At 43.4% G+C, this 144,179-nt stretch overlaps 4 protein-coding genes and 1 pseudogene across 7 annotated transcripts; 3 read left to right on the top strand and 2 right to left on the bottom strand.

Moving 5' to 3' along the window:
* Positions 1 to 15,636: 15,636 nt before the first annotated feature.
* LOC139413354 (sideroflexin-1-like) lies at positions 15,637 to 27,884 on the top strand. The gene is made up of 11 exons (XM_071160617.1): positions 15,637 to 15,837; positions 19,499 to 19,685; positions 20,498 to 20,668; positions 21,964 to 22,062; positions 23,202 to 23,277; positions 23,382 to 23,467; positions 23,667 to 23,794; positions 24,102 to 24,151; positions 24,526 to 24,575; positions 24,804 to 24,851; positions 25,000 to 27,884. The coding sequence occupies exons 2-11, from the start codon at positions 19,522 to 19,524 to the stop codon at positions 25,094 to 25,096; spliced, it is 969 nt and encodes a 322-aa protein (XP_071016718.1). The 5' UTR covers positions 15,637 to 15,837; positions 19,499 to 19,521; the 3' UTR covers positions 25,097 to 27,884.
* Positions 27,885 to 29,051: 1,167 nt separating this feature from the next.
* On the bottom strand, positions 29,052 to 43,377 carry LOC139413339 (peroxiredoxin-like 2A). Of its 4 annotated transcripts, none has more exons than XM_071160576.1 (7): positions 43,316 to 43,377; positions 35,225 to 35,449; positions 34,725 to 34,904; positions 34,151 to 34,242; positions 33,807 to 33,947; positions 30,780 to 30,944; positions 29,052 to 29,952 (listed from the first exon to the last, which is right to left on the bottom strand). In XM_071160576.1, the coding sequence occupies exons 2-7, from the start codon at positions 35,442 to 35,444 to the stop codon at positions 29,857 to 29,859; spliced, it is 894 nt and encodes a 297-aa protein (XP_071016677.1). In that variant the 5' UTR covers positions 35,445 to 35,449; positions 43,316 to 43,377; the 3' UTR covers positions 29,052 to 29,856. The 4 variants fall into 4 exon arrangements, with proteins under 4 accessions (XP_071016677.1, XP_071016688.1, XP_071016706.1 ...); XM_071160587.1 differs by lacking the exon at positions 43,316 to 43,377 and adding an exon at positions 42,812 to 42,942; XM_071160595.1 differs by lacking the exon at positions 29,052 to 29,952 and adding an exon at positions 30,154 to 30,271 and having other exon boundaries at positions 43,316 to 43,361.
* A 19,028-nt stretch (positions 43,378 to 62,405) lies between these two features.
* LOC139413331 (S-adenosylmethionine synthase) lies at positions 62,406 to 78,272 on the top strand. Its single transcript, XM_071160563.1, has 9 exons — positions 62,406 to 62,832; positions 69,083 to 69,160; positions 69,773 to 69,895; positions 70,096 to 70,352; positions 76,411 to 76,536; positions 76,688 to 76,780; positions 76,947 to 77,129; positions 77,357 to 77,490; positions 77,832 to 78,272. The coding sequence occupies exons 1-9, from the start codon at positions 62,763 to 62,765 to the stop codon at positions 77,932 to 77,934; spliced, it is 1,167 nt and encodes a 388-aa protein (XP_071016664.1). The 5' UTR covers positions 62,406 to 62,762; the 3' UTR covers positions 77,935 to 78,272.
* A 4,933-nt stretch (positions 78,273 to 83,205) lies between these two features.
* On the bottom strand, positions 83,206 to 136,012 carry LOC139413325 (transmembrane protein 150A-like). Its single transcript, XM_071160549.1, has 8 exons — positions 135,717 to 136,012; positions 135,180 to 135,450; positions 122,471 to 122,518; positions 121,438 to 121,524; positions 105,841 to 105,908; positions 92,372 to 92,499; positions 87,530 to 87,707; positions 83,206 to 86,965 (listed from the first exon to the last, which is right to left on the bottom strand). The coding sequence occupies exons 2-8, from the start codon at positions 135,242 to 135,244 to the stop codon at positions 86,721 to 86,723; spliced, it is 819 nt and encodes a 272-aa protein (XP_071016650.1). The 5' UTR covers positions 135,245 to 135,450; positions 135,717 to 136,012; the 3' UTR covers positions 83,206 to 86,720.
* Positions 136,013 to 143,288: 7,276 nt separating this feature from the next.
* LOC139409293 (toll-like receptor 4) overlaps positions 143,289 to 144,179 on the top strand; it is a 4,477-nt pseudogene continuing 3,586 nt past the window's right edge.

Genomic DNA, 144,179 nt, shown 5'->3' with positions numbered 1-144,179 from the left:
AGATCTGTTCAGCGTTATTTCTTAAAACCGCCTGCTAGCTAACAGCAGCATGCGCCGGAGTGGAATTTTTAAGTAGCAACCTCGTCAGGTGGTTGTGGCTAGTTGGGGTACAGCTACAGACGAACGTGACGTTATTCTCCCGTCGTGCAATTCGGTTTTGACTATTTCACAGATGATCCGTTATATTGACCAGATACTATAGTGACTAGGGCCCGAAAGGTTGCAAGATAGAATCCCCAAGCTGACAAGGTAAAAATCTGTCGTTCTTCTCCCGAACAAGGCCGTTCATAGGCTGTCATTGTAAATAAACATTTGTTCTTAACTGACTTGCCTAGTTAAATATATATATATATATTTTAATAATTAAGGCTGCAGTACGGTGATCACCACTGACCCAGATATGCCAAGACCCTCAAAATGCCTTATACCTGTGGTGGCATCGGTGTAGATGATCAGGTCCTGTACATATCCTGTCAGAGAGCCACGTAAACAGAGAACTTGACTCCAAATCTGTGACGCTTTGATGGGATGTAATTGGCAGAATGTAAGCCTCCCTTTCCAAGCCATGTGAGGCTCTTTTTATGCCAGAGACAGTATTTTCTTTCAGTTCATGAGAATACTTGCAAACAAATTATGCACATTCAGTAGGCTAAAGACATTATGAATGTTGATACATTTGAAAAGAGCCTTGGGGTTTTCTGTAATATGATTATGGGCATACCTGTTGGTTTCCTGCACCACACTCTCCACCAATTCCTCAAGGAACAGTTTAAAACACTCTGCCTCTGAGGAGGTAGGCAGGGTGCTTTGTATGCCAGACAGGGTGTCATTGAAGTCTATCTCTGATTGTTTGAAGTGACAGGATCTCCAGCAGCAGGGCGCGACCTCCTCAACTTCAACCTCTTCTCCCTTACAGCCTACAAGATTGGCAGTAGCACCAGCATCTTGGGAAGGTGAGGGATGATCATTGCCTGCAATGTTTGGCAGGGCACCATTGTCACTCTCATACACAGGTTCTTCAGAATGACAAAATATCTATTGTACCTACTCATCAGTAAGGCGTTTCCTTTTGAAACCGGACATTGTCTCTATACTCAAAGGCTATCAGTGTCTGTCAAGAGTTACGTTTTTTGTCATGACTGACTTAGATTGTAGGTATGGTTACTCTGGGTTGCCAGTTTAGACCCCTCCTTCCCAGGAGTTTTATTTTTATTCAGATTATAAACATCTGTGTTTATTGATGAATCACCCATCATAGTAATATTTCCTCCATCATATCCCCTCATGATACCTTCCCCCATTTCCGTTTTCCTGTGTGTGGGTGGCAGAAATATTTACACTTCATCATATTGTTGCACTGTGCGCATCATCTGCATAGCTACCATTTGGCAGAGGGCGTAAAAGAGCTTGGCTAGTTTTCTTTTGTGGCTGGCAGTTGGCATGAACCAATTTATCGCGTAAATTGCGACCTCTCCTATACACAATACGTGGTGGATATTTAAATTCAGCCGGCAAAACTGGGTCCGATGATAAAATATGCCAGTGTTTCTTGACCACACCTCACACTTTTCGCGAATTCAAAGTATATGTACTTTTGAACATTACGGAGTGTTCTTTGGCTTTAGCGGGTCTTTTTTGTAGCAGTTCATCTCGTGTTTTTTCCAATGCCAAATTAAGAGCCTCATCCACACATTGTGACGAGTAGCCTCTTCTTAGAAACCTCATGCGCATCTCCGCTGCTTTTTCTAGATAATCCTCTGTGGAGTGGCATATACGGCGCAGTCTAAAAAAATGTATTCTTGGAAGTCCTCTTTTTAATGGCTAAGGGTAGAAGCTGTCACCCTGTAATAGAGTATTTCTGTCCGTTTCTTTTCTATACAGAGTTGTAAACAGGCTTCCATTTGATTTCTCAATCCACATATCGAGATAATGAACACGTTGAGTGTCAAATTCAATAGTGAATTTGAGATTAGGGTCAATGTCATTGAGTAGTGCCATAAAATCTGACAGTTCTTCTTCAGTTCTATATGGTGGTGACAGAAATATTCACACTTCAACATATTGTTGCACTGTGCGCAACCTCTGCATTTATAGCAACCATTCGGTAGAGGGCGTAAAAGAGCCTGGCGGATTTTCTTTGTGGCTGGTAGTTGGCATGGACCAATTTATCTCGTAAATTGCGACCTCTCCAATATACAATAAGTGGTGGATTCTTAAATTCAGCTGGAAAAGCTGGGTCCGATGATAAAACATTTCTTGACAGCATCAACCATTTTTTACGAGTTCAAAGTGTATGTGTTGGTGAACATTCCAGAATGTTATTTAGCTCTAGTGGGTCTTTTTGTAGCAGTTCATCTCGTGTTTTCCCCAATGCCAAATGAAGAGCTTCATCCACACATTGTGGAGAGTAGCCTCTTCTTGGAAACCTATCACGCATCTCTGCTGCTTTTTCTAGATAATCCTCTGTGGAGTGGTGTTTACTGCACAGTCTGAAAAACTGGCTTCTTGGAAGTCCTCTTTTTAATGGCTCAGGTTGGAAACTGTCCCCCTGTACTATATCATTTCTGTCCGTTTCTGTTCTATACAGAGTGGTAAACAGGGTTCCATTTCATTTCTCAATCCACATATCGAGGTAATGAACACGTTTAGTGTCACATTCAATAGTGAATTTGAGATTGGGGTCAATATCATTGAGTAATGCCATAAAGTCGGACAGCTCTTTTTCCGTTCCTCCTCATATGCAAAAACATGCTGTCAATATATCGATACCACTTCAGGACTTTATTCAAAAATTGATTTTTGTTTTCATTATTAACAAAACGTTCTTCAAAAAGACCCACATAAAGGTTAGCATGTCTCAGAGCGAATGTGAAGCCCATCGACGTTCCATTCGTTTGTAGGTGGTATTCATCATCAAACCTGAAATAGCTGTACGTCAAAACATATTCAGCTCTAGAATAAAGTTTGTTGGTGGCTATTCGTTAGTATCTCTGTCTCTCAAATAGTGTGCTAGTGCTGCCAGCCCCCCTCCCCCCACATGGGGAATGCTGATATATTGACTGTCGACATCTAATGTGACCAAAATACAGTCTTCTTTTAAACCCGTTATTGGTGATATCTTGTTTATGAAGTCTATAGAGTATTTTACATATGATGGCAATGATTGCACATGAGATTTAATAAAATAATCTACAAAGTTCGACAATGGCTCTAGCATTGAGCCTATTCCTGCAACCACTGGTCTGCCTGGATAGTTGCCTTGTTGTGTTTTAGGTTTGTGTAATTTCGGTAAAATGTATAAGCATGGACGTATGGCACATTTGCAGCAAAGATATTCATATTCAGGTTTTGAGATAAGGTTGTTTAATAGGGCTCCAGATTAGAGCATATTTCCCTTTGGAACACCTGTGTGGGATCAACTGAGTTGTCTCTGAATTTCTTCTTTATATTTTTCATAGTCTAAACAACCACAGCACCGCCCTTGTCTGCAGGTTTTATAACCAAAGATGAATCTTTCATTAATTCATTGAGTGCCAGTTCTTCTGTTCTAGGGAGATTCTTCTGAATGTGGTTTGTTTGTCTCGTATATACTGATATGGCTTCTTGTTCGACTAACTGGTTAATTACCACGTCCCGCTGTAGCTCCGTGTCCACGGCCTGTGTTCCTGGTCTCCTCTTCGACCGCTTGCCTCTCCTGCATCGTTTATTTTCTTTCCTGGAGCCCTCTGTTGCTTCCGGGCTAAAAAAGCGGACTGTGTGCGATGGTAGCTGGAGTCATTGTCTGTAGGGAATTGGCTCTCGGTGGATGCCTCTGTGTCCAAGTTTCCATGTCCTCCCGCTGCTGCGTATCTGTATCCTCTGTTCAGCGGTGCGTCCCCTTCTTCAGCCTCTCCGTGCTCCTCTCCTTGGGCCTTCCCATGCGTACACCTGGTTGAGCTGGTAGTCCTCTGTGTCTCGCTGGTATTTCTTGATCTTTGTTGCTTGTAGAGAGTCTCTGTGTTTCCCAATGGACTGCTTGATCGTGTCGTCTATGGCTGTAAAATTAGGGCCTAGAACCTCCTTCATTATAGCCTCATGTTCGCTAATCTTAACTTCAACTTCTTTCACTTCCTTCGACACATGTTCAACAATTAATAGCATTAAATCTAATGAGCATTTGTTGAGTATTTCACCCCATTGCTGAACAACAGTTTTGTCGTTTTTCCCTATTCTAGGCTCCTTCTGTATTCTCAGTCCTCTTGGAATGCGCTTGTTGCGCCAAAACTCGCTAAGAGTGGTGCCATGCAGGAACAAATGTGTTTCTTTCTCTCGGAGTCTCTGGAGTTGGATTTTGAGTTCGACAGTCGAGCGTGGAACTGGGTTGTCTATGTTGGAGGTAGGAAAAATAATCTTATTGGCGTCTTCTTGTGTGAATGAAAGGGTACTCGCACAATGTGTGGTAAGTGAGTTTAACTCTCTTAGTGGATCCATTGTATACTTGGTACGTCTTTTACTTTTGTGTATACTTACAAGATTCCAGAGTGCGGATTGAAAAATAGTTATACAAAATTCAAAAGGCACTCGCACATCTGAGCAATCTTATTTGCAGGGGCATGGCAACAATTGAACAAGATGAAGGAAAAAGGGTCTCTGTATTTTGCCTCCAACCCCCTTCGATGTGTAGAACGGATGTGGGTGGGGCCAGGTCTACATAAGGGTGCAAATTTTTAAAAATCACAAAAGCTCTGACGAAGGCCATGTGGCCGATACGTAAGCTTATTAAATATCAGTGATACTATCAAGAGCAGTGTGCGGTTTCCTTTTTCCTCAGCTAAAGACTTACAGAAATCTCTGTAAGATGCTAACATCTCTGTTGACGAGTCTACAATTTGTAAAATACTAAACAAGAATGGTGTTCATGGGAGGACAGCACGGAAGAAGCCACTGCTGTCCAACAAAAACATTGCTGCACATCTGAAGTTCGCAAAAGATCACCTGGATGTTCCACAGCGCAACTGGCAAAATATTCTATATTGGTTGAGGTTATTGCTGCCAAAGGAGGGTCAACCTGTTATTAAATCCAAGGGTTCACATACTTTTCCCAACCTGCACTGTGAACGTTTACACAGTGTGTTCAATAAAGACATGAAAAATTATAATTGTTTGTGTGTTATTAGTTTAAGCAGACTCTTTGTCTAGTGTTGTGACTTAGATGAAGATCAGATACAATTTTCTGACCAATTTATGCAGAAATCCTGGTAATTCTAAAAGGTTCACATACTTTGTCTTCCCACTGTAAGTAAACATACTTTAAAGTTCTACTTAAGTTGTTTTGGGGGGTATCTGTACTTTACTATTTATATTTTTGACAACTTTTACTTTTATTTCACTACATTCCTAAAGAAAATATCGTACTTTTTACTCCATACATTTTCCCTGACAACCTAAAGTACTCGTTACATTTTGAATCATTAGCAGGACAGGAAAATTGTTAAATTCACACACTTATCAACAGAACACATGGTTATCCCTACTGCCTATGGTCTGGTGGACTCACTAAACACAAATGCATTGTTTGTAAATAATGTCTGAGTGTTGGAGTGTGCCCCTGGCTATCCGTAATTTTTTGAAACAAGAAAATGGTGTCGTTTGCTTTGCTTATTATAAGGAATTTGAAATTATTTATACTTTTACGTTTGATACTTACATATATTTTAGCTATTCCATTTACTTTTGATACTTAAGTATATTTTAAACCAAATACTTTTAGACTTTCACTGAAGTAGTATTTTACTGGGTGACTTACTTCTTCTTCAGTCATTTTCTATTAAGGTATCTTTACTTTTACTTAAGTATGACGATTCGGTAGTTTTCCCACCACTGCTCCATAGTAACTAATGTCAGCTGGAGCCATTGATGTGAGTGGCGAGCACCACAGTACACCGCCAAGAGTCACAGCAGCCGCTGATTCAGTGAGACCGGAAGTTCCAGAAGTGACAGTCCATGTCAAGTCCGAGAGAGAACCCAAAGCGTTCAGAGGTGACAGCTCTGACAGATCCACAGTTCAAGAGTGGGTCGACATCACAAAAGCTTATCTGGAAAAACAAAGATGTTATGTGACTGATTAGGCGGAAGAGATCATGAACAGGTTGATGGGAAAAGCAAGGGATGTCGTGAAGATTGGCTTGCGGAGTGACAAGTCAGTGGATGTCATACTATCACATTCTCCTGCAGTACTTCAGTGACATGTCATCCTGTCTTCCGCTTGAAGACTTCTACAGTCCCAGACCCAAGCTAAAGAAGAACCTAATCAACTACTGGATCAGGCTCAACAAAGCAGCAGATCAAGCCGATAAGGGTTTACGTAGACAGGGTGGGAGGATGGAAAATATAATTCAACAAGTGGTTCGCATGTTTGTGAAAAATTTCCCTGATTCTGAGCTCTCCTGCAGGTTCAACTGCAAAGCACTTGTCATGACGTTGGCCTGGGGGTAGGTTTATGACAGTCATAAATACCTCTCTCTCTTTTTCCTCTCTCTACCCTACTGATGTGACATTTGAAAATCCTTTCATTAACATAGAGATTCTGGGAACATCAGAAGGTGGGGGGAAATGAACCATATTCTGGGAATCCGACCAGTTGAACATATGCGGTGGTACTTAATGAATATGATGTCAGTTCGGTTGTCATCTGAGACATGTCAGAATGGTTCAGATAATAACTACAGAACGAAGCCAACCTCAGCGTGAGCTTTGGTTGCAAATGGTATGAACTTTGAACTCTTATTCACTACAGAAGTGAACGCGGGCTAGGAAAGAACAGACAGAGTATCCCGTCTGCCACACAAAGAAGTTACTACAATGCATCCAATTTACCAGCAGAGACATTCTTCAAAGGACGAAGGACTCTGTTGGGCAACACGGCCTTCCATCTACCACCAACCTACCGAAGCGCAGCTCAGAGTAAATATTTATTGCATTTTCCTTTTCCAAATGGGCGGTAATTTAGAATGGATAAGATTCTGTATTTACAATAGAGTAGCTGCCTACGGCCCAATAGAGACATTGCTTCTCCCTTTGTTCTTCAGTCTTCCAGCTCTTTCACCCAAACCCAACCCCCCTTTTCTTTGTGTAACCAGCTGTCATATCTATTCCGTCCGCTAAGGACGTTTTCCTTTATGACATCATTTGTAATCAAGGTATGATTCATTCTGTGTATATGTAATTCTGTGTGATTAGTTAGGTATTTAGTAAATAAATAATTAAACCCAATTTTGTATTGCTGATTCAACTTGTTAGCCAGAGTTCATGAAGATAACCAAGAATTTACAACTTTCAGATGAGACTGAAATAAGGTGACGATTAATATTGACTGCTGTTGATGTAAAATATTACTAGTTCATTCGGAAGATAACTGCTCTATAAATATTATTTTGTGGTGCCCTGACTTTCTAGTTAATTACATTTACATGATTAGCTCAATCAGTTAATATTAATTACAGAGAAAGGATTTTATAGAATAGCATGTCATATCACTTAATCCGGGATAGCCAAAGACACTAAACACTTCATGAATGGAACTCCAAAGATGTGCAGGTGAGGGTCAACAGCTTTCAGAGGGAGTAGAGAGCCTTAATGAGACAAGGCAGCTTTTCACAGCCGAAGAGTCATTCCACTGCTCTGCATGACAGCAATCTCTACTGCAGGCCACACTGCCTTCTCCCACCTGGACAAGAGGACCACCTATGTCAGAATGCTGTTCATTGAAAAGCTCAGAGTTCAACACCATAGTGCCCTCCAAGCTCCCTGGGACCCTGGGACTGAACACCTCCCTCTGCAACTGGATCCTGGACCAGTGGGTAAGGGTAGGCAACAACACATCCGCCACACTGACCATCAACACAGGGGCCCATCGGGTGCAGGCTTAGTCCCATCTTGTACTCCCTGTTCACCCATGACTGTGTGGTAGTGCACAACTCCAATATCATCATTACGTTTGCTGATGACACAACGGTGGTATGCCTGATCACCGATGCCAATGAGACGGCCAACAGGGAGGAGGTCAGAGACCTGGCAGTGCGGTGCCAGGGCAATAACCTCTTCCTCAATGTCAACAAGATAAAGGAGCTGGTTGTGGACTACAAGAAATGGAGGGCCGAGCTCGCCACCTTCCACATCAACAGGGCTCTTGTAGAGCAGGTCGAGAGATTCAAGTTCCTCGGTGTCCACATCACTAAGGAACTGTCATGGTCCACACACATCTACAGTTGTGAAAAGGGCACAACACCTCTTCCCCCTCAGGAGGCTGAAAAGATTTGGCATGGGTCCTCAGAGCCTCAAAAAGTTATACAGCTGCACAATTGAGAACATCTTTACTGGCTGTATAACTGCTTGGTATTGAAGGGCTTTGCATTAAACCGCAAGGCGCTAAGGGGATAGAGCTCCCTGCCATCTATGACCTCTATACCAGGCAGTGTCAGAGGAAGGCCCTAAAAATTGTCTCCAGCCACCCAAGTCATAGACTGTTCTCTCTGCTACCGCACGGCAAGCAGTACCATGTCTGGAACCAACAAGAACCTGAACCTGAATACTGCTAAATAGTTAACCAAATAGCTACCCAGACTATCTGCGTTGATCCTTTTTGCACAAACTTTGATTAATCACATAAGCTGCTGCTACTGTTTTTCTATCCTTACGTGATGACTAACAAGTCATTTGAATTTGATTTGTAACTTTCGGGTCTTTGTTAGAAATGCCTTGCTTGTGTATGTAGCTTTGCCAGATTGAGGTTTACAGAGAAAAATGACAAAAATAATTGTATGTGTGTGTTATTTCAAAGCATATGTGGTAAACTGTGGGGTGTTGGGTTGAGCATGCAGAGATCAACACAGAGACAAGGAGGTTTTAGTCCACAAAAACAACTTTACTAGGACAGAAAATAAACATAACAAAGACCATCACGTAGGTTTCACTCGGTCCTTCTTCTCTGCTTTTGCTCTGTGTCGGTTTCTCCCCGTTCTCCTTTTATTTGGCCTCCATGGCTGGTTGGCACTTTCCCCTAATTACCTCCACCTTGAGCTATCCGGGTCAGGGTGCCCAGCTCACGTATTCCCAGCAGAGGGAGCCAACGTCTCATCAGGTCCCTCCCCTCTATTACCATCCCCCGGGGTAGGCCTACTGGGATACCACACATAGTTAATTTGGCTCCATGCTCATGCTGGCCAATAAAAGTGGATGAAACTCATTCTTCACTACACGGTTAAAGACTGGTCATCCCTCATCCAGTCACATTCTCTGTTCTCTCCAGTAATCATTACTAGACAACACTCTAATATTGATGTGTTGTAGACAGATGGTTACATTCTCTGGTGTATTGAGAGATCTGCCTCAGTCCTCAGACTAACATAAATAAAGTGTGATTCATGGGGTGCATCTCAATAGTCTGAAGTGTCTTTCTTGGTCTCCTTTCCCTTATCTGTGAAAACTGCAATTGAGTGAAATCAAATACCTGTAACTTCAGGTATCCCCACCATATTGTTTTCACCTATTCTTTATTTTCAGTTCAGTGCAGATGATGGAGAGGAAGCGGGTGAAAACAGTAAAGTGTTGTTGTTTTTGTTGATTTCTTAGAGGGAGGACCAGTGGGGTCGTGTGCAGATCAACAGACTACAGCTCAGGGGATCTCCCTAAAGCTCCGAGGGCATATCTCGTTATCCAGAGGCACCCACAGCCAGAGGCACTAAACTGAACTCTGAGTAAACTCTAGTGTGGTGAAGGGAATAGCCGCTCTGGGTTAGGATTAGATATAGAAATTAATTAATGTATCAAAAAACAGGAGGGAGGGATGCATTTCCCATTTCTGATACTTTGAAATTTGTAGCTTTGTGGCCTCTGTTTTCTTATGCCTATGGATTCCTTACAGATCAGAGGCTGTGGACTTTAATTTCCAGCTGGTTTCTGTTGCAACCAGCCTTCCGTGAGGTTTTGTTATGTTGGGTGACAAAACTGCACATTTTAGAGTGGCCTTTTATTGTCCCCAGCACAAGGTGCACCTTTGTTATGATCATGCTGATTAATCAGCTTCTTGATATGCCACACCTGTCAGGATTATCTTGGCAAAGGAGAAATGCTCACTAACAGGGACGTAAACACATTTGTAAACAAAACTTGAGATAAATAAGCATTTTGTGTGTATGGAAAACTTATGGGATCTTTTATTTCAGCTCATGAAACATGGGACCAACATTTTACATGTTGCGTTTATATTTTCATTCAGTATACATAACACTAATCACATTTCTCACATTAGTCTTGGTAGTTGGTACAGACAGACATCTGGCTGAACTCAGTCTCAGCTTATCCCACTGGCTTTAACTACAGTACAGAGGGACAGAGGATCAATTCAACTACATGAATCATCAGGAACAATCATATAAATCCCATAAATGGCTCAGTATTCTCAGATCCCAGTAACCTAAATACACCCACAGTATATCCCAAATGGCACCCTATTCCCTATATAGTGCACTACTTTTGACCAGAGCCCTATGAACCCTGGTCAAAAGTGCACTGAGTAGGGAATATGATGCCATTTGGGACTCAGACCCATCCAGTCACCCATCTGCCGTAACAAGCCGTGACCCAGACTGCTGCTCTGTATCTGGGCACACAGCACTACTCTGGGGCTATTTCCAGACCCACTCATATTAAGCAAAAAGCAGAGGATAAGATATGGGGACTGTAATGAACACAGCAGAGGATTTAGTTGAAGTGATGTGGCCGGCGCGTTACTTTAAACGTGTGTTATGTTTGGGGCAAATCCAATACAACACATTACTGAGTACCACTCTCCATATTTTTTCAGTTTGTCCGTGATGTGTACGTCGAGGAACTTAAAACTTTCCACCTTCTCCACTACTGTCCCGTCGATGTGGATAGGGGGCTGCTCCCTCTGCTGTTGCCTGAAGTCCACGATCATCTCCTTTGTTTTGTTGACATTGAGTGTGAGGTTATTTTCCTGACACCACACTCCGAGGGCCCTCACCTCCTCCCTGTAGGCTGTCTCGTCGTTGTTGGTAATCAAGCCTACCACTGTAGTGTCGTCTGCAAACTTGATGATTGAATTGGAGGCATGCATGGCCACGCAGTCGTGGGTGAACAGGGCTGAGAACGCACCCTTGTGGGGCCCCAATGTTGAGGATCAGCGGGGTGGAGATGTTTCCTACCCTCACCACCTGGGGGCAGCCCGTCAGAAAGTCCAGGACCAGGGCGGGGTCTCGAGCTTAATGACGAGTTTGAAGGGTACTATGGTATTAAATGCTGAGCTTTAATCGATGAACAGAATGCTTGCATAGATATTCCTCTTGTCCAGATGGGTTAGGGCAGTGTGATAGCGATTGCATGGTCTGTAGACCTATTGGGGAGGTATGCAAATTGGAGTGGGTCTAGGGTGTCAGGTAAGGTGGAGTTGATATGATCTTTGACTAGTCTCTCAAAGCACTTCATGATGACGGAAGTGAGTGCTGATAGTCATTTAGTTCAGTTACCTTAGCTTTCTTGGGAAAGGGAACAATGGTGGCCCTCTTGAAGCATGTGGGAACAGCAGACTGGGATAGGGATTGATTGAATATCTCGGTAAACACACCAGCCAGCTGGTCTGCGCATGATCTGAGGACGCCGTCTGGGCAGGCAGCCTTGCGAGGGTTAACAAGTTTAAATGTTTTACTCACGTTGGCCGCGGTGAGAGCCTGCAGGTTTTGGTAGTGGGCCGTGTCAGTGGCACTGTATTGTTCTCAAAGCAAAGCAAATAAGTTATTTGATTTGTCTGGGAGCAAGACATCGGTGTCCGCGACGGGGCTGGTTTTCCTTTTGTAATCCGTGATTGTCTGTAGACTCTGCCACATACGTCTCGTGTCTGAGCCGTTGAATTGAGACTTTACTTTGTATCTATATTGATGCTTAGCTTGTTTGATTCCCTCACGGAGGGAATAGCTACACTATAGTCGGTCATGTTTTCGGTCGCCTTGCCATGATTAAAAGCAGTGGTTTGCACTTTCAGTTTTGCAGGAATGCTGCCATCAATCCACAGTTTCTGGTTGGGGAAGGTTTTAGTCACCGTGGGTACAACATCACTGATACACTTGCTAATAAACTTGCACACTGAATCAGCATATACATCAATGTTGTTGTCTGAGGCTATCCGGAACATATCCCAGTCCACGTGATCGAAGCAATCTTGAAGTGTGGAATCCGATTTGTCAGACCAGCGTTGAATAGACCTGAGCACGGGCATTTACGGTTTTAGTTTCTGACCAAGAAGTCAGTGGCCGAGTTACAGTTTTGACTTAAATCTGTTTGAAAATCTATAGCAAGACCCGAAAATGGTTGTCTAGCAATGATAAACAGCCAATTTGACAGAGCTTGAAGAATTTTGAAAAGAATAGGAAAATGTTGCACAATCCAGGTGTGGAAAGCTCTTAAAGACTTACCCAGAAAGACTCACAGCTGTAATCGCTGCCAAAGGTGAATCTAACATGTATTGACTCATGGGGTTTATCTAATGAAGATATATTAGTGTTTAATTTATAAAATAGAGGAGTTTGTGTAGATCGTTGACAAAAAAAATGACAATTCAATACATTTTTATCCCACTTTGTAGCACAACAAAATCTGGAAAAAGTAAATGTGTCAGTCGTGTGTATCGGTGGCAGGGAAGTCAGGCGCAGGAGTGTAAAACGAGTGTAATGGAGTCCTTTTAAGATATGTCCACTAAACATGCTCCAAACACTAAATGTACATACATAATAAACATGGGTACGAGGACCCGTCGCGCACCTGTACAAACATAAACAACACTGACATAAAACAATCTCTGACAAAGACATGAGAGGAAACCGTTCAAATGTTTGAGGTCACTTAGAAATTTCCTTTTTTTTTTTTTTTTTAAGCATGTTTTTTGTCCATTAAAATAACATCAAATCGATCAGAAATACACAGTGTAGACATTGTTAATGTTGTAAATGACTATTGTAACTGGAAACGTCTGATTTTTTTATGTAATATCTACATAGCCGTACAGAGGCCCATTATCAGCAACCATCATTCCTGTGTTCCAATGGCACGTTCTGTTAGCTAATCCAAGTTTATACATTTAAAAAGATAATTGATCATTAGAAAACCCTTTTGCAATTATGATAACACAGCTGAAAACTGTAGTTCTGATTAAAGAAGCAATAAAACTGGCCTTCTTTAGACTAGTTGAGTATTTGGAACGTCAGCATTTGTAGGTTCGATTACAAGCTCAAAATGGCCAGAATCAAATAACTTTCTTCTGAAACTCGTCAATCTATTCTTGTTCTGAGAAATGAAGGCTATTCCATGCGAGAAATTGCCAAGAAACTGATGATCTCGTACAACGCTGTGTACTACTCCTTTCACAGAACAGCGCAAACTGGCTCTAACCAGAAAAGAAAGATGAGTGGGAGGCCCCGGTGCACAACTGAGCAAGGGAAACGTACATTAGTGTGTCTAGTTTGAGAAACAGATGCCTCACAAGTCCTCAACTGGCAGCTTCATTAGTAGTACCCACAAAACACCAGTCTCAACATCAGCGTGAAGAGGTGACTCCGGGATGCTGGCATTCTAGGCAAGGACATTTCTAAGTGACCTCAAACTTTGGAACGGTAGTGCATATTTTATGGAAAAGAAATCTTGTATGTTTCTGGACAATGCACCATGCTGCCTTGTTGACAACATCACCAAACGGTGCAGATTACTGTTCCATTTGGGAAGAGTGCTCCTCCCTCACCGCTTTGCCCGTTCATGTTACAGGCCATAGACCGGTGCCCCACTGCTCAGCATAATCAACTCCGCCCACAGAGATACACAGCACGCCCATCTGCCCTACCATTGGACACCTGTGGATGGCTTAGGACACATTAGCACCATCTCATTTGCTCTGGACAGTGACAATTGTCTTGAGAGGTATAAGAATACTACTTAACTACTCCCATACTATAGCGAGTGTCTTAACTACTCCCATACTATAGCTAGTGTCTTAACTACTCCCATACTATAGCGAGTGTCTTAACTACTCCCATACTATAGCTAGTGTCTTAACTACTCCCATACTATAGCTAGTGTCTTAACTACTCCCATACTATAGCTAGTGTCTTAACTACTCCCATACTATAGCTGGTGTCTTAACTACTCCCATACTATAGCGAGTGTCTTAACTACTCCCATACTATAGCTAGTGTCTTAACTACTCCCATACTATAGCTGGTGTCTTAACTACTCCCATACTATAGCGAGTGTCTTAACTACTCCCATACTATAGCTAGTGTCTTAACTACTCCCATACTATAGCTAGTGTCTTAACTACTCCCATACTATAGCTGGTGTCTTAACTACTCCCATACTATAGCTAGTGTCTTAACTACTCCCATACTATAGCGAGTGTCTTAACTACTCCCATACTATAGCGAGTGTCTTAACTACTCCCATACTATAGCTAGTGTCTTAACTACTCCCATACTATAGCTAGTGTCTTAACTACTCCCATACTATAGCTAGTGTCTTAACTACTCCCATACTATAGCTTGTGTCTATCCCTCTGTAATTACATTACAAGGTTCACAAAGTAGGCAAAGGGCAGAGCGCCAAAGTTGGGAAATTTAGGAGCACAATTACAAATATTTGAGGTATTAAAGCTAGTACTTATTGTAATTGACAAGAATACATGGCTAGTGTTCCTGGGTGACAGTGAGAGATGTTATGCTACAATCTTCTGTCTGAGTAATGCCATATCATGGTAGTAGTATAAAATCCCTGATAATGAAGGAAATGTAGGCCAGTAGTCTACTGTAGTTTATAAACTCAGTTATGACTGAAAATATCTTCAGTTTATTATTAAATATAGATTGTCAGTGAATCAATCATTAATCATATGATGAATCATATGGTGCTGCATACACACACACACATTATGATGTGTTCAGTTCAAGCTGTTTCTCAAATGGTGGGTGGGAAAGAACCTCTGGTGAGTCACGGGATCACTGTGGTGAGTCACACAGTTAGTTTCCACTGGGATGTGCATGCATAGTTGGGCTCTGGTGGGATTGGAAAACACTGTTTTGTTCACCTTCAGTTGAGGGACACAGGAACATTTGAGGGCTTGAGGAAGGTGTTGCACCAAAATGTAGCAACGTTGATAGACTGAGAAATAGAAAAACATGATTTAAAATATATATTTATGTCCGGGGGAAAAAACGATGTATCTCTTATATAATCTTGATTTATCCAGGTCAATCTTATTGAAATACATATATTTTACTATTTTAGAAGTTTGTTTTTTAAAGTATTTAGCTGGGCAGATACAATAAACCAATCATTTTCCGTTTGCCACCAACGCCCAGTGATTCTAGCCAACTTCCCATCGCTATGGAACAAATTACAAACATGCTGTAGTTCTACACCGCCCTTTTCCGGTCGTCACTAGCTAGTAATCACAGCCACAAAGTCAATATGGGCTATACCATAAACATTCATGAAAAAAAACATTTGCTTTTTGGTCTTAATTTAATGCTAGGGCTATGCATACGGTTAGCTAAGTTGTCAAGTTTAAGGTTAAGGTTTAAGATTTTAAGAAGATCAATTGTAGAAATAGGCGGGGTTTAGTCATAGTTATGACTTTGTGGTTGTGGTAACAAAGGACGAACCCGTCTTTTCGCCTCAGCTTTCAAGGTAGAGAGACTGGCACGGTGTACATCAAGCCATTCGGTGATATCACTGAGAGGTCACAGTTTTACAGCTCTCTGCAATTATATAGTGAACACAGCTGGTGGACATTGAACCAAGGTATGTATGTTTTGGTGCTTTTGTTGGCAGGGTTTGTGCATTTAGTAAATGTATAGCTAGCGCGAGCTAACACGAAGATGCTCACGTTCGGTCGTTTCCTCCTTTTTTACAACGTGGTGACGTACTAGCTATAGGTTAGCCATATAACTAGCTAACTAAAAAGTTACCATGTTCGTTCACAATATATATATATACCAAGACCGTATCTGTCAGACTCCCATTCTACTGCTTCAATATTTGTCAAGCAAACTGAGAAAAGTAGCTGGTTAACTAAAAGTGAGCATGCTAACTTTAGCTAGCTACGTAACGTTAGCTAGCTAGCTAATGTCAACTGCACTCACTAAATGTCACATCGCTGAATCAATGACTTGTCAATAGCGTGATGCAAAGTGCAGGTTGATTTCTAGTCACCTAACGTTATATTCAAGTAATATTAACAATTTGTACCTAGGCACAATTTCTGTTTTGGTCTTGTTTTCTCCTTTACTTTTCATGAGTGTCACGCATTGAGCGATAATGCCTATAGTAATGCCAGAAATGTCGTGTGACGGCCCATCTGTCATCTTCTGCACCGGTCACGTACCTTGTTGCAATAAAGCTTGGGTTCATTAAGGTTCACTTTGTTGATTACAATAGCTAACATTACTTATTTTCCCACGTTGTCTTACTGCAATATGTTGACAAAGAGAAGGAAGATGTTACAATGTATTTGATGGTCAGCTTTGTTGTCCAGGTGGTTTAAGTACAGAATTTGTAAATTCATACCATGTCGCAATGACGTCTACACAAGTGGTTATTGTATAGACAAAGCAATTGGTTTACTATTATGTGAAAACAACTGCAAATGATTTTGGATGTGTTTAGGCTTACACCTTGATTTGCATAACAAAATATAGGTCAATGCATATCCACTATCCTCTCCAGTGGCGATTTTAGCATGTAAATCTTGGTGGGGCAAAAAATAAATAATTGGGGATGGGATGCATGCCACAACACTAAACAATACAGTAATTGCACTATACCACTGCTACACCTGGCTATCAGTGGTGCCTTGTCTGGCAGCGAAGCACTTCATTCAGCCTCATTTACATGGCTGGCTGGCTGACTTAAACAAATGTGGATTCTTCTGACAATTGAGATGTACAAGCTAAGGCATAAGGGGACGACAAGCGGATAAGAGGCAATCTGTAATTTTGATTAAGACATTAATGAGTGAGCTAGGACGGATGTAGTCAATATAACTATTTGTTCAGCACTTTTGAAATGTACAGCAACCGAATTCAGACCATCAAATTGTATTTGTCACATGCGCCAAATACAACAGTGAAACGCTTACTTACGAGCCACTAACCAACAGTGCAGTTAAAAAAAGGATTAGAAATAAGAGAAGATAAAAGTAACAAGTAATTAAAGAGCAGCAGTAAAAATAACATATATATATATATATATATATATAATATAATATATATATATATATATATATATATTATATATATAATCATGGGCCGTTCTTAGTGTTCTCCATGTACACTAAGTCAGAACCGTAGGATAAAGGGGGCATATATGCAGACAATTAAAGCTCTTACAATATTCAATTACATTTCTCAAAAACAGGTTATAGGCTACATGTGCACCACCAAGTTAGAACAGTAGGCTAAGATATGAGGGGGGAACGGACCAAATTATTAGGGTGAAGCACATGGCCTACTAACAGCTTACTACACAACATACTCTTAGTATTACTTTCTTAGCTACAGTATACATATCTCCCTAGCATATTACATAATTTATGCAGCAGCATACAGTACATTTTTGGACTTACCTTGTTGTGCTGTGCTCACTTGAACAGGAAGGTAGCACGGCTGTCCTTCGTGGGCAAATTTTGTCATCAAGGTCTGTCATTCTCTTGATTTATGGTTATTTTCAAGACAACTGGGAACAAAACAAAAAGGTTGAATCATGAGGTTGTAGCTCTAGAAAGATTCCCGATTTTACAATTCCGAGTTGGATAAAAGTTTCAAAATGTATTTTCCCAGTCGTAGCTCGTTTTTCCCGAGATCCCAGTTGTCTTGAACTCACTAAAGTCAGATTTTGCAGTTCCTGAATTAAGTTGTTTTGAGCGGGGCACAAATCATGCTTTATTGACAGCATGGCTAATATTGAATGTTTATCATTTTAAACTAGGTAAAGAGACCCTTAATCTTAGACTTGGGACCATACAGCCAGGCTAATGATTGCTTTGCAATGCTTGCTGTTAGCCACTGATTCCTTCCAAACCCCTCATTGTTGAATTTACAATTTCCGGCTTGTTGTGTAATGTTTATGGCCGATTAGCACCGATACATTTTATCTATAATTTATCTTCATATGACAAGGATTAAAAAGGATTTGCCAGTACATTGTTGACTTGATTCATGATGATGACTACTAGCTAAGGTTTTGAAAACTACTGTAGATCTAGCGTGGTTTGATGTCATTTTATCTGTGGCCAATGACCTTGAGCATTCTTAGATGGGCACTTATGGCAGCACCCAAGGGGCTTGAATTTTCTAGCTCTGCCTTTAGACTTGGCGGTGATGTAGTGTCCCCATGAGTGACCAAACACTTAGCCAATAACGGCGCTACGTATTTTCTGCTGGCTTGCCCTACGACCACAGAAAGCACTGAGCTAGGCTGCATTTTAGAGAAAGCACTGAGCTAACCTGCATTTTGGAGTTGCCTTACTCAAGAAAACAAAAAAAGAGACCGTGTTTGTGTGTGGCTTTCTTAACTCAATTATATATATTTTTTACATTGATTGCAAACTGATATGTGACATGTAGTTTTTTGCTAAAATGATGTGTCACCACTGATCCTCACATAGCATAAACATGTTCCTTGATATGTTTCAGGCAGCTAGAAACCACATTAATTTGAAGTAGCGGTAATCACTTTTTGAGCCACAATGCAATGAACTTACTTTGGTAACCTTCAGCTTGAAAGAACTATTTATCACCTCATTACCTAGGAAACCAAACATCATGATAACTCCAGTGGTTGGAAGCTAGACTTTTCATGCCTCAGTTTGTTTATTGTTGTACTGCCAGGCTCTGATATAGCTTTGGTCAGATGATTCATAGCCTAGATATGCATGTAAAAGACCGCCACTAGGCCTATTCTCAAACTGAGTGCTGGACTGCTCGTCATTCAGGTTGAATTTGGGCGTAAAATGCTGGAAGAAGATTCAGGATGGCAATGTAATTCACTTCAATAATGCTGATGCAGTTTGGCGCAAGCTCCATAGTCAGAGAATTTGGTTAAGACCAGACTTTCTGTATTTAACAACACCGTTACCTTCCTACAATGACCAGTTGGCTCAAATAGAAACAGCCCTGATGATAGCCTCCTTGTCCTTTTTATTATGATTTGGGGAGGATACTAGAGGTGGCGAGGGCCCCTCCAATCAGGAGGTGTGTTTTGGCTGTCCTAGCTAGGAAGGAGGAGTAATCTTTTATAATTTGCCTTTTGAGTTCTGCTCGAGTCACTAAACTCCATGAGCTGGTTGAATTCATCCACAAGGCCAATTTTTGTCTTTCTAACGTTACAGGGCAACAAAAAAAAAAGTATTTGTCAAATGTGCAGAGAATAATCACATTTCTAACTAACTTGTTTCTGTTGTCAGGTGGTCTCATAGTAAACTCAAGGATGTCTGGAGATCTGTCCCTGGACATTAACATCAAGGAGCCGCGATGGGACCAGAGCACATTCATGGGCCGCGCCCAGCACTTCTTTTTCGTCACCGACCCCAGGAACATCCTCAAGTCCTCTAAGACACTGGAGGACGCACGGGTCACTGTGGAGAACTACAGGTACGGAGGGGAGGGGGGAGGACACCTAGGGAAGGAGGAGGAGGGTGGTTGATCCCAGGAACATCCTAAAGTCCTCTGAGATGCTGGAGAACACACCGGCCTCTGTAGAGATCTACAGGTATTGAAAGGGGGTAGAGTGAGAGATTAATGGGATAAGAGGAATGTAGGGGTGGTAGTGGAGTTGACATTGGGTTATGTTAGAGGGGTGGTTTACTGTGGCCTAAAATGTGAATGGTTATTTGGAAGTTACCCTGGCCCCTGGGTAGGAATCAATTTCCATTAATGCATTTATGAATGAGCATGGACTCTCAACATTGTCTCTAGTCTAAACTGAGGAGTTCAAGGAGCTAGCTAGCAGTTACCTTAACCTGATATCTCTCTTGCCCCCACTGTGTAATAAGAGAAACTAACAAACATCTTTAGACACAGGCCACTAATTAGGCTTGTAGGTTGGAACATCTGTCATACCGGTTTGTCTCTTACATCAGAGGTGAACTGAAAACACCTAAATAAATGTCTAAGATTGTCTTTGTTATAAAGAACTGCAGAAATATTTGCAGGATTTGTGTGTATTGTTAGGTATTACTGCACTGTTGGCGCTAGAAACATAAGCATTTTGCTGCACCTGTGCTAACATCTGCAAAATATGTCTGATATACAATTTGATTTGTTAAAACATTGTAAGTAGGTGAAGCTTTAGCCTATATTTATTTTAGCCCGTGTTTCTGTAAATCAAACATTGCAATAAGTTGCCCCGATGCTAAGAATTGATGTGCCTCTACTCATTGTTTAGAGGATGTGCTTGTGTCCAGGTTAGGAGTGGTGAGGCCAGGTCTGACAGAAGATGAGCTGTGGAGAGCCAAGTACATCTATGACTCTGCCTTCCACCCTGACACCGGAGAGAAGATGGTGGTGGTGGGACGCATGTCTGCCCAGGTCCCCATGAACATGACCATCACCGGCTGTATGCTCACATTCTACAGGTACTACTGGGGTGGATGACTTTTCAATTCAATACATGTTAAATGCAATTTGTGTGTGGCATAAAACACCTACATTAAAAACACACAGAGCTTCGTACTGGAAGAGGAAGATCTGATGAGGTGAATGTTGCAGATTGAAATGTAGAGGCACATGTCAGATGCGGCAACTAACTGCAAAGCAGGGATATTTCAACATTCTTCATGAGGACTAAATCTCCACCCACGCTGTGAATGCTGTGGCTGGTGCGCGCTGTTGCTGGCTGGCTTAACACATACACCATATGGGCCGCTCATGCTCTTCTCTCTTGCTTATTAGTAAGTTATGCCAGGACAAAAAGTGTGTAGAATAAATGCAGCATGTTAGAACTTGTCACCTAATGGCATAAACAACCTATGCAGTTGACTTTCCCAATCGGTGTAGTCTCTTCTCTTTCAACTGAAGACTGGGTTCGATGGCAGTGTTCTGTGTATTCGGGAAGCAGGTAGCATAGTGGCTAAGAGCGTTGGGCCAGTAATCGAAAAGTTGCTGTTTTAGAATCTCAAAGCCAACTATGTGAATAATCTGCTGGGCCCTTGAGCAAGGCACTTAACCCTAATTGCTCTGGATAAGAGCGTCTGCTACAATGTAAAACAAATGTTTTATTTTGTGGGCATCGAAAAGGAAGATTCCTAAGCTGTTTAATGAGGGTCAGGACACCGCTATTGGCCTTGCAGCGTGTGGATGCCTTGGATGGTTTTCATGTTCTCTCTGCATACCTTCCACTGTGCCTTTTACATTGCTGCTCAGAGGGCAAGACCAGAGTAGCACACTGCAGCTATTGTTGTGTGTCTGAAGAGTAAAGGGCATACAATCAGTCACACTGGGCTCCAGAGTGGCGCAGCGGTCTGAGGCACTGCATCTCAGTGCTAGAGGCTTCACTACAGACCCTGGTTCGAATTCAGGCTTTATCACAACCGCCCATGACTGGGAGTCCCATAGGGCAATTGGCCCAGCGTTGTCCAGGTTAGGGTTTGGCCTGGGGTAGGCCGTCATTCTAAATAAGAATTTGTTCTTAACTGACTTGCCTAGTTAAATTAAATAAAAACACAAAGTCATGTAAACTGTGCACAAATGTGGAAAGTGACATTTGTACCTTTTTACAAGTCATGATTTGCCTTTGTTTGAATGATTAATTCAAGCATTCTGTCTCTGAATTAAATATCTGAAATTATTAATGCTTGTTCACACACTTTCTTTGTCTCCCTTTCTATCCTTTCCCCACCCTTCTCTCCCTCGTTTTCATCATCTCCTCCAGGACGACTCCAGCGGTGGTGTTCTGGCAGTGGGTGAACCAGTCCTTCAACGCTGTGGTCAACTACACCAACCGCAGTGGAGACGCTGCCCTCACCACCAAGTAGGGACTGGGAACACTAATGCCACATACTAAACCAGCCCTGCTGTACCTGTACTAGGGAGCATCTCATAGCCTTAGCTAGCTTCCTCTCCTCACTTGCTTTCCTTCATCAGTACTGATCTGAAAGGACATGGCTAGGTGGGAGCAAATCCCCATAACACTTCCCCCTATGTTGCTTTCACCTGTCTTCTATTTTCTTATCGGTGCAGACAAAGGAAAAGAGGCAAGGAGAGAAGACCATAGTAGACTATTGCGATGCACCCGTAGCTCTGTATGGAGGCCTGCAGAGGCTAGCCAGTGGAACCCCAGTCCACTACACTCCTCCCCTTACAGCGGTATTACACCCCACTGTTTAGTCCAGCATGCTCCTCCATTCCAACTGAACGGTTGTAGCTTTACCCCTTCCTCCATGTCTGCAGCTGGTAGAGGAAGCAAGGCATTTGTGTATATCTTTCTGGTCTGGGACCATATGCTTCAGAGTAAAAGTGCTGATCTAGGATCATGTCACCCCCCCCCCCCAATGCATGTAATCCCATGCATCGTGATCTAAAAGGGAGAACTGATCGTAGATTAGCACTCCTACTCTTGAGGCTTTTGATACATACAGCTCCTGGTGGAGAGGCTGTACAAACCAGGGATGTATCTCAACAGTTTAAAGGGGCGTCCTCTTACGTCTGTACCAAATTGAAAACACATGACCGGTGAAAGGTTTACACTGTTGCTATCAGATGTCACCTGTCCAGTTCCTTCAAATCAGTGCAGATGAAGGGAAGGATACAAGGAAAGGATTCCACTTTAGACTATTGCGATGCACCCACTCTAACCAGGACACACGAGGAATAGGAGCCAGCAATGCTGGTGCTCCTCAGTTCATATGCAGGTTGAAACTATCATGGAACGAGCATGTAGACTGGGGGGCCATTTCAATCATTATTGGTGCATCTTGTCTTTGCCTGGCTTGTCATGTTTCGGTGTTCAATGAATGAGGCTTAACTACATTCCGTATGTGTTGTGACCTGAGACCTCTGTATTTAGGATCATTCTGTCTGTGTATCAGATAGACTCTGGTAAATGGAACAGGAACCGTATCGAGGCTCAGTAAATTGAGGTGTAAATGTCTTTGTGTGATGTTCTCTCAGTCAGCTGGCTGCAGCGTACGTCAGTGCGACCACCGGAGCCGTAGTCACAGCCCTGGGACTCAAGTCTCTAGCCAAGGTACTGTCTCTGGATCATCTTAGTTCTAGTGGATTTGCGCATTTGCTTTGCTTTTTTTTTTTTGCGCTGTGAAAACTCTACATTGAAACAAACTCCCTCCCCAGCGCCTTCCAGCCGTCATGAGCCGGTTCGTCCCCTTCTTTGCTGTAGCTGCTGCCAACTGTATCAACATCCCCTTCATGAGGCAGAGGTGAGCTAGAGTTTAGACCACACCTCCTAACTAGGGACAAAGGTTTTCCTTAGCGCTGTCTTTTTGGTCAGCTCTGTGAGGGGTTAGGACTGAGTTGCTGTCAAACACTTTGTTTCAAATGTATTTGTAAAAATTAAAAGTTATACAAATTGATTAACATGACTATGACAGGTTTGGTTGAATTCCATCCTCTCCTTAGGGAGCTGAAGTACGGCATCCCAGTGACCGATGAAAATGGAAACCGGTTAGGGGAGTCAGTCACCGCTGCCAAGTCGGGCATCATTCAGGTGGTGGTGTCCAGGATTGGCATGGCCGTGCCAGCTATGGGTAAGCACTGTGTTTCACACATGATGGATTGAACATTGTTTAGTTTTTTTTTATCTGGTGCGACACAATATTTCACAACGCAAAACAGTTTGGGAACCACTGGGTAAGGAGTTAACATGTAGTTTCAATCCAGATCAATTGGTCATGTGTAATTTGGTCTGAAACTCACTGTCCTCACACCAGTACTTCTGGGAAAGATGATTTAGCAAAGCCCCCTTAAAACTGTAGATGACGATCAGAATCAGCAACGTGTTGTGAAATAACAGAAATGTTGCTATTGAAAATACTCATTGTTTTCTGTCTACAGCTATCCCCCCTGTGATCATGAACGCCCTGGAGAAGAAAGCCTTTATGAAGGTAATGTTACAACAGCCATGGGCATGCTGGTTCTACAGTCAGTAGGGAGAGTGTGGCATGTAGCCACTGTTGCACTAGGTCTACCCTCTATTTGGAGTTCAAACCAATCTGGATGGTTCAGCCGTGTTAAACATGCAATGCAATTTTTGTTGGAAATCTGTGCTGTCTGATATCCAGTAAAACTCTAGCCTGGTCCCATATCTGTTTGTGCTGTTTTGCCAATGACTGTATGAATAAGCAAGATGGCACAAACAGATCTGGACCACGCCTGTAAATCTCCACAATACTGTCAGTGTACCGTTTGTTTTGATTTTATGAAAAACTGCTTCTGGTTGGAGTCTCACTTTCTCTCTCTCACTGTGTTCTCTCCTCAGCGGTTCCCAGTCCTAAATGCTCCAGTACAGGTGGGACTGGTGGGTCTGTGGTAAGTATCTATCTATAGTTAATGTTACTGTAAACTGTTTGTTTGGTACACGTTTCATCCATGTTATCAGTTATAAATCCTCTCGCAATGGCATGCACTGTACGCAAACTAACTATAACATTTTAAATGGACTGGAGCTCTGAATACTGAACGTCGCCATTGCAAACCATGTGTATTGCACGGTTTACTTAAACTCGGGTTTGACAAAACCTCCCATCTCTCTTTCAGTCTGGTGTTTGCTACTCCTCTGTGCTGCGCCCTGTTCCCACAGAAGAGGTACGTTATGGCCATCTGGTACATACCTTAGATATAGACCGTGGACCTGCTTTTCCTACACAACTGTCTAATCAATCATTTTCTCTCTTTCTCCCTCCCTTTCACTCTCTCATCCCCTCTTTCTCTCTAACTCGCCCTCCCTATATAGTTCTATGACTGTGAGCAGCCTGGAGCCAGATCTGCAGGAGAGGATACGACAGAACAGTCCCCACACTACTACCGTCTTTTTCAACAAAGGCCTGTAGGACCACACACACACCACTGACCAGCCCCCTCTGCTGGCTGAACCCTGCTAGTACAGCTCAGCGGGCAAAGAGAATATTATATTTATGCTTATTTTTGTATTTACCTGTTTGTTTACTATAATGTTTGTTATAGGCTTTAGGATTTGATTATGATGAGGGGTGTGTCTGAAAGGATTGAATAAGGGGGAGCCTACCTGTCAGGCTTTTGTCATCATTGTAGATAAAGGAAAGGAGACGAGGAAGCCACTTCAGAGTAATGAGATGCACCTGAGGTGAGAGTAGCGTGACAGCCAAACAGACTATGGTTTAATTTGGGTTTAGTCTGGTGTATTTGTCCTTCCTGGGGTTGTGGATGTTTAGTTACTGGCTGCTGTGAATGTCACAGAATGACAAAATTTACTTCCATCACCACTAACTACATACATGTCACCTCTTGTATTTGACCCCAGAGTTTTTTTTGTTATTTTTTCCTCCCCAAAGTGTGTTTTGTTATTTATTGCCCTTGTGTTTGAGATCGTACCCTTTTGAGCTGTGTGCACTGAAACCCATTCATGACTTAAAATGAGAAAATAGTCAAATGTAATCTGCTAGAAATCCACTCCCTCAAATTGCCTTAACTGTAGTCTAGTACAGGTAGTGAAGGATAACAGTTGGTTCATGAGCACATTAGACTGACCTGTTTTTGAATTGCTTTTTGGGTCTACCAGGGTTTTGTTTTCTGTTGCAAAATGTTTTGCTCCAGTGAGTGTGCCCCAATGAACAGGACGAGCACAGTTTCTATCTCCCTTGGAAGTGTACTTGCACACACCCTGTCCCACCTCAACCGCTCTCAACCTAGTGCACTGGGAACCCTGTGTGTTTGTGTTATCAAGAAAACCTTTAGAGGTGCAATAACACTGCATGAGCATTCCTAAATTAGATTTCAGTAAGCACATCCCCAATAGCACTGATGACAATGATAAGGCAGAATAAAGGTTTCTATAGGACAGGATCAAAGGCTTAATGTTTAAGCCTCATATCAAGGCCTCTCTTGATTTGGAAACACTATGGATGAATTTGGATTGTGTCTGTGCAGTTTCAACGGAACTCATGAATGATTGTTGGTGAAATTTGTGCCGTGTATCACTATTGCCATTGAAGGGGAATGTACTGTATTGTCTAAATGTTAAAGGAATTGTATCTATGTTTTGTCCTAACCACCCTGCCACAGGCCTCCTGTCAGTTTGTGACACTTATTGTCTCTTTAGTCATTCGTCTGTTACAAAGAAGAGTTAACTTGCAGTGGTGACCTAGATGTGTGGTGGGGCCAACTTCTGCAATAAGAGGCAAGGGCATAAATATGAATCCCAGTCTGTTAGCTTTAGATTAATTGTGTTGTGGTGATGTGTACCAAATATCGTTTTATTGTCATAAAACAAAGCTGTGAGAACCAGGGGTCTTAAACTACAGGCCCGCTGACCAAATGTGTCTCCCAAGCTGATTTAATGTGGCCCGTGGTTGTCTTTAGTAAATGCAGCCCATGGTCATGAAGGGATACAGTGAGATTCTGGCATTTTCCACTTACCCAGATTCTGATTAACTCGTGGATACCAGTTGTATGTCTCTACATGCAGTGTGAAGGAAGTTAGATATTTCTGCGGGCCAAGGCTAACTAGTGTTAGCACAATGATTGGTAGTCTACATGTACGCTAGCATACGCTAGCATTGCTAGAATCTGTCAGTATCCCTTTAACCTTGTGTAAAAGGAAATCATTGATTAGATTGTAGGACAGTTGGAAGAAATGCTTGGATATTTAATTCCTGTGTGGAAAATCTGGGCTTAGTTAGAGCATTCCTGATCAAACCTGGGCTATAATACAGTATATTAATGTTGTTGAATATCCAGCTAGATGTCAAGTGTAGTAATATGGTTGTTTAGTAGTCTAGACAATTTCATAGTACCGTATCAACTGAGTAACTTTGGTGGAAATATAGTATGTACAACGGGTATATTTTTGCGGGATTAAGATGACGTAACAGGATATATTTAACAAATAAATGGTGGCGAGGTATTAGATTTAAAACTTCAGGGTGCACTGTTCCATTTCTCCACCAGGTGGCAACATTTATTCAGCTAGAAGTTAGAACAACTATTACACATTTTCAGTGTGTTTGTGTCAGAGTTTGAATATAGTTGTCAAAACCACCATTCAATATTGTCCCGGCTGACTTTAATATGGCTTCGCCATGTTGGTCCCAGATCTGTTTGTGCGGTCTTGCCAGGCTATAGGTCACCTTTTCCTCAGTCAGTATTGCATGTCTACCAAACCACTCTAGTTGGTAGTTCCCTCTGAATGAAATCAGTGGATATTTATGCAATGAAGACATGAATCTCCTCCTCAGACTGATATGAAACTTTTGTGTTTTTTTGTAATGTATCCGCATAGCCTGGTCCCAGTTCTGTGGTCTTGTTTAGGGTGACTGGCCATAGGATTTGGATATCACAGATATGGAACAAGGCTAGGCTCCTCATACATTTTATTGCAAATGTATGTCTATAGACGATCAGATGCACTGCAGCACAGTGTTATGGCCATACAGTAAACACTACTACATTATACCATGGCTTTCAACTGTAAATACCAGGGTTGGAGTCAGTTCCTTCTCAATCGACTGAATTGAAATGGACTTAACCCCAATTCCAGCAGATACTGGTTCATCTGTACTGTACCTACGCACACATAGTAAATGGTTATTCCACTAGTCACATTTGTGTGTCCATAATTGAATAAAATACCATATTTCATGAGCAAGTTGGCACCATTGCGCATCTTGGAGTCTGGCCTGGAATTGGGTGCTGTGTAATAACCAATGTAAAGGGTGGGGGTACCACCTTTCTTTAAAAAAAAAAACATGTATTGGAAATGTTTGTACTGTTTCTATAATGTGCATGATATAAACCAAGTCACAATTTACTATGATCTTAGAGTAAGTTATCCAGCAGTAGCTAGCTTTATTTTATCATCGTCACTTAGAGTAAGTTATCCAGCAGTAGCTAGCTTTATTTTATCATCGTCACTTAGAGTAAGTTATCCAGCAGTAGCTAGCTTTATTTTATCATCGTCACTTAGAGTAAGTTATCCAGCAGTAGCTAGCTTTATTTTATCACCGTCACTTAGAGTAAGTTATCCAGCAGTAGCTAGCTTTATTTTATCATCGTCATTTAGTTGTTTTCTGATCCTTTTGGTGGGGAGCGCAAGGAAATGTGACTAGAACAAATGAACCTATAGCCCAGCCTTTTTATATGCTGACAGAAACATGCAAGGCTTGGAATTGAAGAAGTAGAAAAAGCAGTGGTCTTTAGCGTTTGTCATCGGCTTCAGCTTTATATGACGATCCTCTATCAAGATATTTTCATGCAATAACTTTCATATGAAATATCTCTAGGTTAGCTTAGGCATGTCATTGTGTTTATATGAAATATCTCTAGGTTAGCTTAGGCATGTCATGGAATTTGGTCTTGGCAGCACATTAAAGGCACAACACTGAAGACAATCTATGATGTCGCTACACTCCATGAATGTTTTCATGTTAATGTGTGTCCATGTCCAGTACCCATGTAGTTGTCAGTATTGGTGCTCACTACTTGTTTTTCCCCTCCATTTTGAGTTGGAATATGTTCGACATTTACTAAGCTATAGAATAAAGTGATTGAAATGTGAGTTTTCTTTCTCAGGCCACAGACCTACTGTACTGTTCAGGAACGAAATCAAGACAAAGTGAACGTTCCACACCATTGTGCCGTGCTGAACGTACCCATTTGAGGGTGTGTCACTCATGCCACATTGCTCAATGTTTACAAATACAATAAGTAGCAGATTGCTGAAGTTGTGACTATGTAATGGAAACAAACATCTTATGAAAGGGTTCAAATGTTCAGAATGTATTCTAGAATGTCAGTCCAGAGAAAAGAGAGGATGGTGTGATGGGTTTATTGTGCTTTGCACCCTGTCTCTCACACACCTGCTTCCTGCCAACCTGGCCATGGTGAGTATGAGGCAGTGTGTGTTTGGATATCAAACCTGCTCCCCTCGTCACCGAGTTTACAGTCAGGTCTTCATTAATAAACACACACCGACCACACACACTCATTCACAGGTATAACATGAAACAACATAGCAACGTTACAAGACTGACTTTACGTACAAAATCCAGATGCAGAGAACCATGCATTCCTCGAGTTGAGTTTGACTTCAATAAAAGTATAAACACACTAGTTGTAGATATACCGCTCTCCCAAGAGATGAGTAATGTTCAAGTAGTAAGGTCCCTGGTTGACAATACCTTCATTTAACCAGGTAAGTCATGAGAACACATATTTTACAATAACAACCTGACCAAGACCTTAAGCCTACAGAACACTGTCTAGTTGGTACAACTTGGGAGTTTCCACATCTAGAGAAAAAATATGGGAATAAAGGTCCACCTCGTCTTCCAATGGGCTTATGAGTACAGGGAGTTAAGAGGTCAGGATATTATAAGCAGTGGAGCTCATCATTTACCTGAGCATTCACATTGTTCTGATGGGCGGAGCTAGCAAAAATAGAAATCATATAAGGTTGGTGCAGGAGAACTACAGATATGAAAAATGCCCCTTTCAAGTTTAAATCTCATACACAACTCAAAAACACTTGTTGGGATAAAGTTATGTTGTGAATGAAACAGAGGCCTCTATCAGCGTTGGTCTAATGCTACTAAGTTCGTGAACACAAAACTAACCATTATTGCACTGGAACAATTCTCTTGACAGCCTGCAAAACATCTTCATTCTCCACTTTGTTGCCAAACTCCTCCTCCCTGTGCTCCAGAAGAATTCCCTGAGGAAAAAATACAATTTTAAAAAGGGACCTACGTAATACCAAACAACCTCACAACACAATGTCTTGGTCTATACATTTCAGTTAAACCGTGTTTGTATCAATATTGTCCTAGAGGACTTCCTTCCCTCGTCTCTGCTCATGGCCACTGATTACTGAGTTGATAACAGATAGTGTGTGTGTCTCATCTGCAGCACTGGATCCATCATGGTTGAGTCTCTCCCCTCATATGTGTCGGCAGTTGGGAGTCTAAAGGTGTCAGCATGCTTCAGTTCGGCTGACACCTAGCAGAGTGCTCGCATACTCCTTTAATAGACCTCTGCTTGAAAAACGAGAAAAAGCAGCAATAGTACTATTTATCAATTTTGAGACGCCGTAGCCAGTATACATTACAGTTTCTCAAAATAGTCCGAATTAATCTAAGATAACTCAGATTTCTTGTCATTCATTTTTTTTTTTTAATTGCAGAGGAGATCTTAGTTAAATGTAAAATTGCGCACCTAACATCTTAGGTGCAGTATTTCAACAAAAAAATGAATGAAAACGAGTCGTCTCTCGTTGAATGACAAAGACTTTATTGAAGAATCCCTACTGTTGACCAATCACAGACGAAGGGGAGTAGGCTTTGGCTTGCCTCAAAAAATTGTGTGCCCGAACAGCCGAAAAAACCCTTGCTGAAGTCAAACATTAACAAAAACGTCACAGTATATGCACAAACAGTTACTGTTTCGGCTGAGAAGCATGCGGACACCTTAACAGCTCCAGTTAATGATTCCCAGCTGTGGCTGAGCGTAATCCATTGATGCACAGCCCTGTGTGTGGGGTACCTGGTTCCCCGCGCCGATGACAAACACGCCTCCCAGGACGAAGCCCTCCCCCAACATGTTGCCATGGTAACCGGCCTTCCAGGCCCGCATAAAGTTCTGCCACACCCCCAGACGGATGAAGCCCAGCCCCCCCATCTTCCTCTGTAGTGGGCCATAGAAGTGGTGCTGCAAAGAATACAAACCAATCAATCAAGAGAAAAGAAAACTCAGGCACAGACAACAGGCATACTATATCTACACATGGTTCAGCTCCTCTCCTTCATAGCAGGCCTGTGTAGAAATCGATTCAAACATGTTCACAGTTCATTTAAGCCAGTGCAGATGAAGGAACGAAGACTAGGAGAGGAAGCCTTTGTTAAACTATTGAGATGTACCCATAGTCAAGTCCGTCTCACCTTCTATAGACTATTGAGATGCACCCATAGAGAGTCGGGGTGTTTCTCAAAATGCATACTACCATGCTCTGAGAACGCATATAGGAGTATGGAAGGTCGGAGTCAAAATCAAAGTATGCGAAACGGAACATGGCGGACACTTCTCTAATGCGTACTCCATTTGTACAGTTGAAGTCGGATGTTTACATACACATTAGCCAAATACATTTAAATTTCTCAGTTTTTCACAATTCCTGACATTTAATCCTAGTAAAGATTCCCTGTTTTAGGTCAATTAGGATCACCACTTTATTTTAAGAATGTGAAATGTCAAAATAATAGTACAGAGAATGTTTTATTTCAGCTTTTATTTCTTTCATCACATTCCCAGTGGGTCAGAAGTTTACATACACTCAAATAGTATTTGGTAGCATTGCCTTTAAATTGTTTAACTTGGGTCAAATATTTTGGGTAGCCTTCCACAAGCTTCCCACAATAAGTTGGGTGAATTTTGGCCCATTCCTCCTGACAGAGCTGGTGTAACTGAGTCAGGTTTGTGGGCCTCCTTACTCACACACACTTTTTCAGTTCTTCCCATGAAATTTCAACAGGATTGATGTCAGGGCTTTGTGATGGCCACTCCAATACCTTGACTCTGTTGTCCTTAAGCCATTTTGCCACAACTTTGGAAGTATGCTTGGGGTTATTGTCCCTTTGGAAGACCCATTTGTGACCAAGCTTTAACTTCCTGACTGATGTCTTGACATGTTGCTTCAATATAGCCACATAATGTCCCTTCCTCATGATGCCATTTATTTTGTTTAGTGCACCAATCCCTCCTGCAGCAAAACACCCCCACAACATGATGCTGCCACCCCTGTGCTTCACGGTTGGGGTGGTGTTCTTTGGCTTGCAAGCCCCACCTTTTTCCTCCAAACATAACGATGGTCATTATGGCCAAACAGTTCTATGTTTGTTTCATCAATCCAGAGGGCATTTCTCCATGTGCAGTTGCAAACTGTAGTCTGGCTTTTTTATGGCGTTTTTGGAGCAGTGGCTTCTTCCTTGCTGAGCGGCCTTTCAGGTTATGTCAAAATAGGACTCGTTTTACTGTGGATATAGATACTTTTGTACCCGTTTCCTCCAGCATCTTCACAAGGTCCTTTGCTGTTGTTCTGGGATCGATTTGCACTTTTCACACCAAAGTACGTTCATCTCTAGGAGACAGAACACGTCTCCTTCCTGAGCGGTATGACGGCTGCGTGGTCCCATGGTGTTTATACTTGCGTACTATTGTTTGTACAGATGAACGTGGTACCTTCAGGCATTTGGAAATGGCTCCCAAGGATGACCCAGACTTGTGGAGGTCCACAATTTTGGCTGATTTCTTTTGATTTTCCAATGATGTCAAGCAAAGAGGCACTGAATTTGAAGGTAGGCCTTGAACTTCATCCACAGGTACACCTCCAATTGACTCAAATGATGTCAATTAGCCTATCAGAAGCTTCTAAAGCCATGACATCATTTTCTGGAATTTTCCAAGCTGTTTAAAGGCACAACTGGAACTGTGATACATTAAATTATAAGTGAAATAATCTGTCTGGAAACAATTGTTGGAAAAATTAATTGTGTCATGCACAAAGTAGATGTCCTAACCGACTTGCCAAAACTACAGTTTGTTAACAAGAAATTTGTGGAGTGGTTGAAAAATTTGATTTAATGACTCCAACCTAAGTGTATGTAAACTTCCGACTTCAACTGTACATATTTTAAAGCGTGCATCGATGCTTCAACGGAAAGTATGCAAAGAAATATGACGCAACAACAACAAAATTACACAACATTTGTTGAAATCAATGGTGGCCATTATTTGAGCTGAAGCGAGAGAAAATACACTTCGACTTTGGAATGAAATGTTGCCTATTCACATCTCATAAAGTATTGTAGTCAGGCAACATACTTTATCTTAATACGTTAATAAATACATGCGGTGTTAAATTTTGGCATGTTTACCTGCCTACGTACCGGAGATCACAAGCCCATAATAAGTCATAGGGCTAACTGGCAAGCTAATCACGAAGAATTAACATAATATTTGTTTTAGGTCATTATCTGGTTAGCTACATTATTACGAAGCACATATAGATAGCTGATATTTATGAGGTAAACGGTTGCTTTGTGTATATCTTGTTTGGTCCCTTTTGCCATTGTTGTCCTGGCTGGAAGATGGTACATTGAATGGGTAAGTCCATAGGGCTAACTGGCTAGCTAGCCACAAAGAATTGGTAGCTACCCACAAAAAAATATACATATATAACATTAGTTAAAGGTCATTTTTGTCTGTTTAACTAACTGGATAGCTAGATTATTCAGATTCACTTAGCTGATAGTTGTGAAGAAAAATATTTTATTTGTGTGGATCTTGTTTTGCCTATTGTTGCCATTGTCCTGACCTGGAAGAAGGTTCAGTGAATGAGGAGATTCAGCGTGAGATTATACAGTAGGGATGTACCAGTGCTTCTCAAATGTATCGTTTTATGCATTCTCCACATTCTCGTCCTCACAAGAACATACTCAAGAGAACATGGTGCACTTGTAGCATGAGAGTGTGGAGCACGGTAGTATGCATACTGAGAAACACCCAGGGCCTCACCTTCTCGTCTACATAGATGTCCCCAGCGAAGTGTGGTCGGAAGTCCTGGATCTCCGTGCCGATGTTCTCCTTCACCACGGCAACTAGAGGGACCCCGAGATCCTCAAGCTGGGTCTTCAGAGAGGACAGCTCGGAAGCTTCCTACACACACACACACACAATTAGTACAATTTCATTAATAGGATGGGTGGGGTCTTGTTTATTCTCCTGATGCATACAGCGGAATCTACACGACAACAATATATGGTGTGGAATATAGACTTGAATTAAGACCATTTCGGATGAACTTTCCCTGTAAGTAAAAAAGCTGACTATACTGTATAGTATCAGTGACATCACTTCACCTCTCTGCACAAAAATCATCCGGGCCGTCGTACAGCCATGACTACTGCTCCCGTCTTCTCCCACAGAGCTTTGGCCTTTATGGTGTTCTCATCTGCAGGACACACACATATACACAGGTCATGCATTGGTACCTGGGCTCTGCAGTGTGACAATTTTGGTCGCATATGCGCCTAAATATTTTGCTGTTCGACCTGGATAAAAACTATTCTTGGAGCACCAGTGTGCTTAGACCATTTTTTTTATCACCCAGATAATAATTGTAATAATTAGGCTTCGCTCTACCGTTGTTTCAGAGTGTCGCAGAAAAAAAGCAAGCAGATATTCGTTAGCATATTATGGATCACAAAATGCCTTGCTCAGAGCTATGCAAAAGATAGAGTTCTGTAAACTCTGTTTGAGATTTCAAATCTTAATAGCTGCCATGTTGGCACCAAAGGCTCTAACCTTGCTACATTCTAGTATGAATGTAAAACAGAATGTCATTGTCATACTGTAGAACGTTTGGTGCCAATATGAGCGACAGTTTTCTGCACTTTCCGGCCATGCCCAGTAGGTGAACCAGGGCCCTCGTACCGTCTCCAGTGGAGCGGAGGTCAGCTTCCTCCAGGTACTCCAGCGAGGCCTGGGCAGCCTTGGTCAGACACAAGTCAGTGTTGGCCAGGAAGATTCCAACGATGGCAACTCCTAAGGTCCCCAGACCCAGAGACCACATCCCCATCTCAAACAGCTCCACCTCGAGGCTGGAGGACAACACTGCAGCCAAAAAAATAGACAAACATGATTATCAGAGTGATTTATTGTTCTTAGGGAAGGAGAAACTTTAAGAGGAACCAGAGCCTAGAGAAGAGGGCCGATCTTCTTACTCGGTCATGCCACACGTACATGTCTAATGATTTCTGGTACTGTTAGATAACGAAACCTTACTGTTAGCGAGAGGCAACATTCTTAGGCATGGGTTAGGGGGTGGGAAGGTCAGGGTCACTGATATAGGCCATAAGATAAGTAAAGGGAACTAGCCTATAACAAACTCCATGCAATGTGTCACTAGAGCGAGATAATGTAATGCTCCTTGCCTGATTTGGGCTTGTTAGGGTCAGGGCTGGATGACGCTGTGCTGAGGTGAAAGGCTTTTAGACAAGGAAGTCTGGCTGTAGGGTTGGTAGAGGGCTGGCTGTTGTGAATGGCACCCCCCAGAGGCAGGTAAGAGATGTGCAGAGTCTGAGATAGCCTCCATCTGGCCCTTAGGGCTTTAGCGGAGTGTCTGGAGAGGGACTGGACCAGTGCCAGGGCCATGGTGACTGTATAAACACAACCCATCAGAACTTATAAAACAGACTTTCTCTGAAGAGACAAGAAAAACAAAAGCCTTTATCGTGAGCGTGAAATCTCTGGCGTTTGAAAGATGGCATGGGCACATGCAACTACTGTTAGGAAGTAGTGACCGATGTTCAAACAGTAGACTAAAAACAATGTTTTTGTTTATCTTTTCAGAGACAGCCTAGGTAGGGCTGGCACAATTACCATATAACCGGGAGTTATGGATGAAGACCATCGTGAAAATAAATTAACCTTCCTAACCCCCCAAAAAATCTATAAAAATACAAACAGCTGACTGAAAAGTGTGACATGTTGAATGGTAAACTGATGGGTACACTTAATGGCTGTGTGGTATTGTGATGCAATAATTGACATGTTAATATAGAATGTTAAAGGTTGACTCTGCAAAATGATATTACCATCAGCAGCACTGCAGATATTGAGATGAGTGAGATGCAAGACTTCGCTCTCTCACAGTCACACACAGTTTCTGCGCATGTGCACATGTTCGCGTCACACTGTCACAGCGTGGACGCCAGGGCACCAAAACGGGGGAGAAGTTGAGCCTCGCGCTTCAACCCTCTTAGTTGTAGCGGAAATTGACCCACTATGCTGTTTACTTTCTGGATCTACATCATATTGCTGAGTTCACCTTTAACTGATGTGGCTCGTGCAATGGAATTTATTTATGGTAATGCCAGTTAAGTTGAATCAACAAATCACAGCACAAATTCCAACTTCTACTTCCTGCTTTGCGCCTCGCAATGGCCACCAGTCCACCCATTATGCCATCATTTGGCTTGTTCGACATTGCAGCCGAAGGTACAGATAACTGCTGCCTTACGGATCTACAAAGAACCTTGCATCATAATGAACTACTCATTATTATTTGTAGATCAGTCAGTCAGTCACAATTTAACCATGATACATTCTGATTTTGATCCTCTCCAACACAGCCAACGACTTGAATGGGGTTGCCCATTATATTTCTATGGCTGCACGTGCAGACAGGAGCAGAGAAAAACATGCATCCTTTTTTATTTTGCTAATTGAACGGTTATGCTGTAAAGAGGTCAATGGACCGCAGGCCTCGGGGATAGAAGGATGCTGGATTGGCGCACATTCAACAATTCTGATCTAGCAAAGTGGATATTCGGTTTTTTTAAACTGTAATGCAGGTAATTGGTGACGGTGACATGAACGTGTATTGGGGTTGACATTAGAGATTGACCGATTATTGGAGGACCAAAAAAAAGTCGATACTGATTAAATCGGACAATTTAAAAATAATTCTAAAAATGTATTTGTAATAATGACAATTACAACAATACTGAATGAACACTTATTTTAATTTAATACATCAATAAAATCAATAATGAAACATGTTCAATTTGGTTTAAATAATGCAAAAACAAAGTGTTGGAGAAAAAAGTAAAAGTGCAATATGTGCCATGTAAAAAAGCTAACGTTTAAGTTCCTTGCTCAGAACATGAGAACATATGAAAGTTGGTGGTTCCTTTTAACATGAGACTAATATTTCAAGGTAAGAGGTTTTAGGTTGTAGTTAATATAGTATTTATAGGACTATTTCTCTCTATACCATTTGTATTTCATTAACCTTTGACTATTGGATGTTCTTATAGGCACTTTAGTATTGCCAGTGTAACAGTATAGCTTCCGTCCCCCTCCTCGCCCCTACCTGGGCTCGAACCAGGAACACATCGACAACAGCCACCCTCAAAGCATCGTTACCCATCCCTCCACAAAAGCCGCAGCCCTTGCAGAGCAAGGGGAACAACTACTCCAGGTCTCAGAGCGAGTGACGTTTGAAACACTATTATCGCACACCCCGCTAACTAGCTAGCCATTTCACATTCGTTACACCAGCCTAATCTCGGGAGTTGATAGGCTTGAAGTCATAAACAGCGCAATGCTTGAAGCACATATAATTAATTATAACATAATAACACACAGAGCCTTTGGTCATTAATATGGTCGAACCCGGAAACTATAATTTTGAAAACAAATGTTTATTCTTTCAGTGAAATAAGGAACCGTTCTGTATTTTATCTAACGGGTGGCATCCATCAGTCTAAATATTGCTGTTACATTGTACAACCTTCAATGTTATGTCATAATTACGTAAAATTGTGGCAAATTAGTTTGCAACGAGCCAGGCTGCCCAAACTGTTGCATATACCCTGACTCTGCGTGCAATGAACACAAGAGACGTGACACAATTTCACCTGCTTAATATTGCCTGCTAACCTGGATTTCTTTTAGCTAAATATGCAGGTTTAAAAATATATACTTCTGTGTATTGATTTTAAGAAAAGGCATTGATGTTTATGGTTAGGTACACGTTGGAGCAACGACAGTCCTTTTTCGCAAATGCGCACTGCATCGATTATATGCAACTAAGGACACGCTAGATAAACCAGTAATATCATCAACCATGTGTAATTAACTAGTGATTATGATTGATTGATTGTTTTTTTTTATAAGATACGTTTATTGCTAGCTAGCAACTTACCTTGGCTTCTTAATGCATTCGTGTAACAGGCAGGCTCCTCGTGGAGTGCAATGAGAGGCAGGTGGTTAGAGCGTTGGACTAGTTCACTGTAAGGTTGCAAGATTGAATCCCTGAGCTGACAAGGTAAACATCTGTCATTCTGCCCCTGAACAAGGCAGTTAACCCACCGTTCCTAGGCAGTCATTGAAAATAAGAATGTGTTCTTAATTAACTGACTTGCCTAGGTAAATAAAGGTGTAAAAAAGTATAAATAACAAAAAAACATTATTATTATTTTTTTTTTAAATCGGCCAAAATCAGTGTCCAAAAATACAGATTTCCGATTGTTATGAAAACTTGAAATCAGCCCTAATTAATCGGCCATTCCTATTAATCGGTCGACCTCTAGTTGACATCCATACAAGCATTATACTCTGATTTTTACCTCAACATAGTGTGAAATACACATATAAACAATAGCTTAAATGAGGAGAGTCGGGATCTTTCCCACACGCGTTTCAATGGCATTTCCGATGTTCTGGTCGAATTCCATTAACCTCTTTACCTCATCTTTTACCGTCATCCAAAATTCAATGACTGTCACAGTCCTAAGCCTGGGGCATGTAGTTTAAATGTGTACAGTGGGCTGTTGACTAAGAAAAGAAAGAACTACACTTTCACTGTGTGTAAAACTTTCACTCTGGTCAGTATTGTCTGGGTGGGTCAGTTCAGTAAAGTAAAGTATATTATAGTTCAGTACATTATATGTTACTCAACTCTAGTGTGCTGTACTGTGTATTGTACTAAACTCAACTCTATTCTTATGCACAGTTCAGGACTGTACTCAACTTTTTTACTGTACTGTGCCATCCACACTTGTGAAACATAGGCGTCTACGATTGCTTCAAATTTGGTCCGGTCTGGACCAAAAACAACTTATGTGGACGTTGAAGGCCAGGGCAGACTGACCATATTTCAACGTCCATGGATGTCCGGTGTCGGTCGGTACGGATGCTGGTTACAGTAAATGGAAAGAGAGGGGGCTCTTGGGTAGATGTCAGTAAGAGATGAGAGAGGTGACATTAACTAGAGGCAGAGAGAGAGGGCTGGGTTGTCCAGGCTGTTTTCAATCTTACTTTGACCACCACACAACAGAAAGATTGAGAAAAAAAAAACACAGTTTTGAGTTGAATATACAGTGGGGCAAAAAAGTATTTAGTCAGCCACCAATTGTGCAAGTTCTCCCATTTAAAAAGATGAGAGGCCTGTAATTTTCATCATTGGTACACTTCAACTATGACAGACAAAATGAGAAGAAGAAAAATCCAGAAAATCTCATTGTAGGATTTTTAATGAATGTATTTGCAAATTATGGTGGAAAATAAGTATTTGGTCAATAACAAAAGTTTCTCAATACTTTGTTATATACCCTTTGTTGGCAATGACAGAGGTCAAACATTTTCACACACTGTTACTGGTATTTTGGCCCATTCCTCCATGCAGATCTCCTCTAGAGCAGTGATGTTTTGGGGCTGTTGCTGGGCAACACGTACTTTCAACTCCCTCCAAAGATTTTCTATGGGGTTGAGATCTGGAAACTGGCTAGGCCACTCCAGGACCTTGAAATGCTTCTTACGAAGCCACTCCTTCGTTGCCCGGGCGGTGTGTTTGGGATCATTGTCATGCTGAAAGACCCAGCCACCCCCATGCTTCACAGTAGGTATGGTGTTCTTTGGATGCAACTCAGCATTCTTTGTCCTCCAAACACAACGAGTTGAGTTTTTACCAAAAAGTTATATTTTGGTTTCATCTGATATTCTCCCAATCTTCTTCTGGATCATCCAAATACTCTCTAGCAAACTTCAGACGGGCCTGGACATGTACTGGCTTAAGCAGGGGGACACGTCTGGCACTGCAGGATTTGAGTCCCTGGCGGCGTAGTGTGTTACTGATGGTAGGCTTTGTTACTTTGGTCCCAGCTCTCAGGTCATTCACTAAGTCCCCCCGTGTGGTTCTGGGATTTTGCTCACCGTTATTGTGATCATTTTGACCCCACGGGGTGAGATCTTGTGTGGAGCCCCAGATCGAGGGAGATTATCAGTGGTCTTGTATGTCTTCCATTTCCTAATAATTGCTCCCACAGTTGATTTCTTCAAACCAAGCTGCTTACCTATTGCAGATTCAGTCTTCCCAGCCTGGTGCAGGTCTACAATTTTGTTTCTGGTGTCCTTTGACAGCTCTTTGGTCTTGGCCATAGTGGAGTTTGGAGTGTGACTGTTTGAGGTTGTGGACAGGTGTCTTTTATCCTGATAACAAGTTCAAACAGGTGCCATTAATACAGGTAACGAGTGGAGGACAGAGGAGCCTCTTAAAGAAGAAGTTACAGGTCTGTGAGAGCCAGAAATCTTGCTTGCTTGTAGGTGACCAAATACTTATTTTCCACCATAATTTGCAAATAAATTCATAAAAAATCCTACAATGTGATTTTCTAGATTTTTTTTCTCATTTTGTCTGTCATAGTTGAAGTGTACCTATGATGAAAATTACAGGCCTCTTTCATATTTTTAAGTGGGAGAACTTGCACAATTGGTGACTGACTAAATACTTTTTTTGCCCCACTGTAACAGTATGCCAGTGGAAGGAAGGGCTGTAAGCAGGTGACCCAACTATGGTTTGTGACAACTATGATTTCTCATTGTAGCAATTCAATTGCAGTAATTCCATTAGTTTTATTTTTTAAATTCCGTTAAAAATTTGGTTAAACCAAATAGATATCAGTAAAAACACTAATTGATAGGTCTACCTTCGCTTGTTATTTCTGTTAACCTTCATTATTGACCCTCATGAGGGAGAGAAATTAGAAAATATCAAATATGAGTGGGTTTTTGGTAACGGAATTTCAAGGCACAGGGCAATGTTTCTTAAACTTACACAATGCAAATAATTTATCCAAACGAAATATAAGTGTTGATATTAGTTGGCAGGGGTCTTTACTTCAACATATTGATGTACAGAGATGGGTAAGCTGACAACATCACGCTTCAATGGGGCAGAAGTCTGTGCGTTGTTGTGTGCGTTGTGGTTCTGGACGGTCAGACAGCTAGCAACAATGACAAAATGCCATGCCTGTCATTTAAGCTGTTGTTTACTTACATTACTATTCCCCCATGTGGGGAATAGTAACTCCTTTCAGCTTGTTTAATCTTGTTCTTGATACCATGTCTTGTTTTTAGGTGTTTTGAACGATTTTATGTCAATGCTAATATGGCAACAACAAAAGAATCTAGCTACCAACAACTAACAATGTATTTGAGCGACAACAAGTGGATCATTGTGCAAATGTATTTGTTTTCAAAAAACATTGTAGACTAAATATAATTTACATGTTGCAAAAAATCTAACCAACCCAGAATGTTTTGCCCCATAGTTGCGCACGTGTTGGGTTTTGTTGCTAAACAACCAACCTGTCTATTTCCAAAACATTTTAAGACTTTTTCTGGTAGATGTTTTCTAACTTATTTTCTATCCGTTTGGCCAGAAATCAAAGCCGTTGCTTATTCTTTATATTTAGGATAGAAAATGGTTGAATTTTTTTATTTATCAAATATATAATCTCTTAGCTTTCATTTGTCAACAGATTTAACATTCTCCTATGAACTTCACATGTTGGAAATGTTGGAAATGACCTTAGGCATTGTTTAATGAATTACAGCAAACCTGTTTGTCTACATTACATTTCCTCAGGAAACTGATGGGTGTGACTAAGTAACAAACATATGAACTGCTCCGTTTGTTGTAACTTATCTTTCGACCATCAAACTGTACTGTGGTTATAAAGTTATGGGTGTGACACACACTTGAGCACACACACACACAAGCTTGAGCGCACACACCCTAATGTCTCAGACGATAGCTTACATGGCTAATCCTTCTTCCCCTTGTATAAGCAAGAGGGGCCTTAACATACAATGTTAGACAGTACACAGTGAATCATCAGTATAGTCAATTGAGGATAATTATTATTAGTCTATATGAACATGAACAAAATACTGTTACTGTATTGTCAGGGCTTTCTTGTATGTGGATTTTTCAAGATGTGGATTTTTCAAGATATGAATCATTCGGGTATTTTCCATTTTCTCTGAACAAGACAGTCTGAATGGTCCACCAAATGCTTAGGCCTACATGCATGAAATATATGTGAAACCAAACTGAACACAAACCTACACGTATGGTCATTCTAAAAAATACTAAAATTCCATTTTCAAACATCGATTCATTTATCAAACAATCACCCACTGAAGCTGTGCACTCATTTCCCTCAAGTTCAGCTCATTCAGTCCCAAATACTCTGTTCTGCACTTCACTGTGACTTGACAAGTCTTGACTAACTACTGCAGTGTGACTTTCCCTTCTTAGAGTGAGGACAAAGGCCTGAACCCTAATGAGAACAACAACCAATAGACTACCTGGCAGCCGCACATGAACTGATTGACTGGATTCCATATAGATAGATAGTGGAAAGGAATGTTTACATTGTAAGCTTAGCTACACTGATTTACACATTGACAATGAGTTGAGAAACGGACTGTTATTATTGACAACAAAAATGTGAGAACATAGGATCGATTATCGTGACAAAGATTAATTGGAAAGTATGCTAGTTACAGATCTGAATATTAACTGAATTCTGCAACTTCTTATTCCTTATCTTAGAGCGCTTATTTCAAATTGAGTGACACAAATTATTAAATGTGGCTTCCCATGAAAACCCTATCCAAGACAATTTTTCAGCGTTCAACTGCCATGCAATTTGACATAGATAGCTTACCTATATAACAGTATTGCTTCCGTCCCTCTCCTCGCCCCTACCTGGGCTCGAATCAGGAAACCTCAGCACACATCGACAACTGACACCCACGAAGCATCGTTACCCATCGCGCCAGAGCAAGGGGAACAACTACTACTCAGAGCGAGTGACGCGCACCCCGCTAACTAGCTAGCTACACCAATTTGATAAGTAACCTTAACCTTAAGACCCACTAAAAGACAGCCAATCATGTTGACTGGTAAGTGGCATTATAAAGTAAACTTTACTAGCTAGCTAAATCTGTTGGCATTCTTTGATTAATGCATTAAATAGGCCAAGTATAAATTAGTAGTAACAATGACACAACGTTAGCTTGTTCACTTTGTAGACTTCACATTTGGGCTAGCTGGCTATCTAGGTTAACGGTAGCTAACTGCATGATGACGTTAGCTTGCTGATTGAAATAATGCTCGCAACAAAATGTTTAACAATATTTCAAATAATGTATAAAGGAATGATACTCACAAATATTGTGTTGAAGGAGAAGAGTGCAGTTGACGTCTCCGTTCAAAATATCTAAATTTGGCGTAGGTGTATTAGTTGATCAAGATAAATGGATTAGTCATTGCAGGGAAACTAATCGCACAAAACACGGACCTTGGACACAAATGAAGTTAATTTTTGTACAATAAAAACAGATTGACAGATTAATTGTTGATAAAAAAAAATTACACTGAGGAGTAATGTACCGAGAATGTGTGTCGACACACACATACCAGAGGTGGTAAATTCTGGTAACAGAGTAATTAGAATTACATGTTCATGGACAAAAAGCAGGGTTACTATTTACCAATTAGTAACAGTTTGGCTGTATATTGTGAGGATTCTGTGTTATGCACTATAGCCCATTACCACATATGTGATTGAATATTATCTGCTGTTGGCTTGTGTGGATGTTTGTGTTATGCAACATAGCTGACTTGAGACATTGTTAATAGTTTCAGGGCCATGGGCCTTTCTCATGATGGAAAAATACAGAATAACATGAAGACAGGAACTGTGCAATGAGTAGGGGGGCACATTCAGAACGTAGTGTTGCGAGAACAAATGGTATTTTGTTAGATAATAGGAGCCAGGTGCCTGATAACTGTATATTCTACACAACTACAATGACTGACCACTGGAGCGCCCGGGGGCTGAGACCAGCTCTGCGCCAAAAATCGACAATAGGCTGGGTGAGTCTAAACCACGCCCAGTCTCTACTCTGACAGGCCGGCTCGGAAGCAGGAACTAATTCTGTCAAGAGTATATTATAATATCTTTGTCAGGAACAAGTCAGTTCTCTGTTTTGCCCTGCGAGGTGGGACAGAGAGCCTGTATATACGAAAATTGCATTTACCACTTATTGCTTAGCTAATAAAAAATACATAGTATACAATCGGTGACTCAATGTCATATTTATCCTGATACCAGATTCGAATTGACGCAACCCTAACAATATATCACAGTTATGGTTTCAGTAGACTAACCGATTAGGCCTAGAGTGACAGATAAACACCCAACCCTGTGCCCCCTGCATACACACCACATGGCCCATACACACACATAGCCTAACAGACACACACTTCTCAATAAGTCTGATAACAAATCTTACTACCAAGGTAGGCCTACACCTGAGCTTGGTTACATTGTAATGTTATTTTTGGTGTTGATGAGTTACTCTAGTGATGGGAGTAGATAATTAGGCTCAGAAGAGAGATTGACTGGCCCCAGTGATGTACTGGGATTAATTGGAACTCAGACTGCGAGCCAGGTCTAATCGCCCAATATCGGTGCCAACCTCACTAATGCTCTTGTGGCTGAATGGAAGCAAGTCCCCGCAGCAATGTTCCAACATCTAGTGGAAAGCTTTCCCAGAAGAGTGGAGGTTGTTATAGCAGCAAAGGAGGGACCAACTCCATATTAATGCCCATGGTTTTGGAATGAGATGTTCGATGCGCAGGTGTCCACATACTTTTGGTCATTATAGGTGGGCCTAAAGGTTTTTAGGCAAGATAACCCAATCAAAATGGAAAGCTCCTAGAAAGTGGGAATATGCCAGGCCTATTGAGCCAAAATCAATTATGGCCTATTGTATAAATAGAACAAAAATGAACAAAACTTTTTTAAGAGATCAGATTTTTTGTTTAGAAATACTTTGCTACAATGACACACTTAGTTATCTACCCACCTCGTTCCTTTCTTTTAGCAATTCCATCTAGTAAGTACACCATCATGCTTTCGGGATGTGTCTTTTCAGATTCCACAATGATTATTTAGTTGTGGACACTACATCAACACACTTGCCAACACTCCAGCCTTTGGGAGTCTTGCTCAGAGCTCCAGTCAAATTGGGCGCGCTCCGCTCCAGCTCCGCTCCAGCTCCGCTCAGGTCACATACTCTAGTATTGGAGTGTCCGTGTGCGTAGGGCCCTGTGAGTTTTATTTATTTTTATTTCACCTTTATTTAACCAGGTAGGCCAGTTGAGAGAACAAGTTCTCATTTACAACTGCGACCTGGCCAAGATAAAGCAAAGCAGTGCGACAAAAACAACAACACAGAGTCACACATTAACAAACGTACAGTCAATAACACAAAAGAAAAGAAAAAAATAAAGATCTATGTACAGTGTGTGCAAATGTAGAAGAGTAGGGAGGTAGGCAATAAATAGGCCCTAGAGGTGAAAATAATTACAATTTAGCATTAATACTGGAGTGATAGATGTGCAGATGATGATGTGCAAGTAGAGATACTGGGGAGCAAAAGAGCAAGAGGGTAAGTAATAATATGGGGATGAAGTAGGGCCCTGTGAGTGTGCATAGAGACAGTGCAAAAATAACAATTCAAGGGTCAACTCAGATAGTCCCTGTGGACATTTTGTTAGCTATTTAGCAGTCTTGTGACTTGGGGATAGAAGCTGTTCAGGAGCCTGTTGATATCAGACTTGATGCACATGTACAGCTTGTCGTGCGGAAGCAGAGCGAACAGTCTATGGTTTGGGTGGCTGGACTCTTTAACAATTTTCCGGGGCTTCCTTTCACACCCTTAACTACAGCTCAGCGCTCAACACCATAGTGCCCTCAAAGCTCATCACTAAGCTAAGGACCCTGGGACTAAACACCTCCCTCTGCAACTTGATCCTGGACTTCCTGATGGGCTGCCCCCAGGTGGTAAGGCTAGCGAACAACACGTCTGACACGCTGATCCTCTACACGGGGGCCCCTCAGGTGTGCGTACCTAGTTCCTGTTTACCCACGACTGCATGGTCAAGCACGACTCCAACACCATTATTAAGTTTGCAGACAACACAACGGTGGTAGGCCTGATCACGGACAACAATGAGAGCCTATATGGAGGAGGTCAGAGACCTGGCAGTCTGGTGCCAGGACAACAACCTCTCTCTCAATGTGATCAAGACAAAGGAGCTGATTGTTTACTACAGGAAAAGGAGGGCAGAGCACGCCCCCATTTACATCAACAGGGCTGTCCACATCACCAACAAACTATCATGGTCCAAACACACCGACAGTCGTGAAGAGGGCACGACAACATCTATTCCCCCTCAGGAGACTGAAAAGATTTGGCATGGGTCCTCAGATCCTCAAAAAGTTCTACAGCTTCACCATCGAGAGCATCACCGCCTGGTATGACAACTGCTCGGCATCCGACCGCAAGGCACTACAGATGGTAGTGCGTACGGCCCAGTACATCACTGGGATCAAGCTTCCTGCCATCCAGGACCTCTATACCAGGCGGTGTCAGAGGAAGGCCCTAAAAATTGTCAAAGACTCCAGCCACCCTAGTCATAGACTGTACTCTCTGCTACCGCATGGCAAGCTGTACCGGAGCGCCACGTCTAGGTCCAAGAGGCTTCTAAACAGCTTCTACCCCCAAGCCATAAGACTACTGAACAGTTAATCAAATGGCTACCTGGACTATTTGCATTGACCCCCCCCCCCCTCCCTTTTTAAGCTACTGATACTCACTGTTTATTATATATGCATAGTCACTTTACCCCTACCTACATGTACATATTACCTCAATTACCTAGACTAACGTGTACCCGCTATCAGGACTCAGGATAAGACCCAGATGCAGACATTTTGAATCTCAGATGTCTATGTACAAAATAGGGGAAAAGAAAACGACAAGTCAAGGGCAGGCAGAGGTCAGCAATCCAGGGCAGTGTCAGTAAGGTAAAGAACGGCAGGCAGAGGTCAGTAATCCAGGGCAGTGTCAGTAAGGTAAAGAACGGCAGGCAGGCTCAGGATCATGGCAGGCAGAGGTCAGTAATCCAGGGCAGTGTCAGTAAGGTAAAGAACGACAGGCAGGCTCAGGATCATGGCAGGCAGAGGTCAGTAATCCAGGGCAGTGTCAGTAAGGTAAAGAATGGCAGGCAGGCTCAGGATCATGGCAGGCAGAGGTCAGTAATCCAGGGCAGTGTCAGTAAGGTAAAGAACGGCAGGCAGGCTCAGGGTCATGGCAGGCAGAGGTCAGTAATCCAGGGCAGTGTCAGAAAGGTAAAGAACAGCAGTCAGGGTCAGGTCATGCAAAATGGTCAAAACAGGGAGGACTAGAAAACAGCAACTATAGAAACTCGAAAATGAGAAAACCAAGCCGGTGGGACAAGACAAACAGATAATGCAGGTATAAACAAACCAGGAGATAATTGGGACAAATGGGAGACACCTGGTGGGGTGTAGAGACAAGCACAAGACAGGTGAAAGATCAGGATCCGACACCCCCGCACATTGACTCAGTACCGGTACCCCCTGAATATAGCCTAGTTATTGTTATTTTATCGTGTTACTTTAAAAAAAATAACTTTACTTAATTTAGTAAATATTTTCTTAACTCTTATTTTTCTTAACTGCATTGTTGGTTAAGGGCTTGTAAGTAGGCATTTCACGATAAGGTCTACTACACCTGTTGTTTCGGCGCATGTGACACATAACATGTGATTTGATTTGACCCCTTGTTATGGGGTACTACAGGGTTGTATTCATTAGGGTACACTGTAGCAACCTTTTTCAAAATGTTGTGCTACGGAAAATGAAATTGAGCATTTCTTATAGGACAAGTTCAGATAGTACCTCCCTACAGGTATTTCAATCCGTTTCTTCAGTTTGATGACAACTGAGTACGACCCAGAGACTAAAATATTGGACACTTACTGGAGCGACACATGCTTCACCACCCACAGTTGCCTAAATGCCAATCAGGATGCCGCCATTGTTGTTGACTCATCCCATTCCTCGCTAGCCTGGTCCCAGTTTGTGCTGTCTTGCCAACTCTTATGGCCATTGTCACACCAAGACAACAGATCAGGGCCCAGGCTAATTCCTCTCTGTTTTTATGTGAGGATCTGAAATTATCTTCTATTCAATGACATTACATTAGGATGTGCTGTTTTATATTGCCTTTGGATAGACACTGACATTATAGTGGTGTTGCATGGGTGTAGAGATTGTCAATTGAACTGCCTTTATTTGGAATATTCAGAAATCTTCTTCCTGAAAAGCAAATTAATAACATTTATGTCAGGGTCTTAACCTCTGTGACTGGCTCGGCAGGCTTTTCAAATAGGACAGAGGTCAGGGGTCAAGTCACAGGAGTTCTCAGAGGGAGCTGGGCATTCCTATAGAGATTTGGGTCACCCCTGTATGTGCTGTATGTTGTGTATTGACATGGGCACCCCCCCTAAATATTAAACAAATTAATTATGGTGATAGTTGTTACTGTAACTGTACACACACAACTCTAACCTCACCTTTGACTCCTCCTGAGAAGATGTAGCTAATGTAGCTAAACTAATTGCAGCATATCCCATTTATAGAGAATATACAACAAATTCTAAAATCCTCAATCCGCTCAATGTCTTGAGGGGGTCTGCTTGCTTGGCCACTGATCAGTCATAAAGCCCTATTTATTGGCAAGAAGACACGGACTCCTAGAGGCAATCGACCATTTTGCAGTTTAAAGACGTTTTCAACTCTCTCCAGCTTTCATGACTCCAGAGGAATGAAAAAGCGTTCTCCTTAGTCTGTATCTGGGAATCTCCCTAGTTAGACAAATACACTGCCATAGCTTTTACAAACGTATAATTACTGTGTAAAACGAGAACAATTGTTTATACTGATAGACAAGCTATCACAAAATGTGTTGCTAACCATATCAACAGCCCATGTCAATAACGTTACAACAACAACAGCTAACGACGTTATTAACTTATCTAGCTAGCAAAAAATGTGCTACTTTTCTCGTGAGTTAATTTCTCCGTTGGGCTAAGTAATCGATGAGGTTAACAGGTTGCTCGACCGACAGCATTCCCTCCCACGGATTTAAAAAAAAAAATCTGAATCCATGCATGGGGTTTACAAAATAATTTGTCAAAAATGACTGAATGTGGCCTCGATATCCATCTCCATAGAAACGATGTTACACCATTATCCTAAGCCCTAAAATTTGGCCGGTGAATAAATAGTACGTTTTTATTATATTTGAGACATGGAACATAATGTCTACTATAGTTTTAAAATACATGTAAAAAAAAATCTGTTATTGGTAGAAAGCTTGATAATTCGACATTTCTAGAATTTAGCCTACTAACCTTCCTCACCACACAGCCCATCGCCTCAGGTGAACATTGAACCCAATGACCAAACTAGACCGGTCTGGCTCTAGTGCTGGTTTAAAAACAAACACTCTCTCCGCTGTGGTAGGCCTTTTCCTATCAGCTTCAGTCGATATGACTTTGTTGCAACAAGTGGAATATTGTCCCTCTCTAGAACATTGTGTGTCTATGGTTCTGGTGCAGACTAACTTTTCTACTACCCATGTTGATTCTAAATCAAATCAAATCAAATCCAATTTTTATTTGTCACATACACATGGTTAGCAGATGTTAATGCGAGTGTAGCGAAATGCTTGTGCTTCTACTTCCGACAATGCAGTAATAACCAACAAATAATCTAACTAACAATTCCAAAACTACTGTCTTGTACACAGTGTAAGGGGATAAAGAATATGTACATAAGGATATATGAATGAGTGATGGTACAGAGCAGCATAGGCAAGATACAGTAGATGGTATCGAGTACAGTATATACATATGAGATGAGTATGTAAACAAAGTGGCATAGTTAGTGGCTAGTGATACATGTATTACATAAGGATACAGTCGATGATATAGAGTACAGTATATACGTATGCATATGAGATGAATAATGTAGGGTAAGTAACATTATATAAGGTAGCATTGTTTAAAGTGGCTAGTGATATATTTACATCATTTACCATCAATTCCCATTATTAAAGTGGCTGGAGTTGAGTCAGTGTCAGTGTGTTGGCAGCAGCCACTCAATGTTAGTGGTGGCTGTTTAACAGTCTGATGGCCTTGAGATAGAAGCTGTTTTTCAGTCTCTCGGTCCCAGCTTTGATGCACCTGTACTGACCTCGCCTTCTGGATGATAGCGGGGTGAACAGGCAGTGGCTCGGGTGGTTGATGTCCTTGATGATCTTTTTGGCCTTCCTGTGACATCGGGTGGTGTAGGTGTCCTGGACATGAAACACAGGTGCAGACCTCACTACCCTTTGGAGAGCCTTACTGTTGTGGACGGAGCAGTTACCGTACCAGGCAGTGATACAGCCCGACAGGACGCTCTCGATTGTGCATCTGAAAAGTTTGTGAGTGTTTTTGGTGACAAGCCGCATTTCTTCAGGCTCCTGAGGTTGAAGAGGCGCTGCTGCGCCTTCTTCATCACGCTGTCTGTGTGGGAGGACAATTTCAGTTTGTCCGTGATGTGTACGCAGAGAAACTTAAACCTTTCCACCTTCTCCACGACTGTCCCGTCGATGTGGATAGGGGGCTGCTGCCTCTGGTGTTTCCTGACGTCCACGATCATCTCCTTTGTCTTGTTGACATTGAGTGTGAAGTTATTTTCCTGACACCACACTCCGAGGGCCCTCACCTCCTCCCTGTAGGCCGTCTCGTCGTTGTTGGTAATCAAGCCTACCACTGTAGTGTCGTCTGCAAACTTGATGATTGAGTTGGATGTGTGCATGGCCACACAGTCTCTCAAAGCACTTCATGATGACGGAAGGGAGTGCTATGGGGCGATAGTCATTTAGCTCAGTTACCTTAGCTTTCTTGGGAACAAGAACAATGGTGGCCCTCTTGAAACATGTGGGAACAGCAGACTGGGATAAGGATTGATTGAAGATGTCCGTAAACACACCAGCCAGCTGGTCTGCGCATGCTCTGAGGACGCGACTGGGGATTGGGCCGGCAGCCTTGCGAGTGTGAACACGTTTAAATGTTTTCATCAGGTTGGCTGCAGTGAAGGAGAGCCTGCAGGTTTAGGTATAGGGCCGTGTCGGTAGCACTGTATTGTCTTCAAAGCGAGCAAAGAAGTTGTTTAGTTTGTCTGGGAGCAAGACATCGTGGTCCGCGACGGGGCTGGTTGTCCTTTTGTAGTCCGTGATTGACTGTAGACCCTGCCACATACCTCTTGTGTCTGAGCCGTTGAATTGCGATTCTACTTTGTCTCTATACTGACGCTTAGCTTGTTTGATTGCCTTGCGGAGAGAATAGCTACACTGTTTGTATTCGGTCATGTTTCCAGTCGCCTTGCCCTGATTAAAAGCAGTGGTTCGCACTTTCAGTTTTGCGCGAATGCTGCCATCAATCTACGGTTTCTGGTTGGGGAAGGTTTTAATAGTTGCCGTGGGTACAACATCACCGATGCACTTGCTAATAAACTCGCTCACCGAATCAGCGTATTCATCAATGTTATTGTCTGACGCTATGCTGAACATATCACAGTCGACGTGATCGAAGCAATCTTGAAGTGTGGAACCGATTGGAGCACGGGCGTTTTCTGTTTTAGTTTCTGTCTATAGGCTGGGAGCAACAAAATGGAGTTGTGGTCAGATTTTCCGAAAGGAGGGCGGGGGAGGGCTTTGTATGCATCGCGGAAGTTAGAATAACAATGATCCAGGGTTTTGCCAGCCTGGTCGCGCATTCGATATGCTGATAAAATTTAGGGAGCCTTGTTTTCAGAATGGACTTGGTTTCCAGTTTACATAGAGTCCAATGCAGTTCTTTCAGGGCCGTCGATGTGCCTGCTTGGGGGGGATATACACAACTGTGATTATGATCGAAGAGAATTCTCTTGGTAGATAATGCAGTCGGCATTTGATTGTAAGGAATTCTAAGTCAGGTAAACAAAAGGACTTGAGTTCCTGTATGTTGTTTTGATCACACCAAGTCTCATTAATCATAAGGCATACACCCCCGCCCTTCTTCTTACCAGAGAGATGTTTGTTTCTTTCAGCGCGATGCGTGAAGAAACCGGGTGGCTGTACCGACTCTGATGACTTATCCCGAGTGAGCCATGTTTCTGTGAAACAAAGAACGTTACAGTCTCTGATGTCTCTCTGGAAGGCAACCCTTGCTCGGATTTCGTCTACCTTGTTGTCAAGAGACTGGACATTGGCGAGTAGTATACCCGGGAGCAGTAAGCGATGTACCCGTCTACGGAGGAGCCTGACCAGAAGACCGCTCCGTCTGCCCCTTCTACGGTGCCATTGTTTTGGGTCGCCGGCTGGGGCCTCTTCCGGCGCCGACAGAGATGGCCGCCTCGCTTTGCTTTCTTAGGAAACTATGCGGTATTTCGTTTTTTTAATGTATTATTTCTTACATCGTTACCCCAGGAAATCTTAAGTTTTATTACATACAGACGGTAGGAAATATTGGATATAAGAGCAATGTCAACTCACCAACATTACGACCAGGAATACGACTTTCCCGAAGCAGATCCTCTGTTTGGTCCACCACCCAGGACAATGGATAGGTTCCTGTGAAAATGAGAGAATTATTATAATGCCCTTTAGTGCAAGAGCTGTTTGAAAAGACAGCCTGAAATTTCGGCCTGTGTTGGTGGGATGTAGTTTTGGTCTGCCTGATGACACCCCCAGGTGGTAAATAAGTTAATAGACGAATAAGAAAGAAAGTTCCAAAGCTTTCTACCAATAGTAGCTAGTTTCCCATTTCCCCCACGAACTCCTAGACAGTCCTATAAAAAATATTGCTTGAGAAATTGCTCTTAGCTAAAAAGCTGACTTTGTTTTCAATTAAAATGGTCAAAAATTAACAATAAGGTACGTAATTGTAACCCAGAAAGGATATGATATTGAAATAAAAATGGCTGCAAATTAAGCCATTGTAGCACTCCACACGCAACAGTGCCATCAGTTGTGTAACAGTATGCATTGATAAACACAAGGGGTGGTAGTGGGTTATTTTCAGGGTCAGGGGGGAACTGGGTAATGAAAGAAGAGACTCTGGGCTGCATCTCAATAGTCTAATGTGGCTTCCTCTCCTGTCTCCATTACTCCTTTCCTTCACTTGTCCGAAAAGACAGGGCAGGCAACAACAACTCTATGCATTTGCTGTATTCCTTTGCCCTATCCTGTGCTTTCAGATCAGTGCGATGAAGGAGAGGAAACAGGGCAAGGAGACAGCTTCAAACTATTGAAACGCAGCGCTGTGGTGTGGTTACGTTTGTTCATCAGTGGTGGGCTCATAGACTAGAGGAATGTGCTGAGTGTCACAGCTACACCCATCCCACTAGACAGCTGCTGCATTCCTAACGGCTGTCTATGCCCTCTGTCTCTCTATCGCACTCTCTCTCTCGCACTCTCTGTCTTGCATTCTCTCTCTCTCTCAAGTGCTTTCTCTCTCTCTCACTGTGTCATGTGCATCTTCTCACCCTTGAAGTTCTGAGAAAAATATGCAACCCTTCCCTCACCCCTAGTTTATAGCTGGAAGCAGCATTTCATCAATGTGGGTGTTCCTATATAAATGTTTTGCAGTAATGATATCAGTAGTACAATAAATTGCATTGATAATGGCCTTATTATCAGCATTGTCAACATGTAATGCAGTATATACACCCTTATGGAAAAACCACACGAATTTCACACGATCACGTGAATTGTTCCAAAAACATGTTTTCATGTGATCATGTGATCTTATGTGAAGTTAATGTGTTAAGATGTGGCAATATGTAAAGCAACATGTGATAACAAAAACACGTTTTAACATGATTTTCCGTGATTTTCCATATGTGAAAACGTGTTTTTTCTGTTAGGGCAGTATCAGTAGGCTAAGCGATTTACAGCCTCGTGTGCATAAAAACACTCACAAACTTTTACAGATGCACAATCGAGAGCATCCTGTCGGGCTGTATCACCGCCTGGTACGGCAACTGCTCCGCCCACAACCATAAGGCTCTCCAGAGGGTAGTGAGGTCTGCACAACGCATCACCGGGGGCAAACTACCTGCCCTCCAGGACACGTTCACCACCCGATGTCACAGGAAGGCCAAAAAGATTATCAAGGACAACAACCACCCGAGCCACTGCCTGTTCACCCCGCTATCATCCAGAAGGTGAGGTCCGTACAGGTGCATCAAAGCTGGGACCTAGAGACTGAAAAACAGCTTCTATCTCAAGGCCATCAGACTGTTTGACAGCCATCACTAACATTGAGTGGCTGCTGCCAACATACTGACTCAACTCTAGCCAGTTGAATAATGTACAAATGTATGTAATAAATGTATCACTAGCCACTTTAAACAATGCCACTTTATATAATGTTTACATACCCTACATTACTCATCTCATATGTATATACTGTACTCTATACCATCTACTGCATCTTGCCTATGACTTTCGGCCATCGCTCATCCAGATATTTTTATGTACATATTCTTATTCATTCCTTTACACTTGTGTGTATAAGGTAGTTGTTGTGAAATTGTTAGGTTAGATTACTTGTTAGATATTACTGCATGGTCGGAACTAGAAGCACAAGCATTTCTCTACACTCGCATTAACATCTGCTAACCATGTGTATGTGACAAATATATATATATATATATATATTTTTTTTTTAAGGTAAGTGTGGTCCTGGGAATTGAGCCCACTATCCTGGCTTTACTAACACTATGCTCTACCAACTGAGCTACAGAGGACCACCACCTTAGTATGAGACACATGCATGCACACGCCAACCGACACAAACACATGCTGACGTACTGTACACACACAACCCTCTCCACCCCTGAACCACTACTGTAAGCCAATGTGACTTTAGGGACGTTTTTGGACCTCTGACCAATCACAGGTTTAGAACCGTACCCCACCTACTGTTACCTCTGGTCCTGAGCAGCCATTGGTCCACATTCCACACTCCTCTCTGGTGAATCTAGCTAATCAGAGGACCTGGTGGGAAGAGGGAGAATGTAAATGGGACAATTGCCAAGTTGTGAACACCACAAGTGCTGCTCAGGCTGGTTTAAATGGCTCAAATAGACCCTGTTCACAGATAATGTACAGTATTGTTTATTATCATTTGCTAAATGTAACCAAATTTAGAGTTAACCTACAGTTAACATTGAAGGCTGACCTTTATACACCAACAGAGCTCAGTTGTAAACCTTAAGTTGTAAGCCTTAAAACAGTCAAATAACATTTATAGCTTATGTAATAAAACAGCAGTGTAAACAAATGATTAGGACTAATCATTAGTAGGGTCACTTCTTATATCACAGGTGAAGATGATAGAGACTGTATCTTTTTGTATACTGCACCAATGTTATTATAGTACAGTAAACTGAAACTAAAACTAATCATAAAGGTATTTAATCAAATAAAATAAAATAATGAACAAGCCTGTTTGAAAAATTAAAACTATGCGGAAACTTTCACTCAAACAAACAAAAATGTTGAATTATGTTCAGGGTTGGGGGCTGCGGTTGGGGCTGAGGGCTGGGGTTGGGGTTGGGGCTGAGGGTTGGGGCTGAGGGTTGGGGCTGAGGGCTGGACTAGGGATGGGGTTGGGGCTGAGGGCTGGGGTTGGGGCTGAGGGTTGGGGCTGAGGGCTGGACTAGGGATGGGGTTGGGGCTGAGGGCTGAGGTTGTGGCTGAGGGCTGGGGTTGTGGCTGAGGGCTGGGGTTGGGGCTGGGGGTTGGGGCTGAGGGTTGGGGCTGAGGGCTGGACTAGGGATGGGGTTGGGGCTGAGGGCTGAGGTTGGGGCTGAGGCTGGGGTTGTGGATGAGGGCTGGGGTTGGGGCTGAGGGCTGGACTGGGGTTGGGGTTGGGGCTGAGGTTGGGGCTGAGGGCTAGGGTTGTGGCTGAGGGCTGAGGGCTGGGGTTGGGGCTGGGGCTAAGGGCTGGGGTTGGGGTTGGGGCTGTGAGCGAGGCTACCCAGGTAGCACGACCTTGAACCTGCTGAAAGACAAACAGCTGTTAACAACTTTCCGACAGGCTTCACATCACAGGCAGCCCAACTCTAACTGACTTATCTCAACCTGTTCTGTCAAGTTTAAGGTCTGACTGACGTTCAGCCAATCCCAAATCGACCCCTCGCTTCTACCCCTAGACACTCCAGAGGATTGGATAGAGGTTAGTCTCGTGAAGCAATATGGCGCTATAAGCAATAAGCTATAAGCAAATGGCATTAGCTCCTCCGTGCCGTCCGGTAGGTGGAACTTGTACCATGAGTCAGGCAGGCCTAGGGGTCAATTTGGGATTGTGAAAGAAAGAAAACGAGAACACACCGCCGTGTCACCAACGTACATTACACAGTCCAGGGAATCCCCTACACATACTAAGTCAGGATCGTTATGTGATCTCAATGACTTACCTGGTTAGATAAAGGCAAACCCACCCTCCCCCAATAAGTAACCCCTCAGACCTGGGAAGAAAGGGTTCATAATAGCACTACATGTTGATAGGAGTTACCTCGTATACTGTCTGGGTTTGTTGTGTTGTTGTGGTTGATGACCTCACCTCCTATATAACACAAACAATATTTGAGTGATTGTGATGACTTTGTTTTTTCATTCCTAACATTCCTATTAAGGTCCTATTCCCACTGTAAACTCACCATCCTTATCATAATGGAAACATCCCAAATCCATATAGTATGCTTCTTATTCACCTGAAATTCAATTCTGCTTTGGCAACTGCTCGGATTATAATTGATCAATCTATTATCAAGTACAGTGGTCGTGCCGTGACCTTAACATGTTATATGACAGGTGGTCACTCCAGCGATAGATAGCCACTATCTATCTACTCAAACAGAATGATGTTGTCGCGGTGGAAAAGTTCCCCTGCGGTGTCAGTCAGTCATTAACCTTGGCTGTATAGTCTGCTGCTACACATGTCTCACATACACACATAAACAGGCATGCAGATACACACACACACGAAAACCAGTGATTCTCTGATTTCTGTGGAACGGAGTTTGCAATGTACTATGCTGTAAATGTCAATGTACTATACTGTAAATGTCTATGTACTATGCTGTAAATGTCAATGTACTATACTGTAAATGTCTATGTACTATACTGTAAATGTCTATGTACTATACTGTAAATGTCAATGTACTATGCTGTAAATGTCAATGTACTATACTGTAAATGTCTATGTACTATGCTGTATATCCCAATGTACTATACTGTAAATATCAATGTACTATGCTGTATATCCCAATGTACTATACTGTAAATATTAATGTACTATACTGTAAATGTCAATGTACTATGCTGTAAATCCCAATGTACTATACTGTAAATGTTAATGTACTATACTGTAAATGTCAATGTACTATGCTGTAAATCCCAATGTACTATACTGTAAATCCCAATGTACTATACTGTAAATGTCTATGTACTATGCTGTATATCCCAATGTACTATACTGTAAATGTGAATGTACTATGCTGTATATCCAAATGTACAGTATAGGCAGCGTAGCCTAGTGGTTAGAGCGTTGGCCTAGTTTCCAAAAGGTTGCAAGATCGAATCCCGAGCTGACAAGGTACAAATCTATCGTTCTGCCCCTGAACAAGGCATTTAACCCACTGTCCCTAGGCCGTCATTGAAAATAAGAATTTGTTCTTAACTGACTTGCCTAGTAAAATAAATAAAAAAATATATATTTTGAAATGTACTATACTGTAAATGCCAATGTACTATACTGTAAATGCCAATGTACAATACTGTAAATAATTTTGTCGGAAAGAACCCACAGACATGTGTGACAAAACAAAACAAGGACCAGTTCAGTGGTTGGACAGGGCACTGTGTGACATTGAACTGGACCAGGTCTGGTTCTGGGTGTGTGTGTGTGTGTGTGTGTGTGTGTGTGTGTGTGTGTGTGTGTGTGTGTGTGTGTGTGTGTGTGCGTGTGTGTGTGTGTGTGACCACGGTGACCCATCAAGAGTAGCTAGTTGCCTAAACCCCTGACCCGGGGTCAGATATGTTTTCATCCCCTTAATGGTTATGTTTAGACAAAGAGATTAAACACAACGTATTTCCAGTTTGAGATACTGGGACACTATGGTGACTGTCTGTCAGTTTGAGATACTGGACCACTATGGTGACTGTCTGTCAGTTTGAGATACTGGGACACTATGGTGACTGTCTGTCTGTTTGAGATACTGGGACACTATGGTGACTGTCTGTCCGTTTGAGATACTGGGACACTATGGTGACTGTCTGTCTGTTTGAGATACTGGGACACTATGGTGACTGTCTGTCAGTTTGAGATACTGGGACACTATGGTGACTGTCTGTCAGTTTGAGATACTGGGACACTATGGTGACTGTCTGTCAGTTTGAGATACTGGGACACTATGGTGACTGTCTGTCAGTTTGAGATACTGGACCACTATGGTGACTGTCTGTCTGTTTGAGATACTGGGACACTATGGTGACTGTCTGTCAGTTTGAGATACTGGGACACTATGGTGACTGTCTGTCAGTTTGAGATACTGGGACACTATGGTGACTGTCTGTCAGTTTGAGATAGTCAACATAGTGTCCCAGTATCTGTCAGTTTGAGATACTGGACCACTATGGTGACTGTCTGTCTGTTTGAGATACTGGGACACTATGGTGACTGTCTGTCAGTTTGAGATACTGGGACACTATGGTGACTGTCTGTCAGTTTGAGATACTGGGACACTATGGTGACTGTCTGTCAGTTTGAGATACTGGACCACTATGGTGACTGTCTGTCAGTTTGAGATACTGGGACACTATGGTGACTGTCTGTCAGTTTGAGATACTGGACCACTATGGTGACTGTCTGTCTGTTTGAGATACTGGGACACTATGGTGACTGTCTGTCAGTTTGAGATACTGGACCACTATGGTGACTGTCTGTCAGTTTGAGATACTGGGACACTATGGTGACTGTCTGTCAGTTTGAGATACTGGACCACTATGGTGACTGTCTGTCAGTTTGAGATACTGGGACACTATGGTGACTGTCTGTCCGTTTGAGATACTGGACCACTATGGTGACTGTCTGTCAGTTTGAGATACTGGGACACTATGGTGACTGTCTGGCAGTTTGAGATACTGGACCACTATGGTGACTGTCTGTCAGTTTGAGATACTGGGACACTATGGTGACTGTCTGTCAGTTTGAGATACTGGGACACTATGGTGACTGTCTGTCAGTTTGAGATACTAGGACACTATGGTGACTGTCAGTGAAAAAGGGAATATAGTGAATATTGCTTTTAAACAATCTGCTTCTCGTATCCTGACAGGAAAGAGACTACTAAACTGAGCACTGCTGAATTCTTGTTAAAATTCTCCTCTCATTTCTTGGAGCTGAGTCAACATGAACTATTACCAGATCCAGATGTGTGTGTGACTGTGTGTATATACACGTCTGCACCAGTTATTCATATATGATTTATATAATTGTATACAGTGCATTCGTAAAGTTTTCAGACCCTTTGACTTTCCGAATGCACTGTATATTCTCGTACAGTTTTGGGGAGCAGTGAACTGCATTTAACTAGTCATTTAATTACATTATGCAGTAGCTTGATAGTAGTTGAACTAAATTCAAATATTGGTAGTGTTTTCAGTAGTTAATCATTTTTTTTGCTATGTAGTGGTGTAGCTAACTACTGGAACTACACACTACTTTTGTTAGCAAAAATTAAATATGGGTGAAGAAAGCAATAATGTCCTATATTTTTACACATCAGACCAGCCTAATTTCCACTTCAAACACTTTTTGTGTGACAAATTCTCACTTTCTGTGTGTCCCACAAAAGCACTTTATGACAAACAGTTTTACTCCTCATTTTCATCTGGTGGCTGGTCTCAGACGATCCCGCAGGTGAAGAAGCCGGATATAGGAGGTCCTGGTTTGACTTGGTAGCATGTGGTCTGCGGTTGTGAGGCCAGTTGGATGTACTGCCAAATTCTCTTAAACGACGTTGGAGGCGGCTTATGGTAGAGAAATGTTTTCTTAACCCCCTAGAGTTGATTGATGCACCGGTGCGTCAATCTAAGTTACATAACAAAACAATCCCCATCAAAATCTATCAGTTTAGGCCATAGATATCTGCATGGTTTGTGTTGGATGCATTTCATTCCACTACATCTGCTGGTGTCGCACTTCAGCATCTGCAGTGAAAGGTGGCAGAGCTAGAGAGGTGTTTGTCAGACCATGAGACATCTGTTGTGAAAGGTGGCAGAGCCAGAGAGGTGTTTGTCAGACCATGAGACATCTGTGGTGAAAGGTGGCAGAGCTAGAGAGTTGTTTTTCAGACCATAAGACATCTGGGGTGAAAGGTGGCAGAGCCAGAGAGGTGTTTGTCAGACCATAAGACATCTGGGGTGAAAGGTGGCAGAGCCAGAGAGGTGTTTGTCAGACCATGAGACATCTATGGTGAACGGTGGCAGAGCTAGAGAGGTGTTTGTCAGACCATGAGACATCTGTGGTGAACGGTGGCAGAGCTAGAGAGGTGTTTGTCAGACCATGAGACATCTGGGGTGAAAGGTGGCAGAGCCAGAGAGGTGTTTGTCAGACCATGAGACATCTGTTGTGAAAGGTGGCAGAGCTAGAGAGGTGTTTGTCAGACCATGAGACATCTGTGGTGAAAGGTGGCAGAGCTAGAGAGGTGTTTGTCAGACCATGAGACATCTGCAGTGAAAGGTGGCAGAGCCAGAGAGGTGTTTGTCAGACCATGAGACATCTGTGGTGAAAGGTGGCAGAGCTAGAGAGTTGTTTGTCAGACCAAAAGACATCTGGGGTGAAAGGTGGCAGAGCCAGAGAGGTGTTTGTCAGACCATAAGACATCTGTGGTGAAAGGTGGCAGAGCCAGAGAGGTGTTTGTCAGACCATAAGACATCTGGGGTGAAAGGTGGCAGAGCCAGAGAGGTGTTTGTCAGACCATGAGACATCTGTGGTGAAAGGTGGCAGAGCTAGAGAGGTGTTTGTCAGACCATAATACATCTGGGGTGAAAGGTGGCAGAGCCAGAGAGGTGTTTGTCAGACCATAAGACATCTGTGATGAAAGGTGGCAGAGCCAGAGAGGTGTTTGTCAGACCATAAGACATCTGGGGTGAAAGGTGGCAAGGCCAGAGAGGTGTTTGTCAGACCATAAGACATCTGGGGTGAAAGGTGGCAGAGCCAGAGAGGTGTTTGTCAGACCATGAGACATCTGGGGTGAAAGGTGGCAGAGCCAGAGAGGTGTTTGTCAGACCATGAGACATCTGGGGTGAAAGGTGGCAGAGCCAGAAAGGTGTTTGTCAGACCATGAGACATCTGGGGTGAAAGGTGGCAGAGCCAGAGAGGTGTTTGTCAGACCATGAGACATCTGGGGTGAAAGGTGGCAGAGCCAGAGAGGTGTTTGTCAGACCATGAGACATCTGTGGTGAAAGGTGGCAGAGCCAGAAAGGTGTTTGTCAGACCATGAGACATCTGGGGTGAAAGGTGGCAGAGCCAGAGAGGTGTTTGTCAGACCATGAGACATCTGGGGTGAAAGGTGGCAGAGCCAGAAAGGTGTTTGTCAGACCATGGGACATCTGGGGTGAAAGGTGGCAGAGCCAGAGAGGTGTTTGTCAGACCATGAGACATCTGGGGTGAAAGGTGGCAGAGCCAGAGAGGTGTTTGTCAGACCATGAGACATCTGTGGTGAAAGGTGGCAGAGCCAGAAAGGTGTTTGTCAGACCATGAGACATCCCAAAAATTGTTTTTCTCATAAAAAAGTCTGTTGCGTCCGATCGGTTTGTACCTTGCCACTACTAGGACATTTGAAAAAGTACACATTTATTGCACAATGTAGCCCAAACAGTTGAAACCTGGCATGCTTTCTAAACCATTACATAGTGTTGTACGTAGAATACTTGCAACACTCCCTCTTTCAGTTACAACACACAGAACTAGTGTGACACATAAACTACACAAATATTTCACCTATTTCCCTACCAATAAAACAATTGTTTTACATCCAGTAATAATGCCAAACCAATGTCGCTGAAGAAATGTAGTAAACACGATATATTGCATCATATGTTAAAGCCCCCCACTCTCTCTCCATACCTTTACACAGCCCCAGCTCCAACCTAGTGGAGAGCTAACCTAAACCACCCATAGAATAGGGAGGAGGGATATTTTCATGATAAATCGTGGCTTTCTACAGCACAACAAAGGTTACTGGACTCCAGCAGCACCCCTGTGGAAGACAGAAGTGGTAGATTCCTTCCACCATTCAGGAGTGTGGAGAGAACTAAAGGTTAACTGGGGCTTTCTGAAAAGTTTAAATCCCCTCCCATCAACAACTCCCCCTGGAATGGTCTCACCCAGGGGTTCACATGACGTGTGTGTGCGTGTGTGTGTGTTTTTTCTTAGCAATATATAGGACCATGTGTAGATAGTCCAGGAGTTCTGTTGGATAGACAGTCAATTGGCAGCAACCCTCTCACTCTCTTTTTTCTCTCTCCCTGTACCTTCTCTCTCTCAAGAGAACGAGCTGGGATATAAAGCTCTCACTGGAAAGTTTCTCTCTGTTTTTTTAGTGGTTCTGAGCACCTGCCTGTGTCAAAATGAGTGACACTCTGCTGGATGATGGGTCCTTCATGTTCACTTCGGAGTCTGTTGGAGAGGGACATCCAGGTGAGTGTTCACCTGGCTGTATTCTACCTGCTCTTTACCTGCTCAATATCTTATCTCTCTATCTACCTGCTCTCTCTCTACCTGCTCTCTCTCTACCTGCTCTCTACCTGATCTCTACCTACCTGCTCTCTCTCTACCTGCTCTCTCTCTACCTGCTTTCTATCTACCTGCTCTCTCTCTTCCTGCTCTCTCTCTCTACCTGCTCTTTCTCTACATACTCTCTCTCTACCTGCGCTCTACCTGCTCTCTCTACCTGCTTCCCACCTACCTGCTCTCTCTACCTGCTCTCTATCTACCTGCTCTCTACCTGCTCTTTCTCTACCTGCTCTTTCTCTACCTGCTCTCTCTCTCTATCTGCTCTCTCTCTATCTGCTCTTTCTCTACCTGCTCTTTCTCTACCTGCTCTTTCTCTACCTGCTCTCTCTCTACCTGCTTTCTATCTACCTGCTCTTTCTCTACCTGCTCTTTCTCTACCTGCTCTCTACCTAATTGCTCTCTCTACCTGTTCTCTATCTACCTGCTCTCTACCTACCTGCTCTCTCTCTACCTGTTCTCTATCTACCTGCTCTCTATCTACCTGCTCTCTTTCTACCTGTTCTCTATCTATCTGCTCTCTATCTATCTGCTCTCTACCTACCTGTTCTCTACCTGATCTCTACCTACCTGTTCTCTTTCTACCTGCTCTCTACCTGTTCTCACTCTACCTGTTTTCTCTACCTGCTCTCTATCTACCTGCTCTCTACCTACCTGCACTCTATCTAATTGCTCTCTCTACCTGTTCTCTCTCTACCTGCTCTCTACCTACCTGCTCTCTACCTACCTGCTCTGTCTACCTAATCTCAACCTACCTGCAATCTACCTACCTGCTCTCTACCTACCTGCTCTCTATCTAATTTCTCTCTCTACCTGTTCTCTATCTACCTGCTCTCTACCTACCTGCTCTCTATCTAATTTCTCTCTCTACCTGTTCTCTATCTACCTGTTCTCTACCTACCTGTTCTCTCTACCTGCTCTCTACCTACCTGCTCTTTAACAGTACTCCCACTCTCTAGCTGTGGGCCACAGCAATAGCCTGTACCTATCATATGTAGTGTGAATAGTGACTCAATGTTGATGATGCACATTATACATTTGATGCATGGCCACAGTTTGACACAATCATGGTTCAAGTGTATATAGCACCAGGTCAATCAATCAAATCAGGTGGGTGCAATTCATTATCAGGTAGGACAAAAAAACAGCATTAGTCCGGGCCTCGTAGGGCAGCATCTGAATACCCTGGTATATAGTATGCTATACAACAGGTTGGTCTAATCCTGAATGCTGATTTGTTAAAACCGCATTCCAGCTGGCTAACGGTTAAAACCGTTACCAACGGCTAAATCGATGATGTTAAAATGCCTATTTACGCTGTTCCATCTGACTGCACAATCCACTGTCTCATCAGCCCAGCCAGGTATTTATAAACTTGATCTCTACTATAAAAAGCATCTAGACATTATCTCACATTTCTTTTAGAATAACATTTAGTTTTTAACAGCGGAGATTTGTATAAACCTTGCTGTCTGTCTCTCCGACATTTGCAACAATGTTTCGATCTCCTGCTGTGCCATAGTAATGAACGTGTCGTGAGTCGGGACAAGACAGACAGGCAGGCAACGCCTCTCAGCTGGTCAAAATCATGTATCAGCCGGCATCATTTTTATGGAGATATATAAAAAGGTCTAACTGAAAAAAGGTCAAATTAAACTCTGCTAATTTGCAGTCTTTCCAGCTTCCGTTTGAAGTGATTGTGTTAGATGTGTTATTGGCTAGCTCCTCTGAACGACAGTGTGTCCTGATGAGAGAGCACATGTTCTATGCCAGGTGAAATCACGCCTCATTAGCTCATTGTTATGGATGTATCCAAATAAATGTCTCTAGAAAACAGATTAAACAAATGCAAATGCAGCTACTTTGTTGTTATTCTGGCTTCACTGTTTGATGTAACTGTAAGTTAGTCGTAGCTGGCTAGCTAGCAAGGGATACGAACGTTGCCAGTATGCCAATGGAACATTTAGAAAGAATGACTGGGTTGCGTCCATAGATACTGAACAAAAAGACTGAATGACTGGGTTGCGTCCATAGATACTGAACAAAAAGACTGAATGACTGGGTTGCGTCCATAGATACAGAACAAAAAGACTGAATGACTGGGTTGCGTCCATAGATACTGAACAAAAAGACTGAATGACTGGGTTGCGTCGATAGATACTGAACAAAAAGACTGAATGACTGGGTTGCGTCCATAGATACAGAACAAAAAGACTGAATGACTGGGTTGCGTCCATAGATACTGAACAAAAAGACTGAATGACTGGGTTGCGTCCATAGATACTGAACAAAAAGACTGAATGACTGGGTTGCGTCCATAGATACAGAACAAAAAGACTGAATGACTGGGTTGCGTCCATAGATACTGAACAAAAAGACTGAATGACTGGGTTGCGTCGATAGATACTGAACAAAAAGACTGAATGACTGGGTTGCGTCCATAGATACTGAACAAAAAGACTGAATGACTGGGTTGCGTCCATAGATACTGAACAAAAAGACTGAATGACTGGGTTGCGTCCATAGATACAGAACAAAAAGACTGAACGACTGGGTTGCGTCCATAGATACAGATCAAAATGACTGAACAACTGGGTCGCGTTTCTAGCAACCGAACCAATAGAGTGAACGACCAGCCGGCTTGGGTAGCAACCCCAGATTTGTGTCGGGACTATATCTTGTGGAAGAATAAAATAGTATGAATAAATTAATCAAAATATATATTTTTTTATGAAAATATGTCAATCATTATTTCAATATGTTGGTAACCCGTTGTATAAAAGTGATAATGCCCTGGAAGCCGGTGTCTGGAGGATATATTGGCAAGTAGGAAGTTACAGCTGTTAATCTGTCTGTGTTCCTTGAACAGACACTAACACATTTACTATGGGAGCATATGGATGGTATTCCATTGATAGACTACCCCATTGACATGTGGCAGGCTCTCATCATTACCACTCTCTCCACCTCGCCCCTCTCTCTCTCTCTTTCTCACTCTGTCTCTCTCTCTCTCTCTCTCTCTCTCTCTCTCTCTCTCTCTCTCTGTCTGTCTGTCTGTCTGTCTGTCTGTCTGTCTGTCTGTCTGTCTGTCTGTCTGTCTGTCTGTCTGTCTGTGTCTCTGTCTGTCTGTCTGTCTGTCTGTCTGTCTGTCTGTCTGTCTGTCTCTCTCTCTGTCTCTGTCTCTGTCTCTGTCTCTGTCTCTGTCTCTGTCTCTGTCTCTGTCTCTGTCTCTCTCGCTCTCTCTCTCTTTCTGTCTCAGTCTCTCCACCCTCTCTCTCTCTCTCTCTCTGTTTCTCCCCCCCCTCTCTCTATCTGTCTCTATCTGTCTCTCTCTTTCTCTCTGAGGGGGATGTTGAGTAGAGGTCTGATGTAGAGTTGTATGGCTGAGAGAGCGGGGGAGAGAGAGTGACGTGTGTGTGTGTATGTGTGTGTGTACAATGTTACTGTTTGATTTGGCTGTTATTGTAACGTGTGCATTCTGATACAGCAACCAACCGGTCTGATGTCTCATACACCCTGTCCCCTCCAACCAGGTTAAATTCACATCCAATCAGAAGTGCTCAAACCTATTCTGCCCTCTTTGGGCTAGATTTGTTCTCTTTGTCCCTTCCTAGAAATGAGCCACATTATTTGTCTTGGCAGTACATCTCTCCTCACACACACATGGATGCCCAACACAAAATGCACAGTCATCCATTGGTGTAAAGTACTTAAGTAAAAATACTTTACTATATTATTTATATTTTTTCCAAATGTTACTTTTACTTCACTACATTCCTAGGGAAAATAATGTACTTTTTACTCCATACATTTTCCCTGACACCCAAAAGTACTTGTTACATTTTGACAGGAAATTGGTCCAATTTACACACTTTTATCAAAATAACATCCCTGGTCATCTCTACTGCCTCTGCTCAGGCAGACTCATTAAACACAAATGCTTTGTTTGTAAATTATGTCTGAGTGTTGGAGCGTGCCCCTGGCTCTCCGTAAATACTCTAAAAAAATAAAATTGTGCCGTCTGGTTTTCTTAATATAAGGATTTTGAAATGATTTATACTTTTACTTTTGATACTTAAGTATATTTTAGCGATTCCATTTACTTTCGATAATTAAGTATGTTTTAAACTAAATACTTTTAGACTTTTACTCAAGTAGTATTTTACTGGGTGACTTTCACTTTTACTTGAGTCATTTTCTATTAAGGTATCTTTACTTTTACTCAAGTATGACAATTGAACACTTTTTCCACCACTGCAGTCACACCAGGAGAACAATGTCACACCACTGAAGCCAAACCATGAGATAAGAAAACACCAGGCCAAGTGGAGGACAAATACAAAAGACAAATCTGTCTTTCGGATGGGACGTTAAACGGGTGTCCTGACCCTCTGAGGTCATTAAAGATACCATGGCACTTATCGTAAGTGTAGGGGTGTTAACCCCGGTGTCCTGGCTAAATTCCCAATCTGGCCCTCAAACCATCACGGTCACCTAATAATCCCCAGTTTACAATTGGCTCATTCATCCCCCTCCTCTCCCTGTAACTATTCCCCAAGTCGTTGCTGTAAATGAGAACATGTTCTCAGTCAACTTACCTGGTAAAATAACGGATAAATAAATAAATACAAATGAAATTGTTAGGGATGTTGCCACAACAACAAAGTATAGGCCTATACTTCATTTGTATATCTCTGTGTCCTCGAAAGCCTGTTTAATTTCTTAAAGCTAGAATCCTTAGTTGCTATATCCATTTTGGACTTAAATTGATTCTTGAAGAATATAACGTATAAATGCCTCATGAGCTTTGTAAATAACAAACATTGTACAGCCTCAAAACATTGTTAAAACTAAAATGTTTATATAACTGATGGTCAGTCCTCTGTCTATGAATTTGCGTGGTTACATTTCACCAGGCGTCTCTCTCTCTCTCTCTCTTTCTTCTCTCTCTTCTCTCTCTTCTCTCTCTCTTCTCTCTCTTCTCTCTCTTCTCTCTCTCTCTCTCTCTCTCTCTCTCTCTCTTTCTTCTCTCTCTTCTCTCTCTCTCTCTCTCTCGGAAAGCAACCAGGTTCTCTGCTACAGTGTATCGTTGGCTTGACCTTGCAGACAGGCTGGGCTTTTCCCACACATAGTGGAAACTGGTTAGGCCTCCTTCCTCCCACAGTGGAAGAGATAGCAGAGCTACGATATTTGTCCACTGGGTACATGGTTGCTTGTTGGCCGAAGCAGACACAACTGACGCCCATATGTCTTTCCAAGCTATTGTTCCAATGTCCAACTGTTCCACTGATAATCAACATCGTATGTACCATTAAAAATTGAATGTTGGTGTTGATGTAAGCCATGCTACGCGTTGCTTCAGAGTGGTCAGACAGAGAGGGAGAGAAGATGAATGCAGGGGACTGTGGCATTGTTCTACCGCTGCTGTGCAGTGACACTGTGACCGTTTGAAAACCCCCTGGGAACTGGAATGAGATCCCAAACATTCCCAACACTTTCCCCACTAGATCTTTAATATTAATTTGATCACTCTGTTGTCGCAGATCATTTTCCTGAGCAGAAGGAAATGCAAATTGTAGTGTATTCAAGATTTAAAAAGGCTTCTATAGTTTGTAATTTCCACTTTAAAATGCCAGACTTGATTTGCCCTGATGAAAAATGTATCAACCCATACAAAAATGTTCATGAATTATAATTATTCACGTCTCCTGTTGCTGCAGGATTATTTTTCTGCTGTGAGAGGCAAGGTCAAATCTGTACAGTGCAAACTGGACTTCATCTTGAAGGAATAACGTACTGTAAATCAATGGTACATAATACATTTAGCCAGTTACAATTTGACTCAATCCTTCATGCAGCACACTGCATAAGCCTGCATTCAGACAGAACTGTTGGACTGTGTGTGGTGGGGAAAACATTGGTTGTGAAAATTGCTGCTCTTTTGTACTCTGGGATTATCCCAGCAAAAGGAATGTGTCACTTTTTAAAAGTTTCACAAGTTCAATGGGTACAATCCTGTTCATGAGGAAATTATTAATTCGCATCACGCTCAAAAACACTTTGTTTCAGTGTGCTTATGATTCAAGCCATGTGCTGGGTGGTGGGCCTCTCTCATTAATTTACTCTTGTCCTCTTTCTATCCTTTCTTCTTCTCCAGACAAGATCTGTGATCAGATCAGTGATGCTGTCCTGGATGCTCACCTGAAGCAGGACCCAAATGCCAAGGTCGCCTGTGGTGAGTGAGGGTGGAGGGACACATTTAAATGAAACACAGAATAACAAGATGTTTCGTGAGTGAGGGCCGCACACATTTGAATGTAACATACAGAATACAATGTTGATTGGGTTGGGGGACATATTTAAATGAAACACAGAATACAAGGTTGCTTGTGGTAAATTAGAGGGAAGGGGACACATTTAAGTGAAACACACAGAGCAACAAACAATAGCAACGTTCCAAAAGCCTTTCACCTTTTATTCCTACTGAGTTCTGTCTGAAGCACTTCTTTCTACTTTGTTTCAACTCAAACCCTTTTATATTCTCTAACACAACTTCTTCACTTCCAAGAAATAAACTATTACAACAGTTGGGACACAACACATAAGAAACCCACTGACCCCATATTGGGATGTTGACCTAATGACACAAGTGTACATTCTACACTATGAACTCAAAAAAATAAATGGTTGTTATTGATCCCTAGTTAAATTTTGAAATGCCTTACGAATCAATGACACACAACTTGTGACACACTTACATAGAATACCACTGATCTGAAGATATGAAGTGTCCTAGGTTGTTATAACACAGTTCTTAAGTGGTAATGCTTATCTTCACCCTGGGTAGAGACGGTTTGTAAGACTGGCATGGTGCTGCTGTGTGGAGAGATCACGTCCCGGGCCAATGTAGACTACCAGAAGGTTGTCAGAGACACCATACAACACATCGGTTACGACAACTCAGACAAAGGTGAGAAACAGGATTCTGTTGTATCAAACAGGTATGTTTTCTACTGAAACAGATTGGTCTATATCCATACTGTAGTGTAGGAAGCACAATCCAGGGAATCGGGAACATAGAGGGGTAATAATAATGACTCTCTCTTTCTCTCGCTCTTTCACTTTCTCTCTCTCTCACTCTTCCTTTCTCCCTCCTCTCGCTCTCCCCAGGTTTTGACTATAAGACGTGTAATGTGTTGGTGGCTCTGGAGCAGCAGAGTCCAGACATCGCTCAGGGTGTCCACATCGACAGGAAAGAGGAAGACATGGGAGCTGGAGACCAGGGTCTGATGTTTGGCTACGCTACTGACGAGACAGAGGAGTGCATGCCTCTCACCATCGTCCTGGCTCACAGACTCAATTCCAAGATGGCTGAACTCAGACGCAACGGAACCATCCCCTGGCTCCGCCCCGACTCTAAAACACAAGTGAGACTACTATTCTCTCTCTGAGGGGGATATGTGAGGAGAGAAGTGGTATAGGGTTGTATACAGGCTTCTCATAGCAGAGAAAGAGAGAAAGGGAAAAGAGAAAAGGGGAGAGAAGTAAGGAAGAGAGAGAAAGAAAAGTGAGAGGTTGCCACTAGGAAGTTGTTACCATGAGACCATTTGTCTAGTCTGTTTATACCACTGAGTGGGAATGAGTTGACCCCTAACCCCATGTAGTAAGACTAGTCTGGAGTAGAAGAGACCGGCTGTGCTCTCGTAAATCACAACAAAGGGTCGTTATGATCTCTAACCCCCTAGTTCCTACCTCTCCTCCTAGTTCCTACCTCTCCTCCTAGTTCCTACCTCTCCTCCTAGTTCCTACCTCTCCTCCTAGTTCCTACCTCTCCTCCTAGTTCCTACCTCTCCTCCTAGTTCCTACCTCTCCTCCTAGTTCCTACCTCTCCTCCTAGTTCCTACCTCTCCTCCTAGTTCCTACCTCTCCTCCTAGTTCCTACCTCTCCTCCTAGTTCCTACCTCTCCTCCTAGTTCCTACCTCTCCTCCTCGTTCCTACCTCTCCTCCTAGTTCCTACCTCTCCTCCTAGTTCCTACCTCTCCTCCTAGTTCCTACCTCTCCTCCTAGTTCCTACCTCTCCTCCTAGTTCCTAACTCTCCTCCTAGTTCCTAACTCTCCTCCTAGTTCCTACCTCTCCTCCTAGTTCCTACCTCTCCTCCTAGTTCCTACCTCTCCTCCTAGTTCCTACCTCTCCTCCTAGTTCCTACCTCTCCTCCTAGTTCCTACCTCTCCTCCTAGTTCCTACCTCTCCTCCTAGTTCCTACCTCTCCCCCTAGTTCCTACCTCTCCCCCTCGTTCCTACCTCTCCTCCTCGTTCCTACCTCTCCTCCTAGTTCCTACCTCTCCTCCTAGTTCCTACCTCTCCTCCTAGTTCCTACCTCTCCTCCTAGTTCCTACCTCTCCTCCTCGTTCCTACCTCTCCTCCTAGTTCCTACCTCTCCTCCTAGTTCCTACCTCTCCTCCTCGTTCCTACCTCTCCTCCTAGTTCCTACCTCTCCTCCTAGTTCCTACCTCTCCTCCTAGTTCCTACCTCTCCTCCTAGTTCCTACCTCTCCTCCTAGTTCCTACCTCTCCTCCTAGTTCCTACCTCTCCTCCTCGTTCCTACCTCTCCTCCTAGTTCCTACCTCTCCTCCTAGTTCCTACCTCTCCTCCTAGTTCCTACCTCTCCTCCTAGTTCCTAACTCTCCTCCTAGTTCCTACCTCTCCTCCTAGTTCCTACCTCTCCTCCTAGTTCCTACCTCTCCTCCTAGTTCCTACCTCTCCTCCTAGTTCCTACCTCTCCTCCTAGTTCCTACCTCTCCTCCTAGTTCCTACCTCTCCTCCTAGTTCCTACCTCTCCCCCTAGTTCCTACCTCTCCCCCTAGTTCCTACCTCTCCTCCTCATTCCTAACTCTCCTCCTCATTCCTAACTCTCCCCCTAGTTCCTACCTCTCCCCCTAGTTCCTACCTCTCCTCCTAGTTCCTACCTCTCCTCCTAGTTCCTACCTCTCCTCCTAGTTCCTACCTCTCCCCCTAGTTCCTACCTCTCCTCCTAGTTCCTACCTCTCCCCCTAGTTCCTACCTCTCCCCCTAGTTCCTACCCCTCCCCCTAGTTCCTACCTCTCCTCCTAGTTCCTACCTCTCCTCCTAGTTCCTACCTCTCCTCCTAGTTCCTACCTCTCCCCCTAGTTCCTACCTCTCCTCCTAGTTCCTACCTCTCCTCCTAGTTCCTACCTCTCCCCCTGGTTCCTACCTCTCCTCCTAGTTCCTACCTCTCCCCCTAGTTCCTACCTCTCCCCCTAGTTCCTACCTCTCCCCCTAGTTCCTACCTCTCCTCCTAGTTCCTACCTCTCCTCCTAGTTCCTACCTCTCCCCCTAGTTCCTACCTCTCCTCCTAGTTCCTACCTCTCCCCCTAGTTCCTACCTCTCCTCCTAGTTCCTATCTCTCCTCCTAGTTCCTACCTCTCCTCCTAGTTCCTACCTCTCCTCCTAGTTCCTACCTCTCCTCCTAGTTCCTACCTCTCTTCCTCGTTCCTACCTCTCCCCCTAGTTCCTACCTCTCCTCCTAGTTCCTACCTCTCCTCCTAGTTCCTACCTCTCTTCCTCGTTCCTACCTCTCCTCCTAGTTCCTACCTCTCTTCCTCGTTCCTACCTCTCCCCCTAGTTCCTACCTCTCCTCCTAGTTCCTACCTCTCCTCCTAGTTCCTACCTCTCTTCCTCGTTCCTACCTCTCCCCCTAGTTCCTACCTCTCCTCCTAGTTCCTACCTCTCCCCCTAGTTCCTACCTCTCCTCCTAGTTCCTACCTCTCCCCCTAGTTCCTACCTCTCCCCCTAGTTCCTACCTCTCCTCCTAGTTCCTACCTCTCCTCCTCGTTCCTACCTCTCTTCCTCGTTCCTACCTCTCCCCCTAGTTCCTACCTCTCCTCCTAGTTCCTACCTCTCCTCCTCGTTCCTACCTCTCCTCCTCGTTCCTACCTCTCCTCCTCATTCCTACCTCTCCCCCTAGTTCCTACCTCTCCTCCTCATTCCTACCTCTCCTCCTAGTTCCTACCTCTCTTCCTAGTTCCTACCTCTCCCCCTAGTTCCTACCTCTCTTCCTAGTTCCTACCTCTCCTCCTAGTTCCTACCTCTCCTCCTAGTTCCTACCTCTCCTCCTAGTTCCTACCTCTCTTCCTAGTTCCTACCTCTCTTCCTAGTTCCTACCTCTCTTCCTAGTTCCTACCTCTCCTCCTAGTTCCTACCTCTCTTCCTAGTTCCTACCTCTCTTCCTAGTTCCTACCTCTCTTCCTAGTTCCTACCTCTCTTCCTAGTTCCTACCTCTCCTCCTAGTTCCTACCTCTCTTCCTAGTTCCTACCTCTCCCCCTAGTTCCTACCTCTCCTCCTAGTTCCTACCTCTCCTCCTAGTTCCTACCTCTCCTCCTAGTTCCTACCTCTCTTCCTAGTTCCTACCTCTCCTCCTTCCTACCTCTCCTCCTAGTTCCTACCTCTCCTCCTAGTTCCTACCTCTCCTCCTAGTTCCTACCTCTCTTCCTCGTTCCTACCTCTCCTCCTTCCTACCTCTCCTCCTAGTTCCTACCTCCCCTCCTCGTTCCTACCTCTCCTCCTAGTTCCTACCTCTCCTCCTAGTTCCTACCTCTCTTCCTCGTTCCTACCTCTCCTCCTAGTTCCTACCTCTCCTCCTAGTTCCTACCTCTCCTCCTAGTTCCTACCTCTCCCCCTAGTTCCTACCTCTCCTCCTCATTCCTAACTCTCCTCCTAGTTCCTACCTCTCCTCCTAGTTCCTACCTCTCCTCCTAGTTCCTACCTCTCCTCCTAGTTCCTACCTCTCCTCCTAGTTCCTACCTCTCTTCCTCGTTCCTACCTCTCCTCCTTCCTACCTCTCCTCCTAGTTCCTACCTCTCTTCCTCGTTCCTACCTCTCCTCCTAGTTCCTACCTCTCCTCCTAGTTCCTACCTCTCCTCCTAGTTCCTACCTCTCTTCCTCGTTCCTACCTCTCCTCCTAGTTCCTACCTCTCCTCCTAGTTCCTACCTCTCCTCCTAGTTCCTACCTCTCCTCCTAGTTCCTACCTCTCCCCCTAGTTCCTACCTCTCCTCCTCATTCCTAACTCTCCTCCTAGTTCCTACCTCTCCTCCTAGTTCCTACCTCTCCTCCTAGTTCCTACCTCTCCTCCTAGTTCCTACCTCTCCTCCTAGTTCCTACCTCTCCTCCTCGTTCCTACCTCTCTTCCTCCTTCCTACCTCTCCTCCTCGTTCCTACCTCTCCTCCTAGTTCCTACCTCTCCTCCTAGTTCCTACCTCTCTTCCTCGTTCCTACCTCTTCTCCTAGTTCCTACCTCTCCTCCTAGTTCCTACCTCTCCTCCTCGTTCCTACCTCTCCTCCTCGTTCCTACCTCTCCTCCTAGTTCCTACCTCTCCCCCTAGTTCCTACCTCTCTTCCTCGTTCCTACCTCTCCTCCTCGTTCCTACCTCTCCTCCTCGTTCCTACCTCTCCTCCTCATTCCTACCTCTCCTCCTCATTCCTACCTCTCCCCCTAGTTCCTACCTCTCCTCCTCATTCCTAACTCTCCTCCTAGTTCCTACCTCTCCTCCTTGTTCCTATCTCTCCTCCTCGTTCCTACCTCTCCTCCTCGTTCCTACCTCTCCTCCTAGTTCCTACCTCTCCTCCTCATTCCTACCTCTCCTCCTCATTCCTACCTCTCCCCCTAGTTCCTACCTCTCCTCCTAGTTCCTACCTCTCCTCCTAGTTCCTACCTCTCTTCCTCGTTCCTACCTCACCTCCTTGTTCCTACCTCTCTTCCTCGTTCCTACCTCTCCTCCTCGTTCCTACCTCTCCTCCTCGTTCCTACCTCTCCTCCTCATTCCTACCTCTCCTCCTCATTCCTACCTCTCCCCCTAGTTCCTACCTCTCCTCCTCATTCCTAACTCTCCTCCTAGTTCCTACCTCTCCTCCTTGTTCCTATCTCTCCTCCTCGTTCCTACCTCTCCTCCTCGTTCCTACCTCTCCTCCTAGTTCCTACCTCTCCTCCTAGTTCCTACCTCTCCTCCTCATTCCTACCTCTCCCCCTAGTTCCTACCTCTCCTCCTCATTCCTACCTCTCCTCCTTGTTCCTATCTCTCCTCCTCGTTCCTACCTCTCCTCCTCGTTCCTACCTCTCCTCCTAGTTCCTACCTCTCCTCCTAGTTCCTACCTCTCCTCCTCATTCCTACCTCTCCCCCTAGTTCCTACCTCTCCTCCTCATTCCTAACTCTCCTCCTCGTTCCTACCTCTCCTCCTCGTTCCTACCTCTCCTCCTCATTCCTACCTCTCCCCCTAGTTCCTACCTCTCCTCCTCATTCCTAACTCTCCTCCTAGTTCCTACCTCTCCTCCTAGTTCCTACCTCTCCTCCTTGTTCCTATCTCTCCTCCTCGTTCCTACCTCTCCTCCTCGTTCCTACCTCTCCTCCTAGTTCCTACCTCTCCTCCTAGTTCCTACCTCTCCTCCTCATTCCTACCTCTCCCCCTAGTTCCTACCTCTCCTCCTCATTCCTAACTCTCCTCCTAGTTCCTACCTCTCCTCCTAGTTCCTACCTCTCCTCCTCGTTCCTACCTCTCCTCCTAGTTCCTACCTCTCCTCCTAGTTCCTACCTCTCCTCCTCGTTCCTACCTCTCCTCCTAGTTCCTACCTCTCCTCCTAGTTCCTACCTCTCCTCCTCATTCCTACCTCTCCCCCTAGTTCCTACCTCTCCTCCTCATTCCTAACTCTCCTCCTCATTCCTAACTCTCCTCCTAGTTCCTACCTCTCCTCCTAGTTCCTACATCTTCTCCTAGTTCCTACCTCTCCTCCTAGTTCCTACCTCTTCTCCTAGTTCCTACTTCTTCTCCTAGTTCCTACCTTTTCTTCTAGTTCCTACCTCTTCTCCTCGCACCTACTGCCTTCAACATTCACAGATCTGAAAGGACTGGATAGGTGTCAGTAATGTGGTGGAAGCTCCACTGAGTTTGCCCTACACTACATGTCTTATGTTCAAGTTGGGAGAAGGGGCAAGGAGCTGAAATGAAACAGACCAACATCCAATGGATTCCTTCCTCAGGCAGCTGTAACCTAATGGGCAATTCTCGAGTTCCTGAGATTCCTATGAGCGGGAAGTGAAGAGGGAAGGGTCTCCAGTTTAAGGGGTATTTTTGAGGGGGGCTGGAAGAGGACTGGCCCAAAATAGGACCTTGTGAGAGGGGTTACACTCAGGTATTTGGGGGTGGGGGGTCTGAGTTGAACTCCAAATGTCGTAAATTGTCATTTTTGAGGTGATCAATTTCCTCTTGGGTGAGCTCCAATTGATTGGTTGATAAAGCTATTAAAATATATATATAAAATCCATTCACGACTGAAGTTCAGTTCACCAAGGCCCTCAGAAAACTTTATTGATATCCAAAAACATTGACAGTATCTTGCCTTCAGGACTGAGAAACACAAAAACAAACCCACAGCAGAACATCCCTCATCCCTCTCTCCTCTCCTCCCTCAGGTGACAGTACACTATGAGCAGGAGCACGGGGCAGTGATCCCTATAAGGGTCCACACCGTGGTCATCTCTGTTCAACACGATGACTTCATAGGCCTGGAGGAACAGAAGGAGGTGCTCAAGGAGAAGGTATGTGGTAGATGCTACTGCTAGGAAGATGATTTCAGTACTCGGCCAACGTATCTGTATGTGTGGCTCTGGTGGTAAACGCAATGTAAAGCACTTTGATGCTGAGTGAAAGGCTTCATACAGACACAATCTATTATGCCCCTCCCACCAGGTGATCAAGGTAGTGGTTCCGGCTAAGTACCTGGATGATAAGACCATCTACCATCTTCAGCCCAGTGGACGCTTCGTCATCGGAGGACCCCAGGTGAATTTCAGAACCTAAACGGGTGCAATCACACACGTGAACAAACACAAGTTTACTCACATCACCTTCACACACACATCTCTTATTCTTTAAAGACCAAAGGGTATTATTCAAGATCAGATCTTAAAGCAACCATAATATCAACCCCCTCTTCCTCCTCTGCCAGGGTGATGCTGGAGTGACGGGTAGGAAGATCATCGTTGATACGTACGGAGGCTGGGGGGCCCACGGTGGGGGAGCTTTCTCTGGTAAAGACTTCTCCAAGGTGGACCGCTCGGCTGCCTATGCTGCCCGCTGGGTGGCCAAGTCCCTGGTCAAGGCCAAACTGTGCAGGAGGGTGCTGGTTCAGGTGAGGTCTCATCATAGTTCTCTAGGTTCTCCACTTTATGGGTTCTCCTCCTCAATATAATACCAACCAAATACATTAGTTCTCCTGACAGAACTGACATCAGCTAATTCCTTTTTACTTTATATTGTCATTATTGTCACTAACGCTGTAGATTTTATCAGTGGTTTGTGTTAAGTCTCAAATGTTGACATTAGCATTGAGAGAATTCGGTGTGTGTGTGACTGTAGGTATCCTACGCTATCGGAGTGGCTCACCCTCTGTCCATCTCCGTGTTCACCTACGGCTCGTCACAAAAGTCCGAGAGAGAGCTGCTTCAGATCGTAAACAAGAACTTTGACCTACGACCTGGTGTCATTGTCCGGTAAACACCTTACCTCTGCAGTCACTCCAGCTTGTCATCAAAGGAAAACTGTTGTTTGTAACATGTAGTTGTAGATCATCGCACACATCACTATTAACCATAGAGGTCTATATCAGCTTGAAGGTCATATTATTAGCTCAATTACGGAACCCATCTTGAGAGCTGCAAACACCTCTAATGTTTTAGTTCACTCAGTTCAAGTTGGTCATGCTTATCATGTCATTGACAGATTTGTGTGGACATTTAAGTTACACAAGCAGTGGTAGTGAACATTTGTGTAGCAACTGATGTTACAGGTGTCTTTCCCACCTCTGATATGTGTTTTATCTCTCTCGCCACAGGGAACTGAACCTGAAGAGGCCAATCTACCAGAAGACAGCGTGCTACGGCCACTTTGGCCGGAGTGAGTTTACCTGGGAAGTCCCCAAGGAGCTCAACTACTAAACATCTCCCCCTGGTGGTCAAGTATATAACAAACTCTTAAACACCCCCGTGGTCAAATATATAACAAGCTCTTAAACATCAAGTATATAACGATCCCTCCCAGAGATAGAAAACAGGCCCCCTCTACAGGCTACAACCACAAATGGTTCTGCTTTTTCATTGGCTAGTGTTGAGGTTAAGGTTTAGGATTAGGGTGAAGGGATATGTTTTTGGTTAGTGCTAAACAATCATTTATGTGATTGTAGCCCATAGAGGGGTTTGTTTGTTAATGCTTCTTATCTTGAATAAGAGGGATGCAACTTATAGAGGGGAATCTCTATTCTCCCTCCCTCCCTCCCTCTCTCCTCCATCTCTTTTTCTATCACATCAAACATTTCAGTCAAGAGAGAGGATGAACTCACTGTGATTTTAATCAGACAATCCACACATTTTCATTCAGATAAAAGGTGTCCTTTGTATAGTGTCTCACTTATGTGCCTTAGTATCAAAACAATGACATGTTAGAAGTATTACATGTGCAGAAGTATTTATTCACACTCACTCTGGACAAATAGTGATTCCATTGTCACTTCTGCTATTAAACAAAGAAACAAAGAAACAAATACAATTAATAAATAAAGATAAATATTTAATATATATATATATATAAAGCAGAGCATTTAGCCTCAAAACTGTGAATTAGTGATGTGTGGTTGGACTCATAACCAGCAGTCGGATTTAGGGGCATGAAATACAGTATTGTGTGGATGAAGGGCGGGTGAGTGGCGGGCAGGTTGAATAATGAGAAAACAGTGCATTAAAATTCATAAATGTATAATTCTTGTGCTATTCATACCTATGGGCTATTTTTATCTGGCGTTAGTGCGTAGCCTGAGCACCTAACTGTAGCGTGCCCAATACATGCAAATTCTCAAATTCTTTTGAGAATTTGGACAGAAAAAGTTTGTCGATCCACTGAGGCAAAAAAAGGACAATGTCGGAGTTTAATTCAATAAGAGAAAAACTGAGAAATGGAGTGTTGAAAATAAATAGAAGGTAAGGCCAGGGAAAGATTTGGTAACGTGGTAACAGTGCCAACTATGTTGTGTGATGATTGTGAGACGCTATACAAATTCGATAGTCACAAGACTCGGGCTTCAAATTGCATGTCAAGGGAACTGTTCGGTTCAGATGGGTTAAATGGAAAAGTGACCTTACTGTAGGTCTACAACCCTTCACTTAACCTGATATAATATTAACTCCTGCAAAATTAAGCATTTGTTGCAGAAACATTATACACCAAATGGACATTTTGACTCGTAACAGGAGTGGGGAAATATTATGAGTGAGACAGAGTGAGCGGTTAGGGACCGTCTGTAAAGGTGGAGGTGCTGTCTTTATCAGCCCCATAAAAGCTGATCGTATTTCAACCACATAAAGCATGCATCCAAGCCAAACTGAAATCTTATCAAAAACATGTGGGGTCATTTTAATAGCTGTTAATTTCCTGAAAACCAATCAAACGGATTTTTTTTGTGTGTGTGGGGGGGGGGGGGGGGGGGGGGTTATTGCACCGGCCCCTAAACCTGTTGTCTGCATGAGAGAAGCAGAGATGAAAGAGAAAACAAACTTTACTAATGTCAACTGGATTGAAGCATTTATTCTATTGATTTATGCACAGCATGAGGGTGTTAAATTAACACACACCTTATTTGCAATATTCACAGAATGCCTTGCCGTTCGAGTGAATTGTAGAGTTACCACCCATGACTATTTGTTAGATGCAGAGACATGGTTGTTGCATTCATCCATCATTCATGCTTTCCTGTGACTTTCACCAAGTGTAAGCAAATATGTTATTGTTGTTTCACACAATACAACACATATTTCACAAGGCCTGCAACTCACATCACTCTATATTGCTAAATGATGTGTAATTCCGATTGGATTCCAGCCAGATTGGGAATATCCAACATTTGGAATTTGATTTCACCCGCAACCTGCATTTATAATGACAGCCGGGTTCGGAAGACTAAAATATCAGACTACCTAAAGCATTTCACAAACCTGTTGTTTTCGACGCATGTGATAAAAACAATTTGATTTGATCTAAACTGGAATACCATTACAGTAAAAAGTGCAAGAAGTCCAAGTAACAGATTGGATTAGTTTCGAAAAATGTATGTTATTTATGAGTAGCATAAGATTAATTAATCAATCATCAATTAATATACATGCAAAAACATACTGAAAAATGTTGACAGCAGATGGGAGTTTTATTCATAACATTGGTAATTTAGCTAGCTAACATACATTTTGAGAAAACAAATTATATTAACTGGCTAGCTAGCAACGTTTAGTGATCAATGAGACTGAGAGCTAGCTAACCAGCTGAGCTAGCAAACAATGTAACAAGTATAATTTCGGATTTAAAAAATATTCCATCAATGGGCTCTGCATTTCAGGAATCACAGTATCAAATACTCCTGGTGCACTATTCAATGAATTAGCCATTTAAACGTGACTTTTTTGAAGGAAACTCTGTTTGTGCAGTAGCCCTCACTGGCTTTCATGTGATTTGGGGTGCGTTCGTAAATTCAATCAGGAGTGCCAGAGTGCGCTCAGGGAGTTCGTAAATTCAGAGCGTTTCGCTCTCGCTGCGTTCAGAGCGGACACTGGGGACGAGGGGTAGGGTTGATCGAGTGTTCTGGCCTGGCTTGCTAGCTACTTCAAGCCACAGACGAGAGAACAAATCACTCTGACCATTTCAATCGCCCTAGCAGTGCTGGTTAGCCTATTTTCATGTTATCCAGAGCATTGGTGATTAACTGCTGCGGGCTACAATTTAATTACGCATTTTATGCCGACGTTTACTGACACCGGCCACATTCAACGGGTGTTGAGCGTTTGTAAATTCATCAGTTATTCTGCGCGAGAGTCCTCTGAAACCATAGTAGATAGCCAGAAATAATGTAAGAACCTTAAACGTTGGAAGTCAGAACCTTAAACGTTGGATGTCAGACTCGACGACAGTTACTCCCATTGGAGCGCTGCGATTGGTTGCCCAACATTTTGGGGCGGGGCTTAGCTGAGGGTTAATTGTGACGCTCGTCACTACTTTTTAATGCTATTTTATGTTTATTTAGAAAAAATATACATGTAGTGAGTGATGTCTTCTGTTTGTATTGTATTGTAATTTGTAATGTTATATTTAAAAAAATGTAAAAAATTAAATAAAAAAACGATTACAAAAAAAATATAAAAAACGATATTATCCCCTCCACTCAGTCCATATCACCTCAAGATGGTGCTATACATCCTGTATTGGTAGTCATCCTTATTATGTGGTTCAAACCACATCCTTCAATCAACCAAGTATTAGAAGGGAGATCACCCTCTAACTTGGTTTTCGGATTCAGTTACAACTCTTATCTTTGCTCTATATCAAACTGGTTTATATTATATGTAGCTTTGTAAAGATCAAATTCACAAAAGTCTATCATCGATACCGCAGGGCAGTTTTTATAATGCACTACTACTACTACACAACACCAACAACAGGTATGTAGGTCTCTTATCCCAGGGAGGTCTTGGGCTGTATACGGTACCTCTTACCAGTGTGTTGCAGTTGACCAAATCTAGCAGTAGACATAGCTTTGAATAATAAGGCTTTATAACCACTTATAAGGCATCATAAGGATGCTTAATAACTGCTCATAAGGCCTTATAATGCTTTATGATGTTTGACAATGCTTTTTGTGTCTTCATCTGTAGTCTAGAGCTACTGTAGAGCTGCTGCTGGGATCTTGCTGTAAACAATATTAGCCACCTTGAATGAATGAACTGTTCTCCTCTCTGATGGCTGATAAGGTTTGATGTATTTACTATTCTGACTTGATTGTGAGTTAATTGTTGTGATTATTTTGCTATAGGCATAAATAGTCTATGAATAAATTGCCAACGTGCATGCTGCCAACAGTAGGTATATTATTTTGTGGACATCTTAAAGTTTCTACATTTGTACAATTGTATATGCCTGAGATGGTGCTTTCTGAGGATAATAACATTGAGCTTCCCAAACAAACATGACAGTAGTATTTTATGTTGACAGAATTTCCCTCTTTCATCCATTTTCTCAAACCATTTGAGACATTCACTTGAGTCTTATTTGAAAAGCAGTGATAAGCTCTCTCTCTCTCTCTGTATTTTGTATAGACTCGTCTGTTTACATTATAAGTCTTACTCTGAGTCGCTGGGCCCAGTATTTTTTTTAAAGACCCCAATGCAGTCAAAAACTTGATTTCCTAGTGTTTTATATATTTAAAAAGTGCTGCATTGGACCGTTAAGGACCTAGTAGGGGAATAGTGTATAAAACAGTCTTCCAAAATATTTCAGAGTGCTGAGTTAGTGAAACCATAAGTAAAGGACTTGAAATACCACAGATGCTTTACCTGCCCATTGTTAAGAACCATCCTGAGGGGTTTCATTTTTATCTACATAAATGCGGGTGTTTCTGCCCTTCACCCTCTGCACCTGAGTCATTGTAGCCTTGTGATGTATTCAGCTGTACTGATCTAGCTATCACCTCTTCCTGTGTCCCAACCTTGTTGTCCTAAGGAAGTTTGCCCCCCCCCCCGCCCCTCTTTACCTAGAAGTTACTGTATGCTGTTCTCCCCCCACCCTCAAACTCACAGTCCTAACAGTTGGCGTAGAATCCTGAAAATGTAAATAATTGTTCACAATAAAAAATATTTAAAAACAGAAAGCTGTGTATAGAGCATGTGTTTGGGTTGTTATGCATGGTGTTATTGGTTTTATCACATCCCTCATGAACTTGGTATGCAAGGTGTCTACATACTGTTCCAAGTTAATATATTATATGTTGAACTTTTATAACTTATTTGTATAATTTCCAAGACATGTATTTTATTCCATTGACATAATTAGGTAGCCGAGCTGACAAGGTAAAAATCTGTTGTTCTGCCCGAGCAAGGCAGTTAACCCACTGTTCCCCGGGAGCCAAAGACGTGGATGTTGATTATGGCAGCCCCCCGCACCTCTGATTCAGAGGGGTTGGGTTAAATGCCAAAGACACATTTCAGTTGAAGGCATTCAGTTGTACAACTGGCTAGGTTTACTCCTTTCCCTAGCAATGAATTGTTCGTAGAAAGGGGATGAGAGGGTGAGTAAAATAAAGATGTTAATAAGATATTACTTTATTGATCAACAGAAGGGGAAATGTGTAAGAGACAGGGGGGACAAGAACACTGAATGATGAAATACAGGTTAGGTACTTTTACAGTTTTATTGTAGAACAATTTAAGGCAAATATACATCTTCCTTCTCTCATAAACACTAAACCTGGAACATCTTTCTTTGGTTTCGTCAAAATAAAAAAGGCACATACATGTTCTCTACATTTCAGTAGAATATGGCACTATTTTGATTTGGATATCTGTAGGTAGGTAAGACAATGAACATACCAATGAGGACAACAGCTAGATAGAGGAATGTTCTCTACTCTGTGAGAGTACACGTGTGCCAACTTAGAGCCTTCGAGAGACCCTTTGGATGATGTACAAATAAAACGCAACCAAACTAATGATTATCCATCAATCGTTTTGAGGATGTCTTAATGAAGCACTTATAACACAACTGCTATTTCTACAAGATAGTGTTGACCTTCTTTGATAAAGCATAGAACCAGCTCCATATGTAAATATATGGTTCTGTATAGAACATAGAACCATGGCGTGACCAATCAGGTCAGATATGGGCAAAGCCAATGGCACTACAATATTGAAATGTAAAATCAACCCACTGGTCAAAACAAGTTCCCTAAAACACAATCGAATATACAAAAAAAACACAATATACTTTAAAAAGTTAAGTTTTGTTTAGAATCACTGATTGCGGCCAGCTGGTGATGTAACAGATTCCTGAGAGGTAAAAGTTTGAAGGTAGAACAGTAAACAGAGAAACAGAACATTGACAAGGGTCATATTAAGACATGTAACAGAAAATGTTATATAATGTTCAGAAATTGACCGTGGAAATTTTTATTTTGACAGGTAGTCCAGTTAGTCCCTCCCTGTTTCAGCCAGTTTATTTCCATTTGGTGACTAATGACCACGATGCTCAGCGTAGACATTAAACCTGGCCCAATCCTAACCATTAAGGAGGAAATATGCGAAACTGATCCTGGATAAGTATCTAGGTTAAAACTTCCTCCTACTTCTTGAAGCTCTCTCATATGATTTGATAACATTTGGCAGAGTAAGTCAATACTGGGTCAGTGAGATTTATTAAGACAGTTTCAAGAAAATAGCATTTAAAGGCCACTTGAAAACGGAGATTCAATTCATTTTCTGGCACTAATAGAGATGGATGATGAACTTCATGTTGAGGATTGGTTGGCACAGTGTTCAGTCAGAATACACAGGCCTTATACTCGTCCAACAGTTGATAAGGCCACATTGAACCAGTTGATAGCAATAGAAGAGCATGGTGGTCCCGTGTGGCTCAGTTGGTAGAGCATGGTACTTGCAACGCCAGGGTTGTTGGTTCGATTCCCATGGGGTACCAGTACGAATGAAAATGTATGCACACACTACTGTAAGTCGTCTTCTAAATGATGTAAATACAAAAGAGCTCAGTAATCTGTCTACACTAAAAAGGGGCTAATGGAACACTTTTTCCCTTCCACAAACACCAGTCTACTAATGTTTACTATTAGATTAACTTCATCAGTAAGTGACAAACTCTCTCAGAATATTTTTTTTGTTGTAAAACTATAGACTCTACATATCGTTCTGCAATCCACCGCCGCTAGGGTGGCAGGTAGCCTGCGCTTAGAGCATTGGGCCAGTAACCGAAAGGTTGCTAGTTCAAATCCCGAGACAACATGGTGAAAAATCTTATGATCTGCCTTTGAGCAAGGCACTTAACCCTAATTGCTTCGCTGTTGATAATGGCTGAACCTGTCTGTGATCCCACTCTCCACGGGTCTCTCAGCCGGAGTTGAGATATGCAACAAACAAACAAAATCTAATTCACACATGCGTATTAACACATACTTGTACATGTGTGAAATAGGACAAATATAAGCGCCACCAATTTATTATTCATTATCATAGCTAATGTGGCAGCATTGAAACAGTGGAGACCGATTTGCATAATAAGATCTCTTAGCACAAGCTCTGAAAGGCAGGAGGATAGTTTGGCAGTGTAGTTCCAGGCAGGATAATGGATACGGATGGTTTGTCTCTCTACATTCTATGGATACGGATGGTTTGTCTCTCTACATTCTATGGATACGGATGGTTTGTCTCTCTACATTCTATGGATACGGATGGTTTGTCTCTCTACATTCTATGGAAGAACAGCAGCAAGTAGAAGCTCCATCCTGTTCCCTTTTGGCCCTATGCCAGGATAAGCTAAAGGAACAAAGCTAAGAAGATAACCCGGATGTAGGAATGTTCTGTAGTTTCAGCGTTCAACAATACATTGTACCCTTGCAAAACAACTGACAAGTTGACTAAGATGGTAACACGCCGTCAGGGACGGTAACACGCCGTCAGGGACGGTAACACGCTGTCTGAAGCAGAAACAGATTGACACCCAGGCTGACAAATAGAAAAGGGGGAGCTCTGAAATAGAGAAGGCGTGTCCACTTATTGTTTCTTTGATTATAAATAGATTCTCAATTTTTCAGACTTTTTCATATTTCTGTGATTTAACTCGATCAGCCCAGGCACAGCTCTGGCTTGTATTAGCTGGTTTACAGTTGGATTCTTCCAGTCCTCTTCTCCCCTCTCAACACCCATAAGTTTAGGTTGAACTTTACAGTCAACATTTATAAAATACTATTGGAGGTTTGGCTTTCCATATACTCAAGTTCATCTAATAATCATGAGGAAAAAACAGATTTGTACAGTCTGCATTACAATGTCCAGCTTTATAAGGCATGTTTACATAGCTTCAGTAGAAAAAAATAAGGTAATTCTGGCAGCCAGATATTCCCAGGTTTAAACCCGGGTTTCAATGTACAAGATACTGTTCATCAGAGAAGCATCCATGTCATGAACACATTCGTTTTAGCTAGCCTTTCACTATATGTGAGGAGAGTCAATTTACCCATTTTAAATATTCAGAATATTCCATTTGGCATATTGGGACCTGTGAGACCCGGGTGTCATGGTATTGTTATTGTGCGTTTTAAAGGACGGAGGCTTTTTGCCTTGTTTGGACTCTAGCACTGGGGGAAACAGTCATGTCTGCTCACTAAACGGTCTCTGAAAATAAAGAGATTTCATGTGCAAATCTAACATTACACAGGCCTAGCTCTCCCACACAGGCAGTATCTCTTTTCTCAAATGCATTCCTCTAGTTTTCTATCAGCCTCTCTTTCTCATGATAAAGCCTCTCACGCTCTCTGGCCGTCTGCCCTCCTCTCTTAACCTGTGTCCAGACGACAGTGACGTCCGACAGCAGCAGGGAACACTTCCTGTAAAGCACCACTCCTCCTTTGGCTGGAAAAAGGGGGGATGAAAGAAAAGGAAAAGAGGATTTGGTTCCTTTAGTGACGTGCAAACACAAGCATTGTCTTTGGAGGCTGGGACAGAGGAACAGTACGAACCCCCATCTCCTCCAGTGTCTACTCCACTCCCCTGGGCTTATGTGGCATTGGCATAGTCCACTTCACACCCTGCATTGGTGGTGTTTTGGAAATGGATACTCAAAAGTCCCTCCACCTCCCCCAGATTGATAATGGTACAGGCCAGCTCTCTGGCTTCTCTCCCAGGGACTACAGCATTGACATGGTCTCAGGGGGGTGTGGAATGGGACCTCCTAAGGACTCCACTTTGTGGCCTCTCCTGTTGGGCCCCAGGGCTCCCCCTCTGGCTAGCACCATCACAGTATCTCCTGTGACACCGGTGAACTCGAAGGCAAAGGTTCCGTAGAAGAGCATGATGATGATGCAGAATACCCACTCAAAGATGGCCGATGCATGCTGCAGGACGAAGCTCTCCTGGATAAAGAACACGCCAGCTAGAGGCAAGAAGGTCAAGGAGCAGCTCTAACAGAGTTACAGACAGACAGACCCACCTAGAGGCAGGGAGGTCAAGGAGCACAACTAACAGATGGACAGACCGACTGAAATGAGAAGTGGATGTCCAAGTACCAAAACAAACCCTAGCCTGGGCCCTATGCACTAGTGGAGAGCTGTAGGGAGTGGATTATCCTATATTGGACTGCAGCAGCAACATTCAAATCAACTCCCTATTTCATACCCTCACTCCCCTGCCACCCCCCTCTATCCCCCCACTCTCTAGCTCCTCCACCCCCCCACTCTCCAGCTCCTCCACCCCCCATCCTTCGCTTCTCTCCCACATTCCAACACCCCCCCCCCCCCCCCCCCCCCCCCAATCTTCCCTATGTTCTCTCTGGTTGTGATAAGTCGTATGAGCCTTGACTTATCGCCTCATAACATCCTCTCCTGTTTCTGTAGCATGAAGCAGCATGATGTACCAGTCCCCCCCCCCCCCCGGATAGGACGCTAGTCTATTGTGAAGATAAAAGACTCAATAAGATCTGTGTTGCGGTAAAGGATACTAAGCACCAGGGTGATGAAGGCCAGTAGTGTCATGCCCAGTCGTAGGTGAGCCACGCTGTATTCTCCCTGAGTCTTGGCCAGCCTGTAGGTTAGAGCCGACTGAAGACACACAAACAGCATACTGGTGGGGAACGCTACCCCTGCCCCCACATAGTGGAGGATCTTAGCATTGTCCACCTGGGAGGGAGCAAGCGAGAGGGAAGATAGAAAGAGAGAGATGCATTTATTAGCATAGGCTTGATTTTCATTGTCTCAATGGCATTGAACAAGACACATAATGAATACACTGAAGACGTCACATTGAAACACATGGCATATGATGCTAGACAAAAGCCCCCTCTCTGTTCCAACCTCTAGTGCTGCTGTGGCTCAATTTGGCCAGAAGGGGGCAGCAGCAGTCAGTCATTGAAACTACTGAGTCAGGTAACTCAGTGACCCTGCTGTGTTGTCAATGGAGCCACCTGTTACTTTTATTCTTTCTTTAGACAGAAATAGAGACTGGGATTGAGGGGGGGGGGGGGGGGCGAGCGAGAGGGGGGGAGCGAGCGAGAGGGGGGGGGAGCGAGCGAGCGATGAGGGAGCGAGCGAGCGAGCGATGAGGGAGCGAGCGAGGAGGGAGCGAGCGAGCGAGGAGGGAGCGAGCGAGGAGGGAGCGAGCGAGGAGGGAGCGAGCGAGCAGGAAGCGAGCGAGGAGGGAGCGAGCGAGCAGGAAGCGAGCGAGGAGGGAGCGAGCGAGGAGGGAGCGAGCGAGGAGGGAGCGAGCGAGGAGGGAGCGAGCCGATAGGTCAGTGAGAAAGGGAGAGAGAGGTGAGAAAGAGGCCAGTGGTACAGTAGAGTATAACGCCTCCTTGTCCCTCCTGAATTTGATCACGTTGCCAGGCTGAAACACACAATACACAAAGGAGCATGTGACCACACACACACACACACACACACACACAGGCCTCAGTGGCACCAGACAGTCCGATGGAACCTGATAACAGAACAGCACACACTCAAAGCAGCTGTAAACAATGCAGGGTACTGACCAGACCAAGGAGACCGACAGAATAAATGTGTGTCAAGTCACCTTTATCAATTGGTAGTTCTCCCAGAACAACTACAATCCATATGAAAATGACAATAGTTAGGCTAGCTATTATTAACTAAGACGAGGGACTAATTTATCAGACCAAAGGCTTCGGCTACAGTAACAGCTTTCCGTTGCCCTCACTAACTCAGTATGAAATGACAGTAGGTTTTCTAGGCTCTTCCTTAGAGACCAAATTCATTTTCTCTCTATGGCTCTTCCTATAAAATCAAAGACAAAACAGCCAGAGATGACAGCTACAGTATATAATTACTGTTGACATAACACATATCAGTGTTAAAGATAAAGACAGCTTGCAGTGCAGTAACACCTCTCATCCCTCTCCTCGTTAGCAGTGTCCATTAGGTAAATCCTATTGCTTCTGGTCCAACACTTTCCTATTTAGCTGTCACACACAGACACCAGTAGAGTTGAGGAAAGGAAAGTACAGCCTTTCTGCAAGTCTTTCCAATGTTCAGCTAGCCATATGTTCTAATGCTGCCCACCCAGCCAACGTCTGCAGTTGACTTTGGCAGGCAGTAAATGCTAGGGAGCATCTACCTGTTGTAGGCAGGGTGAAGAGGCTGTGTAACACACTGACTTTTAAGTCATTTAGCAGACGCTTTTATCCAGAGTGACTTACAGGAGCAATTAGGGTTCCTCAAGGGCACCGACAGATTCTTCACCTAGGGAGTCGAACCAGCGACCTTTCGGTTACTGGCCCAACGCTCTTAACCGCTAGGCTACCTGCCCTTAACCGCTAGGCTACCTGCCCTTAACCGCTAGGCTACCTGCCCTTAACCGCTAGGCTACCTGCCCTTAACCGCTAGGCTACCTGCCCTTAACCGCTAGGCTACCTGCCGGCCACACACATGCCCAAGCGAGGACAAAGTACAAAAGTAACTCTTGAAAGTGTTTACTGGTAATATCCTGTATTTATCCTGTTGCTAATGTTGCTTCAGGTGAAAGGGACAAGCAGGTCAGAGGTCATGTAAGGGATGGAATAGAGTACCAGGATGATGCAGAGCGTAGAAAAAGAGCTGGTTTTAATAGTGAGAGCAAAAAATAGGCTTAGAAAGAAGGTAGGAAGGATCATTCAGAACAGGGAGAATTGGAATGGTGAAATAGGTGTAAAGAGAGATGTCTGTGGCCCAGAGAACCTTCAGTTGTCTCTAGGAGAGAGAAGCAGACTGACTTCCAGTCATGCCTTTCACACCTCCCTCCACCCGCCTGCCTGTCTCATCCCCTCATCTCTCCTGTGTTCTCTCTCCCAGTCAGCGCCCACAGAGGGAACACCCAAAGAAGTGTACTATTCACATCCACCCCTGGTGTGTGTGTGTGTCCATCTACTTCAGGTCCTCCTGTCTAAAAGGGTCTGAGTCAAAGAGCCCTGCCCTGCATAACACAACATGATGTCCTAAAAGTGTTATTATATAGCCTAGTACTTTTAGTGATTGTGTTGTTTCTGATGCTCTGTGAGGCTTTCATCAAAGTACTGTTTGTCCTACTGTTCCAGCTGCAAACACAGCCTATTTAATTTTCACTGCTTCAAATTGGTCTACTAATGTGAGTGTTAAATATGCTATGTCTATGTATTTATGTAGCTATACATGTATAATATATATCTGTATTTGCATTGCTTTGTGTAGCAATTTTTTTAAATTAATTAAGTTTTATGTCATCCAACACTACTGCAGTGGGGACTAGCTCTGATTGGTGATTGAATACAGAAAGTTCCAGAGACTGGCTCTGATTGGGTACAGATGGGATCTGTGACACGTGTGCACACAGTCTGCTCCTGGCTGTAACAAACACACATGCGTGCCGTGATGACTCACTTAAACCGCCCCCCCCCCCTCCCCCCTCCCCGTAAAATCTCCCTCCAGTTTTTCACAACGCTCTGCTGGCAGACAGGCCCCAGAGGATAGGAGGGAGAAAGGGAAGGGAGGGAAGTGAGTCACTGATGCTACTCCCTGTTCTTACCACAGATAGAACAATGAGACAGATATTTCACTGGATGTAGAAATATGAAGCATCCGCTTGGCATTTTCACTCATTAACAAATATGGTAGTGAGAGGAAGCCCACTGGCAGGTAGTGAGAGAAGATGGAACTAGATGGATTTTGGCCTCCATTCTGCAAATCTTCTCATCGATGAAACATTTGATCTCAATAGAGTTTTCTGTTCCCAAAACTAGAATCTGTTATGAACAGAGTAGACTACGTTTTGTAGACTTTAGCCATTGCCAATGTTTTAAAAAATTGCGTTGTTTAGAAGGAGTGCGAAGTCCAATTGAGTTATTGCACACGGCCATGTCACAGAGTAGGCGTTCCCTAACGGAAATATACAGATATACGCTAGAACAGGCCAATAGGATCTTGCTATCTCATGCTTGGCTCTGCCCACTGTGACATCTGTTCCCATAGGAAACAATAGGCTGAGGTGTTTCTTGCTTTAGTGATAAAAAATCTTTGCTCTTACTTTCGCTTTGACACACACACACACTAAAGGCGTCCGCATGCTTCCCATCTGAAACAGTGATATTATCGTTTCGGTCTTCTGCAAAGGTTTTTTCGGCAGTTTACGCACACAAAACAAATCTTCCTGAAGCAAGCCGAACTTCAGTCTCCGAAGTCTATGCCCTTTCTTTGGTGATTGGTCAACAGTAGGGATTCTTCAATGAAGTGTGTTTGTTGTCATTCAATAAGAGACATCTCGTTTTCATGCTTACTCTCTGGGCGTTCAGGGCTCTGGGCGTTCAGGGCCCTGAACGCCCAGAGCCCTGAACGCCCAGAGCCCTGAACGCCCAGAGCCCTGAACGCCCAGAGCCCTGAACGCCCAGAGATTAAGCAGTAGAGTTGCAACTTTTTTTTTTTATATCCTGGTGGAGGATTCCTGAAATCAGGAGGGAAAAAGCGAGTAGGTAATCCTCGGTCTACGAATGATCGTTCTCTGAAATACCTGGGAATTATATGAATGTTTGCAAGCCTAGTAGAGAGTAGGGATAGACAGAGATATTAGGATAAATGGAGAGGGGGAAAGAGGGAGGAAGTCATTCAGACATAACTAATTGCAGGCAAAGACCTAATGTACTGAATGTTAAGGAACCCGCCCCCCCCCTTCCTCCACTAGTCTCTAAGGCAACCCTCCTATAGTACCCCAAATTGGCACCGTGCGAGCGACTTGGCATCAAAGTTCCAAATATTTAAACTTGCAGAAACTATGTCCTGAACAACTAAACAACCACAGGGCAGGAATTAAGGTGGGATGCCTCACTACCCTAATAGTGTGTGTGTGTGTGTACCCCCATACGTGACTGGTCCATAACTACAACATGAAGCAGGTCTGGAATGCTGAGGCACCAGCAGAGGAAGGAGAGAGAGAGAGAGAGGAAAGGTGGAGAGAGAGAGGAGGCGAGAGAGAAGAGGTGGCGAGAGAGGAGAGGTGGCGAGAGAGAAGGCGAGAGAGGAGAGGTGGCGAGAGAGGTGGCGAGAGAGGTGGCGAGAGAGGTGGCGAGAGAGGTGGCGAGAGAAAGGGTGGAGAGAGAAAGGGTGGAGAGAGAAAGGGTGGAGAGAGAAAGGGTGGAGAGAGAAAGGGTGGAGAGATAAAGGGTGGAGAGAGAAAGGGTGGAGAGAGAGGAGAGGTGGAGAGAGAGGAGAGAGAGGAGAGGTGGAGAGAGAGGAGAGAATATAAAAGGGTTAGGGCAGCAGAGGAGAGGAGAGGTAGGGACAGATAAAGAGTGTGAAACAGTTGTGTTGCTGAACGCACGTACCTGGAAGTTGCCAATCATGATGAGTCCTGCAGCACAGATCCAGCCGGTGGATAGGCCTGCTGTGTTCAACACACAGTTCTGATACTTCTCTATCACATGGGCATAACGTAGGAATACTATCACCATCACTGTAGAGAGAGAGAAAGAGAGAGAGAGAGTTTTTCCAATGGTTTCCAGGAAATTCGCCAGGTGACAATACTAGGGAAGGGATGGGGAAGAAGGGGTGAAGGAGAGACTAGAGGAGTTACACTAGTGAAATAGGAGAGAGGGGGGGAGTGAGAGACCAGGTGAGTTACACTAGTGAAATAGGAGAGTGGGGGGGGGGGGAGAGAGACCAGGTGAGTTACACTAGTGAAATAGGAGAGAGAGGGGGGGAGAGAGAGACCAGGTGAGTTACACTAGTGAAATAGGAGAGAGAGGGGGGAGAGAGAGACCAGGTGAGTTACACTAGTGAAATAGGAGAGAGAGGGGGGGAGAGAGAGACCAGGTGAGTTACACTAGTGAAATAGGAGAGAGGGGGGGGGAGAGAGAGACCAGGTGAGTTACACTAGTGAAATAGGAGAGGGGGGGGGGGGGGGGAGACCAGGTGAGTTACACTAGTGAAATAGGAGAGAGGGGGGGGGGGGGGGGGGGGGACCAGGTGAGTTACACTAGTGAAATAGGAGAGAGGGGGGGGGGGGGGGGGGGGGAGACCAGGTGAGTTACACTAGTGAAATAGGAGAGAGGGGGGGGGAGAGAGACCAGGTGAGTTACACTAGTGAAATAGGAGAGAGAGGGGGGGAGAGAGAGACCAGGTGAGTTACACTAGTGAAATAGGAGAGAGAGGGGGGGAGAGAGAGACCAGGTGAGTTACACTAGTGAAATAGGAGAGAGGGGGGGGGGAGAGAGAGACCAGGTGAGTTACACTAGTGAAATAGGAGAGAGGGGGGGGGGAGAGAGAGACCAGGTGAGTTACACTAGTGAAATAGGAGAGAGGGGGGGGGGAGAGAGAGACCAGGTGAGTTACACTAGTGAAATAGGAGAGAGAGAAATGAAAGGGGTACAGACCGAGGGGTCATTGCTAATGGGTTTGGACTGGTTGTACTGTCACTAATGCAGACATGCTACACTGGTCTCTGTTTGGGCTTCATTGTACCTGCCTAATTGAAGATAGCTGTGAGGGAAGGAAGAGTGGAGCGAGAGTGGGAGGAAGGGGAGAGAGTGAGAGGGAGGGACGACAAGAGAGTGGGAAAGAGGAAGGGGAGAGTGGGAAGGAGAGGGTGAGGTGGGTATAGAACTAGGAGCCCCTTGCATCATGACCTCAAGCTGAGATGTCCGGGTCATGTTCATGAGGGCACGCAACAGAATTGAAAAATATATATATTTTGCAACAGAAAACAATGTTTTTATTCTAATTGCACAAGCCTACATAATGCCTCCCTGTTTCAGTCTTTTTTATCTGTTAAATCCCAATGCACAGGGGCCCGTTCCAAGGCAGGAGGGACTAGTACTGTTGAAGTAGGGCCTCCACCACAGGCTCCTTAAGGTAGGTTAGGGTTTCCTCAATGGTGGGTTGAAATACCATTGTTGCTAAACCCAGACAGGTGTTGGTATGGGTGTTGCTGTGCAAACCCTGCATGGCGTCACTACAGGACACACACTGTCTGGACAAAGATCGAGAACCACAGTTCTGACAATAACTTAAACATACATTATGGGACAGAAGGAATTCTGCCAGTAAACATACACCTAGGGGCAGAGTGATGTTATGAAAGAACAGACCAACAAAAGCAGCTAGCTAGAGTTCCCCTGCCGCGGGGCATTAAGCTGGGGTTTCATTGTGTGTGTTTGTGTGTGTTGCCTACGCGCGTGTGTGTTCAGTGCACCCAAGTCATTTCAGAGAAGTGAGGTAAGTTACAAGCATGGAAAAACAAACAGCCTTGTCTCCGGGCTAGTAGGAAAAGGAAATGGTGCCTTATTTCTCTCTCTGTGTTCTGGTTTCTATTCAACAGAAAACACTGAGGAGAAAGAAAGCTAATTGGCGTTTACTGCATTCAATTACAGTGTCTGGTCTGTGCACTGGCTAGTTGCCTAGCTAGCAGTCTCCGTCAATAAGGTCCAGCTCTGTATTTATTTAAAAACAACAGTTTTCGTATTGAAGCCTTCAACAGTGCTTGACCCTACCATAGGCTTTTAATGCTAAAACATGTTTAAGTTTGATAATCAAATATACATTTCCCCCTGAAAACATCTGAACATCTCTGGCAGTACATTCAGTGTCATTGACGATCGCAACAGTATCCTTCTCTGAGAATACCGGTCATCCCATAATAGATTCAAAAGGTAGACACAGAATGTGTACTAACTAAAGCAATTGATGAGTAAGCACCTGCAGTGACCGCCATGTTAGGACCTACTGTAGCACTTCTGAACAAGGTTCACCAGCTAGAAGAAAACTGGACTGACACAGGGAGGTACTCCCTGTAAGAAAATAAAAGCTTGTTTTCATTTTGCATTGCAAAACTTTGTTATGTTTGAAATGAGTGTCCTAATGAATGACCCTGGCATTGCATTGAAAAACATGGCTATGGACATTTACAACAGCTAATACCAAATTAAATGTGCCCCAACCACAGAACATCATGTGCCTGTTTGTGTTCCTCCCCCTAGCCCGCTGTCCCCACTACTCGACGGGTTGCTCTGGTTCTCTCTGAACTCAGGAAGGAGAGGGGGAACCTGAGCCATGGCTTTGAGCCAGACCCACCCTGTATTCGAGAGTATGCTGCGCCTCAACCGATGGCGGGCACAACAAACACCTCAGATGATGTAAGATTGCATTATTTCATTAGATTATCAAATAGTTTGAAAACCCTTCTGTAAGCTTTTAAAATGATATTAAACTCCACAGTTGATATTTTCCAGTGATGAAGACGGATGTCTCATGGTGTGGTGAGGTATGCAAAAATGGGTCAACTTTGGGCACTTCTTTCTTCTGAATGTTTTGCCATTCAGATCCAGTCACTTTCTGACCACTTCTTCCATGGGCAAATATGTATGGAACGTTATGTTTAAATCAAATATGTATGGAACGTTATGTTTAAATCAAATATGTATGGAACGTTATGTTTAAATCAAATATGTATGGAACGTTATGTTTAAATCAAATATGTATGGAACGTTATGTTTAAATCAAATATGTATGGAACGTTATGTTTAAATCAAATATGTATGGAACGTTATGTTTAAATCAAATATGTATGGAACGTTATGTTTAAATCAAAAGGGTTGCAGTCAAAAAGTACAAATTAAATCAAATGGAATGACACATTCTCTAAACACTCAGCTGCTACACACCCTAAAAAAGCTTTGATCTAAACTAAAGCAATGTTTCTCCTATTCATTACGACCCTCTATAGCTCCCTCTCCTCGTTTTCTACCCAATATGGAGCGATTGGCTATTGGTGTTCTTACGTCAGAGCTAAGTTAAGCAATCTTGGTTCTCTGTGGGGTCAAGTCAGAGCTAAGTTAAGTGAGGGAAAGCGCTTTATCGAGGCTCTGGGAGGGACAAATGTCCTGGGCTACGTCCCAAATGGCTCCCTATTTCCTACATGAGGCCCTGGTCAAAAGTAGTCCACTCCGAGTCGTTCCCTGTAGGGAATAGTGTGTCATTTGGTTCGCAGTCCTGAACAAAAATATGTCATGTTCAAGGGATAGTTCACCCAAATTACAAAATGACATATTGGCTTCCTGACCCTGTAAGCAGACCATGGACAGGGTATGACAGCAATTCATGCTTTGGTTTAGTTTCCCTGGCACTGATTCCACATGACCAATATTAGCATTTGTTAAAATCATCCATATGTATCTCAAATTGATTCTGAAGCTCCACAGAGTCCCTAATCGTTGAACATTCGTGAAAAATGCCAATATGGGTCCCATGACTTAAATTGGATTTGTGCAACAAATGCTAAAACATTAGCATGTGGAAACGGTGCCAGAGAAACTAAACCTTTTTGGGTGAACTACCACTTTAAACTTAGTAAGTCACATTTACATTACTTGTGATGGTGAAATACCAAACTGTCAGGGAGACATCAGTCAGCTGGGCCAGCCACCCTTCCAGTCAGTATCAGACAGCCGGTGTTCTCGTTTTCTTGTAGCATACAACAAGCATGTAGGCTACTCTACTCTACTGTGTGTCACAGCATCATCGGACTGAGCATGTTGTCATTTGTATTTATTTTTGTATTTTTTTTTCACCTTTATTTAACCAGGTAGGCAAGTTGAGAACAAGGTCTCATTTACAATTGCGACCTGGCCAAGATAAAGCAAAGCAGTTCGACACATATAACAACACAGTGTTACACATGGAGTAAAACAAACATACAGTCAATAATACAGTAGAAAAATAAGTCTATATACAATGTGAGCAAATGAGGTGAGATGGGAGGTAAAGGCAAAAAAAAGGCCATGGTGGCAAAGTAAATACAATATAGCAAGTAAAACACTGGAATGGTAGATTTGCAGTGGAAGAATGTGCAAAGTAGAGATATAAATAATGGGGTGCAAAGGAGCAAAATAAATAAATACAGTAGGGGGAGAGGTAGTTGTTTGGGATAAATTATAGATGTGGCTATGTAGAGGTGCAGTAATCTGTGAGCTGCTCTAACAGCTGGTGCTTAAAGCTAGTGAGGGAGATAAGTGTTTCCAGTTTGAGATTTTTGTAGTTCGTTCCAGTCATTGGCAGCAGAGAACTGGAAGGAGAGGCGGCCAAAGGAAGAATTGGTTTTGGGGGTGACCAGAGAGATATACCTGCTGGAGCGCGTGCTACAGGTGGGTGCTGCTATGGTGACCAGCGAGCTGAGATAAGGGGGGATTTTACCTAGCAGGGTCTTGTAGATGACCTGGAGCCAGTGGGTTTGGCGACGAGTATGAAGCGAGGGCCAGCCAACGAGAGCGTACAGGTCGCAGTGGTGGGTAGTATATGGGGCTTTGGTGACAAAACGGATAGCACTGTGATAGACTGCATCTAATTTATTGACTAGGGTATTGGAGGCTATTTTGTAAATGATATCGCTGAAGTCGAGGATCGATAGGATGGTCAGTTTTACAAAGGTATGTTTGGCAGCATGAGTGAAGGATGGTTTGTTGCGAAATAGGAAGCCAATTCTAGATTTAACTTTGAATTGGAGATGTTGATGTGAGTCTGGAAGGAGAGTTTACAGTCTAACCAGACACCTAGGTATTTGTAGTAGTCCACATATTCTTAGTCAGAACCGTCCAGAGTAGTGATGTTGGACGGGCGGGCAGGTGCAGGCAGCGATCGGTTGAAGATCATGCATTTAGTTTTACTTGTATTTAAGAGCAATTGGAGGCCACGGAAGGAGAGTTGTATGGCATTGAAGCTCGTCTGGATGTTTGTTAACACAGTGTCCAAAGAAGGGCCAGAAGTATACAGAATGGTGTCGTCTGCGTAGAGGTGGATCAGAGACTCACCAGCAACAAGAGCAACATCATTGATGTACATAGAGAAGAGAGTCGGTCCAAGAATTGAACCCTGTGGCACCCCCATAGAGACTGCCAGAGGCCCGGACAACAGGCCCTCCAATTTGACACACTGAACACTATCAGATAAGTAGTTGGTGAACCATGCGAGGCAATCATTTGAGAAACCAAGTCTATCGAGTCTGCCGATGAGGATGTGGTGATTGACAGAGTCGAAAGCCTTGGCCAGGTCAATGAATACGGCTGCACATTATTGTTTCTTATCGATGGCAGTTAAGATATTGCTTAGGACCTTGAGCGTGGCTGAGTTGCACCCATGACCAGCTCTGAAACCAGATTGCATAGCGGAGAAGGTATGGTGGGATTCGAAATGGTCGGTAATTTGTTTCTTGACTTGGCTTTAGAAGACCTTAGAAAGGCAGGGCAGGACAGATATAGGTCTATAGCAGTTTGGGTCAAGAGTGTCGCCCCCTTTGAAGAGGGGGATGACCGCAGCTGCTTTCCAATCTTTGGGAATCTCAGACGATACGAAAGAGGTTGAACAGGCTAGTAATAGGGATTGCAACAATTTCGGCAGATCATTTTAGAAAGGGTCCAGATTGCCTAGCCCGGCTGATTTGTAGGGGTCCAGATTTTGCAGCTCTTTCAGAACATCAGCTGACTGGATTTGGGAGAAGGAGAAATGGGGAAGGCTTGGGCGAGTTGCTGTGGGGGGGTGCAGTGCTGTTGACCGGGGTAGGGGTAGCCAGGTGGAAAGCATGGCCAGACGTAGAAAAATGTTTATTGAAATTCTCAATTATAGTGGATTTATCGGTGGTGACAGTGTTTCCTATCCTCAGTGCAGTGGGCAGCTGGGAGGAGGTGTTCTTATTCTCCATGGACTTTACAGTGTCACAGAACTTTTTGAGTTGCAAAATGCAAATTTCTGCTTGAAAAAGCTAGCCTTGGCTTTTCTAACTGCCTGTGTATATTGGTTTCTAGCTTCCCTGAAAAGTTGCATATCACGGGTGCTGTTCGATGCTAATGCAGAACGCCATATGATGTTTTTGTGTTGGTTAAGGGCAGTCAGGTCTGGAGAGAACCAAGGGCTATATCTGTTCCTGGTTCTACATTTCTTGAATGAGGCGTGCTTATTTAAGATGGTGAGGAAGGCATTTAAAAAAAATAACCAGGCAAGGGTACGGCTAAAAGCTATGAGAATTGGTCGTCTAGAACAGAGAGTAAAAGGAGGTTTCTGGGGGTGATAAAATAGCTTCAAGGTATAATGTACTGACAAAAAATATGGTAGGATATGAATACAGTGGAGATAAACCTAGGTATTGAGTGATGAGAGAAATATTGTCTCTAGAAACATAATTGAAACCTGGTGATGTCATCGCATGTGTGGAACTGAAAGTTATATAATGAGCAGGGCTAGAAGCTCTACAGTGAAATAAGCCAATAAACACTAACCAGAACAGCAATGGACAAGGCATATTTACATTAAGGAGAGGCATGCCTAACCGAGTGATCATAAGGGTCCAGTGAGTAGATATGTTGGTTGTGGTAACGGCAATTCAGACAGCTGGCCGGGCCATCGGTAGCAAGCTAGCATAGGATGGAGATCTGTTTTTAGGCACCTCATGCGTTTCCGTCGTTAGATTAGTGGGGTTCCGTGTGGTAGAGGGGATCAATCCAATTGGCAAAATGGATATAGTTATAGTGACCCAAGAAAAATTGTCCCATAGACCTATTCAGATAACAGCCGATAAGATAGCTAACGATTAGCGGGCCGCAGATCGGCGTTCAGGTAACGTCGCGACGGATGGGCCAGTTGGATAACTCCCTCAGGCAGATAACGTCGGTTGTCCAGTTGTGAAGGCCCGGTGGGACTCCGCATTGGTAGTAAAACGGGTTTGGATAGGTGAATGTAGCCCAGGAGTGGCTGATGGAACTCTTCAGCTGGCTAGCTCTGGATTAATTGATGTTTGCTCTGGGATCGACGTAAGCCAATAGTCACACGGAAAGCAGCTAGCTAACTGCAAGGTCCAGGTGTAAATGTCCAGAGCTTGCGGTTGAAATCCGGGGATCTGGAGAGAAAAATAGGTCCGGTATGTTCTGGTCTGAGTCGCGTTGTACAAAAGCTAAAGGATAGCTGATGACCACAAACCGTGGTTAGCAGAAAACTAACGTTAGCCAGTGACTTGGTTAACTTCTGGCTAGCTTCTGGTTAGCTTCTATTGTGGATTTCAGATTTGAGGTAAATAATACTCTTTTTTTTTAAAGAAAATTCTCTATATATAAATAACGCACGACAAGACGAGAACAAAGGACGTCTGACTGCTATGCCATCTTGGTAATAATTGCAGGCAATCTCAAAGCTGTCCGTTACAGGGAAGACCTCCTCCTCCCTCATGTGGTACCCTTCCTGCAGGCTCATCCTGACATGACAAAGCCACCAGCCATACTGCTTGTTCTGTGCGTGATTTCCTGCAAGACAGGAATGTCAGTGTTCTGCCATGGCCAGCAAAGAGCCCAGATCGCAAACCCATTGAGCACGTCTGAGACCTGTTAAATCAGAGGGTGAGAGCTAAGGCCATTCCCCCAGAAATGTCCGGGAACTTGCAGGTGCCTTGGTGGAAGAGTGGGGTAACATCAAGAACAAGAACTAGCACATCTGGTGCAGTCCATAAGGAGGAGATACACACACCAGATACTGACTGTTACTTTTGATTTTGTTCAGGGACAAATTATTAAATTTCTGTTAGTCACATCTCTGTGGAACTTGTTCAGTTTATGTCTCAGTTGTTGAATCTTAATCGACCGATTAATCGGAATGGTATTTTTGGGCGCCGATTTAAAAATGTTATACCTTTAAACTAGGCAAGTCAGTTAAGAACACATTCTTATTTTCAATGACGGCCTAGGAACGGTGGGTTAACTTCCTTGTTCAGTGGCAGAACGACAGATTATCACCTTGTCAGCTCGGGGGATCCAATCTTGCAACCCTACAGTTAACTAGTCCAACGCTCTAACCACCTGCCTCTCATTGCACTCCACGAGGAGCCTGCCTGTTACACGAATGCAGTAGAAGCCAAGGTAGGTTGCTAACTAGCATACAACTTCTTATAAAAAACAATCAATCATAATCACGAGTTAACTACACATGGTTGATGATATTACTCGTTTATCTAGCGTGTCCTGCGTTGCATATAATCGATGCAACGCTGGGGGATGATTTAACAAAAGCGCATTTGCGAAAAAAGCACCATCGTTGGACGACCTGTACCTAACCATAAACACCAATGCCTTTCTTAAAATCAATACACAGAAGTATATATTTTTAAACCTGCATATTTAGCTAAAAGAAATCCAGGTTAGCAGGCAATATTAACCAGGTGAAATTGTGTCATTTCTCTTGTGTTCATTGCACGCAGAGTCAGTGTATATGCAACAGTTTGTGTTGCCTGGCTCATTGCGAACTAATTTGCCAGAATTGTACGTAATTATGACATAACATTGAAGGTTGTGCAATGTAACAAGAATATTTCGACTTAGGGATGCCACCCTTTAGATAAAATACCGAACGGTTCCGTATTTCACTGAAATAAACATTTTTTTTCTCGAAATGATAGTTTCCGGATTCGACCATATTAATGACCAAAGGCTCGTATTTCTGTGTGTTATTATGTTATAATTAAGTCTATGATTTGATAGAGCAGTCTGACCGAGCGATGGTAGGCAGCAGCAGGCTCGTAAGCATTCATTCAAACAGCACTTTCGTGCGTTTTGCCAGCAGCTCTTCGCAAACACAGCGTTGTTTATGACTTCAAGCCTATCAGCCTAATGGCTGGTGTAACCGATGTGAAATGGCTAGCTAGTTAGCTGGGTGTGCGCTAATAGCGTTTCAAACGACACTAGCTCTGAGACTTGGAATAGTTATTCCCCTATTCCCCGCTGCTTCGAGTATGGCTGTTGTCGATGTGTTCCTGGTTCGAGCCCAGGTAGGGGCGAGGAGAGGGACGGAAGCTATACTGTTACACTGGCAATACTAGTGCCTTTACGAACATCCAATAGTCAAAGGTATATGAAATACAAATGGTAGAGAGAGAAATAGTCCTATAAATACTATATTAACTACAATCTAAAACCTCTTACCTTTGAATATTGAAGTCTCATGTTAAAAGGAACCACCAATTTTCATATGTTCTCATGTTCTGAGCAAGGAACTCAAATATTAGCTTTTTTTACATAGCACATATTGCACTTTTACTTATCCAACACTTTGTTTTTGCATTATTTAAACCAAATTGAATACGTTTCATTATTTATTTGAGGCTAAATTGATTTTATTGATGTATTATATTAAGTTAAAATAAGTATTCATTCAGTATTGTTGTAATTGTCATTATTACAAATAAATAACAATATCGGCCGATTAATCGGTATCGGCCTTTTTGGTCCTCCAATAATCGGTATCGGCGTTGAAAAATCATAAAATCGGTCGACCTCTAATTTACACGTTAAGTTTGCTGAAAATAAGGGCAGTTGACAGTGAGAGGACGTTTCTTTTTTTGCCGAGTTTGCTGAAGTAGTGGATGGATCAGATAGACCTATTGATCATATCACGTTCTATGCATTATAATTATCTGGAGAAATGTCACCTGCAATTTGTAAACAAAGCTGTTCTACTTATAATTTGTAAAAAAAAAGGGGGGGGGGGGAAGAGAAAAAAAAAAAAGTTACCTGTTGGATAATAGTGATGACATAAAAAATATGAAATAACACATATGGAATCATGTAGTAACCAAATCAAAATATATTTTATATTTGAGATTCTTCAAAGTAGCCACCCTTTGCCTTGATGACAGCTTTGCACTCTCTCAAACAGCTTCATGAGGTAGTCACCTGGAATGCTTTTCCAACAGTCTTGAAGAAGTTCCCACATTGGCTTGTTGGCTGCTTTTCCTTCACTCTGCGGTCCAACTCATCCCAAATCATTTCAATTAGGTTGAGGTCTGGTGATTGTGGAGGCCAGGTTATCTGATGCAGAACTCCATCACTCTCCTTCTTGGTCAAATAGCCCTTAGACAGCTTGGAGGTGTGTTTTGGGTCACTGTCCTGTTGAAAAACAAATGATCGTGGAACTAAGCGCACACCAGATGGGATGGCGTATAGCTACAGAATGCTGTGGTAGCCATGCTGATTAGGTGTGCCTTGAATTCTAAATACCATCACACCACCTCCTCCATTCTTCACGGTGGGAACCACACGTGGAGATCATCCGTTCACCTACGGAAAATCTCAAATTTGGACTCATCAGACCAAAAGGACAGATTTCCACCGGTCTAATGTCCATTGATCATGTTTCTTGGCCCAAGCAAGTCTCTTTTTATTATTGGCGTCCTTTAGTAGTGGTTTCTTTGCAGCAAATCGATCATGAAGGCCTGAATCACAGTCTCCTCTGAACAGTTGATGTTGAAATGCATCTGTTACTTGAACTCTGAAGCATTTATTTGGGCTGCAATCTGAGTTGCAGTTAATTTAAGCTTTATTTAACCAGGAAAAGCCGATTGAGACCCAGTCTCTCTTTTTCAAGGGAGACCTGGCCAAGGCAGCAACACTCAATACATGACAGAAGTAAAAAATCCAACAATACAACAACATGATCCAGCCTAATAAAAAGCATTTACACTCTGTAACAGAGTCTCCCATCAATATTTTAAATTAATTCAGTGGCACTAACATATCTAGATGAAGCATGGATTGTAGACTACTCCATGCCTCTGGTTCACAAGATGAGAAGGCAGTCTAAAACTGTGAATGTTCTGGCGGCTTTAAGTAGCTACCACCTAGCAGACCGGGTATGGTGACTGCTGGTGGTGAAAGAGACCAGACTACAGAGGTAAAGAGGGAGTTTACCAAAAGTTTTTTTTGTAGATAAACACATACAAATGTAGCTTTCTGCGCATATAAAGTGAGGTGTAACCTACCATTTGGTACAAGGTGCAGTGGTGGGTGAGTGACTTGGTATTTGTAATAAAAGAGCAAGGATGCATGATACACAGAGTCCATCCTCTGTAAGACAGAGACTGCATGCATATACAACACGTCACCATAATCAATTACAGAGAGAAAAGTGGCCTGAACAAGGTTCTTTCTAGCCATAACTGGGAAGCAAGCCTTATTACGAAAATAAAAACCCAATTTAAATTTAATCTCTCTCACAAGATTATCCATATGAACTTTAAAGGACAACTTGTCATCCAACCATATACAAAGGTATTTGTAGGATGACACTTGTTCAATGGATAAGCTACCAGATGTGACAATGCTAACCTTCTCTGTCTGAGTGCGAGCTCTGGTAAAGTTCATGAAGTGTTTTTTTGTAGATTCAAGACCCGTTTGAGACCATAAAGGGAGGGCCTGCAGTAACTGAAAAGCAGTCAGGAGCTCTTCAACAGCCTGAACCAGAGAAGGAGCACATGAATATATGACTATCATCTGCATATAGATGTAACTTTGCTGGTTGCATCCCATTTCCCAAATCATTCATACAAATTTAGAACACTATAGGAGCTCAAATGGAACCCTGACAATGTCTGAGGCTGGTAACTCTAAAGAACTTGTCCTCTGCAGCAGAGGTGATTCTGGGTCTTCCTTTGCTGTGGCAGTCCTCATGAGAGCCAGTTTCATCATAGCGCTTGAAGGTTTTTGCGACTGCACTTGAAGAAACTTTCAATGTTGCTGAAATTTTCTGGATTGACTGACCTTCATATCTTAAAGTAATGATGGACTGTCGTTTCTCTTTGCTTATCTGAGCTGTTCTTGCCATAATATGGACTTGGTCTTTTACCAAATAGGGATATCTTCTGTATGCTAACCCTACCTTGTCACAACACAACTGATTGGCTCAAACGCATTAAGGAAAGAAATTCCACAAATAAACTTTTAACAAGGCACACCTGTTAATTGAAATGCATTCCAGGTGACTACTTCATGAAGCTGGTTGAGAGAATGCCAAGAGTGTGCAAAGCTGTCAAGGCAAAGGGTGGCTACTTTGAAGAATCTCAAATATATTTAGATGTTTTTAAAAAAGTGGTTACTACATGATTCCATGTGTTATTTCATATTTTTGGTCTTCACTATTATTCTACAATGTAGAAAATAGTACAAAAAAACTAAAACTATGGTATAGGTAGGTGTGTCCAAACTTTTGACTGGTACTGTATATTAAACCAGAAAAAAATAGTGTAATTTTATTTGGGACTTACCGAGTCTGGCTTTAAAAGCTGCTACAGCCAGCCAGACGACCTTAAATAGCAGCGGTCATCAAGCCTCCTCTCCCCTGAGTAGGGTAGGGACACGGAAACACACAACTATGAACACACAGTCATACACAGACACAAAGCAGAGCTGGGGTGGCTCTCTGATGCCTGGCATTACGTCCGGCCGCCCTGGCCCACAGTGGATAACACAGACACATGCATGCCCAGGGCTGTGCGTCAATGGAGTGGGCTCAGCCACAGCTGGGAATCATTGACTGGAGCCGTTAGACTCAAACTGCCGACACACACAGGGCACGACACGTGCACATGATGTATGAGTTCTAGGGCTGTTAAACAATTCCAACATTTTATCAAGTTTATCGCAGGATTTGACTAGTCATGATCAATCGCAAATTCAGAATTTGCTCAAATTGACCTGGAATTTTAGATTATACAAAAAGCATTACAACAATATTGACATCTCGATTTTGTCCAAAGAAAGTCAGCAAAAACAGGTACATTGACAAAGCACACTTTTTTATACCTCAAAGTCAACTTGTTGTGACATTGCATCATTTTTAGCTGTATAGATTGTATATAGTAGATATGTATTTGATGTTCAGTGTATTTTGAATGTTTTTTTGCAACAAAAAAAATGTATGTTACAAAAAGTTAACTTCAGTTAATTAATTAACTCCGACAACCCAAATCAGTTCATGTGTGTAGACAGAGACTCACCCATGAAGGATCCAGCGCTGCAGATGAGGCTGAAGAAGCAGCTTTCTGGAGGAAGAGTCCCACATTTACTGTAGAAGGAAACAGGACAACAACGCAGTTCAGAAGACCAATTAGATCACGAGCAACAACAAAAAAAAAATCAGTGTCTGTGTGTCAGCCTTTTCTCAATTGGGTAAAAATCTGTCCTCTCCTCAACTCCTCTGTCCTCCTCTCATCTGTGACACGAAAACGGATAAGTGTTCGACATATGTTGGAGTGTCAATTTGTTAACAGGTGAACAAAGGAGTTCGCTCATCTCCTCGATTGCCTCCTCTGGCGGAGGATTCTCAGGTGTATCCTACCGTTGAAGAATTTTGAAGTCAGCCACACCCACTTTGAAACAGCTATTGTTTTCTCGGAGGGGAATAAAATGACTGCCACATCTAGTTAAAAAAAATGTTACACTACATTTGATGCATTTTGCAATTCCATCTACAGTGCCTCAGACAAGTCTTCCGAGTGGTGCAGCGGTCTAAGGCACTGCAACTCAGTGTTAGAGACGTCACTACAGACACCCTGGTTCGAATCCAGGCTGTATCACAACCGGCCGTGACTGGGAGTCCCACAGGGCGGCGCACAATTGGCCCAGTGTCGTCCGGGTTTTGCCGGTGTTGGCCGTCATTGTAAATAAGAATTAGTTCTTAACTGACTTGCTTAGTTAAATAAAGATGAAAATGTAAAAATCAGACCCCTCGACTTTTCTCTCATCAATCTACCCACAACACCCCATAATGACAAAGCAAAAACAGGTTTAGACATATTTGCAAATTTATAAAAAAAAGTAGCTGAAAAGTATTCAGACCCTTTACTCAGTACTTTGTTGCTGCACCTTGGCAGCAATTCTTCAAGTCTTCTTGGGTATGACGCTACAAGCTTGGCACACCTGTATTTGTGGAGTTTCTCCCATTCTTCTTTGCAGATCAACTCAAGCTCTGTCAGGTTGGATGGGGAGCGTTGCTGCACAGCTATTTTTAGGTCTCTCCAAAGATGTTCAAATCGGGTTCACGTCCAGGCTCTGGGTGGGCCAATCAAGGACATTCAGAGACTTGTCCTGGAGCCACTTCTGCGTTGTCTTGGCTGTGTGCTTAAGGTCGTTGTCTTGTTGGAAGGTGAACCTTCACCCCAGTCTGTGGTCCTGAGCGCTCTGAAGAAGGTTTTCATCAAGGATCTCTCTGTACTTTGCTCCATTCATATTTCCCTCGATCCAGACTAGTCTCCCAGTCCCTGGCTCTGAAAAATATCCCCACAGCCTGATTCTCCCACCACCATGCATTACCGTAGGGATAGTGCCAGGTTTCATCCAGATGTGGCACTTGGCATTCAGGCCAAAGAGTTCAATCTTGGTTCCATCAGACTTGAGAATCTTGTTTCTCATGTTCTGAGAGTCTTTAGGTGCCTTTTGGCAAACGGAGGAGTGGCTTCCATCTGGCCACTCTACCATAAATGCCTGATTGGTGGAGTGCTGTAGAGATAGTTGTCCTTCTGGAAGGTTCTCCCATCTCCAGAAAGGAACTCATGAGCTCTGTCAGTGTGACCATAAGTTCTTGGTCACCTCCCTGACCAAGGCCCTTCTCTCTCTCATTTGCTTATTTCGGCCGGGCGGCCAACTCTAGGAAGAGTTTTTTCCATTTAAGAATTTTTTTGCTTCGTCATTATGGGGTATTGTGTGTAGATTTCTGAGGAAAATGTTTTATTTAATACATTTTAGAATAAGGTTGTGACATAACAAAATGTGGAAAAGGTCAAGGCGTCTGAATACTTTACAAAGGCACTGTATGTAAAACACTTGATGAAACAAGGAGAGTAATTTGTTTCCTCGCCTCGTCTTCTCAATTACCTTTGACCTTTTTCCAAAAGAGGCAAGGAGAGGATGGAGGAAAGGATGGGAGGAATTAGGCAGCTCCAATTGGGAAAAGGTCAGAGTGTCCTTCTCTGCTATAACATAGCATTTGACCTTTCACCTACTCTCCGACCCTTCCTAGAAGGGTGAAGGGGGAAACCAGCTCGTCGAGGTGAGGCAATCAGTCATAATACCTGCCTGCGAGCTTCCACCTGTCTGCCTGGTCCCGTCTCCTGTTAAGACCAAGCCCTCTCACCTGACTGGACCTCGCCACTGTCTCAGAGACACACACTAAAAAGCAAGCAAGCGCACACACCCGACCCTTTCTCTCATTCACAGGTCGATTATAGAACTATGAAACAGTAATTGCAACTTCTAGAGGTAGGAGCCAGTTATCCTGTAAGCTTTTTCAATACCATATAATATATTTGGTCACAATTTCTATAGAAACCATATATTTACATTCTCCAAGTCTTCTATAGAAACCATATATTTACATTCCTTAACAGTTCTCTGAAGTTGAAGGCTCTGGGGATGGGAGAGGCTAAACAAAGCACACGTCTCTTAATTATCTCAACCCCCATCGGAAAACTGACTCCTCTTTTCTGGGGAATTCCAGTGTGTGTGTGTGTGTGTGTGTGTTCCACGCACACACAAATCTGAGCCGTCAGTTATTTTAAAGAAACAGGAATCACACACGCAGACACACACACCGGAACCGAGAGAAACAGAGAGAGCGACAGAGGAAGATAGCGACAGTGATACAGAGAGGAAAGGAGGAGACAGAGGGAGAAAGAATGAGGAAAGTAAAGGGGTGGTGACATGAAAGCGAGAAAGAGGGGTAGAGAGCTATATAACAAAGAAGAAAAAACATTCAATGGTTTGTCACTTAGAAATGTCCTTATTTTTGAAAGGTACATTTTTTGTCCATGAACATAAAATTGATCAGAAATACAGTGTAGACATTGTTCATGTTGAAAATGACTATTGTAGCTGGAAATGGCAGATTTTTTTAATGGAATATCTACATATGAGTAGAGAGGCCCATTATCAGCAACCATCACTCCTGTGTTCCAATGGCACGTTGTGTTAGCTAATCCAAGTTTAACATTTAAAAAAAGGCTAACTGATCATTAGAAAATCATTTTGCAATTATGTTAGCACAGCTAAAAACTGTTGTTCTTCTGATTAAAGAAGCAATAAAACTGGCCTTCAAAACACCAGTCTCTACATCAACAGTGACGAAAGAGGATGCTGGCCTTCGAGGCAGAGTTGCAAAGAAAAAGCCATCTTTCAGGGTTCTTTTTATTTGCCAGTCTGAGAGATGCCTTTTTCTTTGCAACTGCCTAGAAGGCCAGCATCCCGGAGTTGCCTCTTCACTGTTGACGTTGAGACTGGTGTTTTGCAAGTACTAGTTAATGAAGCTGCCAGTTGAGGACTTGAGGGGTCCGTTTCTCAAACTAGACACTAATGTACTTGTCCTCTTACTCAGTTGTGCACCGGGGCCTCCCACTCTTTCGATTCTGGTTAGAGCCAGTTTGCGCTGTTCTGTGAATTGAGTACTACACAGCGTTGTACGAGATCTTCAGTTTCTTGGCAATTTCTCGCATGGAATAGCCTTCATTTCTCAGAACAAGAATAGATTGACGAGTTTCAGAAGAAAGTTAATTGTTTCTGGCCATTTTAAGTATAATCAAACCCATAAATGCTGATGATCCAGATTCTCAACTAGTCTAAAGAAGCCCAGTTTTATGCTTTTTTTAAATCAGCACAAGAGTTTTCAGCTGTGCTAACATAATTGCAAAAGGGTTTTCTAATGATCAATTAGCCTTTTAAAATTATAAACTTGGATTAGCTAACAACGTACCATTGGAACGCAGGACTGATGGTTGCTGATAATGGGCCTCTGCACGCCTATGTTGATATTCCATAAAAACTGTAAATTTAAAAAAATTGCCATTTCCAGCTACAATAGTCATTTACAACATTAACAATGTCTACACTGTATTTATGATCAATTTGATGTTATTTTAAAAGTTTAAAAAGTGCTTTTTTTCAAAAACAAGGAAATTTCAAAGTGACCCAAAACTTTTGAGTGCTAGTTTACATGATCAAATACAAAATCTTAGAATCAACTATTAAATACTACTAAAACCCACTGGATTCTCCAATGATATTGAATGAACTACAGGACAAAATACAACACTTCAACTCAAAAAGGCCTGTGGAGTTGATGGTATCCTAAATTAAATGATAAAAATATACAGACCACAAATTCAAATTGGCTATACTCTAACCTCATCCTCAGCTCTGGGATATTCCCCAATATTTGGAACAAGGGACTGATCACCCCAATAACTACCGTGGGATATGCGTCAACAGCAACCTTGGGAAAACTCTGCATGATCATTAACAGCAGACATTTCCTCAGTGAAAACAACGTACTGAGCAAATGCCAAATTGGCTTTTTACTAAATTACCGTACAACAGACCACGTATTCACCCTGCACACAAATTACCAAACAAACAAGCTTCGACTCAATTTGGCACGAGGGCCTGCTATACAAATTGATGGAAACTGGTGTTGGAGGAAAAACACAAAATCCACGTATACAAACTAGAGGTCGACCGATTATGATTTTTCAAAGCCGATACCGATTATTGGAGGACAAAAAAAGCCGATACCGATTAATCGGACGATTGTTTAATTTATGTAATAATGACAAACAATACTGAATGACCACTTGTTTTAACTTAATATAATACATCAATAAAAATCAATTTAGCCTCAAATAAAATGAAACATGTTCAATTTGGTTTAAATAATGCAAAAACAAAGTGTTGGAGAAGTAAAAGTGCAATATGTGCCATGTAAAAAAACTAACGTCTAAGTTCCTTGCTCAGAACATGAGAACATATGAAAGCTGGTGGTTCCTTTTAACATGAGACTTCAATATTCCAAGGTAAGAGGTTTTAGATTGTAGTTAATATAGTATTCATAGGACTATTTCTCTCTCTACCATTTGTATTTCATATACCTTTGACTATTGGATGTTCTTATAGGCACTATAGTATTGCCAGTATAACAGTATAGCTTCCGTCCTTCTCCTCGCCCCTACCTGGGCTCGAACCAGGAACACATCGACAACAGCCACCCTCAAAGCATAGTTACCCATCGCTCCACAAAAGTTGTGGCCCTTGCGGAGCAAGGGAAACAACTACTCCAAGTCTCAGAGAGAGTGACGTTTGAAACGCTATTAGTACGCACCCCGCTAACTAGCTAGCCATTTCACATTCGTTACACCAGCCTAATCTCGGGAGGCTTGAAGTCATAAACAGCTCAATGCTTGAAGCACAGCGAAGAGCTGCTGGCAAAATGCACAAAAGTGCTGTTTGACTATAAAATAATAGACTTAATTATAACATAACACACAGAAATACGAGCCTTTGGTCATTAATATGGTCGAATCCGGAAACTATCATTTCGAAAACAAAACGTTTATTATTTCAGTGAAATACGGAACCGTTCCGTATTTTATCTAACGGGTGGCATCCCTAAGTCTAAATATTTCTATTACATTTATCATGACGTTGGCCTGGGTGGTAGGTTTATGACAGTCATAAATACCCCCTTTTTCCCTCTCTCTACCCTACTGAGGTTACATTTGCAAAACCCTTGGTTAACAGAGAGATTCTGGAAACATCAGAAGGTGGGGGGAATGAACTATATTAACAACATTGTAACAATTGAACATATGCGGTGGTACTTAATGAATATGTTGTCAGTTCGGTTGTTATCTGAGACATTCTCATCAATGATAAGATGACAAACTCTACAGTGGAAAGTCTACACATCAGAGTTATCGGATTCACATGGAATTGTTGTTCAATTTAAATGTTTGAGTATGAAATTATTTGTGATGGGATGATGCTAGGGCTATGCTCAATCAGTGGCCCGCCCCTGTGAAGGGACATGGGCTATAAAACTTTTCAAACACGCCCTCCTCTACCTTCCTATATAAGCCATTGACGACAATATAACCTCCTGTTCCCGAGGATGACGGTCCTATGTCAGAATGGTTCAGATAATGACAGAACAAAGCCAACATCAGCGTGAGCTTTGGTTGCGAATGGTATGAAGTTTGAACTCTTAATCACTACAGAAGTGAAACATCCTAGCCGTTGAGTTAGCAACAGCAGATGCAAACGAGGGTTAGGAAGGAAGACAGAGTATCCCGTCTTTCACCCAACGACTTTACTACAACGTATCCAATTGACAACCAGAGGACATTCTTCAAAGAACTCAGTTGGACAACACGGCCTTCCATCTACCACCAACCTACCGAAGCACAGCTCAGAGTAAACATTTATTGCATTTTCCTTTTCCAAATGGGCGGTAATTTAGAATGCATAAGATACTGTGTTTACGATAGCACAGCTTCGCCCTTTTGTTCCTCAGTCTTCCCGCTCTTTCACTCAAACCCAGCCCCTTTTTGTGTAACCAGCTGTCATATCTGTTCCGCCCGCTAGGGAGGTTTTCCTTTATGACGTCATTTGTAATCAAGTTATGATTTAATTATGTGCATGTGTAATTAGTTAGGCATTTAGTAAATAAATAATTAAACCCAATTTTGTATTGCTGGTTCAACTTGTTAGCCAGGGTTCGTGAAGATAACCAAGAATTTACAACTTTCAGATGAGACTGAATTAAGATGACAATTAATATTGACTGCTGTTGATGTAAAATATTACTAGGTCTTTAGGAGTTTATTTGGAAGATAACAGCTCTATAAATATTATTTTGTGGTGCCCGACTCTAGTTAATTACATTTACATGATTTAGCTCAATCAGGTAATATTAATTACGGAGAAAGGATTTTATAGAATAGCATGTCATATCACTTAATCCGGCATAGTCAAAGACACGACACATTGTAAACCCTTCAATGTAAAGTCATAATTACGTAAAATTCTGGCAAATTAGTTTGCAATGAGCCAGGCGGCCCAAACTATTGCATATACCCCCTGACTCTGCGTGCAATGAACGCAAAATAAATGACACAATTTCACCTGGTTAATATTGCCTGCTAACCTGGATTTCTTTTAGCTAAATATGCAGGTTTAAAAATATATACTTCTGTGTATTGATTTTAAGAAAGGCATTGGTGTTTATGGTTAGGTACAGGTCGTCCAACGATGGTGCTTTTTTCGCAAATGCGCTTTTGTTAAATCATCCCCCAGCGTTGCATCGATTATATGCAACGCAGGACACACTAGATAAACTAGTAATATCGTCAACCATGTGTAGTTAACTCTTGATTATGATTGATTGATTGTTTTTTTTATAAGATAAGTTTAATTTCAGATTGTTATGAAAACTTGAAAATCGGCCCAAATTAATTGGTCAACCTCTAATACAAACAAGTGTGCGGTTAAAATTGGCAACAACAAAAAAAAAACATTTATTTCCACAGTGCCAGGGGGTGACAGGGATGCAGCTGAAGCCCCACCCTCTTGGCGAGGGCACTAGAACAACGAGTTGGCGAGGGCACTAGGCCTCAACCTACTAGAATTTGAAGTCAAATGTTTGCTGATGATCTGGTGCTTCTGTCCAAGGAGGGCCTACAGCAACACATAGATGTTCTGCACAGATTGTCAGATCTGGGCCCTGACAGTAAATCTCAGTAAGACAAAAAAAGAACATGTTCTAAAAAAGGTCCAGTTCCCAGGAATACAAATTCCATCTAGACACCATTGCCTTAGAGCTAAAAATACACTGCTCAAAAAAATAAAGGGAACACTAAAATAACACATCCTAGTAGTGTGTATGACTTTCCTACAACGCCTGGGCATGCTCCTGATAAGGTGGCGGATGGTCTCCTGAGGGATCTCCTCCCAGACCTGGACTAAAGCATGCGCCAACTCCTGGACAGTCTGTGGTGCAACGTGGCGTTGGTGGATGGAGCGAGACACGATGTCCCAGATGTGCTCAATTGGATTCAGGTCTGGGGAACGGGCGGGCCAGTCCATAGCATCAATGCCTTCCTCTTGCAGGAACTGCTGACACACTCCAGCCACATGAGGTCTAGCATTGTCTTGCATTAGGAGGAACCCAGGGCCAACCGCACTAGCATATTGTCTCACAAGGGGTCTGTGGATCTCATCTCGGTACCTAATGGCAGTCAGGCTACCTCTGGCAAGCACATGGAGGGCTGTGCGGCCCCCCAAAGAAATGCCACCCCACACCATGACTGACCCACCGCCAAACAGGTCATGCTGGAGGATGTTGCAGGCAGCAGAACATTCTCCACGGCGTCTCCAGACTCTGTCACGTCTGTCACATGTGCTCAGTGTGAACCTGCTGTCATCTGTGAAGAGCACAGGGCGCCAGTGGCGAATTTGCCAATCTTGGTGTTCTCTGGCAAATGCCAAAAGTCTTGCACGGTGTTGGGCTGTAAGCACAACCCCCACCTGTGGACGTCGGGCCCTCATACCACCCTCATGGAGTCTGTTTCTGACCGTTTGAGCAGACACATGCACATTTGTGGCCTGCTGGAGGTCATTTTGCAGGGCTCTGGCAGTGCTCCTCCTGCTCCTCCTTGCACAAAGGCGGAGGTAGCTGTCTTGCTGCTGGGTTGTTGCCCCCCTACGGCCTCCTCCACGTCTCCTGATGTACTGGCCTGTCTCCTGTTAGCGCCTCCATGCTCTGGACACTACGCTGACAGACACAGCAAACCTTCTTGCCACAGCTCGCATTGATGTGCCATCCTGGATGAGCTGCACTACCTGAGCCATTTGTGTGGGTTGTAGACTCCGTGGCGGAGGGATACATCCGAGGTGTGGATTTACAGATTTACTCCTGTGAACACCTGGGTCACGGCTGGGGTCCGCCCCTATATATAGACCCCATGGCCGCGACACACATTCTCTACATCATTTTTGATGCGCCTCTAGCACCGTAGAGGATTGATCCAAATAGCTCACATAACCGTGGTTACATACGGAACCTTTTGTGTTTCACTATATTGAATCACTCCAATATAATGGTATACCCGTACCAGATTAGTTGGCGCTAGAGGGACCTAGCCAGCCAGAGGCAAAGTCCCACCACGGGACCGAGATGCAGGGGCCGTCAATGTGGAAGGGGGGGTCCCGGCACAGTCCCCGGAAGGGGAGGCGACGCTCAAGACCGCTGAACCAACCGCAGAGAGGTGCCACATTTACCCGATAGTACCAAGCAAAGGTGCAAGAGGACGCCCAGCTGGCCGCAGGACTTTTATCAGTGAGGGGCACTCCTCTCAGTAGAGCCCAGGACGCAGTCACACCTCGTGTTGAATGGGCCACCAGATCCCAGCACTGGCCTGCCAGCCAGGCGGTATGCTGTCGTAATCGTTTCCACGATCCAGTGAGAGCCTCTGCTTTGATAGCCCAGGACTCGCTCACCATAGCAGACAAAGAGCTGGTCTGTTGTTCTCACTGACTGTGTCTGCTCCACATAGGCAGCCAGAGCCCTCACAGGGCACAGCATGCCGGATGGAGGCCCAGACTCCCCCACCACTTCCGGGGGGTCGTAAGAAGACAGGATCAAAGGGATGTTCACATGCCTGTCCGACAGAACCTTCGGGAGGAATGAAGGGTTGGGGCGGGGAGATATACTCCTCCCCCCGGGGTCCATCCGGTAGCACTCAGAACTTACTGGAAGAGCATGGAGCTCACCCACCCTCTTCATGGAAGTAATCGCTACCAAGAAAGCCACCTTCATAGAGAGATGATTCAGGGAGGTAGACTCCAACGTTTCGAAAGCAGCTTTGCCAAAGACCACATCCCAGCTCGCCATTGAGCGGGTCCTAGCTGGACGCAGGAGACGAACCCCCTTCATAAACCTGGAGACCAAGGGATGGCGCCCCACTGGCCTGTCCATCCACCCCACATGGCAGGCAGATATAGCAGCCAAATACCCTCAGTGTAGAGGCTGTCAAGCCCTCATCCAAGTGAGACTGCAGGTATTGAAGGACGGACTGCACCCCGCATGACTCGGGCACAACCTCAATACCAGTGCACCATGAGCAGAACAACCACCACTGGAACTGACATGCCACGGTTGTAGCCGGGGTGCCATTGTACTCTGCATGGTGTTCATTACACCCTCCTGTAGTCCTAACATGGACCATTGGTGCCGTTCAGTGGCCACGCCAATAGACTGAGGCGGTGGCCACGCCCATAGACTGAGGCGGTGCGGCCTCGGATGCCACAGAGTTCCCCCGGCCTGAGACAGCAGGTCCAGCCCGGGCCAATCGTGAGCCAGAGCATCCAAGCCCAGAGGCCCTGGTGGCTCCGACATGGAGTACCACAAGGGGAAGAGCGCATTGTCCAGGGAGGCAAACAGGTTCACCTGCAACCTCCTGAACTTGTCCCACAGTAGCTGCACCACCTGTGGATGTAGACTCCAGTCCCAAGGTGGCGGCCCCTCCCTCGAGAGCATATCCGCTGCCACATTCAGGATGCCGGGTACGTGTGCTGCGCGTAGAGATGCTAGATGTCCCTGACCCCAGAGAAGGAGCTCATAAGATGGATGCGACCTCCGTCCACCCCGTTGTTTGATGTAAGCCCCCACTGTGGTGTTGTCCGTTCTCACCAGGAACGACTGCAGGGCCAATAGTACAGCTCTGAGCTCTAGTGTGTTGATCTGCCTGCCCCTCCAAGGGAGTAACCAACAGCCGCTGGCCGACCTACCCTTGGTCACACCTCCCCCAGCCGATCTGGGAAGCGTCTGTGCTGACTACCTCCCGGCGGCACATCCTCAGCATCTCCACCCCACCTGAGAGAAAGGAGTGACAGAGCCACCTCAACAATGCCCTGAGGCACTGTGCGGTCACCCGCAGCTGTCGGTGGCGCTTCGGGTGCAGCTGGTGGGAGTTGAACCACCGTTGAAGAGGCCGGAGATGGAGCAGGCCCAGGGGAAATCAACAACGAGGCCGCCGTCAGCAAGCCCAACAGGCATTGGCAGGTTAGGACAGATTACCATCCGCCCCTGCCGAAAGTTGTCGGGGCAAGATAAGATCGCCTGAACCCTTCTGGTGGGCAGGCGTGCTCTCGTGAGGAGTCCAGTTCCATGCCAATGAAGGCCACCCTCTGGGTTGGCGTCAGACGACTCTTCTTGTCATTTACAGTAATGCCCAGCCCGCCGATGTGGATCAGGAGCTGTCTGACAGGACCTGGGTCCTGGTTGATGCACAAGTCAGCCAATCGTCCAGGTAATTGAGGTGCCAGGACAGTGTCCATGCACTTTGTGAAAGTGCAGGGTGCCAAGGAGAGGCCGAAGGGAAGAACCATGTATTTGTAAGACATCCATTCGAAAGCGAATCGGAGGTACTGCCAATGAGCTGGGTGAACAGGAACATGGAAATATGCATCCCTCAGGTCCAGTGTCAAAAAACCACTGGACACAGCCTACAATATGCAGGCTGGGGACAGCATGTGGAACCTCAGTACCTTTAAGTACCCATTGAGTTTGCAGAGGTCCAGAATCAGTCGAAACTCTCTCTTTTTGGGACCACAAAATAAGTGGAGTAGAACCTACCTAGAAGTTCTGAACTCTCGATCCTGCGGATGGCACCCTTGTCCAGGAATGAGGAGATCTCCAGCTGCAGGGTTTTCTTCAAGGGGTCAGCCACTGTGGTAACACAAAGGCCCCTGAAGGACGGGGCCGGCACCGTAATTGGAGTCGGTACCCCTCGAGCATTGTGGACAACACTCATGGGGACTCCACACACTCCTCCCACTTTGCCCTCTGAGACCAGGAGAAGCGGCCGAGGCCGGGGAAGGGTGGGTCAGGGGTCCTGCCAGGGCCCGCCTTTTCTTTGACGCCCCGAACAACTTGGGCCCCCAGGCACGTCCCTATGGCGGTTGACAGGTTGTTCCACCGCACGCTGTGACCCTCCATGCTGTCGTTCCTCAGCACGAGGCGATGGGGCAGGAGGGAGGCGATGGTCTGTCTGCCTTGGACCCGGAGCCTGAGGTGGTGGCATGAACCGTCTCAGGGTCTCCCAGTCCATCCGAAACTTATCGGTCTGCTCCAGAATGTCATTAACCCCTGTGCCAAAGGTCAGCCCTGTGGTGATGGGGAGAGTGGCAGATGTGCACTGGTGAGCAGCTGGCAGACGGGATTGGGCCAGCCAGAGGTGGCGCCAGGAGGTAACTACCTGCGCCATGGCCCATCCGTTGGAGCGGGCCACAACTCTGGAGCAGGGAAAGCAGACGAGACCTCTCCATCGCTTCCCGGAGGAGCTCCTCTGTTCCCCCCTGCAGCCGGGGCAACAGAGTCTGCAGGTAGGCCTGCAGCAGCATGGCCGCGTTGGTAAGGTGGCCAAGAGAACAGAGGGACCCATATGTGGCTTTCAAGTCCGCATCAAAGACTCTGGTGGTCCTGGCTTCAGTCGCAGGTTCCGCCCTATAATCTCCTGGTCCGGGAGGACCATGGCAGCTATCATGGTGTCCATGGTCGGGTAATCCCGGAGGACGAGTAACTCCATGGTCCAGTCTCTGATGTGAGTCAGAAGTGCCCCTGGCAGAGGCCCAGCTCTCCTGCAAGGCCTCGTGGAACTCAGCAGAGATGGGGACAGATGGAGTCCTCACTGTCCACCAGTTTGATGTCCAGTGCAATGGCTACCCAAGTGATTAGGCCCCTCATAGCCTCGATCCGCTGGGGACGATGAAGCCCCACCGCCAGCTTCTGGTAGCCCCACCGCCAGCTTCTGGTAGCCCCGCTCACGGTGGTGAACAGTGCCAGCATCGTCCCCCAGGAACAGCCCATCACTGGCCAACAGGGAACAGCTGTTGTTTCCATCGAAGCTATCAACCTTCTGATGCAGGGCATGCGTCCTCCGTTCAAGGTGTTCCCAGCAGTTTGACTCCTGCCCTCATCCAGGACTGGCAGCAGATGGGCTCTGCCTACGGTGGCTCCGGCCACACTTCCTGGGAGGGGATCTGGGCCCAGTAGAGGGACTAACAGCTCGTTGGCACACCACTCCAGAGGGAGGGAACTCGTCCCCAGCCTGAGCCCAAGCCTGGCCGACCCACTCGAGCATGGCCTCCAATTTTGCCAGGTTTAGGCGTTCTGAGAACACCACACAAAACAGGCATCCAGTAGGGTGCTCCACAGCCCTCTCCACATGGCTCAAACCCAGGCAGCACATACACGAGGTATGCAGATCTCCGGGGGGATGCCACCATCACACCTGTCAAAGGAAGCCATAAGCTCAGCCAAGCCAGCAAGGCCACGGAGCATGGGGTCAAACATACTGGGAGAGCTTATGTCGTGACCTGCTTAGAGGAATAGGAACCCGGTGAGGGATAAATTACCCAGTACCTCTGCAAAAAACTGGGAAAAACGGGAAGAAAAAAAACTTGTAGGGTAATTAGCAGAGACAACATGTTAAGCAATTCACAACACACACAGAACAAGCCAGTCGACAAGTTGTGTAAGGTAAATACAGTTTGTGGCAGCAAGAGCCACTAATATATTAAAGGATGCAAACAGAGTCATAGTGTAACGCTAACCAAACACAAGCATGACAAACCACGCGTGTAAGACACAGGCGTGAGTTTACTTCCACACAAGATATTACACTTACCAGTGACTTACCAAGCACACTTCAGAAAGTTTGTACCGCCGAGAAAATGAAAGTGTGTGTGTCGCGGCCATGGGGTCTATATATGGCGGCGGACCCCAGCCGAGATACTGGTGTACAGGGGAGTAAATCTAAATCCCCACCTCGGATGTATCCCTCCGCTGTGGAGTGATACCAATATATTGGAGTGATCCAATATAGTGAAACATAACCAACCAAATCATATGGCCCTTCTTTAGACACTTAATGAATCTCCAAACTAGCTTCAATGCCATACAACACTCCTTCCGTGGCCTCCAACTGCTCTTAAACACTAGTAGAACCAAATGCATGCTTTTCAACCGTTCACTGCCCGCACCACTACTCTGGACGGTTGTGACTTAGAATATGTGGACAACTACCTAGGTGTCTGGCAAGACTGTAAACTCTCCTTCCAGACTCATATCAAAACATCTCCAATCCAATATGAAATCTAGAATCGGCTTCCTATTTTAAGCAACAAAGCATCCTTCACTCACGCCGCCAAACATACACTCACAAAACTGACTATCCTACCGATCCGACTTTGGTGATGTCATTTACAAAATAGCTACCAATACTCCACTTAGCAAACTGAATGCACCCTATCACAGTGCCATCCGTTTTGTCACCAAAGCCCCATATACCACCCACCACTGCGACCTGTATACTCGGCTGGCCCTCACTACATATTCATTGCAAGACCCACTGGCTCCAGGTCATCTAGAAGTCTATGCTAGATAAAGCTCCGCCTTCGCTTACTGGTCACGATAACAACACCCATCCGTAGTACGCGCTCCAGAAGGTATCTCTCACTGGTCATCCCCAAAGCAAACACCTCCTTTGGCCGCCTTTCCTTCCAGTTCTGTGCTGCCAATGACTGGATCGAATTGCAAAAATCGCTGAAGCATTATATTTCCCTCACTAACTTTAAACATCAGCTATCAGAGCAGCTAACCGATCGCTGCAGCTGTACATAGCCAATCTGTAAATAGCACATCCAATCTACCTACCTCATCCCCATTTAGTTTTTTATTTACTTTGCTGCTCTTTTGCACACTGCTATTTCTACTTGCACATCATCATCTGCTCATCTATCACTCCAGTGTTAATTTGCTAAATCGTAATTACTTCGCTACTATGGCCTCTTTATTGCCTTACCTCCTCACGCCATTTGCACACACTGTATATACACTTTCTTTTTTTTCTTATTGTGTTATTGACTTAACGATTGTTAATTCCATGTGTAACTCTGTGTTGTTTGTGTCGCAGTGCTTTGCTTTATCTTGGCCAGGTCGCAATTGTAAATGAGAACTTGTTCTCAACTAGCCTACCTGGTTAAATAAAAGTGAAATAAAACATTTTAAATAAGAAAACAAAAATAATTACTTGACACATTGGAAAGAATTAACTAAAAAAAGAGCAAACTAGAATGCTATTTGGCCCAAAACAGAGAGTACAGTGGCAGAATACCTGACCACTGTGACTGACCCAAAATTAAGGAAATCTTTGACTATGCACAGACTCAGTGAGCATAGCCTTGCTATTGAGAAAGGATGCAGAAGGCAGACCTGTCTCGCAAGAGAAGCCAGGCTATATGCACACTGCCCACAAAATTAGGGGGAAATTGAGCTGCACTTCCTGGCCTCCCGCCAAACATATGACCATATTAGGGACACATATTTCCCTCAGATTACGCAGACCAAATCCAATTTTAATAAACTCCCATATCTATTGGGTGAAATACCACAGTGTGCCATCACAGCAGCAAGATGTGACCTGTTGCCACAAGAAAAGGGAAACCAGCGAAGAACAAACACCATTGTAAATACAACCTATATTTATGTTTATTATTTTTACATCATTACAACACTGTATATAGACATATGACATTTGAAATGTCTTTATTCTTTTGGAACTTTTGGAAGTGTAATGTTTACTGTTAATTTCTTCGTTATATCACTTTTGTTTATATTCTATTACACTTGCTTTGGCAAGGTAAACATATGTTCCCCATGCCAATAAAGCCCCTTATATTGAAATTGGTAGAGAGAGAAAGATCAGACTGACCTGATGAGTGGAACATTGTCTAGAGTACAGCACAACGTTGGTCCACTCTGTAGATACAGCTCCTTGTCACACGACTGGTTATATAACCTGTGTGCGTGTACGTACACACACACACACACACACACACACACACACACACACACACACACACACACACACACACACACACACACACACACACAGGGAGGAAAGGGATGCTTTGATGAGGACAAGGTTTTAAAAGTCATGTCAAGCAGCCCTTGTAAACAGTCTAGTAGTGCATAATAGAAGACTACATTTCATTATTGCAACATCCCTATTATGGAAATACTAGTCTAAGTGGCATTACATGGCATTACATGGAAAAGTGTTTTGACAACCCCACACACACACTCAGCAAGGCAATTCAGCTGCGGGCCGATTCTGGTCGGAGCAGATAGTCGGGGGGCCGGAACATAACTATAATGATTTGTGCATTGCAAATTGACCTAACTCCAAAAAGAATTTGAATACCTTGATTAAATTGAGACTTGATGACATCTTTTTTTTTTAGGAATGCTCAGAAACAGGTTTCCTAAATTAAACAAATTCCTGGTGATTTTAGTATTTTCTTACAAAAATGTAGCATGATTACAGGTAGCTAAGCTAACAGGCAGCTTATATAGAGATGAGTGAGTTAGAGGAGAGCCAAAAGAGACTCCTTGTTGTGAGAGTGGTTTGACGTATGCAGGCAAGTATTATACCATGTATAGGTTTCAGGCTATGTAGCAGTGATACAACTGGTTGATAACTAGTTATTAACATGAATAAACTACAGTTAGCCTAGTGGGGCGGCAAGTAGCCTAGTGGTTAGAGCATTGGGCTAGTAACCGAAAGATTGCTAGATCAAATCCCCGAGCTGATAAGGTAAAAATCTGTCATTCTGCTCCTGAACAAGGCAGTTACCCACTGTTCCTAGGCCGTCATTGTAAATAAGAATTTGTTAACAGACTTGCCTAGTTAAACTTTTTTTTTTAAATAAACAGCTATTAACATGAATGATTTAGCTACGTACCAGTTATCCACAGGGCAGACGTGCTGGTTGTACAAGGCCATGACGTACCTGTGACAGGTAAAGAAAAGGGTCAGCCTATGCATAATATAGACAACATTGATCAGATAAAGGAGTAATGGTTAGGATACTACACAGACAGGAGGAAGCAACACACCTCATCAACTTACCATGGTCTTCAATCTGGACCACACAACTGCAACTTGAACATTTAACTACTCGAAGCATGAGGCTTAAGAACTCACAGCCATTCATATGGCTTGGAATGGAAAAAGTGATTCAGGGAATAGACCATCATCTAACATGTTTAATACTCGTTTTCCCAGTGGCCTCTATTCTTAGAAACAGTAAAAAGAGAAATACAGTTTGGAACCAGTGAGTCATTGAACAAATATAGGGAACAGGAACAATAACCGTCACTGGTGGTTTTGTGGTTGAACCAGGGAGAACGGGGTGAAAGACTAAGGTTTCCAACCACAGGGCAGAGTTTCACACAATAGAAGAGAGGTAAAATGTAGGTTATTTGAAACATGACCATTACGTGAGAATGCTCTAGCAGTAAAATGCATCGCTTTCAGAGTGTTATGATAGGGAGGCGGCATTTTTTAAGTGGATGAGGTTTAAGTCGTAAGAAATCCCAGAATATTTTACAAATTCAGGTGGAGAAATCCAGGGGAGGCAAGCAACCTGTCCACTGTAAAATATACAACCTAGATCGGCTCTCAAATTCCTGTAATACCAGCTGAAAATCGGGGGGGGGAGTGAGAAAGATCACATCCAATGTAGTTTAAGGATTGTCACTGGTTGTATGCTCTCTCAATGTAGGCTATGCTCTCCATCTATGCTGTAATTGCACTCTCTGGCCTTCTGTTAAAACAAATAAACCAAGCAATAAGATCACACAAAAACCTGTCACTGAGATTGTCCTGTTTACTTGCCCCTGGTAACCAGGTCACCTGATAACAAATCAGCTAGCAATTCTGACTAGGGCACTCAGAGGGGCACTGACCGGAGAAATGAGAGAGAAGGGGTGAAAGAGAGAGGTGAGAGAGAAAAATTGTGCACCAGAATATAATGCACGCAACAAAATCAAAACTCTGATAAAGGGTAATTGTCATTGAAAAATTACGATGCACAACACCATGCAGTAGATCAGACAGACATCCGAATATAGGGTGTCACAAACACACAGGGTCTTTCTCAAAATGTATACTATGGTGCTTCGAGCACGGGAAGGTTGGAGTACGAGTCCAAATCAATGTATGGGAGGGCACTTCTCAGATGCGTACTCCGTTTGTACATATTTCGAAGAGGAAAGAATGCACAGAAATATGACGCAACCACGTAAAAATGGCGCAACCTTTCATGAAATCAATTGCAGACATTATTTGAACTGAAGGGAGAGAAAATAAACTCAGACATTGGAATTAAATGTTGCCTATTCACATCTCATGCGTTGCTTTAATACAATATTTCATCATGACAATATAATAAATTCATACCGTGTTAATTTTAGCATGTTTATGAGGAGAAAGAAACGCACACCTATTTAGGCGAGGTGCTGGCTAGCAGAGTAGAACACAAAAAAAGTAAAAGGAGAGCCTCACACTCTAGGAGCTCAAGTGCAATAATTTAATAACCTAATAAACGGTCTTCATTAGGGTATAATGACAAACACTGCGGGGTGACTCGTTTATATAGTGTCAAAAGACACACGTGTCTGTAATCATGGCCGGGTGTGGCCTGATATCATTGGTTAATTCTCATATATTAAAATAGCATACAAAAAAACTAATGGATAGCGTACCATCATAGATACAATTTGGCTACATAAGCCTACAAACATTTACAATGGCACAATCATAATAATCACAAGAATGGCTTCAGATCAAAGTCTACGTTGAGACTGAAGGGAGCAAGAGTCTTTAAATTAAAGATCCAGGCAGCCTCTCGTTTTAACAATAAATTGTAGAGGTCACCCCCTCTCCTAGGGAGGGTGACATGTTCGATGCCAATATAACGTAGAGACAAAATCGAGTGGTTTTCTTCCAAAAAGTGGGCCGCCACTGGGTAAGTCGAGTTTTTGCACCCAATGGTGCTACGACACTCCGAGATTAGTACTTTTAATTCGCGTTTTGTTTTAGCCACATAATTCTTACCACAAGGACAAGATATATTTTATAAAACTGCCTTAGTGGAGCACGTAATAACACCTTTGATTGGGATCTGTTTCCCTGTTTGAAGGATCTACATTTATAAGTGCTATTGCATTGAGCACAGCCATTACACTTGTAGTTTCCATCCAGTAGGGCCAGAAATAGACGTTGTGTCTTGGGGTGGTATATCTTGGGGTGGTCAAATCAGAGTTTACCAATAGATCAGATTTCTGCCCCGCAAGAATTCGCCCAAGGGAAGGTAAAAAAACAACAACACATTACTGATACTATCATCGGATCGTAGAATGTGCCAATGTTTGTGAACGATTCCCTTAATTTTTTTCAGAGCACTTTGAATAACGGGTAGTTAGAACGCAAGAATGCTTATTTTTGCGAAACTGACCTTGAAAAAGGTCATGTCTCGTTTTGTTTTTGAATTTTCTCAATAGCAGTATTAATCTGACCATTTTTGTACCCCCTCTCATTGAATTGTCTTTCTCAGCCATATTTGTGTCACTGTTTTTTGCAAATTCTTTTGATTCAACAGAATTGGCTGTAGAGCAAACTGTTTTTCAAAGGAAGTGAGTGACAACTATCAGCCCTCAATAAACTTACTGTTTCCTGTAAAGATCAGTGTATAGAACATTATCTTCACAAAGGATCAAAAGTAGCGGTCGACCGATTAATTAGGGCCGATTTCAAGTTTCAACAACAATCGGTAATCGGCATTTTTGGACACCGATAATGGCCGATTACATTGCAGAGACTGTGTGGCAGGCAGACTACCTGTTATGTGAGTGCAGCAAGGAGCCAAGGTAAGGTGCTAGCTAGCATTAAACGTATCTTATAAAAAACAATCAAGCTTAACAATAACTAGCTAACTACAGATGGTTGATGATATTACTAGTTTATCTAGCTTGTCCTGCGTTGCATATAATCTATGCTGTGCCTGTTAATTTTTTTTTTTTTTGATTTTTACCCCTTTTTTCTCCCCGATTTCATGGTATCCAATTGTTGTAGTAGCTACTATCTTGTCTCATCGCTACAACTCCCGTACGGGATCGGGAGAGACGAAGGTTGAAAGTCATGCGTCCTCCGATACACAACCCAACCAGCCGCACTGCTTCTTAACACAGCGCGCCTCCAACCCGGAAGCCAGCCGCACCAATGTGTCGGAGGATACACCGTGCACCTGGCAACCTTGGTTAGCGCGCACTGCGCCCGGCCCGCCACAGGAGTCGCTGGTGCGCAATGAGACAAGGACATCCCTACCGACCAATCCCTCCCTAACCCGGACAACGCTAGGCCAATTGTGCGTCGCCCCACAGACCTCCCGGTCGCGGCCGGTTACAACAGAGCCTGGGCGCGAACCCAGGGACTCTGATGGCACAGCTGGCGCTGCAGTACAGCGCCCTTAACCACTGCGCCACCCGGGAGGCCCGGTGCCTGTTAATTTCATCATTGAATCACAGCCTACTTCGCCAAACGGTTGATTTAAAAAGCGCATTCGTGAAAAAAAGCACTGCGGTGCACCAATGTGTACCCAACCATAAACATCAACGCCTTTCTTAAAATCAATACACAAGTATATATTTTTAAACCAGCATATTTAGTTAATATTGCCTGCTAACATGAATTTCTTTTAACTAGGGAAATTGTGTCAATTCTCTTGCGTTCTGTGCAGTCAGGGTAATGTTATTTGCAAAAGTTTGGGCCGCCTGGCTCGTTGCAAACTAATATGCAAGAATTACACATGATTATGACATTACATTGAAGGTTGTGCAATCTAACAGCAATATTTAGACCTATGGATGCCACCCGTTAGATAAAATACGGAACGGTTCCGTATTTCACTGAAAGAATTAAAGTTTTGTGTTTGAAATAGGTCATTAATATGGTAAAATCCGGAAACTAAGGCTCATATTTCTGTGTTATTATATTATAATTAAGTCTACGATTTGATAGAACAGTCAGACTGAGCGGTGGTAAGCAGCAGCAGGCTCGTAAGCGTTCATTAAAACAGCACTTTACTGCATTTGCCAGCAGCTCCTCGCAATGCTTCAAGCATCGCGCGGTTTATGACTTCAAGCTTATTATCTCCCGAGATTAGGCTGGCAATACTAAAGTACCTATTAGAACATCCAATAGTCAAAGGTATATGAAATACAAATGGTATAGAGAAATAGTCCTATGTTCAATTTAGTTTAATTGAACCTTAAACGTCTTACCTGGGAATATTGAAGACTCATGTCTAAAGGTACCACCAGCTTTCATATATTCTCATGTTCTGAGCAAGGAACTTAAACGTTAGCTTTTTTACATGGCAAATATATATATATACATACATACATATATATATATATATATATATATATAAAAATTGTCTGATTAATCCGCATCGGGTTTATTTGGTCCTCCAATAATCAGTATCGGCATTGAAAAATCATAATCGGTCGACCTCTAATCAGAAGATCAAGAAAACTGATTTGACGTGTATCAGATTGCACAGTAAATCTCAGATGCTCAGAACAGGAGTTAAGAAAAGCATGGAACGCCTGGAGCTGTTTTGCATCACCCCTCCATAGAACAAAAATAAAAATCAATATACCGTTTCCAGATAATGATGTTAGGCAAGAAAACATCTGATTGAAAATTTTTGCATGTTTACCTGCCTACAATACCCACTGTAGTGTACGTAGACCACAAGCCCATTATAAGTCAATAGGGCTAGCGTTAACTGGCTAGCTACTACTGTTACCTACAGTTGAAGTCGGAAGTTTACATACACTTAGGTTGGAGTCATTAAAATCCGTTTTTCAACCACCCACAAATTTCTTGTTAACAAACTATAGTTCGGCAAGTCGGTTAGGACATCTACTTTGTGCATGACACTAGTAAATGTTCCAACAATTGTTTACAGACTGATTATTTCACTATCACAATTCCAGTGGGTCAGACGTTTACATACACTAAGTTGATTGTGCCTTTAAACAGCTTGGAAAAATCCAGAAAATGTCATGGCTTTACAAGCTTCTGATAGGCAAATTGACATCATTTTAGTCAATTGGAGGTGTACCTGTGGATGTATTTCAAGGCCTACCTTCAAACTCAGTGCCTCTTTGCTTGACATCATGGGAAAATCTAAAGACATCAGCCAAGTCCTCAGAAAAAAAAATTGTAGACCCCCACAAGCCTGTTTCATCCTTGGGAGCAATTTCCAAACACCTGAAGGTACCATATTAATCTGTACAAACAATAGTACGCAAGTATAAACACCATGGGACCACGCAGCCATCATACCGCTCAGGAAGGAGACGGTGTAACCCTAACCCTCAGGGGTCAGATTTAGAACTTCATTATTAAAAACATCAAATACGGTCAAACACCTCCATAAAGTCAAAAAGGAGAAAATAGTGATTTCTCCCTACTAGGGGCATCATGACATAACATTTGCACACACACCACCTGAACCCAAAAATAAATTACATTTGGTAAACACTAACTCTGCCATCTGCCTCTGAAGTCATGGCAACCATGAATAACCATCATCACTAGGCCAGAGAGAGACAACAGATAAGGAAATATGGAGAGAGAAAGAGGCCGAGGGGGAGAAAGAGAGCGAGAGGGGAAGAGCATCAAAGCACGATCCCAGTAACAGTGACTTCTCCACAATACAAGAGTCAGCTTGTGTATGCTACACTGCCATTCACACACACCAAGTTGAACTTGGACAGGTAGGAGTGAATGGCAGACAAAACATGGGAGGCACACACAGACCCAGGATACCATAGCTCTCTTCCACACACACAGGTAGTAAAAGATTCCTGAGTGGCGTTTTTCCTATTTTGTTGCATTACAACCTGTAATTTAAATAGATTTTTATTTGGATTTCATGTAATGGACAGACAAAATAGCCAAAATTGGTGAAGTGAAAAAAATATACTTATTTAAAAATTCAATAAAATTAAAAACTGATAAATGGTGGGTGCATATGTATTAACTTCCTTTGCTATGAAGCCCCTAAATAAGAGCTGGTGCAACTAATTACCTTCAGAAGTCACATTATTTAAGTCCACCTGTGTGCAGTATACACACACACACACACCTGTTCTGAAAGGCCCCAGAGTCTGCAACACCACTAAGCAAGGGGCAACACCACACAAGCGGCACCATGAAGACCAAGGAGCTCTCCAAACAGGTCAGGGACAAAGTTGTGGAGAAGTACAGATCAGTGTTGGGTTATAAAAAAATATCAGAAACTTTGAACATCCCACAGAGCACCATTAAATCCATTATTTAAAAAATTGAAACAACAAACCTGCCAAGAGAGGACCGCCCACCAAAACTCAGACCAAGCAAGGAGGGCATTAATCAGAGGCAACAAAAAGACCAAAGATAACCCTGAAGGAGCTGCAAAGCTCTACAGCGGAGATTGGATTATATGTCCAAAGGACCACTTTAAGCCGTACACTCCACAGAGCTGGGCTTTATGGAAGACTGTCCGGAAAAAAAGCCATCCCTTAAAGAAAAAAATAAGCAAACACGTTTGGTGTTAGCCAAAAGGCATGTGGGAGACTCCCCAAACATATGGAAGAAAGTACTCTGGTCAGATGAAGCTAAAATTTAGCTTTTTGGCCATCAAGAAAAACACTTTGTCTGGCGCAAACCCTGAGAACACCATCCTCACAGTGAAGCATGGTGGTAGCAGAATCATCATGATGTGGGGAAGGAATGATGGATGGTGCAAAATACAGAGATATTGAGGGAAACCTGTTTCAGTCTTCCAGAGATTAGAGACTGGGAAAGAGGTTCACCTTCCAGCAGGACAATGACCCTAAGCATACTGCTAAAGCAACACTCGCGTGGTTTAAAGGGAAACATTTAAATGTCTTGGAATGGCCTATTCAAAGCCCAGACCTCAATCCAATAGGCAATCTGTAGTCTGACTTGAATGAGCTGGAGCAGTTTTTCCTTAAAGAATGGACAAAACTCCCAGTGGCTAGATGTGCCAAGCTAATAGAGACATACCCCAAGAGACTTGCAGCTGTAATTGCTGCCAAAGGTGGCTCTACAAAGTATCAGCTTCGGTGGGGTGAATAGTTATGCATGCTGAAGTTCAGTTTTATTGTCTTATTTCTTGTTTGTTTCACCAAAAATATTTTGCATCTTCAAAGTGGTAGGCACGTTGTGTAAATAAAATGATACAAACCCCCCACAAATCTATTGTAATTCCAGATTGTAAGGCAACAAAATAGGTCAGCTGGGCTGACAAACTGTTTTCAACCAGTTTTCCACTTTCCTCAAACTCTGTTTTGTGAACTCATGGATATCTTGAAGTTAAAATAACACCAAGTGTGGTTTGGTTAGAGCCCAAGGGCAATTTCTCGAAATCCCTGAGGAACTTGAAGTTCTCGACCTGCTCCACAAGAGCACTGTCGTTGCGAATGGGGGCGAGCTCGGCCCTCCGTTTCCTGTAGTCCACGATCAGCTCCTTTGTCTTGCTGACGTTGAGGGAAAGGTTGTTGTCCTGACACCACACTGACAGGTCACTACCCTCCTCCCTGTAGGCTGTCTCGTCATTGTCGGTGATCAGGCCAACCACCGTTGTGTCGTCTGCAAACTTATTGATGGTGTTAGAGTTATGTGTGGCTACGCAGTCGTGGGTGAACAGGGAATACAGTAGGGGACTAAGCACGCAACCCTGAGGGGGCCCTGTGTTGAGGGTCAGTGTGGTGGATGTGTTGTTGCCTACCCTCACCACCTGGGATCGGCCCGTCAGGAAGTCCAGGATCCAGTTGGAGGGGTCCTTCGCATAGTGGTGAGCTAGGAGGGCACAATGTTGTTGAACGCTGAGCTGTAGTCAAGGAACAGCATACTCACTTAAGTGTTCCTTTTCTCCAGGTGGAAAAGGGCAGTGTGGAGTGCAATAGAGATTCCGTCATCTGCGGATCTGTTGGAGGGGTATGAGAATTGGAGTGATGGTGTTGATGTGAGCCATGACCATCCTTTCAAAGCATTTCATGGCTACAGATGTGAGTGCTACGGGGCAATAATCATTTAGACAGGTTACCTTGGCGTTCTTGGGCACAGGGACTATGGTGGTCTGCTTGAAACATGTAGGTATTACAGACTGGGTCAGGGGGAGGTTGAAAATGTCAGTGAAGATACTTGCGAGCTGGTCAACGCATGCTCCGAGTACACGTCCTGGTAATCCATCTTGCCCTGCGGTGAATGTTGAACTGTTTAACTTCTTATGGGCAGGTGGGACGGTAGCATCCCACCTGGCCAACATCAGTGAAATTGCAGAGCGCAAAACTCAAATTCCAGTATTATAAATATTTGACTTTGATAAAATCACAAGTGTGATACATCAAAATAAAGCTTAACTTCTTGTTAATCCAGCCGCTGTGTCAGATTTCAAAAAGGCTTTACGGCGAAAGCACACCATGCGATTATCTGGAGGACAGCGCCCCGCAAACAAACACATGAAAAACATATTTCAACCAGGCAGGTTCGACATGAAAGTCAGAAACAGCGATATAAAAAATTCCTTACCTTTGATGATCTTCTGTTGCCACTCCAAAAGGTCCCAGTTACATCACAAAGGGTCATTTTGTTCGATAATGTCCTTATTTATATCCATAAAAACTCTGTTTAGCTGGCGCATTTTGATGGCGGGAAACTGGGTGGATTATTGACCGCTTCATAATCCACCCAGTTTCCCACCATTAAAATGCATACAAAATGAATCCCAAACGTTACTAATAAACTTTTCCAAACAAGTCAAACAACATTTACAATCAAACCTTAGGTACCCTAATAATTAAATAAACGATCAAATTTAAGACGGAGAATCGTTAGTGTCTTTACCGGAAACAAATACCAAAGAAAGCGCATTCTTCCACACGCTTGGAAACACTACAGCCAAAATGGGAGCCACCTAAAAAAACTACAATTTCTGGCTCATTTTTCCAAAAACCAGCCTGGAACTCTTTCTAATAGACTGTTGACATCTAGTGGGAGCCCTAGGAACTGCAATCTGGGAGGACTTGGCCTTATAATAAAAGTGATAGCCATTAAAAATAGGCTGAAATTTTCTTTTTTTGGGATGGTTTGTCCTCGGGATTTCACCTGCCATATCAGTTATGTTTTACTCACAGACATAATTTTAACAGTTTTAGAAAATGTAGAATATCCAAATCTACCGCTAGCTCTGCGATGCCTTAGACTGCTGCGCCACTCCGGAGGCCCAAGGCCTTTTGAAAGTTAACCTGTTTAAAAGGTCTTACATCAACTCTCATGCTTAGTTCAGTGTTGCTAGCCTCGAAGTTTGCATAGAAGGTTTTTACCTTGTATGGTAGGCTTGTGTCACTGGACAGTTCGCGGCTGGGTTTTCCATTGTAATCCGTGATAGTCGATGTGGCGGGGCTTGCAAACTAACGTCAGAGCCGGTGAAATAGGATTCGATCTTGCGCTTGTATTAATGCGTTACCTGTTTGGCGGTTTGTCGGAGGGTGTTGCGGGATTATAAGATTCTGGATTAGTGTCCCGATCCTTGAAAGCAGCATGTCTAGCCATAGCTCAGTGCGAATGTTGCCTGTAAACCATGGCTTCTGGTTGGGATATGTACGTACGGTCACTGTGGGTCAACGTCTTCGATGCACTTTTTAATATGGCTGGTGACTGATGTGGTAAACTCCTCAACATATTCCAGTCTGTGCTAGCGAAACAGTGATGTAGCTTAGCATCCGCTTCATCGGACCACTCCCGTATTGAGTGCGTCACTGGTACTTCCTGTTTGAGTTTTTGCTTGTAAGCAGGAATCAGGAGTTATGGTCAGATTTGCCAAATGGAGGGCAAGGGAGAGCTTTGTATGCATTTGTGTGTGTGGAGTATAGGTGATCTAAGTGTTGTCACATGCTGGTAGAAATTTGGTACAAACAGATTTCAGTTTTCCTGCATTAGTCACCGACCACTAAGAGCCGCATCTGGGTAAGCATTTTTGTGTTTGCTTATGGTCCTATACAGCTTGTTGAGTGTGGTCTTAGTGCCCGCATCGGTTTGTGGTGGTAAACAGACAGCTATGAAAAACATAGATGAAAAGTCTCTTGGTAAATGGTGTGGTTTACAGCTTATCGTGAAGTATTATAACTCAGGCGAGCAGAACTTTGAGACTTCCTTAATATTAGAGACGCACACACACTTCTCTGAGCTTCCCAGACACAACCGCTCTGTCCTGCCGACGTATAGAAATAACAGCTAGATTTATATTAACCATATCCTTGTTCAGCCACGACTCACAAAAACATAAGATATTACAGTTCAGATCACGTTGATATGATAGTCTTGACAGAGCTCATCCAGTTTATTCTCCAGTGATTGCACGTTCGCCAATAGAACGGAGGGTAGAGGCAATTTATCCAATCTCCGACATAGTCTCGCCAGGTATCCCGCACGCCAGCCTCTATAGCACCACCTCCTCCTCTTTATTTGGAGTGTCGGGGATTTGGGCCTGGTCCACGATAATCAATGTGTCTTTCGACCTCTGACTCATTGAAGTAGAAGTCGTCATCCAAATCGAGGTTAGTGATAGCTGTTCTGATGTCCAGCAGCTCTTTTCGGTCATATGAAACAATGGCAGAAACATTATGTAGGAAAAAGTTAAGATCAGCGCAAAAAGATAAACAAAAGAGCACAATTGGTCTGGAGCCCATAAAACAGCCGCCATTCGGTGCCATTATAATCAATTACCACGTTAACTTCTAGAATCTGTACATTCTGGAACACCACAAAATAATTATCATGATTATTTCTAACAGTTTCATCAAGGACAACTAACTACACACTAAACAGAAATGTAGATAGACTGTTGAATCTAAAAACTCTTATTGCCCCATGATAAATTAAATGAAGATGAAATGTCATCGGAGAAAGTGCTGCGATCATTTGTTGTTCTGTAATCAAATCAGCATCCAAAATGTCATCCACGGAAAGAAAACAGAGGAGCTTAATGGCTGACTATCTGTGCAGGTTACCTCAGGCTACACCTAAAAGGTCAATTTAATATTTCATTTTCCCTGTTTTCCTCATTGAGAAGAGCATGGAAAAAGGCCTCTGTACTGAATTGCCATTCGACATGCAGCTTTTTCAATAGGAAAAAAACATTTGCAAACAGAAAGGTCAATGGAAGAATCTATGTAAGAAGCCGGCTAGCTTTGAGTGGACTGTACTATAAAGTTATTGTCTAGTTCTCAGTAGCTATTTCATGGCGCAGAACAGAGTACAGTGTTTGTATGTGGGTGTGGGTTGCAGTGTGAAATCCCTGAATAAGCACTATCCCGTCAGCCCAGTATTTATCCTACCCCCACTCGGGGGGTGGGGGGGGGGGTGGTTACGTAACAAAGCGTGCCCTTTCACATTCCGCTGCCCAAGGAGAGGGACCCTTGACTGCTCGGGGAGACAGGGTGCCCTTGTGAGTCCCACTGGACAGGAAGGAAATAGGTGAGAGGAATCTGGCGGCAACACAGCAGTCAACGCCCCCTCCTCCCTCAGTGTCCCTCCTTCCTCACTCTTTTTCTCTCTCCATCCACCCTCATTACATCTTTTATTTTTCTAATGTGTCTACTCTGTTGTTTATCACATATCCTGATGCCTAGTCTTCTTACCACTATACATATCTACCCCTAACACTCCAGCTACTGACTCTGGAGCAGACCCCGTATATAGCTACTGACGATGGAGCAGACCCCGTATATAGCTACTGACGATGGAGCAGACCCCGTATATAGCTACTGACGATGGAACAGACCCTTTATATAGCTTACTTTTCTTATGTTTTTATTTCTATTTCTCATATGTTTTTGTTCTACTTTACTTTATAGCACTACTGATATTGATTACAGGAAAGAGCTTGCAAGAAAGGCATTTCACTGTACTTGTGCACGTGACAAAACTTGAAACTTCATCCCCTCTCATTCCCTCCAAGCCCTACTCGAGCAGGACAAATGTCACCCCTAGACACTCATCTAAGGAGTCAACCCCAAGCCACCAACCCTAAGTGACTTCACATAGACCTAGACCTAATAAAGGACTGAATATGAAGTCCTATAGCAATAGGCCTACAGGCTACCTGAACCTGCTATTTTGAGCGAGAGAGAGAGATGAATCACAGCCCAAGCTATAATAGACAGTAGTGCTCTAAGGCCACATGCAGGCCTGGGGAGAGAACTAATCCACTCATATCACCATGGAGCCCTGGAATGCACAGCAGCTATGCAGCCAGGTTCTATGACCAGAGCAGTGGTGGTGGTTGGCACAGTTGGTTTGCATGACTAGATACTTTCCAATCCTGCCATTAAATGTCAGGTATAAAAAATATATATAAAACTATGGGTGTAGATTGCTTTATCATGGTATTTTGAGGTTGCATGACATTTGGCCACTGACTGACTGTTTGAGATTCTGTGCCAGACATGTTGTGCCTTTGGCCAAAGGACCAAATAACAATGGACTATTTGAGTTGGCTTAAAAGATCAACAAAAAGCAGAAACACTCACACAACCCATATTCCAGTGATGGTCAAGGAAGGCAGACTAACAGGTAGTATGACCCAAAGAGACATGTCCTCTCCCTGCTCTGTCCTTCGGTCCCTCTGTTTCAGGAAATAGCCCTCTTCTTCTTTCTCCTCGTCCTTGGCCAAACTCGCACTCTCCTCTCATGGACTAACGTTAGCATTTAACTCCAGGTAACTGGCAGCCGCATCTCAGCCGACGTGTTTGTGACTTGAAGGCGAGGAAATGGAGTGAGTGGAGAGGCGAAGTGTCCAGTCTGGAAAGAGGAAGAAGATAGGTTACTCAACATCGCCATCATCGTGTTGTCACTATTGGCTACTATGAAATCTGGACAGATGAGTTAGGTATGGGTGACTATAGTCAACTGGTTTACAGTGTAAACATGCAAGATGATATTCACTTTTTCCGACACTTTCGCAGCAATATATTCATTATTCAGTTAGCGGTTTCATGCTAAATTGCCTATCAACTCTAGCCAAATGTTACAGGAAATAATGATAATATAGATTCTCAGCATCTCACCGTTTCCCTTTTGGAAAGATTCGTTTTTGCTCCCAACTTTCGTTTCACTCTCGTCTCGAGCGCCTATAGCTGCAACAGCTCTGTCAAAAAGGCACCTTTTCACGAGACAAATCTCTCCTGTTTCTCACGAAAAATTCCAACGAGTCAGTATATATTCGTTTTAAATATTTTTTACAGTTTTAAGTCCCCCTTGTTCGTTTTTCTTCTTTGAATTGGACAATTAGTGTGTGTCTTTTCTGAGGGAACCGACGGTGTTTCGTGTATCTCCGTGGGGAGGTAGCTTTGTCAAAAATCATCAAAGCAGGCTTGCCAGCTGTTGAGCGCAACTCCTCCCCCATTGGGGGAGACTGGGTACGTTCAATTTATCTAGCCCGGTTGGACAAGAGGTGCAGAAAACGACTAAATATCCAAATGGCCAAAAATGACGAACTCCGCTCACCGACGGTCTGGTGAACTAAATCAAGCGAATCTATTAGTTTTCTCGCGGCCCCACATGCATCGATGTTCGAGCCTGCAGTTTAGCTCTGATTTGTTTGTTTGTCTAATGCTTTGTTTGTTCGTTTGTTCCTGTTTTAAGAAAAATTATGGTTATCCTCATTATTCTGTGAATTTAGGTCACACTGTTGACAACAGTCAGTGTATTAACGCATGTCCTGTGGTATGTCCTGTGGTATATTTTTGACACCATGGTGCATCTCAATAGTCTGCCTGGAAAGTAGAACTTATTGTCAAACCAAATAGGTGGCATGAAATAAACATAGCTCAGTAGAAGGTACACGATTGCGTCATGTACATTACATCTAAATCCGTAGAGAAACCATTTCAGCACTCATCCATCTTCATGACTATTTCAAACCACAGGAGGTTGGTGGCACCTTCATTGGGGAGGGCAGGTTCATAGTAATGGCTGGAACAGAATCAATCAAATCAAACTTTATTTGTCACATGAGCCGAATACAAGAAGTGTACACATTACCGTGAAACGCTTACTTTACAAGCACTTAACTAACAGTGCAGTTCAAGAAGAAGAACATATTTACCAAGTAGGCTAAAGTAAAAAGTAATAATAAAAAGTAACACAAGAATAACAATAATAAGGCTATATACAAGGGGCACTGGCACCGAGTCAGTGTGCAGGGGTACAGGCTAGTTTAGGTAATCTGTATATGTAGGTGGGGGCGAAGTGACTATGCATAGGTAGCATACAAACAGTGAGTAGCAGCAGTGTACAATGGGGGTTCAATGTAAATTGTCTGGTGGCGATTTTTATGAATTGTTCAGCAGTCTAATGGCTTGGGGGTAGAAGCTGTTGAGGAGCCTTTTGGTCCTAGACTTGGTTCTCCGGTACCGCTTGCTGTGCGATAGAAAAGAAAACAGTCTATAAATTGGGTGACTGGAGTCTGACAATTTTACGGCTTTCCTCTGACACCGCCTATTATATTGGTCCTGGATGGCAGGAAGCTTGTCCCCAGTGATATACTGGGCCGTTCGCACTACCCTCACCTTACGGTCAGATGTCGAGCAGTTGCCATACCAGGCGGTGATGCAACCAGTGCTCTCGATGGTGCAGCTGTAGAACCTTTTGAGGATCTGGGGTCCCATGACAAATATTTTCAGTCTCCTGAGGGAGAAAAGGTTTTGTCGTGTCCTCTTCATGACTGTCTTGCTGTGTTTGGACCATGATAGTTTGTTGGTGATGTGGACACCAAGGAACTTGAAACTCTCGACCCGCTCCACTACAGCCCCGTTGATGTTAATGGGGGCCTGTTCGGCCCGCCATTTCCTGTAGTCCACGATCAGCTCCTTTGTCTTGCTCACATTGAGGGAGAGGTTGTTGTCCTGGCACCACACTGCCAGTTCTCTGACCTCCTCCGTCAGCAAATGTATATATGGTGTTGGAGTCATGTTTCGCCACGCAGTTGTGGGTGAACAGGGAATACAGGAGGGGACTAAATACACACCCCTGAGGGGCCCCAGTGTTAAGGATCAGCGTGGCAAACTTATTGTTGCCTACTCTTACCACCTGGGTGTGGCTCGTCAGGAAGTCCATGATCCAGTTGCAGAGGGATGTGTTTAGTCCCAGAGTCCTTAGCTTAGTGATGAGCTTCGTGGGCACTATGGTGTTGAACACTGAGCTGTAGTCGATGAACAGCATTCTTACATAGGTGTTCCTTTTGTCCAGGTGAGAAAGGGCGGTGTGGAGTGCGATTGAGATTGTGTCGTCTGTGGATCCTTTGGTGCGGTATGCAAATTGGAGTGGGTCTAGGGTGTCCAGGTGGATGCTGTTGATGTGAGCCACAGTTGGTCCGTGCATGCTTTGAGTGATTTCGAACTCATCAACACTTGTGTTTGATATGCTTCCATTCACTCCATTCAAGGTTTCCAAAACCGTATCGCAATCAACAATCAATTCCCTTCAGTTAATCAAAATGAAGATCCGATGACTTCAACGCATTGTAAATGCATTGGTGTCAGCAGGGCAAGAATGAATGCATTTATACTGCCACCTAGTGCTTCGAAACCTCCTAAATTATTAATGAAAAACTGGTGGTTGGCTGTAAATTGAACCTTGCAATAAGTGTGTTTTTAGTAGAACGTCAATACAGTTCTTTCTTAGATTCAAAAGCTATTTCATTTTCTTTGTGATACATTGACAAGAATGGACGGTTAGAGAACATTGTCATTGCTACTCCATTGCAACCCTAATTTGTAATTGTGTCACAAAACTGTCAGAGTACATTCTGACCCATCACTCATCTCAAAGCTTTAGCTTTAGCAAAAACATGTTTTTTCATGACAAAATGTATCTCTCTGTAATTACATACGTATTACAATGTAATTAATCTATTGTAGTGACAGCATTAACCAAATATCCACATTAAAAAATATTTCCCCTTTATTTAACCAGGGAGGCCAGTTGAGAATAAGTTCTCATTTACAACTGAGACCTGGCCAAGATAAAGCAAAGCAGTGCAGCACAAACAACAACAGAGGAATGGAATAACATGGAATAAACAAACATACAGTCAATAACACAATAGAAAAAGTATATTTACAGTGTGTGCAAATGGCGTGAGGAGGTAAGGCAATAAATAATAATGAGCATCGATACTTTTACATTTCATACAATATGCTTGTATAACCTCCCTGTATGTAAGCATACAACTACAAGAAGTTTTGACCTTTATGGCACAGATTTCGTGAGATTTCTCTGAAACCGTAGGATCACGGGTTCAAGACCTTCCTTCAGCTATTCCCACTAAATTGCTACACTGGTTCCACACTGGAACCAAAGCCCCACACACTGAAGGCAGAGGTGGAAAAAGTATCCACTTAAAGATACCTTAATAGAAAATGACTCAAGTCAAAGTGAAAGTTACCCAGTAAAATACTACTTGACAAAAAGCAAAGTATTTGGTTTTAAATATAGTTAAGTATCAAAAGTAAATGTAATTACTAAAATATACTTATGTATCAAAAGGAAATAATTTCAAATTCCTTATATCAAGCAAACCAGACCGCACAATTTTCGTGATTTTTTATTTACAGATAGGCAGGGTCACACTCCAACATTCAGACATAATTTATAAATGCCAGATCTGAGGCAGTAGAGATGACCAGGGATATTATTTTGATGCGTGTGTGAATTTGACAATTTTCCTGTCCTAAGCATTCAAAATGTAACAAGTACTTTTGCGTGTCAGGGAAAATGTTTGCAGTAAAAAGTACATTATTTTTTTAGGAATGTAGTGAAATAAAAGTTGTCAAAAATATAAATAGTAAAGTACAGATACCCCCAAAAACTACTTAAGTAGTACTTTAAATTATATTTACACTACTGACTGAAGGCAGGGTAGAGATGTTCTATGAAAGTGGTCTGTACTTTGTGAGGGAGGTTCAAGCTATCAGATACACTGTAAAATGCCAGAGCCCCATTTTTCTGGTCCACATACACTCCTCCCCTTGACGTCCTGGGCTTGGCTACATCTGTGCTTTGGTTCTTGTGCACGAAGGAGTATTTGTCCTCAGAGCAGTACAGGCTCCAGGACTTGTCATTCCACCCCAGGCTGCTGCATGCTGTTGCTCTTGCGGTTGATGCTTTGGTAGGTGATGCCGATGTCTGTATCTGTTTGTCTCCAGTCCACCTCCCAGTAGCAGTGACTCCTTGACACACCCTCCTCACACTGGCTGGGATTGAAGAGAATTTAATTAGTTGCGTTAATTGAATTGAGTCTGACCATCCACCAATCCAACCACCATACATCATAATGGTTGAAGATATCCCTCCAGTGGTGTGGGGGCTGTGCTTTGGCAAAGTGGGTGGGGTTATATCCTTCCTGTTTGGCCCTGTCTGGGTGTCCTCGGATGGGGCCACAGTGTCTCAGCCTCCAGTATTTATGCTGCAGTAGTTTATGTGTCGGGGGGCTAGGGTCAGTTTGTTATATCTGGAGTACTTCTCCTGTCCTATCCGGTGTCCTGTGTGAATTTAAGTATGCTCTCTCTAATTCTCTCTTTCTCTCTTTCTTTCTCTCTCTCGGAGGACCTGAGCCCTAGGACCATGCCTCAGGACTACCTGGTATGATGACTCCTTACTGTCCCCAGTCCACCTGGCCGTGCTGCTGCTCCAGTTTCAACTGTTCTGCCTGTGATTATTATTATTTGACCATGCTGGTCATTTATGAACATTTGAACATCTTGGCCATGTTCTGTTATAATCTCCACCCAGCACAGCCAGAAGAGGACTGGCCACCCCACATAGCCTGGTTCCTCTCTAGGTTTCTTCCTAGGTTTTGGCCTTTCTAGGGAGTGTTTCCTAGCCACCGTGCTTCTACACCTGCATTGCTTGCTGTTTGGGGTTTTAGGCTGGGTTTCTGTACAGCATTTTGAAATATCAGCTGATGTACAAAGGGCTATATAAATACATTTGATTTGATTTGATAAAGCACTATGAGTGCTTTGAAAAATATTATCTGAAACACCTGTCCTTTCCTAGTCTGGCATGTGACGTCATCACACCTGAGCCTTCAGAGTAGTTTGGTCAAGGTCAGCTCTGCACATATAGATGCCAAAGCAAACAAACAAACCACAAAATGCCACAGCCAAAATTCAAGTGTGTCTGTGTGGAGAGTCTCCTCGATGTATGGGGAAAGATCTATTTATCCCCGGGGCACACCCGAGCCCAGGTGTGTCCTGGGGATAATTACACATTTCCCCCATATATTGAGGAGACTCCACGCAGACACACTGTTGGATTTTGGCTGTGGCATTTTGTGGCTTGTTTGTTTGCTTTGGCACCATTCAACACCCTTCATTATCACCATCTATTCACGCAACCGAGCCCAGGAAAACAAGAGCAGAGAGAAAAAATTTGGCAGACAGAGTGGGAGGGTCGTCACATGTTGCATATTCAGGGGGAAGTAGCCCCAAACAGGACATGAACACAGGACCCTGAGACAGTCAATCCAACACTTAACCTTTACGCCAGGAGGTTTCAACCAGATAGACCAAACAAGGCCCTACATCAGAGGAACTACCAGTGTAATATGCAGTGTAATTATGCTGTTGTTTCCTTATAGTTGCCTATAGGAATAATGACTGTAACACAAGTTCCAGTTTCCTCTTATTTTGACACATGATTAGTTGTCAATGTTCGTTTAATCATAAATGTTCTGTGTTTTTCCACCACTGGGAGGAGCAACACCTTCATGTGTTCATATTTTTTTTATTTTACCCTTATTTTACCAGGTAAATTGACTGAGAACACATTATCATTTACAGCAACGACCTGGGGAATAGTTACAGGGGAGAGGAGGGAGGATGAATGAGCCAATTGAAAGCTGTGGAGGATCAGGTGGCCATGATGCTAAGAGGGTCCGATTGGGAATTTATCCAGGACACCAGGGTTAACACCCCTACTCTTACGATAAGTGCCATGGGATCTTTAGTGACCACAGAGATTCAGTCCCCCTGTTTAAAGTCCCATCCGAAAGACGGCACCCCACACAGGCCAATGTCCCCAATGGAGTATTGGGATATTTTTCAGACCTGAGGAAAAAGTGCCTCCTACTGGCCCTCCAACACCACTTCCAGCAGCATCTGGTCTCCCATGCAGGGACAACCCTGATTAGCTTCAGAAGCAGATTATCGAGTAATGTCGTTTACGAAAGTTCAATCAGGAAGGCTTGTTTACCTTAATCCAGTAAGCATAACACAATTCACTTTGATTTCTATTCTACGGACATAGTGGGAATGAATACAAACGTATTATCCTCTTATTAGCCATATGCAGAATGTCATTCACTTATTTACCCTATACATGGCGCGTGGATCTGTTTCACAGATCCAATGGACGCTCGACATGTTAGACTTTTAGCAGACGCGATTTAGAGTAGTGAGTGCATACTTCTTTATACTTTTTTTTTTTTTTTTTACATACTGCCCCCCGGTGGAAATCGAAGCCACAACCCTGGCACCGCACGCGCCATGCTCTACCAACTGAGCCACACGGATCTAATCTAAATCCTGGTTAAATTGTGTTTAGGGGTATTTAAAATGTCTCTCCATGGTTTAAATAGGAATAAATATATGTAATTGTTGTGAAAATGTGTGTATATGTTACATTTATTATCATATAGAAAATATTGATTTACTACGTTATATTATGATAATTTCCCTATCGTGGACAGAACGTGTTTACTACATTACACAGATTAATGTTTCACCACACGTGATTTACAGAAAATACACATCGTTTTTCCCTCAGATTGGTGATTTTAGCATGAACGTTTATAGTCATCACGATCTCCCAAAATCTATTGTTTAAAACAGATCATTATATTTCGTTTAGTACAAGTGTTTTTGTCATACGCGCCAGTCGGTAGTGTGAATAAAAACGTAACTATCATGTTGAAAACACAGTGGGTTGAATAAATTCGGACGCTCCGCCCATAAAAGTATCTGGCTTCACATGAATTCATAGATTTGAGGTTTAAACTATAATTAAAATGAAAACTAACCCCTGTCGCTAGTTACCAATCGATGTCAGCTGGTGATTCGTTTAAATTATCCAGTCAACATGTGTTTTGTTTTGTTTTCTGTATTGGCTATCTACCGAAATCATTTTCTCACAGATATATAAATTGATAAATGGCAACGACAGGCATATATCGACAGACATGTAGGTATGTTGTCTGTTAGAAGAGCGCAAACGGTACATGTCGCCGCGGTTATTGTCCCACTTCCATTGATTTCAATACAATATTGATGTGAGTGATTCAATTGTAATTCTATTGATTACAGTAGAACAGTGACTGCTTTGTAAATATTGGTGCATGTCCAGTTTAGAAGGTACTAATTTAGCAAAATACAAATAATCTGAACACAAGTGTGACGTGTGTGTAGGGAGTATCTTTTATTTATTGGTCTTCAAAATATCGTAATTTATTTCAGCATATTGATTATGAATTTGTGCATATAAAACCAGTCTTTTGACACTCGGCCATAAAGCAAAAAGCTACGACAACAGGAAGCAGCAACAGTAACGTTATCATTTTCAACGTATGTTTTAGGAATATGAATGGTACTTTTAAAATAATTATACTACAGGATTCTACTTCATCAGGTAAAAACTACTGAATGAGACCAACAATGTGGGGGTTTTGATGCCAGCAGCCCTGATGCCAGCAGGGCTACCTGCCATCACATCTGGGCATCATCAGACGAGGTCATTCCCCAAACGGTTTAATAAAATGTCATATTGCATTCCGTCTTTGTTGTTCAATCAGTTAAGCCTGTGCTCGATTGAACTATTGGATGGTATTCACCTAACCTGTTCTGCAGATACACAGAACATATCTGACACACTGGTTTCAATGCCAGTTTCATCCATCCTGCCAATAATGGCGGCATTATTTCCTCCAAATGAGTGTTTGCTGTCACAGGAGACAGGGCACAAATGTAAATGGACACTGTTATTTGAATAAAAAACGGGTTAAAGTGACTCATATTTCTGGAAGTCTTGTCTTTTTTTTGTCTTGGATTTTTAAGAACCCACCTTGACTGAATCCACAGCCTGGCAAAGGTCTGTCCACTTCTTCACTTTTGTGGCAGACCGTCACCGTAGTGAGGCCCCGGTGTTTGCACTGGGGGACCTGGTCTGGCTCTCGTCCCGAAACCTGCCCTGCCGGAAGCTGGGTCCGCGGTTTGTGGGGCCATTTAAAGTCCTGAGGAGAGTGAACGAGGCGAGTTACAGGTTACAGCTTCCCCCCGATTACCGTATTAACCCCTCGTTCCATGTGTCTCTCCTCAGGCCGGTGGTGGCTGGTCCGCTCCAGGAGTCTGAGGTGCGGGAGGTTCCTCTGCCCCCTCTGGACATCGAGGGGCCCCCTGCGTACTCCGTTCGATCCATACTGGATTCGAGGCGTTGGGCGAGGGGCCTTCAGTACCTCATGGACTGGGAGGGGT

This window comes from Oncorhynchus clarkii, chromosome 1, assembly GCF_045791955.1.
Source record: "Oncorhynchus clarkii lewisi isolate Uvic-CL-2024 chromosome 1, UVic_Ocla_1.0, whole genome shotgun sequence".
NCBI lineage: Eukaryota > Metazoa > Chordata > Actinopteri > Salmoniformes > Salmonidae > Oncorhynchus > Oncorhynchus clarkii.
The sequence above is the reverse complement of the archived record's forward strand: the minus strand, read 5'-3'. Positions and strand labels throughout refer to the sequence as shown.

Bases quoted from the DNA above. Each gene is read 5' to 3' on its own strand.
- LOC139413325 (XM_071160549.1), bottom strand. From the start codon at position 135,244: ATGTCTCTTTGGGTCATACTACCTGTTAGTCTGCCTTCCTTGACCATC. The intron at 92,500-105,840 runs GTGAGTCTCTGT...CTCTCTCTACAG, and splicing joins CAGCGCTGGATCCTTCATGG to TGATGGTGATAGTATTCCTA. The intron at 87,708-92,371 runs GTACGTGCGTTC...GCTCCCTCCCAG, and splicing joins TCATGATTGGCAACTTCCAG to GTGGACAATGCTAAGATCCT.
- LOC139413354 (XM_071160617.1), top strand. From the start codon at position 19,522: ATGTCTGGAGATCTGTCCCTGGACATTAACATCAAGGAGCCGCGATGG. The intron at 19,686-20,497 runs GTACGGAGGGGA...GCTTGTGTCCAG, and splicing joins GTCACTGTGGAGAACTACAG to GTTAGGAGTGGTGAGGCCAG. The intron at 23,795-24,101 runs GTAAGCACTGTG...TTCTGTCTACAG, and splicing joins CATGGCCGTGCCAGCTATGG to CTATCCCCCCTGTGATCATG.
- LOC139413331 (XM_071160563.1), top strand. From the start codon at position 62,763: ATGAGTGACACTCTGCTGGATGATGGGTCCTTCATGTTCACTTCGGAG. The intron at 69,896-70,095 runs GTGAGAAACAGG...CGCTCTCCCCAG, and splicing joins TTACGACAACTCAGACAAAG to GTTTTGACTATAAGACGTGT. The intron at 76,781-76,946 runs GTGAATTTCAGA...CTCCTCTGCCAG, and splicing joins TCGTCATCGGAGGACCCCAG to GGTGATGCTGGAGTGACGGG.